The 144,179-nt window shown below is 41.8% G+C and overlaps 5 protein-coding genes and 1 pseudogene across 8 annotated transcripts; all 6 read right to left on the bottom strand.

Moving 5' to 3' along the window:
• Nucleotides 1–30,647: 30,647 nt before the first annotated feature.
• LOC110538274 (BAI1-associated protein 3) lies at nt 30,648–69,218 on the bottom strand. The gene is made up of 34 exons (XM_021624989.2): nt 66,901–69,218; nt 61,097–61,249; nt 47,441–47,528; nt 46,084–46,167; nt 45,659–45,766; nt 44,719–44,778; nt 43,293–43,359; nt 42,642–42,855; nt 42,459–42,503; nt 42,269–42,346; nt 41,965–42,073; nt 40,798–40,905; nt 40,626–40,718; nt 40,415–40,518; nt 40,074–40,191; nt 39,683–39,807; nt 38,829–38,919; nt 38,691–38,747; nt 38,447–38,544; nt 38,257–38,308; nt 37,704–37,855; nt 37,376–37,499; nt 36,930–37,070; nt 36,621–36,716; nt 35,981–36,196; nt 35,006–35,074; nt 34,776–34,855; nt 34,497–34,605; nt 33,875–33,949; nt 33,666–33,749; nt 33,157–33,277; nt 32,853–32,976; nt 32,485–32,690; nt 30,648–32,102 (listed from the first exon to the last, which is right to left on the bottom strand). Exons 2-34 carry the CDS (start codon nt 61,240–61,242, stop codon nt 31,999–32,001), a joined length of 3,546 nt encoding a protein of 1,181 aa, XP_021480664.2. The 5' UTR covers nt 61,243–61,249; nt 66,901–69,218; the 3' UTR covers nt 30,648–31,998.
• Nucleotides 69,219–74,291: 5,073 nt separating this feature from the next.
• Nucleotides 74,292–89,525, bottom strand: LOC110538272 (SUMO-conjugating enzyme UBC9-B). 3 transcript variants are annotated; one of them, XM_021624986.2, is made up of 7 exons: nt 89,158–89,525; nt 87,098–87,169; nt 86,524–86,607; nt 86,108–86,180; nt 83,531–83,640; nt 76,794–76,873; nt 74,292–76,581 (listed from the first exon to the last, which is right to left on the bottom strand). In XM_021624986.2, the coding sequence occupies exons 2-7, from the start codon at nt 87,161–87,163 to the stop codon at nt 76,521–76,523; spliced, it is 474 nt and encodes a 157-aa protein (XP_021480661.1). In that variant the 5' UTR covers nt 87,164–87,169; nt 89,158–89,525; the 3' UTR covers nt 74,292–76,520. The 3 variants fall into 3 exon arrangements, with proteins under 3 accessions (XP_021480661.1, XP_021480663.1, XP_036794214.1); XM_021624988.2 differs by having other exon boundaries at nt 83,531–83,589; XM_036938319.1 differs by having other exon boundaries at nt 87,098–87,193; nt 89,158–89,307.
• A 5,086-nt stretch (nt 89,526–94,611) lies between these two features.
• Nucleotides 94,612–101,197, bottom strand: LOC110538271 (BTB/POZ domain-containing protein KCTD5-like). The gene is made up of 6 exons (XM_036938318.1): nt 100,858–101,197; nt 99,481–99,589; nt 99,180–99,271; nt 98,630–98,725; nt 97,552–97,677; nt 94,612–96,892 (listed from the first exon to the last, which is right to left on the bottom strand). Exons 1-6 carry the CDS (start codon nt 101,074–101,076, stop codon nt 96,863–96,865), a joined length of 672 nt encoding a protein of 223 aa, XP_036794213.1. The 5' UTR covers nt 101,077–101,197; the 3' UTR covers nt 94,612–96,862.
• Nucleotides 101,198–101,560: 363 nt separating this feature from the next.
• LOC110538270 lies at nt 101,561–108,041 on the bottom strand (annotated as a pseudogene).
• Nucleotides 108,042–111,499: 3,458 nt separating this feature from the next.
• On the bottom strand, nt 111,500–116,107 carry LOC110538269 (interleukin-21 receptor-like). 2 transcript variants are annotated; one of them, XM_036938317.1, is made up of 10 exons: nt 116,043–116,107; nt 115,846–115,933; nt 115,595–115,727; nt 115,238–115,422; nt 114,972–115,120; nt 114,710–114,881; nt 114,414–114,510; nt 114,219–114,300; nt 112,787–114,113; nt 111,500–111,817 (listed from the first exon to the last, which is right to left on the bottom strand). In XM_036938317.1, exons 1-9 carry the CDS (start codon nt 116,103–116,105, stop codon nt 113,643–113,645), a joined length of 1,440 nt encoding a protein of 479 aa, XP_036794212.1. In that variant the 5' UTR covers nt 116,106–116,107; the 3' UTR covers nt 111,500–111,817; nt 112,787–113,642. The 2 variants fall into 2 exon arrangements, with proteins under 2 accessions (XP_036794212.1, XP_021480659.1); XM_021624984.2 differs by having other exon boundaries at nt 114,414–114,507.
• A 995-nt stretch (nt 116,108–117,102) lies between these two features.
• Nucleotides 117,103–130,866, bottom strand: LOC110538267 (interleukin-21 receptor). The gene is made up of 9 exons (XM_021624983.2): nt 130,582–130,866; nt 130,150–130,265; nt 129,816–129,924; nt 129,416–129,603; nt 128,906–129,045; nt 128,626–128,797; nt 128,391–128,466; nt 127,648–127,741; nt 117,103–118,285 (listed from the first exon to the last, which is right to left on the bottom strand). The coding sequence occupies exons 2-9, from the start codon at nt 130,205–130,207 to the stop codon at nt 117,590–117,592; spliced, it is 1,533 nt and encodes a 510-aa protein (XP_021480658.2). The 5' UTR covers nt 130,208–130,265; nt 130,582–130,866; the 3' UTR covers nt 117,103–117,589.
• Between the last annotated feature and the right edge of the window lie 13,313 nt (nt 130,867–144,179).

Genomic DNA, 144,179 nt, shown 5'->3' with positions numbered 1-144,179 from the left:
GTATGACCATCATTTGCCTCATGCAGCGCGACACATCTCCTTCACATAGAGTTGATAAAGCTGTTGATTGTGGCCTGCGATATGTTGTCCCACTCCTCTGGATATTGGTGGGAACTGGAATGCGCTGTTGTACATGTCGATCCAGAGCATACCGAACATGCTCAATGGGTGACCTGTCTGGTGAATATGCAGGCCATGGAAGAACTGGGACATTTTCAGTTTCCAGGAATTGAGTACAGATACTTGCGACATGGGGCTGTACATGATCATGCTGAAGCTTGAGGTGATGGCGGCGGATGAATGGCACGACAATGGGCCTCAGCATATCGTCACGGTATCTCTGTGTATTCACATTTCCATCCATGCATTTTATAGTTGTGTTCGTTGTCCGTAGTTTATACCTGTCCATACCATAACCCCACCATGGAGCAGTCTGTTTACAACGTTGGCATCAGAAAACCGCTCGCCCACACCACGCCTTATGCGCTGTCTGCCATCTCCCTAGACAGTTGAAACTGGCATTCATTCTGAAGAGCACACTTCTCCAGCGTGCCAGTAGCCATCGAAGGTAAGCATTTTCCCACTAAAGTCGGTTTCGACGCCGAACTATAGTCAGGTCAAGATCCTGGTGAGGATGCTGAGCACGCAGATAAGCTTCCCTGAGACAGATGAGCTTTTCTGACAGTTTGTGCAGAAATTCTTCAGTTGTGCAAACCCACAGTCTCAGCTGTCCGGGTGGCTGGTCCCAGATTGAAGAAGCTGGATGTGGCATTGTGTTGTGTGTCAAAACTGCACAAAAGTGCACCTGTGTAATGTGCAGTCCCCAGTACAAAGTGCACCTGTGTAATGATCATGTTGTGTAATTAGCTTCTTGATATGCTACACCAGTCAGTTGGATGGATTATCTTGGCAAAGGAGAAATGCTCACTAACAGAGATGTAAACAAATTTGTGCACAAAATTTGAGACAACATTTCTGGGATCTTTTATTTCAGCTCATAAAACATGGGATCAACACTTTACATGTTGCGTTTATATTTTTGTTCAGCATAGTAAAGTACTGTAGCTGCTAGCCCAGGAGATTTGAAAACCTGTCCTGTGATGGAGGAGAGGAGGTAGTATTACCTCAAGAAGCCCAGTTATAGAACATTTTCATTAGACTTTAATGAAACCCTGTGGCCTTCATCTTTAATCACAGTTATCCAGTCAGTGATGGTAGCCAGGCCAGGAGAGAAGAGAGGCAGTGGCAATGCAGCCTAGACAGAGCAGAGTGAGTGGTCTGGGAAGGGAACTGAGCTTGTCTTCTGAGAGATGAACTGTCCTTCGTTTACCTGGGGCACTTGGAGAAGTGCGGCACTTCTCTTCTCTTCTGTACTGCAGCTCTGCAGCTCACCAACCCCTCATTAGTAATAGATCAACCTTGACAAATGGAAAGTGAATGTTTGATACTAAGTCATCTTGGTTAACCAAGAACTAAACTATTGCGTAATTGGCTAGCTGCTCGATTAAGTTCTGGGTCCATACATGTTATGGGAAAGGACCAAGAAATGGTAGAATGAGGAGCTCCACCTACTCTCTTTGCAAGTTACGGCTGAATGTCCCCTCCCTTCTGAAATTAGATTTGTCCAAAATAACCAGTGATGAAAAACCTAAACACCGGAAGTACTGCTGCTCGTTATCCTACACATCCTGTTCAGTTCCGACAGATTCTACGGTACCAGTTATGCTTATGTAGATCTGTCCATGTGTCACGCCCTGGCCATAGAGAGGCTTTTATTCCCTATTTTGGTTAGGCCAGGGTGTGACTAGGGTGGGCATTCTATGTTCATTTTCTATGTTTTGTATTTTTTAGTTGTTTGGCCGGGTGTGGTTCTCAATCAGAGGCAGCTGTCTATCGTTGTCTCTGATTGAGCACCATACTTAGGTAGCTTTTTCCCACTGGGTTTTTGTGGGTAGTTGTTTTCTGTTTTGTGTCTGCACCAGACAGAACTGTTTCGGTTTCATTCGTTCTCGTCGTCGTTTTGTTAATCAGTGTTCAGTTCCATTAATAAAAGTGTGAACACGTACCACGCTGCACCTTGGTCCTCTCCTTCCAACAACCGTTACACCATGAGAGATTAGAAACTACGCCTGGTTTTTGTCACTAAGATACTCAAACTCTCATGTTTGTCAAACCCCTGGACAAAAGAACAGTAACAATTGTTGCTGATTGGACTATCCTGGTTACATGCAGATAACTAAAAGAAAAAAAAACATATTTGACCTTTTTTGTTGTTCTGGGGATAAGTGTAATGGGTTCAGTACTGAAGAACCAAATGTAAGATCCCAGCAAATCTCCCCATTCTACTCCTCAGCCATGAGAGCATTTAGCGTTAATTTACACAGGAGTCATAAACAGTCTCCCCCCAGAGCTTTTAACACCCCTCTGATGTTGTTGTGGAAAACAAAGCTATTTAGTGGAAATCAAGCTATAGCGTTAATGGAGATTAGCTAGCTACCGGTATAATTATGCAAATTCATTCCGAAACCTGACAATTGCATAATTTGGCTTTCCTCCTCATCTCATCCATATGGAACAGAGAGATTTTTCACTTATTCTGTGCAGTGCTTCCCCACAAGTGTCTCATTAGCCCAACAGAGAGCGTGGCTTCTGAATATTTCAGACTTCATCAACATTACTAACATTTTGCCAATAGGCAGCTGATGTATAGCTGAACCATGTGAAAGCCCCTGTAGATAAACAGAAAAGTTTTTTGTTCAGCAGAGATGGTGTGTTTATTGAGAAAGCAAGATGCACTGATTTGTCACGTTGTGCTGAACATAATAGTTGTGCTTTTGATAGAAGCTGTCAGTCTTTTACATAATGGATAAAGGCCTCAAAGGTGGTATCTACTCTACTGTTGTGTCTATACAGTATGTCCGGAACCAGGACAGAAAGGGAGAGGAGCAGAGAGGCAACACAGGAAGTGTGTGAATGCCAGTGACTCTTCGCCATCTGACCATTTACAACTTTTTTTTTTACCTCTGCATGAAGTTGTGTTCTTATGCACGGTCCGTCTCAGTAACTAGCAACGCAGCAAAGCTGTGACTGCTACACTGCATCTGAAGTGTGGGGAATGTGAATGGTGCAGGATGTTTGTGAAAGGGAATGAATGACAGCAGGGGGAGGAAATGCTAATGACGTTTGTCAGCAGTAAACAGGGCAATACATCCTCAGGCTGATAGATGCACATGACCTCTGCAGTGATTTTGTTCCACTCCGCAGTCAGTCTGAGCTGAGGAGGAAGATTGATTTCAGAAGGCTTTTGGAGCTCTAGTGAAGCAGAGCAGAAGAAAAATACAGACGTTGTAAAGCGAGGCATTCTGAGGCTATTACCTTTTGTCGTTTCTTTCTCTAAATGTTCCACTTACCTCAAATACCTGCCTATCCCTTCCTGGATGTGCTTAGCTATCGATGACTCAGAGTAGGAAGTAGGATTTCAGAGTAAGTTTCCAGAGTTCTGTCTATTTCTCTGGACCCACAGAGACTCATACAGAGTAGCACCCTACACAATTTTTTTGGAATCCTGTAATTGTCATGGTAAATTTAAGCAATAAGGCATGAAGAGGTGTGGATATGGCCAATATACCACGGCTAAGGGCTGTTCTTAAGCACGACACAACACGGAGTGCCTGGATACAGCCCTTAGCCGTGGCATATTGGCCATATACCACAATCCCTGAGGTGCCTTATTGCTATTACAAAGTCGTTACCAACGTAATTAGAGCAGTAAAAATAAATGTTTTGTCATACCCGTGGTATACGGTCTGATATATCAGCATTCAGGGTTTTAACACCCAGTTTATAAAATGGTATAATCAACAGTAACATACAGTATGAGTTGAATACAGTAGATTACCTGAAATTACATTGCATTGTGGAGAAAAAAATAAACAGCCAGGAAATATTTAACCTTTTGAACATTACTGTAAAACAAATGCTACGTAAAACACAGTAGCAGTTCACTTACTGTATTTGTGAATATTCAAAATAGAATGTCACACGAAAAGCACAAAGGCAACAAAATCAAAGCAAATCCTCTGAAGCAATGTCATATTTTATTCTTAGTCAATTGGTACCTGTCTTGTTATTTTATATGCATTGCTGTGTTTGTGGCCACAATGTTTTATATTATAGTAAAAATGTACAATCAGAAAGGCACATGTTAAATCATTTTCCATTGTTAAAAGTAAACCAAGCACAAATATAATAGCAGCTACATGTAAAACGCAGGCCCCTTGTGGAAATTAGACGAATTGCAGCCTGAAATCAAGCAATTAATAAAGTAATATAAATATAATGATTTGTGATTGGTTGAAAATGGTACAGTCCAAAGTGAGGCCTGATGGGATTATACTTAAACCCTGTCACTTGATTTATTGAGCTCAACCTTTATTTGATTTATTTTCAGTTATTACCAATTTATGTACCTGTCTACGATCTTTTTGATATTTTGTTGGTATAAATGTGCAGTTTTTATTTTTGAACCTTTATTTAACTAGGCAAGTCAGTAAAGAACAAATTCGTATTTACAATGAAGGCCTACTGGGGAACAGTGGGTTAACTGCCTTGTTCAGGGGCAGAAAGACAGATTTTTACCTTGTCAGCTCGGGGATACCTTTCGGTTACTGGCCCAGTGCTCCAACCACTAGGCTACCTGCCACCCCAGTTAGCTACTCCTGCGCTGTAAATAAACATCCAACCTGGACTTTGCACTTCCACTTCTTGTTGCCTCCTCACCAAAGACTCACACACATGGCACTAGATGCCTGACTGCCGACATTTTCCACCCGATTCTACATGGAAAATCGGTGCGCAGTATGTTTGCAAATTAGTTCAGAGGTGCTAAGGACACTCGGCTGGTAAACACTATTTGTGTGTTATTGTCATAAAACCTACACCACTAGCAAGGCTTCCGTTACAGTTGGAAGCAAGGATAGAGGAAACCATGTCTGCTACCATGCTCTTACCTTTTCATCTTTGTTTTATACTTTTAGCTCTTAGCCTGCTTTTAATAAGCTGTTGTTGTATTTATCTATTTATTGACAATACATTTTTGGAGTAAAACTGTTCCTGACCTTTTCATGTGCACAGTAACGGCCAACTTCACCACGGTACTGTAAATCAATTACAGTAACATGATTGGATACTGTAAAATACCCTACGGTAACATACTATTCCTTCTTAACTTACTGGCTGACAGTAAGTTATTGTAAAAACAACCATCTTTTAAAAAAAATATTTTTTACAGTGTATTGCCTACAGAGTAGAACATGCCTGCTGTGTCATTCTTTTGTCACAAAGTTACCAGTGATGCCAACCTATATCTGGGGGTGGCAGGTAGCCTAGTGTTTAGAGTGTTGGGCCAGTAACTGAAAGGTTGCTGGCTCAAGTCCCCAAGGTAAAAATATGTTGTTCTGCTCCTGAGCAAGGCAGCTGTTCAGGGGTAGTCATTGTAAATAAGAATTTGTTCTTAACTGACTTGTGTAGCTAAATCTCCCATATTCTGCTCTAGTTTAGATGATATTATTGATCTCTGTGGTTTCACTTTGCCATTGACCTGACATAGTCTGCGGCTGACCGGGCCTGCTCGTGTGTACTTACAATGTTTTAATCTTTCTTTTCTGTTTGTGTTGCACTCCATGATCAGAGATGAAAGGTTTTTAGAGAGGGGTGGAAGGTGCCCTTCATAGTGGAGTAATATTGAGGGGCCTCCTGCAGCAGCCTTAATGGAGCAGAAAGGCCTCCCTCCCTCCCTCCCCTAACCTAACCTCCTACCCTGCCACTACCAACCCTGAGATGCATTGGGGCCCCTTCATCAGATAACGCCAGCAGTGACAAGCCCTGCTCTGTCTACTGCCTGTCCCACACTGAGGGGGGCATTCCTCCTCCTCCTCAGCTCTGCACAGCAAACACACAAACACGCATGAACGCACACACACACACACGCATGCATGAGCACACACACACACACAATTGTACTGGACAGGCTTAGGGACTAACACAACTAATTATGTATTGCACACAGTCGAGCTCATCCACCTTCAAAATCTTGCAGCACAAAATCTTCAGCTGTAAATCAACATTTGCGGTCTTCATGCTTCAAGTTCAACTAATCAAATCTGAATGGAGATTATCTTAGATTCTTTTTTAAAACTCTCTACATCCTTCAGATAAGATTTTGTTCTGGAACAAATGTTATTCCTGAACATGTGTTTTCAATTTATGACTAAGAACAAAGTACAAGAATGACTGTTTCCCAAGAATTTTAGGTGGCTTTAAATTCAAAGGTTTCTCTTCCTGGGAAAATATCATGTTCTGACACCATTCTCTCTGACACCCGTTGCTGTGCAAAAAAAATAAGTGCAAAAGAGACCATGTACTGTAACGTCCTCTTTTTTTCCCGGGAATAATGGGGTTGATTTGCATGTAGTTGTTATTATGATCAGAGTATGTAATACTTTCATGTTGTGGTCATAATCATCATTATTGCCCACACTATGTACCCAAAAAGAAAAAGACTGCAATTGATGAGGGACATATATCCAAGTACTCTCTGCATGCAGATTATGGTTGTCACGTCTAATCAAGGTGGGTGGAATCAGGCGCAGAGAGCAGATAGCGATATAAAGTTTTATTCTCCGGTGAACAAAACAAACATGGTCAACCCAAACACACACAGGGTGAAATTATCCAACACAGGATAACAGACTAACCGGAGAATAAGAAACACAAAAACACCGATAGACGAAAATGAATGACAACATAAACAATCCCGCACAAAACAAGGGTGGGACAACCTACATTATATACAGACACTAATTAACTAAACAACACACAGGTGCAACCAATCAGACAAAACCAACAGATACACGAAAAGGGATCGGTAGTGGCTAGTAGGACGGTGACGAAGACCGCCGAGCACCGCCCGAACGGGCAGGAGAGCCAACCTCGGTGGAAGTCGTGACAATGGTGCACCAAATTGTAAGTCTAACTAGTGAAATACCTCCCATGTAGCAACCATTAGTAGTACAGAACTACTACTGCAAAGGGAGAAAACCATCATGTCTTTCACAGCCCTATCAGATATCATTGTGGGCTGGATATGTTTACACAGTAGTACCCACATTCATGGACTCAGAAGTGGACTCACATATACAATAGAGTATGTATTACAGGAAAATAGCTGCTCTAAAAAGAGTGCAATACAGCCTAGTGTAAACCAATCACCATACTGCCAGACGTTGGCTCTTTATGTGCCCCTCAATAGCATCATTAAACATCAAACCTAGACATATAATACCCTAATAAAAAAAGAAGGATGGACGGACAAATAGACAGACAAAAATACTAAACAGTGTTTGCGACAAATCCCTGCTGCCTCATGACAGCATCAGTATTTACCTTGTTTTTCCTGAATAAAGATTAAATAAATAAATAAAAACATGTTTTTTTTTACCATAGGTATACTTAAACAGGGCAGTCATGAACAACCTGTCCTGAGATGAAGTACCTTGCGTTTATTCCCCCGCCATTATAAATTCACTGGTGTGTATTAAACCCTGGCATCCCATTAAGGCCTTTGATCACAAAGCTATGTTTCTGCTTCCTGAACAGGCAAAGGACTATTATTTTATATAACCAGCTTCAACCAGAGCCTAATCTGCATTCCTGGGCCAATATTTTTCAAAAAAGTTGAAAGTGCGTCAGCTCAGCTTAGTACATCATGCAGTTCACCAGCCCTGTGGAATCTCTTCTGGCTCTAAGTGCAGATGCAGTAGAGAGGAGAGAAGCTGAATTGTAAGTGACTTGTTTTTAGAGCAGGTATGACCTCCAAGTTAGCTATAGACAACAAGAAAGGATGCTCGAAGAGCCGTATGTTAAAGCCTGCTGACCATGGCAGTGAAAAGCCATTTTGGGGGGCATGTGCTCAAACTAAAAAAAGAGCATCCCAAAAACAAAAATCCCAACTGTGGTCATAGACTTGTTGAACAAATATTAGGCTACTTTGATTATTTAGTTAGATAAAATAAATAGATGGTTACATCTTAATGGCAAATTAAATAAGCATGAGTAATTTCATAACTCTAATAACTTGGGGGGTTCTTATATTTGTCCTGTTTACACAAGTGTTTAATGATTTTTTTGTTGTTGCATATGCCAACCTCCCCAAGGCACCGAAAAGGAGTAGGGCCACCATTGTACAGCACCCCTGGAGCAATTAGGATTAAGTGCCTTGCTCAAGGGCACAGCAACAGATTTATTCACCTTGTCGGCTCCGGTAGTGGAACCAGCAACCTTTTGGTTAGTGACCTAATACTCTAACCTCAATGCTACCTGCCACCCCCTCTATAGTTATGTAGCACATATCGCCCACTGGGCACAGATGTCAATTCAACGTCTATTACATTTCAATGAAATGACGTGGAAACAACATTAATTCAACCAGTGTGTGCCCAGTGGGCTATTACATTCCTTGCTTTGCTTAACCCTTTACAATCTTAGAAATTGGCCTATAAAGTTTTTCCTATTTTGTTGCCTTACAACCTGGAATTAAAATAGATTTTTGGGGGGTTTGTATATCATTTGATTTGCACAACATGCCTACCACTTTGAAGGTGCAAAATATGTTTTATTGTGAAACAAACAAGAAATAAGACAAAAAAACTGAAAACTTGAGCGTGCATAACTATTCAACCCCCCCCAAATAAATACTTTGTAGAGCCACCTTTTGCAGCAATTACAACTGCAATTATCTTGGGGTATGTGTCACATCTGCTCCTGCTACACCCTACGGTGTTCATCCAGTGTTTTCTTGACCTGCAGTTACTCCCCCTGTACGCTCTCTCTCTCTCCCTATCCCTCTCTGTGTGATTGTGTGGTTGGAGACAGGTGTGCTGGAGTAAGAGCAGATCCCTACCAGCTGCAACTCGTTCCATAATCAAGACCTCGACAAATACTCAGTCCTGCCACATCCACTCTGCCAGATCATAATCTCTGCTCAGTCAGTTCATGATTCTAGACATGATTCTAGACATTTATGATTAAGATCCTGTTACTCTGCTGTGCCTGTTTCCCTGCCTGACACTGTTAATCCTCTCATTGCAGTTTACCACTCTGTCTCTGGCTCTTGTCTCCCATTCCACATCTCACCACCCAACTACCTTGCTCTGGATTTTACTCAACACCACTACCTTGGATTACCCTTAGGACCTGTTTACCCTATTCTACTCAGCTAACTCCAACCTCAGTCTTTTTCTGCAACTAATCCAAGCTTCCCCGGATCTGCACTCCAAATCTCCCTGTGTAACAATAAATATTTTGGTTAATTCATCCCTGTTTCCTCATCTGAGTCTGCTCTTGGGTTCCCCTGTGTCACTCCGCTTAACAGTATGTCTCTATAAGCTTGGCACATCTAGCCACTGGCATTTTTGCTCATTCTTCAAGGCAAAAATGCTCCAGCTCCTTCAAGTTGGATGGGTTCTGCTGATGTACAGATATCGTTAAGTCGTACCACAGATTTTCAGTTGGATTGAGGTCTGGGCTTTGACTATGCCATTCCAAGACATTTAAATGTTTCCCCTTAAACCACTCAAGTGTTGCTTTAGCAGTATGCTTAGGGTCATTTTCCTGCTGGAAGGTGAACCTCCATACCAGTCTCAAATCTCTTGAAGACTGAAACAGGTTTCCCTCAAGGATTTCCCTGTATTTAGCACCATCCATTATTCCTTCAATTCTGACCAGTTTCCCAGCCCCTGCTATTGAAAAACATACCCACAGCATGATGCTGCCACCAACATGCGTCACTGTGGGGATGTTGTTCTCGGGGTGATGAGAGGTGTTGGGTTTGCGCCAGACATAGCGTTTTCCTTGACAGCCAAAAAGCTCAATTTTATTCTCATCTGACCAGAGAACCTTCTTCCACATGTTTGGGGAGTCTCCCACATGCCTTTTGGCAAACGTGTTTGCTTAATTTTTTCTTTAAGCAATGGCTTTCTTTTTCTGGCCACTCTTCTGTGAAGCCCAGCTCTGTGGAGTGTACAGCTTAAAGTGGTCTTATGAACAGATACTCCCATCTCCGCTGTGGAGCTTTGCAGCTCCTTCAGGGTTATCTTTGGTCTCTTTGTTGCCTCTCTGATTAATACCCTCCTCGCCTGGTCCGTGAGTTTTGGTGGGCAGCCCTCTCTTGGCAGGTTTGTTGTGGTGACATATTCTTTCCATTTTTTAATAATGGATTTAATGGTGCTCCGTGGGATGTTCAAAGTTTGGGATATTTTTTATAACCCAACCCTGATCTGTCTTTCTTCACAACTTTGTCCCTGACCTGTTTGGAGAGCTCCTTGGTCTTCATGGTGCCACTTGCTTGGTGGTGCCCCTTGCTTTTATGGTGTTGCAGAATCTGGGGCCTTTCAAAACAGGTGTGTATATATACCGAGATCATGTGACACTTAGATTGCACACAGCTGGGCTTTATTTAACTAATTATGTAACTTCTGAAGGTAATTGGTTGCACCAAATATTATTTAGGGGCTTCATAGCAAAGGGGGTGAATACACATGCAAGCATCACTTTTCCGTTTGTTATTTTGTTGCATTTAAAAAAAAAAGTTTTTATTTATTTTTTTCATCACCAATTTGGACTATTTTGTATATGTCCATTACATGAAATCCAAATAACAATCCATTTAAATTTCAGGTTGTAATGCAACAAAATAGGAAAAATGCCAAGGGGGGTGAATACTTTTGCAAGGCACTGTATGGCTAGGGCCACATTTAAATGTTTCTAACAGAATAACTAAAAAAGCATGTGCATGACCATGGTAGCAACTGAAAGAGAGAACCTTGGAGACTATGGGGAAATGATCAGACCAAAGGCGATGACAACAGTTCACCTGACACACGACTGAATCCAAACATTACACTTTTGATTTTATGTGCATTACATTTGAAGTAGCCTACTTTTCACAGCATTTGTCAATAACGAAATCTTAAAATACTCTGGATACATTCAGTAACATAAGAATATTCATTGGCATTTTGAGGTAGGTGCAACATGAGAAAAAATGATGACAAGGGTTTGAGTGACAGGTCTAACTTGTCTCGTGTCTCCAAGTGGCCACACAACTCTCCAAAGTGTGCACAGTTCCTAAGTGATTTCAATGCACTTTCATGACTCAAGGAAACAGTGTTTTTTTTTTAGATATATTTTTTTTAGATATCTTTTTTAGATATCTTTTTTAGATATCTTATCACTTTTTTTGCCCAGCACTACAAAGCTGATTCAAATAATCAAAGCTTGATGATTATCTGAATCAGCTGTGTAGCACTAGGGCAAAAACAGAAATGTGCATCCCAGGACTGAGTTTGGGGAATGGTGCCATACATACTATCGTGTTTCAATTTAGGTGCTTATCAATGACCAAATCTGCCACTTTCAACAACATTAACGATGAACTACAGGCAGTGAGTTCAGACCAACAACAACACCAACAATAAAGACTTTGGGGGGAAATTATACTACTACTACCCAAAAGGACACTTTGGAGACTGGAAGGTCAAAGGGGCATTTGCTTTGCTCAGTTAGAGCCCTATCTGAACACGTGCCTGCTGCTGACTCTGAACCTTACTGCAAGGTCACTCAAATGTGCTTAAGTCATGGAAGATCATATCCCACTTCAAATAAGGCTTGCAGATAAGATAAAGTGGATGTGAGAGGGAGTAGAGGAGGGAGAGAAGGAGGTTGATGTAGGAGGGAGATGACCACTGAGTACACATCCAACATCCTGTCACCAGTGGGTGGTGTGGGCAGCTCTCCTCTAATGGTTCCTGCACAGCTTAATCATTAGACTATCACACACACACACACACACACACCGGAACAGCCCTGAGCTCTCTGCCTCCTGCCTCTCCTCTCTCACACGGCCAAGCAAAACAGATGAGGCCGAAGGAGAAGTAAAAAGAAAAACATCACCACTGGTTTCTGTTCAACCTCAAGGGGATGTGTTTATCACTGGGCACACTATTAAAGCAAAAGCCTGGCTGACGCTCTTAAACAATGGCCATTTTGTCTCAGCCACATGGTGTTCAACTCCAGTTCAACCAAAGTGTTATACGCTGCATGTGGCTAAAAAACAAAAAAGACTAAGAAACCAACTTATGACTTGACAGATTTTGGCCCCATTACCTCCCTATGGCATAGCAGATTAGAAGACAGTTGGCTGTTTGTTTGTCATCTGTTGCATCTTAATAAATAAACACAGAACAGAGCATGTCTATGTTGTCTATGTGGTGGGTAAAGGTCGGAAATCCCATTGGTTCGTCTGTGTGGGAGTTGTGGTGTACTGTTAGCAGTACACCACCTCCTCCCCCTCTCCTCCCTCTCCCCATCCCGCTGGGTTTTAGACCGTACTGCCGCCCCTCTATGGGCCCCCGTTCCCCACTGAACCGCTCTTAATCTCTATTGTTCTTGTGGTGGCTGCCTCCCTGTGAGGCAAGTCCCTATCAACAGCATAGCCTGCTCCCTTCCTATCGTCCTCCCTACTTCTCTCCTCCCTGCTTTTCCCTAGATCCCCTCCCTAAAACAAATAGATATCAACTATGACACCAACAGGGTTGAACAGGGTCGGCCTCCGTTCAAACCTCCCGTAGCACTCCCAGTGCAACCCAACCTGGCTCTGTCTGTCTGGCTACATCAGATCTCACCCTGATCCCGGCCCTCCCCAGATACCCTCTCTCTCTACTCTACTCTCCGCTATGTCTGTTTATTGGTTACATTTGGGTGCGTTCTGGGAGGTTTGTGTGGAGGTAGTGCTGAGGTGGCTGCGCTTGTCTGGAAGCCATGTTTTATGGGAGCTCTTGAATGACCACAGAGGTTTTCCTGGGAGATGCAGATGCTTGTCAGCTAATGTATTACTGGCACCATCAGATTCTGTTTGGTTTCCTCTTTGCCTCCTGTGTAGTCTTTCCCTGTAACTACATCTTAGTGTTTAGACCACTGGTTACTGCAGGTTATTTTGCTTGTCTTGTTCTGTCGAGCTCTGTACTGTCTGTGTGTGTGTGTGTATGTGCCAGTATGTTTTGCATGTGTGTGTGTGTACTGTTCAGCTCCACTGGTTCCGATGGGAGAGGGATGAGCTGTGTGAGTGAGTCTGGTGATGTCATGTTGAGGTGGGTGGGGCACAGCACTCACATGTTTATAGTGAACACATGGAAGGGATTGAATGGTATCTGGATCTGTGGCCTCCTGGAGAATCATTACTGAGAGAGAGATGTTGTTTGTACACATCAGCCACAACATTCCCTTGACAGCCAAAACATGTGACTAAACTAAACACACTGGACATGCTTCAGTTAAAATCATTAGAGAAAAATACAGACTGTCTGTCAATGTAACTGGAAATGCACACAAACCATATACAGTATATCCATATACTGCTATAAATTCCTTTTGACATAGTAGCTCGGATTCTGTAGTGGCCCTAAATAGTGCTAAGCGATTAACCCAAATTTCTGTTATTTTCGGTTCAATTATTTTCATTCCATTTAGTTTTTTTCTCTAGAGATAAATCAGATCAAGCCCGAACTGTGCGATGTAGGCGGGTTATTGTTTCCAACAGACCAATATTTTTGTTTAGCACAGAAAACATGGTAATTAACTACAATAAGTGATAAGCGGTAATGGGCAGTCACTACCATCACGGGACATGTATTATTTTTTCATTTTATTTGATGTTGTAACAGCATTCAACCCACATAATGCATGGTTCATTTAAAGTTTAAAAAAAATATCCCCAAAAATTGAAAACTGTGATTTAAAAAAAATCTAACCGAAACCGAACAGATCTCAAAAAGCACCCTGCTTGACGTGTAGGCTTGTTTAAAGTGCCAAATTAGAGACCTAGGCTTTTCCACTCTATCAGATAAGGATAAACCTAGAAAACAGGCCTGGTGTATGGCTGAGCATTCCACCGCTGCTGCCTGCCACACACAAGGCTGCGTTTGTCTGCCCACTCTATCTCCAAATGGTGGGTTCTCTTCCTTTGGGCTGTGGTGTGCTGGAGGATGTATGTGGTGTGCTGGAGGTTGTATGTGTGGGGCTGGAGGTTGTATGTGTGGGGCTGGAGGTTATATGTGTTGTGCTGGAGGTTGTATGTGTTGTGCTGGAGGTTGTATGTGTGGGGCTGGAGGTTGTATGTGTGGGGCTGGAGGTTGTATGTGTTGTGCTGGAGGTTGTATATGTGGTGCTGGAGGTTGTATGTGTGGTGCTGGAGGTTGTATGTGTGGTGCTGGAGGTTGTATGTGTGGTGCTGGAGGTTGTATGTGTGGTGCTGGAGGTTGTATGTGTGGTGCTGGAGGTTGTATGTGTGGTGCTGGAGGTTGTATGTGTGGTGCTGGAGGTTGTATGTGTGGTGCTGGAGGTTGTATGTGTGGTGCTGGAGGGTTGTATGTGTGGTGCTGGAGGTTGTATGTGTTGTGCTGGAGGTTGTATGTGTTGTGCTGGAGGTTGTATGTGTGGTGCTGGAGGTTGTATGTGTGGTGCTGGAGGTTGTATGTGTTGTGCTGGAGGTTGTATGTGTTGTGCTGGAGGTTGTATGTGTTGTGCTGGAGGTTGTATGTGTTGTGCTGGAGGTTGTATGTGGTGTGCTGGAGTTGTATGTGTTGTGCTGGAGGTTGTATGTGTGGTGCTGGAGGTTGTATGTGTGGTGCTGGAGGTTGTATGTGTGGTGCTGGAGGTTGTATGTGTGGTGCTGGAGGTTGTATGTGTGGTGCTGGAGGTTGTATGTGTTGTGCTGGAGGTTGTATGTGTTGTGCTGGAGGTTGTATGTGTGGTGCTGGAGGTTGTATGTGTGGTGCTGGAGGTTGTATGTGTTGTGCTGGAGGTTGTATGTGTTGTGCTGGAGGTTGTATGTGTTGTGCTGGAGGTTGTATGTGTTGTGCTGGAGGTTGTATGTGGTGTGCTGGAGTTGTATGTGTTGTGCTGGAGGTTGTATGTGGTGTGCTGGAGGTTGTGTGTTTTGCTGGAGGTTGTATGTGGTGTGTTGGAGGATGAATGGTGGACACATGCTATTTGATAGATAGACAAGGTTTTGGCTCTTCTGTAATGTTATTTGATCACACAGGAAGGGAATTCAATTGCAGCCCACATCTTCACCTAGGCATGGGGACCACCCAGTTGTGGCATCCAGGAGCAGAGAGAGGTTTGGCAGGGAGATAGTGGGGACTGGAGGCATACACTGTTTCACCACTCACCATATCCACAAACCTCTGATGACATTTAAGTGCATTTATACTAGAGTGGTTTGGAAAGGGCTGTTATAGGCCGTAAATTCTCTTTGTCATGATTCCGTTATTAAAGATGTTTTTTGAGAGTGTGATGGAGCAATTTGAAGTTATAGCTACAGACTAAATTGGATATTGTTTAGATTAAGTTTTATTCTGTGGGATTTAAGCCCTTGACAGAGGACAATTGCGTTACATTGAACTCTAAACATTGATAACATGTCATTCCCTGCTGCATGTGTGCATTATAAACAATATCCAAATCAACTCCTCTCACTCTCTCCCTCCTTCTTTCTCCCTCTTTCTGAGTAAACATTCTTATTAGCTTTCAGTCTCCAGAACAGAATGCAATGCTCAAATTCACTATCAAATCTGTATGCATATGTGACTGGAACAGAACCAGCCTTACATAATGCTCTGCTTCCTGTCAGGAGATGCATTTACTGTAATTACTTACAGAAAATAAATGCCTTTAGTTCCTTCATCTGATTCCTAAAGGCCATACAATCCATCTGTTGGATTCAAATCAAGAAATGTCAGTTGAACTTTTCTCGCTCCATTGTTCAAGAGAAAACGTATAAGCACTTCCACCCTTCTTTGTTGCAGTTTACATAATCCTAATGTTCATGATTATGTAGTTTGACTACTGAAGTCCGGCCAAAAAAATAAATCATTGTGCAAATGACTTCTTGTCCATCAACGCAAAATGTCATGGCATCATTGTATTTCCAGATTTAGCGTAAATAATATGGTGTCATTATATGTAATGATTGTGATACTGTTATGGTTTCCAAGTCTTGTGGGGGTTCATATCATATGAGCCTTTTGTGCCAACCTCCCATAGTACTATACAGGCAGACAGACTGAGGACTGTGTCATGACATTGGCCTGGGGGTAGGTTTATGATAGTCATAAATACCTCTTCATCCCATTTTTCCTCTCTCTACCCTACTGGTGTTACATTTGCAAACCCCTTGGTTAACATAGAGATTCTGGGAACATCAGAAGGTGGGGGGAAATGAACTGTATTCTGGTAATCCGACCAATTGAACATATGCGGTGGTACTTAATGAATATGATGTCAGTTCGGTTGTCTTCTGAGACATTCTCATACACTCTACAGTGGAAAGTCTACACATCAGAGTTATCGGATTCACATGGAATTGTTGTTCAATTTAAATGTTTGAATATGAAATTATTCGTGATGGGATGAAATGTGATTTTAGCTTCTAAAATATGAGAGTTGTGTTTTCATAAGGTTAGGGCTCTGCTCAATCAGTGGCCTGCCCCTGTGAAGAGTCATGGGTTATAAAACTTTTCAGACACACCCTTCTCGTTCCACTATATAAAGCCTTGACGACAATAGAACCTCCTGTTCCGAGGATGTGAGGACGACGGTCCGATGTCAGAATGGTTCATATAATAACTACAGAACGAAGCCAACATCAGCGTGAGCTTTGGTTGCGAATGGTATGAACTTTGAACTCTCATTCACTACAGAAATGATACCTCCTAGCCGTTGAGTTAGCAACAGCAGCTGCAAACGAGGGTTAGGAAGGAACAGACAGAGTATCCCGTCTATCACACAATGACGTTACTACAACGTATCCAATTGACCACCAGAGACATTCTTCAAAGGACAGAGGACTCGGTTTGGTAACACGGCCTTCCATCTACCACCAACCTACTGAAGCACAGCTCAGTGTAAATATTTATTGCATTTTCCTTTTCCAATTGGGAGGTAATTTAGAATGCATAAGATACTGTATTTACGATAACACAGCTTCTTCCTTTGTTACTCAGTCTACCCGCTCTTTCACTCAAACCCAGACCCTTTTCTTTTGTGTAACAAGCTGTCATATCTTTTCCGCCCGCTAGGGACGTTTTTCTTTATGACGTAATTTATGACGTTAATTATGTGTATGTATAATTCTGTGTGATTAGTTGGGTATTTAGTAAATAAATAATTAAATAACTCAGACACACATACATTTTGTATTGCTGATTCAACTTGTTAGCCAGGGTTCGTGAAGATAACCAAGAATTTACAACTTTCAGATGAGACTGAATTAAGGTGAATTAAGATTAATATTGACTGCTATTGATGTAAAATATTACTAGGTCTTTAAGAGTTTATTCGGAAGATAACAGCTCTATAAATATTATTTCGTGGTGCCCCGACTCTCTAGTTGAATTACATTTACATGATTAGCTCAATCAGGTAATATTAATTACTGAGAAATGATTTTATAGAATAGCATGTCATATAACTTAATCCAGCATAGCCAAAGACACGACAACTGTTTCATTAGTGTTGATTTAACTTCATGCCTCTGGACGTGACAATGATTGTAAAAGATGGCGTCACCATGTCTGTCTATATCACATCTCTCATACTCCTTATGGTATCCTCCCCAGGCTTTCAGATGATGTAAGTGCCAAAGGGTATAATGACTGCATGTTTATTATTTGAATTAATGGGCATTCTTGGCCTTTAATTTTGATGTAACTAGAGTGTTCTGCCACAATTAACAGGGAGCAGACAGGATGTAAAGTCCCATCAGAGACAAAGCATTTTGACAGCCCCTTTTATTTCTATGTAGCTGGCTGCTGCATCTAGCTGACTCTACCCTGCCAACAAAACACAGAGAAATAAAATGCTGAGAAGGCTTGTGTGTGTGTGTGGGGGGGGGGGGCCTGCCTTTTCATGGAACGATTCCAGAAAATAGAATAACCTTCCCCTGTCCTGACTCGTAGTAATGACAAATTCCAGTAAATTCCACTTCAAAATATCTCACCTTTTTGAATTCATGGTTCATGGTCTGTCTTATGAAACGTCCTGAAGTGCATGGTATTAAAGCAGACTTTCTTCCCAGGCTTTTTAACAGATCATTTCAAGTAACATTATAGTTACTTAGAACCGGGGAGTCGCCTCACCCTAAAAACACACACATGGGCTCACTGAACAACCACATAACACAGCCTACATGAATATGAACAGGGCACAGGAAAGTATCGGACTTCTATGGGGCTGTGTGGCGATACCGATCGGCTACCAAAAGCACCAGAGAGAATGGGATGGGACGGGACAGCACTGGCTTGTGTTGCCAATTAACAGGCATCTGGATGTAGTTGCTCCCCCCGGGCCAGCGGGGCTGGATCCCCAGCAAGGAAAGGCAGGGCTCTGCTCTGCTCACTAAATAAACAGCCAGACCTGCCATGATTAGAACCAGAGGTCCAGTCCCTCTCTCTTAAATACACTCCTGTGCTTGTCAAAGGACCAGTTTTAATAACACTTCCTGCAGAGGGGAGAGTTCTTCTTCTGCCCAGGCAGCTCTGTGGTCAGAGTAGAGAGGGAGGGCTCCGTAGAAGAGAGACGAATCTGGTAATCCAACCTTGAGTTGGTTTGAAAATGTTTGTGAATGAGGAATAAAAACAGTGCGTGTTTGGGCCTGGGTTTGGGCCTTCGGATTCAAGGCTGAATCATTATTCTGTGGGCTTTTAGATTCACTCTGAGAAGGAAGTCATAACACAGTAGTTCCTGCTAATCACAATTATCATAAAATGTTGTATTTATACTTGGAAAAATACATCAACCATCCAATATGGACTCTGAGCTGTTATTCAGGGGTTGAGGCTAGATGGCTGTAGCAAACAGATCCATTAAAACAGATCCTATCTCTCCGATAAAGTCTGTTGTCAACAGGAACAAATTATGGGAATGTACAGGACCCTATTAAGCAACATATGAGAGTAACTGATGTAGGTCTCAAAGCATTGGCTCAATGACACACACAATTTCCCCTCCTTTTCATCCCAACTTAGTGCACGCTAGATTTGACCAGCGTTAGTGTAGGGGAGCCCGTGCCAGGGAGCGGGAGGAGAGGAGCGTACAGCACCGTGCCACACTGGGGATGGAGATTTAGCATTAGATGGCAGGTCCTTCAGGAAAGCTGAGCTCGCCACATGCCATCCACATGACAGAGAAACAGAGTGCAGCGCTGAACAGCGAAGCCACAATTCCACACAGCCTGCCGCTGTGGTTGTGGGGGCTGATGAGAGCAGATCGTGAGTGTTGGCAGCAGCCTCGGTGGTCCCTTATGAGTCAACGATGACATCCATCAGGTGGAGGAGAGCCTACGATGTGGGATGTAGGCTAAATCCATGGCTGGATGGATGGATACACACAAACGCTTGGCATGTTGGGGACATGTTGCCATGTGTTTTAGAGTAAAATGTTGGTCCAGATGTGTTTTCTCTCCCAGCCGTGTTGTTCCACTGTGCCAGTGTCTCTATGGTCTGCCTTTGGCACACTGCAAATGCACAAAGTTGGAACACATGGAAGTTATGTTCAATTATTGCTAATAAGGAGTACTTGATATGGAGTTTGTATACTGTACCAATGTGACAGCATGTTGTGCAGAGCGTGATAAGCTGAAACCACAAGAACATGTGACTTCAATGTGATGGAATGAGCTCAACTCACATACATCAGGCCATGGATTTGGAATCCTGTCAAATCCTTCCAAACGTTCTGCAGCAGGCAGCAGTAGGAGGGATTGAAGCCAGGGCCCTTTCCCCTGACAGTAAACCAACCCCAATGACTCTGCATGTCATGTCAGAATGTTCTTCTCTCACTGCACATATCATCCCTAATGTCGATATGGACTGTCATTCAGTCATGAACTACGTTTTGAGGGCCTACAGTTAGTTCTCACCTGTAGCGCTCATGTGGGATGTTCATTTCCAACAGGAAAAATCTGCTAAATTGTCATTGCTTTGCTACTATGGCCTATTTATTGCCATACCTCCTCATGCCATTTGCACACACTGTATATAGACTTAATTTTTTTTCTGTTGTGTTATTGACTGTACGCTTGTTTATTCCATGTAACTCTGTGTTGTTGTTTGTGTCGCACTGCTTTGCTTTATCTTGATCAGGTCGCAGTTGTTAATGAGAACTTGTTCTCAACTAGCTCACCTGGTTAAATAAAGGTGAAATATTTTAAACATGTGTTCCCAGTTGGAGCTGGTGTCAGGTTCACAGGACTATGGAACTAAAGTGGACAGCTGCGCGAGTTGAGACACATGGTTTCTCTATGTGCTTTGAGAGAATGTTAGGATAACATTTTAACAGCTGTTCCTGCCTTAATCAAAACCTTCCACCCCGACCTCCCCTCTGCCACACCCTCATCCCTCTGCTGTTGAACCGCCCGTTCAATCCCCCTTCCCTGGATGAGTTGGAGGTTGGGCTGGATGGTGGATGGGTGTCATCCAGGCCTGGAGAGGTCTGGGTCTTGAGTCCCTGGGTCTTGTTTCTCTGTGGTCTGATGGAGGTCTGGGCCGGGGCATGAGAGAGAGTGAAGTTGACATAACAAACTGTTCCTCAGACACACAAACTGTACCCACTACAGCCCCCTCGTGACCATGGCACTAGAGAGAGAGAGGCTGTGTGTGTTGGAATCTGTGTTTCTCACTCACACTGAGGTCCCTAGTGGGAAGGCTCCCTGAGTACATTCCCACAGCCTCGATGTCCTGGTCCCACCAGGAGTCAGCGGGGTCACAGGAGGAGAAGAAAGAGCTTTTTCTAGGCCTGTGTCTCCCTCACGCTGCAGGACATTTTACTGGGGGACATTTTATGGTACTTCTAATGAACTGGAGGAGTATTTCCTTCAGGTTCAGACTACACCCCACAGCCAGGTCTCAGACAGACAGACTGACAGACAGGCCTCAGACAGACAGACAGACAGGTCTCAGACAGACAGTCAGACAGACAGACAGACAGACAGACAGACAGACAGACTTAGGGTTGCACAATTCCGGTAACTTTCAGAAAATTCCAACACAAAACTCTGAGACATTTGGAGACCGATGCTTTTGTATTACTTTTGTCTTGGCTTGTCCTCAAATGTGTATCTCGCCCCCTCAGTGTTGTGCGTCAGTGTTAGTGGTACGATGGAGGGATGTGAGGCCCTTCACATGCACTGACTGGCACTTGTCCAACAGGTCTGAATGGTTGGCATCACACTAACATAATGTACTACACTTGTTTTCCCCCTGCACTTCAATCTTTACATTCATCCAATACTGATTAGGCTACACTGTTCAACAGGGGAGGACGTAATCTGATAAACAGTATGCAGTGTCATTTAATCAAGAAGGTTTGGAAACTATTACAGTCTGTTTAGTGTTTCCACCTCTTCATTGTTTTAATTCTATGTTATAGTTTGTGTATATTAGCACCACTTACAGGACTGTTTTTCCAAGTTAGGGAAGTCAAGGCAGTCTGCTGACCTTGACATGAACCAGGGGATTACATCTATGGCAACTGGTTGCATTCTTTCTCATTCACTGCTGGTGGTCATGGATACGGTTGTCTTTGTTACTCGCTGGTCATCAAAAACCTCAAAGAGGGAGTTGTGAAAACTTTGGCTTGGGGACTGACCACTTGACCCTCGGATGCCCTCTTCGTGGAGAACTGTAGTCGGAAATGAACTGAAAATTACTACCACCACAGTGTCAATGGATGATTGTGGGCTTTACATCAGAGGGCTAATGCCGATTCAGAGAGGAGAAAATAGAATTTGGGGGCATCTAGAGACAAATACGAGGGTGGGCAGCATCCAGAGACAAATACGAGGGTGCGGGGCATCCAGAGACAAATACGAGGGTGGGGGGCATCCAGAGACAAATACGAGGGTGGGCAGCATCCAGAGACAAATACGAGGGTGGGCAGCATCCAGAGACAAATACGAGGGTGGGCAGCATCCAGAGACAAATATGAGGATGGGCAGCATCCAGAGACAAATACAAGGGTGGGGGGCATCCAGAGACAAATACAAGGGTGGGCGGCATCCAGAGACAAATACAAGGGTGGGGGGCATCCAGAGACAAATACCAGGGTGGGGGGCATCCAGAGACAAATACAAGGGTGGGGGGCATCCAGAGACAAATACAAGGGTGGGGGGCATCCAGAGACAAATACGAGGATGGGCGGCATCCAGAGACAAATACAAGGGTGGGGGGCATCCAGAGACAAATACAAGGGTGGGGGGGCATCCAGAGACAAATACAAGGGTGGGGGGCATCCAGAGACAAATATAAGGGTGGGGGGCATCCAGAGACAAATACAAGGGTGGGGGGGCATCCAGAGACAAATACAAGGGTGGTGGTCCTTCAAATTCAATTAATACTGACTTTGGTGGTGACTGGACTGCTCATTCATTCTTCTCTTTGTTTTTTTTTGTGAGATATATGATTTATTTTTACAATACAAAAAATCCTTCTCTTTCCATACTCGTTCATTAGACAGACATGGAAAGCTGAGACAGACTGTGAGATAGAAAGAAGGAAGACCAGTAAAGTGCTCTGGTCAAAGTGTCATCTCTGAAGTCACCTCGGTCCCTGATGTAATGGTGTGGTTTAGATTTGCAACCACCCCAGACTAATCCTCACTCTGTGAAATTCTGCTCAAGGCCAATAAATGATTTAATAACAAACTCATGGGATGCAATTTAGATGGATGCATCAAGCTCAAAACAAATCTGAAGTTATAACAAGCTGGAAAATAGAGTCCCTTTGATTTCTAACCTCTGATTATGTTTGTGAGGTTTGAGCTAGATGTAACGTTACAGATTGCTCAGCGCGGAGGCTGAGTCTAACTGTTTGGGGCGTGTGTGCTGTAGCAGAAAGCCTGGGCGCTGATGTGTGTGTAAGGGGCCAGTGGAGGGAACCACAGGGTCTGTGAAAAGCAGAGCTGAATAGGTAAGCAGAGGATTCATGTGGACAGGCCATGCCACAACATTGTGTACTACACTTCAGAGGCCTACACTTCAGAGGCCTACAGATAGCCCCCAGACCAGTCCAAAGAGAGGAAAACTCAGGCTGCTTTCATTCCGGTACAAAAAACGAATGTCTCCCAAGCACTTCAAAAGGTTTTCTGGGATTGGTTGAGCAGCTTCACTTTCAAAATGTTCTTATCTTTATCTTGTTGTTTTTGCAGTATTTCCACTCTCATCACGGTGAGCCGACCAGAAATTGGCTGCAGGCAGAGGGAAAAAAAATGAACAAACAAAGGTTGTCAATATGTTGTGATTAGATTGCCTATATAAGGATGGGAGCCAACATTGATCAGGCCAGCTGAAGGCCCTAGAGTCAGTAGGAACTGTGAGGCAAAACATGTTTTCCACTGCTGGCTTCTGTCCATTCCATTTCTGAGAAAGTGCCAGCCACAGAAACACAAGGACCAGGGGAGAATCAGAAGCAGCTCATGTGATGACTTCCTTGTATTTTTCTGGCTGGGATTATGCAAAACTAGATCCTGTGGCTGAACTGGAGGGAGCACTCATATAGAGCTCTATTCAGAAAGACCTCAATGAAAAATGGTTATGTGCTCATTGTAAACAACTTAGCGCATGTGTCTTCAGTCATGATTTTTAGCCTTGGTGTGCTTTCTACATTCTATAAAATGTTATGTTTTATTACCTAGAACTCATTCACTGCTTACAGCGTGTTGTTAGGACAATAGTGTCTTCTGATTATTGTTTACCATGTGTATAGCTAGTGTAATCATAGGTCTGTACATGAACACCAGCTTTATGATACACACCTAGATAATGAGACACCTCATCCCTCCACAATTTCATAAGGAATTCCCTCATGCCTTCTTTCTTTCTTTCTTTCTTTCTTTCCTCCCTTCCCCACTCCTTTTCTCTGAGCTGTTGTAGTTGTGCCCGGGCGTCCTGTGTGGAGCCATAGGGGTGACTCTGCAGTTTTCTGGACACATGCCGAGTGGTTGGGAGCAACGGGCCCTTTTTAAGTGGCTCAGTGGAGGCGAGGCGCTGGGCTCGGCCCCTTTCCAGCCCTGTCCCAGCTGCATTCCTCCGGGCGAGCTGTCCAATATCATTTCTGCTCTCTCTGTCAGGGACCCCCGAAACAACAAAGGACCCGCTGTGTTTGCCTCTCCTCACCCTGGCCCCTCCAGGCCACCATCTCCACTGGAGAGGAGAGGCTGGAGCTCTGAAGTATGTAACTATCCCGACGCCACGGGCCAAACCGTCTCCCTTCTGCAGACCACAACCAAAGAGTCTTTCAACAGGTGTCTGGGCCCACGTTGTGTGTGCCGGGCCAGAGAGGACACTATTTGTGGGAAACTCATTAGGCCCTGTCAGTTCAAAGCACAGTGTTTCTGACACATTGGTCTTGATCACATTTTCAATCACTGATAATAATATTTCTTGGCTGGTTGGATTTCTCCCCCAGTGGCATTACATTATTCATTGCTCCAGTAACTTCTTGTTAAGAAGATACGTGTTAAGGGAGGAGAGGGTTCTTTCTAAGGGTAAGTTTCAGTTTTTGATACAGCTGCACTGGAAGTTCCCAATGAGTCGGGCTTTGCTATCACTATACAGGTCTGAACACGAACAGAGTAAAATGCTCCCTGGCATTAATGACAGCCCTCTGCCTATAAATCCCAGATGTAAATCTATCTTCTATGATATCATGACTAAGCCTGCAGAGGAACAGGCTTCCCAGGTAGCCCAGACAGCATGGGACGCTGCAGGTGTGTGTGTGCTTTATCTCTGTGTGTGTGTGTGTGTGTGTGTGTGTGTCAGACAACTGGGATCTATAGTGTTACATATCTGTGGGGGAATTAGGGTTGTCTGATGTGAGATGGGCATGTGAGATCACAGTGTTGTTAAACGTACCTGCCAGAGACCCAGCCAGGGCCAGAGCCAGGACCCAGTGGAGGAGCAGTAGCAGTCATCCCATAGCTCACAACTCTGCCAACATTCCTAGGGATCAACACCAGTCCTATTCTTCCCACTCACTCGAAACCCACTCTCTAGCCCCCCCCCCCCCCCCCATAAAAACACATCAAACAAATGGTTTGTGTGTTTGAAATCATTCCATTCACTCCATTCCTTCAGTTAATATGAGCCATCCTCCCCTCACCAGCCTCCTGTGATGTAGTCCCTGATGAAGACAGCTCAGTATGTTCAAAGACCAGAGAATGTTTAACTTACTGTATATGGATCTCTGACTCACTTGGCTTCCAATATGTTTCCATATTTACATAACGGTATGTACTCTAAACACCTAGCTTACCCAGTAGGAAAAGCTGGTTTTAATGACATCATGGCAACCAGTTTTTCGCAGTGGGGGTATCATAGCCTACATGTAGAACATTCAAATGAATCCCTCTACTGTGATTCGTTTGTTCCTGTGTTTCAATTGCTCAGTTTGTGTAGCTATCAGAGGAAGCTCCTCAGAGGAGGAAGGGGAGGACCTCAGTGAATTTCATAAAATAAAAATAGTGAATCATTAAAAAAAGTTGTCAGTTTTAGATAAAACTATACAAAATATAGTCAGGCGTCTAAATGTTTTGCAATGAAGGTCAACAGTAGTCTCACCAGCACTCTGTAGGGCAGTACCACGATGTAGCCAGAGGACAGCTAGTTTCCGTCCTCCTCTGGGTACATTGACTTCTACACAAAACCTAGGAGGCTCACGGTTCTAACCTCCTTCCATAGACTTACACAGTAACTATGATAACTTCCGGAGGACGTCCTCCAACCTATCAGAGCTCCTGCGGCATGAACTGAGATGTTGTTCACCCAATCAAAGGATCAGAGAATGAATCTAGTACTGAAAGCATAAGCTTTAGCAGTGCAGTGCATAAAACGTGGTGAGTGGTTGACTATAAAAGAGAGAAATACAATAATTGGACAGTTTTCAACAAGCAAGAGAGAGGGAGAGAGAGCTAACTATATTTATTTTTATTTTTTGTTCACTTTCACTTAGCTAGCAGATGCAGCTAGCTAGTTTAGCCTACTCAAACACCCAGCTCAAATAGACAGGGATGCTATGTTAGCTAGCTGGCTATGGAATATTTAGTTTTTATTATTTTATTGCCACCGCTGGTGGCACCCTGCTGGTGTAACTGCTAAACTGCTTGCTGACTGTACGCTGTACTGCATGATTGTAGCGGGTTTACTAATGCGTTAGTTGTAGTAGCTACAATGATGTAGGTAGGCTGTGTGCAGCGGTTAGTCATTATGATAGGAAGGTTTGGCTTGGAAAGGTTTTTTTGCCTGGTCACAAACAGCTGATGTGTTGTGCACTGAAGTCAAGCGAAGGAAAAAGGTGGAGAGTGAGTAGATGCAAGAAGGAATTCTACAATTTCTATTGTGTTGAAGGCAGAAGAAAAGTCAACAAACAGTACCCTAGCATGGGATTTGGCAGCCTCTAGATGTCTATAGACCATGTTAAGGAGGGTAAGAATGGCAACATCAACTCCTCTGCTAGGCTGATAGGCAAACTGAAATGGGTTGAGAAGCTTCTGGGTGACGCTGAGAATATGGCTTCTGGGTGACGCTGAGAATATGACTTTACACAAGTTTCTCAAGCAATTTCATTACTAAGGATGTCAAGGCGACAGGGCCGTAGTCATTCAGCACAGAGGGATTAGATGCTTTAGGAAAGGGTATAATTATTGAGTTTTTCCACAATACTGGCACGTGTTGCTGGTCGAGTGAGGATTGGAAAATGTCTAAAAACACCAGCCAATTGTTCAAGCGCAATACTTTAACACATGTCCACTTATTTTGTCTGGGCCTGGGCTTGTGTATGTGTTACATCCCCTGAACAACTTTAACACATCAGACTGTTTAACAACAACTCTCTCAAAAATGTGTAAAGATGCTTCCATTTGTTTTTTACCTCCGACACAAAGTTGTCTGATTCAAATCTTGAGAAGAAAACATTCAGTTCATTAGCCATGTTCTGGCCCTCATATCCCCCAAGGTCAGCACTGGTTTTCCCCCTGCCTATGTGGGGGGCACTATAGCCATGGATGTAATCCCTTGCCAGGCCAGCCTTGAGTTTCCTGAGGAGATGCTCCTCTCCACCCTTTGCTTGTGTGCCTCCTTGTCCACCAGTATCTGTCTTTTGATCTCACGTTGTACATCTCTTGAAGCCTGTCTATCACCTTCATCATAAACTGCCTTCTTCCTATCAAGTAGTGATTCTAGATGTTTTGATACCCAAGGCTTATTGTTTGGGAAGATTTGACAGGTTTTAGTAGGCACAACTGACTTAACACAGAAGTTTACATAGATGATAGGATAGCAAAATGTACAGTAAGTCATGTGTGTGCTACTGTATCCACATCTCTCCTTCTCCTCTGGTTCCATCTGTTCTGTATTACTGTGGCCTCAGGAGGAGTCCTCTGCATGGAGCTGTCTGTCCCTGACACACATAGAGAGGGAGCCATGACCCACAGCAGGCCCACTGTGGTCCCTCTCTCTCCCATCACACGTGTGCTCTGTTGAGGGCCAGAGCCCTGTGGGGGCTGGGCCAGCAGCAACAAGGATACGGCACAGTCCTCCTGGTTTGCCTTCAAAGACCTTCCACTGAGTCTGAGCCCCTGAAGAGGCCCATACAGACCATGCCAGGAAGGGCACAATAGAAGTGGATAGAGTCCAACATATATCCTGCAAGTAGGGAAAATACAACCCCTACCCAGATGGGAAGTGGGTTTGTCACCAGCATCAGACACTGCCCGAGGAGAGAGACAGCTCTTCCCCCTGAGGAGGCTGAAAATATTTGTCATGGGCCCTCAGATCCTCAAAAAGTTATACAGCGGCACCATTGAGAGCATCTTGACTGGCTCCATCACCGCTTGGTATGGCAATTGCTTGGCATCCGACCGCAAAGTGCTACAGAGGGTAATGCATATGGCCCAGTACATCACTGGGGCCGAGCTCCCTGCCATCCAAGACCTCTATGTAAGGCGGTGTCAGAGGATGGCCCTGAAAATTGTCAAAGACTTCAGCCACCCAAGTCATAGACTGTTCTCTCTGCTACCGCATGGAAAGCGGTACCGATGCATCAAGTCTGGAACCAACAGGACCCTGAACAGCTTCTACCCCCAAGTCAAGACTCCTAAATAATTAGTTGAATAGTTAACCAAATACTGTAGCTACCCGGACTATCTGCATTTACTAACTTTTTTTTCTGACTCATAACATACGCTGCTGCTACTGTTTCTTATCTGTCACTTTATTCCTAGTTATATGTACATATCTACCTCATGCAACGGTCATCTGATGAAGAAGGATCGGACCAAAGCGCAGCGTGGTAAGTGTTCATGATTTTATTTCAAACTGAACACTAGACCAAAATAACAAAGTGAGAAATGAAACCGAAACAGTCCTGTCAGGTGCAGAACACTAAACAGAAAACAACTACCCACAAAACACCGGTGGGAAAAACTACCTAAGTATGGTTCCCAATCAGAGACAATGATAGACAGCTGTCCCTGATTGAGAACCATACCCGGCCAAAACAAAGAAATACAAAACATAGAAAACTGAACATAGAATTCCCACCCAAATCACACCCTGACCAAACCAAAATAGAGACATAAAAAGCTCTCTAAGGTCAGGGTGTGACACCTCAATTACTTCATACCCCTGCACATCGACTCTGTACTGGTACCCCTTGTATATAGTCAACTCATTGTGTATCTATTATTCATTTTATTATTATGTGTTTTACTTTTCAACTTTATTTCTCTCTGCATTGTTAGGAAGGGCCCATAAGTAAACATTTCACTGTTAGTCCACACCTGTTGTTTAGGAAGCATGTAATGGATGCAATTTGATTTGATTGCTGGAGCTCCCAGCAGGGTGGTTCAGCGATCCTACTGCTCAGCACAGATGTAGAGTGACACATGGATGACCAGAGACATGCTGTTATTGTTACTTAGTAATGAGTTCAACCAATAGAGATCCAGCATTGATCATCAGTGCCATGTGCCACCTAACGTCTGAATAGTGAACTGATTAAAAAGTGGTTTGTGAAACTATGGGGACACCTAGTGGTTAAAGCTCTTACTGTCTGAGTATCAATGCAAATGCTGTTTTGAGCATCCTCTCACCCAACCAAATAATCATTATCTCCACTGAAAAATAGATTAGCTTAATTTACTTTTTAGCAATACGGCTACCACATGCACAGCATTCTTTCCTTGAGTGTCAATAGCATTTAGCTCATTGTGTGAATGTTACATTGATGTTCTTCTTTATTTAACCTTTATTTAACTAGGCAAGTCAGTTAAGAATACATTCTTATGTATAATGACAGGCTAGGAACAGTGGTATAACTGCCTTGTTCAAGGGGCAGAAAGACTGATTTTTACCTTGTCAGCTCGGAGATCTGATATAGCAACCTTGCGGATACTGGCCCAATGCTTTAACCACTAGGCTACCTGCCGTGTGTAATCTACAGAAATATATTTGGTCATACCATATATCAAATTCCCTCCATTTGCTTCTCTGTGTTGCTGCATCAACAAAATACAAAATAAAAGCATACCTGTTGGTTTGGAGCTGTAGTGTAGATTCCTGTTGCAGAACAGTGAACCAATCAGAGAGTGGGAGAGGGAGGCTGTGGAGTGGAAATGAAGCTGGGATAGGTCACAGCTGGATAGAAACAGAGAGCTGTCAGGTGGCATGATAGCTACATTAAACAGGTTCTGACCACAGGGCATGACGTCTGGTTTACAGAACCATGAAATGTCTGCTCCCCATCACACCTGTGACACCACAGCACTGGCCACACTCAATCCAATACCAGATACGCAGCATTGGGCTTGGTGATTTTTTTTCTGGGGGTAGGGTGTTTGATTGATTGATATTACCAAATAAACCCTCCCTCTCTCAGTAAAACATCACAACATATCCATCAAAACACTACCGATCTATCTATATCTATCTATATCTATATCTATATCTATATCTATATCTATATCTATCTATATCTATCTATCTTAGCTCATATTATTGCAGAAGTCCATCAGTCACCAACACGTCGGTCTGTGTGTAGGCGGATGGGGATGTAACCGGGTCATTGTGGTTCAGACTTCTATGATTTGATAGATTGGACATAATCAACATAACCTTGCTGCCCTTATTACTGAACTCTGAGTGTTTCTCTTTGGGGTCACTGTGGTCGTGCAGCAGCGTGTTTTCCATCCAAGGTGGCTCTCTTGAGGTGAGTAAAGGTCTGAAAGGTCAGGAGGGGAACCGGAAGAGGACTGTGATAGAGGGAACACTGTGGAGGAAGAGAGAGAGAGTGGAAGGATAATGGAGGTGGAGGTGGTGGGAGCAGACAGGCCTGCATCTGAGAATGACATTCAGAGGGAAGTGAGGAGAGAGAGAGAGAGAGAGAGAGAATGAGTGCCTGTAAACAGACATCTGCTGTTTCCTTTTGTAAGCCTTGAAACTAAGTGACAAGAGCAGAGAGCAAGAGCGAGAGAGGGGGAGGGTAGAGATAGAGTGAGAAAAGCAAAATAAAGAGATATGGAGAAGCGAGAGAACATGTAGACAGACACAAGACTGACAGAGACGGAATCTTTCGGTCTGGAAGACAATCGAAATGAACCCTGGCATTTAGAGCTAAACACAAAGGACTGTTTTCCCAGAAGATTTCTAATCAATGTTTTTTTTTCTAGGTGTCTAGTGCTACTATATGTTTGTGAGTCCATTTAGGTTTCCATTTAGAAAAAGACTCATGCAACATGAAGAGCGACATGTTGATGTCATATGGGCAAGTCCACTACAAAGAAGAAAACATATTTTTCGAAGGAGAACAAAATGTGATAAGAGCTAGTGAATCATATTCAAATACAATCTTTATTTATATACGGCTTCATCTGAATGGTACAATGAACAGCAGCACAATCCATTACAATCCAAGGCAAGTAGTTCACATTTACAATATAACAAATAGAGGACTAATACTCTTTTCTTCAGGGATAAGGTTCATAATCTGAAGAGATATAAACCTCCAATCATCAATGAGCACAGATGGCGTCACATAGGCTGCGTTTAAACAGGCAGCCAAATTGTGATCTCTTTTCTGTAACTTATTGTTCTTTTGACTGATCAGATCAGCTCTGAAAAAGAGCTGGTGTGAAAAGATCTGAAACATTTCAGAATTGGGCTGCCTGTGTAAACGCAGCCATATGTGACACTACTCCTTCTGATGACTTACAAAACCTGGCTACAGATGGCTTTTCCTTGCAGTGTTACATCCTTGTGCTACTTCGCCATAAACTCAGAAACGGTAGTGGGAGTGTATATTTTTTTCCCAACGATTGTTCCACCCACATGATTCGACTGAACACATATCAATCACAAATTAGTTTTAGATTCAGTTAGATGTTAGAGATGTAATGCAACAAAGATAATACAACAAAGATAACATTCAATGAGCTCTTTAGAAAACAAAATAATAATTACAAGATAAGCTACTTCTCATATTTCTCAGATAGGACCCTTGGATTTTTCTTACTTTTTAACTCCACATTGTTGGGAAAGGGCTTGTAAGTAAGCACTTCACGGTAAAGTCTACACCTGTTGTATACGGCGCAGCGCATGTGATAAATAGTATTTGATTTGAGGCATAAAAATACAGCAGAGACAGGACATTCGTATTCCAATTTAAAAAGTCATGCCTCACTGTGTTTTGTTCAGCATTACATTTTCAGTGCACGTACAAGAGGATTTGAAAACTGTAAACATTGTAAACATACGGGTAGTACAACAAGTACAAAAGCACATGTGGCAAAGACGTAGTCAGAATACACCAATACACCAGACCAGTGCTGACAGCTTCACTCCTCTTCCATGGATTTCTCAATCTCCTTTAGCTTCCTCACAAACTCCTGAGCCTCTCCGTCTCCTGTCCGTGCGTCCAAAATCCGCATGATTGGCTTCTCTGTATGGAGAGAGCAAACAGAAACGTAAGTGCCTCCATCCAACGCCTGCCACAATTACCTTTAGATTGAACGGGTCGCTAGGTTGGATTACAGGAGTAATAGGAAACCTTTCCCAGACTTAACACGCTCTCCTCCCTGGGGGCCCGTTCCTGCTCAGTGAGGAGTAGAGGGGTGGTGTTATGTACTGTAGTCTATCTGGCGGACTGTCCTACCAGGGTCGGGGTCAATTCCTTTCAATTCAGTAAATTCAGGAAGTAAACTGAAATTACAATTCAAATTTTCCTAAATTATTTTCAATGTGGAAAACGTGGAATTAGAATTTGGGTTTACTTAATTAATTGACTGAATTTAAATCGAATTGACTCAAACCCTGCTCCCTACCGCTGGGTTTGCTCCGGGCCAGGTGCAGAATGGTCGGCTGGATGGTCTTTCCGGCCGCTGAGGCGTTGGGTCTCCCTGGCCAACAGAAGTCACTGAGCGGGGCCAAGGCCTCCCCGGCAAAATCGTTGGTGGACAGCCAATCATAGTCCATCACAGTAAAAGTCAGACAGGCAAACCTGTGCCTGTACTGCTCTGGGCTGACATGGCTGTGGGACAGCAGATAGAGGAAAATGAGTCAAACTGAAGTCTACATCTCCATGTTTTGCTTTTCAAATGTAGCTGCTGTCAAGAGGGAATTATCATATCATCCACCAATCCCAACATGTCCTACTCTGTTAGTGCATAGAGAAGGCGGATTAGACACTCACAAATAGAAGAGCTCATCAAATACTGGGTGCAGGGTCTTGAGCTTCACTTGGGTGCGCTGGCTCTTGGCCATGGGGAAGAGGTGGTGGGGACAGAGCTCTATGATGACAAAGGGGTCACTCAGCCCTGTGTGGCACCAGAGAGAGAGAGAGAGAGAGGGAGGGAGAGAGAGAGAGAGAGAGAGAGAGAGAGAGAGAGAGAGAGAGAGAGAGAGAGGAACAGGAACAAATGAGAGCTCATACAGAAGATTGGATTGGCATTCATTCTGCATATGGAGCTGCATGCCAATGTAACTCTGATATTTACCATTGGCATCCAAGGCAATGAGATCGGCGGCATGCAGGATCTCCACCGTGAGCCTCTGCTCAGAAGCATCATAGTAACACTTCACACTGATGCGGCCAAAGCGGGTGTGCTTCAATGTTCTCTGAAAGGCAGATCCATATTATAAATCATATATAAACAGGTGATTGATTGGATTGGATTGTTATACATCCCTTTAGTATGATGCATCCTGGACACTCAAATCAAATTTTATTTGTCACATACACACAGTTACCAGATGTTAATGCTAGCGTAGCGAAATGCGTGGACATGCCATGAAATGCGTGGACATAAGTGGACATGCCTGTAAAGTTGTTCTGGCGTTCTAAACTAAACCGCTCTTACAGAATACATTTAGCGACCACATTAGCATTAAAGAGATAAAGAAAAATAATATGTCTTGTGATCTTTCAGCTCCTAATCAACACTCCCCCACCACACTAGCCCGGGGGTTAGAGTCACATGTGGCAGCCCAGCAAGCTGCAGACTACCTGCTGAGAGATCTTCTCCAGGAAGTACTGCTCGATCAGCTCAAAGGACGAACACTTGTTCAGCCTCAGCTCCTCGTCAAGAGCCTATAGGAACAGCAGTGGGGAGGGGGCTCGTCAGGAACCAGCAGAACAACCCCTACTAAAAAAGGCTATCTACCACGGTCAGGCATTAAGTAGCTAAATGGTACATAAACCCTTGGTGCTCTCACCTTGTAGTCGACATGGTTCTTCAGATCTTCTATGGCAAGTCTCTCTCCATCAGCACAGAAGAACAGCACCAGGGTCTGAAAGGAGCATTGTGGCGGGGAAGGTTTCAGTTTTCAGGTTACATGTTCTGGTACTCCGCTCTGTTTGACTGGCATGACTAGCTAATTAGCGGTGGTAACTATAACTAACGCCTTTGGTTGGAACATATGTCAGAGGATATTAGCAGACCGGTATGTATCCTCGCTGACAGCGTGAATCCCCCAGGAGGAGAAGAAGATCACCATGGAACACACCACATGTTCTACCCACGCAGCTTTGCATTTTCACGACATTTCATCCAAATCTGTCATGTGTCCCTTGCCAGCTCTATGCTCCATTAGAATACAGGAACTGTCACATTGCCATTCTGGTGGGGACTCTCCTCAGCAGGGACTGAGCAGCCAAGAGAACTGATGAATATCAGTGGTATGGAAATTATACCACACAAGTAATTAGCAAGGATAGAGTAGCTGATGATGGTGAAAAGGAGGAGGAAGATGAGGAAGAAGGGGAAATAGGCCCCTACTGTGATTCTCCCTGTCTCTGGGGTCAACAGAGCGAGAGAGAGAGAGAGAGACCACTGACCTCCACAGTGTACTGGAAGCGGTTGTAGAACTCCACCTGGACTCCCATGTTCTCCGCCACCGTGTCTAGGATCATTCTGAGGAGCAGCTCCCACATGCCGAGGAGAACTCTGTGCAGAAGACAGGAGAACACAGTTAGACAACAATCCGCTGTATGTCAAGTGATCATAATGGCTAGATAATGACCTGTACTACAGCATAATGTGTCAGAGGGGTATCGTTATTGTGTGCATGTCTAAGATGCTCATCTAGATAAAGATGTGACACAGCAGGTAATTACCTAGCCAGATTCTCCTTCACCAGAGACTCGCTGAGGATGACTAAAGTGTCACGTAAGTACTTCATGAGGGGGGACACGGCCTGAAACAGAACAATGTCACAGAACAGTGTCCCATCTTAGGGGGAAGCCCATTGAGGAAATGTCTTCAAACCCAGAAAGGACAAAGGAAGAAAGCAGAGAGGTTGCTGCTACATAACAGAAGCAGAACACAATGTACTGTTCAGTCTTACATCATCGTTGTTGATGGAGTCAGGGGACAGGCTGATGTGTTGGAGGTACCTCTTCAGCTCTGAAAGCATCTAGACAAAACACACAATATCACAATGCCCTGGTTTACCTCTCTGTTCAAGGCAATGTGACAATGGTTACCAGGCAAGACCCAATTTGAGTATGCCATATCATACAGTATTATGTAACCAGACCTGGGTTCACATAGTATTTGTTTTCTTCAAAATACTTTAGCTGTGCTGGATTAAGGTTGCCTGACACATGGGAGCAATGGAATAGTCCCAAATGTGAAACCCCCGACCGTCTTGCACTCCAAACAAGCTCCATCAAACGCCCCAAAAAACAAGAAAACAAATACTATTTGAACCAAGGTCTGTATCATTTATGTAACCCGTTCTCATGGAAACTGATATTGACGTGCATGACTGTGTCCCTTGCCTGTGTCAACATTCACAAGGCCGCAGAGCCAGATGGATTGCCAGGATGTGTACTAAGAGCATGCGCTGACCAACTGGCAAGTGTCTTGACTGACCCTTGCCAGGTGGTCAGCTGACACTGTCGTTGTCCATGTGGGGTCAAACGACATAAGGAGTGCGAAAACTGAACATTTGAAAATGGATTTTAAAGAACTGATTTTAGTATTATAAGACTCCAAAAAACTGCCAATAATTTCAGCAGACTGCTGGCATTACACATCTGGCTAAAAGACTACTGTATCTCTGCTGGAATCACTTTTATAGATAACTTTGACACCTTCTGGACCTATTGTTATTTTACTGCTGCTCTTTAATTACTTGTTAATTTATTTCTTATTTTTATTCATATTTTTTTAAACTGCACTGTTGGTTAGGGGCTCGTAAGTAAGCATTTCACTGTAAGGTCTACTACACCTGTTGTATTCGGTGCATACAATTTGATTTGATGACTGGTTACGAAGTATGACCGACAGAGAGGACAGTTCAATGAGATGGAGGGACCTTGTCTGTGAGGTGAGTGATGAGGCGCTTGGCCTCCCTCTGTAGGTCCGCATCCACGTTGTAGAGCTGTCCGTTCAGGGCCTTGTTGACCTGCTCCTTCCCGTCCGCCCCGCAAGACTCCTCCATGGCTTGCTCCACACCCTGCCAGTCCAGGTCCCGAGGCAGGTGGCCCAGGAACACACGCACATGCTCTGTGTTGTTCAGGGCGATGCACAGCTAGCCCACACCAAGACCCAGGAAGTACATTAGCAGAGGGAAGAAGAGAAAGCCAGAGGAAAGGTCGAGGAATGGTTGAAGGAAACAAAGGATGAAAAAGAGGCAGGGCTAAAAAAAAAAGAGGCACGACGGTCAGTAGACCAGTGGAGGCTGCTGAGGGCTCATAATAATGGATAGAATGGAGTGAATGGAATGGTATCAAACCCATGAAAACCATGTTAATGATAACATTCCATTTACTCCATTCCAGCCATTACTATGATCCGTTCTCCTCTAAGTAGCTTCCACTGAAGTAGACCAAACATTTTACACTACGGACAACCCACTGAGTTCTTTGTGTTGCCAGGGAAAGAACACCCGCTGACATTTACTTCCCACGTCATCCTGAAGCCCCCCTTCCTTCCTGCCTTCCCACAGGCGTTACCTGCACCGTCAGGCTCTTGATGTCTCGACCCTGCTGGCTCCTCTCAATCTTGCGCTTTATCATCTCTGAGTAACACACGGCCTCGCTGCAGAAATTCTGCAACACAGACAACATCTCACTCATCATCATCATCATCGAGAGTGAAACCCTCAATTAGTATTCTTTTTTTCTGCTTTGGTTGTTTGTGATTGTGGCTTGTCACCTGTAGAGCTTTTTACACTGTCTCTGGATGTGTAGCATGTGTGAAAGCGTGCACCTATGTGTGTGTGTGCATGGGTGTTTTTGTGTGTGTGTGGTGGTGGCACTCACGTCTGTCAGTCGGGTGACAAAGATGAAGGCCCCTGCAGAGTCTGGCCAGGACAGCTGTTTCCAGAACTCCCGCACCTGGCTGAAACACGCTGTCACATCCACCGCCGAGGAGCTGTGTTTGGCCTGCTGTACTGGCTCCAGCTGTTCAGTACACACACACACACACACACACACACACACACACACACATTCTATGAACAACAACTTATAGAAAGTCATAAACATGTACTGTATTAGAAATACACTGACACACAGGTACAGTACACAGAAACTAACTCATATTCCGAGTACATTAGATAGAAACATCATGGTGGGTTACAGATCATCAATGGGTTCTGCTGTAGAAGTGTAATGGATATCCTGATTGCCGTATGTTCCATGTTTTCTCAGATTGCTTTTCATGGAAAAGCCATCTCTATAGACAATTCCATAAAACGCCTTCTCACTTGATCCATGTCTACTGCTCTGCGGATCCTGTCACAAGACTTGTCATGGACTATCTGCAGCCACTTGTGGATAGATGTCTTGAACCAGTTGTGATAGCCAGTCAAGGCCATCATCTTTGTGTCCCTGAGAGAGAAATACTCATTAACCACCTGACATTTAGCTAATCTATTGTATGTTCAAGCATATGGAGAAGTTCACTGCAAGATCAAATCACCAAGCAATAACAATATCTAACCAATCGTTCTGTTTTCTAAAAGTTCAATGCAACCAAGCTGAACATCCACCATCCACCAGTCTGACTGGGTGACAGGGTGTTCACAAACTCACCTGAGAGGGAGGAACTCTCTGAAGCGTTTGAGTATTTTCAGAGACATGTAGAGCTCTAACAGAGTCTCTCCCATGGTCTGAGTTAACCTGGAGCTCTCCTGCTCCAGAGTGCCACACACCTTCTCCATGGCAACGCTCACGTCGTCCGCGACCTGGGGGAACACAGGGGTCAGTCACCCCATCTCAGAGGTCAAGGGTCAACAGTGAGGATACATGCATACTGAACATACAGGAACACTATATGCATCAGCATACTGTTTTTCACCATGTATCAGGGCAGCAGGTAAGCCTAGTGGTTAGAGCGTTGGGCCAGTAACCGAAAGTTTGCTAGATCGAATCCCCGAGCTGCCAAGGTAAAAATCTGTTGTCCTGCCCCTGAACAAGGCAGTTAACCCACTGTTCCTAGGCTGTCATTGAAAATAAGAATTTATTCTTAACTGACTTGCCTAGTTTAATAAAGGTTAAACATATATATACAGTATATGGGTAAATGTCATGTGTGGATAAAGATGTTGGCAGGTTCTATTCCTTTTGGTTTCAAAGGAATTCTCACCAGTTTCTCCAACTGTCTGTACGCGATGCTGAAGAAATCCACTTTCATCGCACTGGGGGGTTTAAAAGACAAAACAAAGAACAGGATTCATTTGCTATTTGACATAATCAACAGGATTCTACTTAAAAGTCAAGTTCGCCCTGTCACCCTCCTTGATTAACACAATAAACGGCAGGGACTGTTTGTGTACCTGTAGAAGAGCTTGTTGTAGACGTTCTGTCCCCTCTGTACATCTGCACACACTGCATCCACCACCTGGACCAGTCTCCCCAGCTGCTCCTCTAGAGCCTATAGAATCGACACACTACAGCTCACACCCCGACAGGCCCATCCATGTGTTACCCAATAAATGACTGGGAGTTTATATATGGAATGCGCAACTCTCTTTATTTGTATGACTTTGTGTGTTATCAATTCTTATGGTGTCAACTTACCCCGTCCTCTGGTTTGAATTGTGAAATTGTGCTCTCGTACCACTCCACTGTACCTTTCTGTTGAAATCAAAGATTGCAGTCATTCGAATTAGTCAGCAGTGCTAACACTAACAGGTCTTCCTTATATTTATCCTGTACCTTGACAACAGTGGCAATTTCCAAATGCAGTTCATTTCGAAGGGGGCACGCAGTCTTGAAGGCCGGCATGGTCTGCATGTGTCCTACACTCCTGAGTCACAAACACAAAGGGAAACATGGGCCTGTTATTGTAGCCCAACAACTCATTACTGAGTAAAAGACAAAAGGCACAATGCAAGGTGATTTGTAGGTAATCTAAATGATTGCTGGAACAGACAATCCTGACTAGCCTGTCATTTCCGTCAGCCTTTTAAAATTAAGGTGACTGACAGCAAGAATGATTAGTATGTGTTTGAGTACATGTTTTTTTGTGTGTTTGTGTCCACAATACACAGAGATCTCTGTAGGAGTGTCAATCACTGGGCAGACTTTGAAATCTTATTGGAAAAGGCCCTGCAGGATCTCCATTCATCTGGTCTGTGCGACACAGAAGTACAGTGCCCCGTGGGGCTGCTCACAGAGAAAGAGTATAGCAACATGAGCCTGCTTTTATTGGCACAGTCATCACCATTCAAGTAGAAAACTCTCCCAATAGGCTTATGATTTAGTCACCCTGCCCTCCTATTGGCTTGACTGTTCTAGGTACTCCATCTGTGGTTTAATTTTAGTGACTTGGTTGAGTGTTTGGTCTGGTATGACAGCGCTGTCGAGTGTTTGATGCGGTGATGTGGCGAGAGAGAGAGAGGGGTTGGTGGGAGTCACAGGTGGCTGGTGGCACCTTAATTGGGAAGCACGTGCTCATAGTAATAGCTGGAACGGAATGGTATCAAACACATGAAACACGTTTTCCATTCCATTCCAGCCATTACTATGAGCCTTCCTCCCCTCACCAGCCTCCTGTGGTATGAGTTTACCTCAGCATGAGTTCGCAGCGTGTGACGGCAGCTGGACTGGTGCAGGGGAACACCTGGCGCATGCTCTTCATCAGACACAGACAGTGGTCCGTGTACAGCCTGAAGCTGTCCGACAGCTGCCGCTCCTGAACACAGGAAGTACATCCTCATCACATCACTCAACCTCACAATGATCGATCTAGCCAATAACAGCAAATTCAGACAGAATTCTGAGCTTCAGTCTAGTTTCCAGAAAAATTACCGCACCGAAAAAAAAACAGGTTTTGATTGAATAACAGACCCCTAGGTCATAGGATGATGGATGTTGAGTGGTGAGTTAATGACGTGTCCTAATGCCAGATGAAAGTTGATTGTGAGCCAGAGGGGAGCTGTGAGGAGACAGTAGGCCTACCAGGTCTCCCTGCACAGCTTGGGGATCCCACTCTGCATCGATGGTCCTCAGGAGCCTCAGCAGCAGAGTGTAGCACATCCTCTGGGACCGGTGGTGGCTGCTATAGCACTGCCAGCGACTGCAGACCAGAGCAATACATACTACTATACATCTACTGTACTTAACATGACCCTCACCTCTCAGCTGAGATGAATGGTTTCAGACCTAAAAGGACTAGGAAGGAAAAGGTGCAACTCATATTTAAAAACGCGGTACTTCATTGGCACAGGCTCCTCATTTGGACCACCGCAATACCTTTGGCATATGGTCTACATTGAAGTGTTACTATTGTAGCTACTTACATGATGGCCTGTTGCAGGGGTGAGAGGTCAGTTTGCACAGCATGATGGGACAGCACAGTCCATGCTGGAGGACTCACCTGCCCATTCCAGTTATAAGGCTCTTTCTGGAGAGAAAAAACAGATGATTTACATGAATAGCATAAGGAAACCATCCATAGCCATTTCTGTCATTTTACTTGATAATAGAATGCACTGTATAGTAGAGTTTCACCTGAATATGAGCATGCTCGTACTCCAGAATCTGACTCAGCATCTTCTTATGAATGACTTCTTTGGATTCCCTCTTACTCAGTGTAGTGTCTCTCTGGGGAACAAAGTGGAATGATCAAGTGACTTGGGTAGAATACACAGGTACTGTGGAGCAGAGAGAGTGTAGTAGCTACCTGGGTAGTGAAGAGCCTCAGAATCAGGTGACATTCTCCCTGGACCTTGGAGGCACTGGATCGGGGCTCCAGCTTAAACCACTTGTCATATCCCATCACAGGAATCTCCTACAGGCGAACAACAAACAGGCTAGATCAGGGATGGGCAACTTTGATGAGGGTGGGGACCACAAAAAGTCTGAACTCATCAAGAGGGGTTGCAGTTGCTGGCTGGTCTGCGAACCCACATCCTGTTTTGCAATTCTGCACATTCTTCCATGTGGTGGAGAGAAATGTTAGCAGTTTTTAATATGATATCTGAGTGAGACTGATAAAAAGTTTAGATAGCTGGCTGCTAAGCTAACTTAGCAATCTACTTTTTTTGCTGAAATGAGCTAATTGACTGACTATCAGTGACTGACATAACAAGAGAAAAACTGCCAAAGTTCGAAATTGCACTTTTTCTATTCTAACTCTCAACAGTAAGTTGAGGCTCCGACTGAGTTCCTAAATATATATATATAGATTTTGTTTTATATTGATCCGAGGGCCTGCCCATGGGCTAGACACTAAGCCAGGAAAAAAGGGTTTTGTGCTCAAACAACTGGAACAGAGGTGCTGCCTTAAATAATAGCCTCTTTAGATGTAGAGGCGCGACACTCTCTCCATTATAAAACGATCATTTATTCTAAATCCATTAAAACCGAGAGACGTTCCGGTCTGATGAAGGTAAAGACCAAAACTTCACACTCTTTTTGATGGATTTACAGTAAATTAATAACGGGTGTCTCTGATAGACAGTGAGCCAGGAACCAAGTTTGGTGGAGTATAATTAATAAATGTTAGTTAACACTTATAACAGCTAATAGATACAAACATTAGAATAAACTGCATCAAGTTCAAGTAGCCTAGTGGTTAGAGCGTTGGGTAGGGTAGCCTAGTGGTTAGAGCATTGGACTAGTAACTGGAAGGTTGCAAGTTCAAACCCCTGAGCTGACAAGGTACAAATCTGTCGTTCTGCCCCTGAACAGGCAGTTAACCCACTGTTCCCTAGGCCGTCATTGAAAATAAGAATTTGTTTTTAACTGACTTGCCTGGTTAAATAAAGGTAAAATAAAAAAAGAAAAGAAGAAACATTACCAGTAGACAACAGGTGGGAAGTGAAAACACTGTAATTTAAAGAATTACATTCAGTGGAATGTTGATGCAGCCCAGGAAGTCATCAGCATTGTCTTCAGATGATCCCGATGACGACGTCCCATTGGACCGCACCGATTTGGCAATCTGCTTAAAATACCTGGTGGGATAAGGTACTGATGAATACAATCTACTTAAAATACCTGGTGGGATAAGGTACTGATGAACACATGATATATAACACAGCAATCAACCAGCACTGCGTCTCAATGACCTGACAGTCAAGACCTCCATTCACTATATTAAAGGGCCTATTTCACTGACTTTATCATTAGCAAATAGAAGCCTGTTCTACCTGCCCATTCCTCTAAGTCCACTGACTTCATTCAGTTTTTTGCAGGCCTCTGCGACAGAGACGTCATCGTCATGGTCCCTGAGAAGAAGAGAAAAGGTTAGTAAGGACAGTTGGATAGCATTGGCATGCAGATTCCGTTTTCAGGAATCTGGACTGAAAGTGGAAAGGCCCATACTGTGTTTAATCTTACCATATGTCCATATGCAGTAGATCACCATGGACATCATCAATGTCACTATTGGAAGAAAAAAAAAAATCATAATTTAACATTGTGTAAACAAACATTGTTACCGTTAGGCTCTGAGACACATAGAAATGTCAAGCGTTCTGCCAACAACTTCCAGAATCGGCGTACCGTCAGCACTGTACTTACAAAACAAAGTGCTCATTCCAGACTGGGTTGAGAGTCTCTGGCTTGACCTCAGTCACCTGGATGCACGTGGCTGCTAGAACCTCCTTGGTACTGGACCTCTTCTCCAGCTTCTCCTTCCTCTTCCTGAAGCTGAACTTCCTCTCCTTCTTATCCTCTGTCTCCCGAGGGCTCTGGCCCAAGAGGATTCCCAGCATGCAATAGGGGTCGCTGTACCCTACCCAGGCACAATAAGGGTTAAACTAATATAGAGACAGACTGAGATTATACTGTTAGAATGACGGTGATGTACCTTATTGAGGTTCAGGAATCAAAAGCAATTGATCTGCTAGTAATAGCAGCCTGTGTACTTTTAGACAAAGTGGTCCAGTGTTGTCGAAAGTGGACAGTGATGTGATGATGGTTGTAGTGTCTTGGTTGAACCACTGTATCATGAGAAGTTTAAATGTTTCTTCCAGGCAGAAAGAACAATGTGGCTCACTCAATATAGTTGATCTGAAAATGTTCTAATCTTATTTCAATAATAAACAATTGCATTCATTGTCAATGGGGAGTTGGAGTTGGCAAATGGACACGATGACATTTCATATCCACGCACAGAAAACAAATGCTGCTTCCCATCAATAGCAGTAAACGAACACAAACACCCCTCACCATTTGCATCCTTCGCCATTAGATTTTTCCCTTTCATGACAGACACTCTCATGGTGAAACTGGCTCTCTGCAAAAACAAAGTGCACAAAGTAACAGCAGTACACAGGCTAAGAGTCATGCATTAGTGAGAGATCTCGCTGAAACGATCCATTGGCACGCTGCATTCCAAAACCGGGTCCTTGAACATGGCATAGAGTGCACTTTGAGAACAACAGCTAGTCGGGTGAACTTTCTTGTTATTTGGATTCTTTAACTCGAAAAATACACTTTCATCAGTGTTAAACAAAATACCAGCTATCACTGCAGTGTGAGACGTGAGTCTGTCAAGAGAGAATAATCAATGTGTGTTTTCTTTGTCTGGTGTATAATGCCAGGGCTTTGTGTGTCACTAAGGTGGAAAGACACTGCTGCGCCGGCGAGAAACAGAGATCCGTGTAGAATGGAACATTTAAATGGCACAATATGTTCTTCTCTGCCCACAACCTTTCAAGGAGTCTTGCAGAAGAGCCCAGCATCTCTTTCAAACTGACATTTGAAAGGTTGCTGGTAGTCAAGGGCATCATACAAAGTGGGCTTTCACAGATCATTATGTCTCCTGGTGCACAGTGAGCCTCACTATGGCTATCAATACACTCCATCAGCTCAGTCTCTCCGGGTACATAGGGCTGTTAGTGCTTTCCATGAATTTTTACTTTAACCTTGTGAATGCAACGTGCTATACACGGAGTATACCAAACATTAGGAACAACTTCCTAATATTGAGTTCCCACCCCACCCCAATTTTGACCTCAGAACAGCCTCAATTCATCGGGGCATGCACTCTACAAGGTGTCGAAAGCGTTCCACATGGATGCTTGCCCATGTTGACTCCAATGATTGCCACAGTTGTGTCAAGTTGGCTGGATGTCTTGATACACATGGGAAACCGTTGAGCGTGAAAAACCCAGCAGCGTTTCAGTTCTTGACACAAACCGGTGCACCTGGCATCTACCACAATGCCCCATTCAAAAGCACTTAAATATTTTGTTTTGCCCATTCACCCTCTGAATGGCACACACACACAATTCAGTTCTCATTTGTCTCAAGGCTTCAAAATCCTTCTTTAACCGGTCTCCTCCCCTTCATCTACACTGATTGAATTGAATTTAACAAGTGATATCAATAGGGATCATAGCTTTCAACTGGATTCACCTGGTCAGTCTGTCATGGAAAGAGCCGTTTTGTAAACTCAGTGTATAGCTAAACACAAAAGAAAGGCACATTAAATGGTGCAGATTTGAAGATCCTCACAGTGACAACTCAGCGGTGCTATCTTGTTCATACAGCTTACATGGCATGTGTCTGCGGATAGGAGATACAGGAAGTGACAGGAGAGGAGACAGGAGATGGAAATTGACAAGATGGGAAGTGGAACAAAGCGTATCACCTTGGATTCTTGGACTCTCTGCAGAATGATGTCATGTTCCTCCTGACCCATATCAAATACCTAGGAGAGGGAAGACAGTGGAAAAGGGTGCTCTTTTTGCAAGAGAGCCTCATAGGTCTGTGAGCATATTTGCAATACACATCCAACTATACTCCTGCCTGCATTTTGACCTGTAGGTTTATAAATCAAAGCTTAACTATTTAACTATTTGAAACAATAATACAATGGTGATACGCATTACATCCCTTGCCAATGATTTGCGTTCTCATAAGCCCAATCCAAGATGGCTGTACAGGTTCAATCTCACTATCTTCAAAAGGCCAACGAGAACCAGGGGTCACTTCAAAGCATGGGGACATGTGCCCTGGTCCACCACCTCAAGCAGAGAGCGACAGAGGAAGCAAGGATGCAGCTTTGGAGTGACAGAGTCTGAATCGATGTAATATTACAGCTGAACATCAATACTCAGTGGGCCTGGGCTTTGATGTTTAATCAGCTCTAAGCCAAAGCACATCTGCTCAGTCTCCTACAGATGTCTCAAAGAAAACATGGCTCTCTACCGCCGGACTGAACCTATAGGATCAGTTGGTGAGGACAGAGATTAGAGGAGGGGTTTACAACAGGAGTCACATGACGAGACAATCTGATTTCTGATGTTGTTTTCTGGGACAGTAATTATTTCAGCTTACTTGGCTCTTTCTGGTCTTGTCTATTTTATTAGTCAGCATTTGAAGTGTAAATTACAGCACACTAGGGTGCGTTCATAAGTGTGTGTGTGTGTGTGTGTGTGTGTGTGTGTGTGTGTGTGTGTGTGTGTGTGTGTGTGTGTGCGTGTGTGTATGAGAGCAAGTGTTTGTTGGTCTCTGCCGTGTGTGTGAGAGAGTTTGGCCAGGTGGGCTGTTCACTAAACGGATTTAGCTGATCAAAAGAGTGTGTGAACCTTCAGCAGATAACTGAAGATGTCGCCTTCATTGGTGATGTACTCTGGCGAGGGCACGCCCACCCTGTTGACTACCGTGTAAACAGCCTCTTCATACAGGAGGTCCAGCTGGAAGAAAACAACCTCAGTGAGTGCCTTAACTACCGTTTTTCTTTCTTAAAGCAGGGTCACTGCTAAATGAGAGCTGGGAAACAATTATCTGTCAATAGAGTGATGTGACCTTACTGTACCTAACAATGTGTGAGTTTTACGCAACAGTGTAGCTAGCTACAGCCATGTGAGGATAGAGGCAAACTGGGTTCAGGACACTAGATTCTAGTTGGGGAGCTAGATATGAGATAGGCCAATAAAGGCCAATAACAAGTCAAATACCCCTCCATCGCTAGAGCTGAATGTTCTACCCCTAGGGAGCCCAGGCTACTCACCTCTCTCCTGCTGGACCTCTCTGGAACGAAGGCCTGGTCTACGTGCTCTGCTGGTGGTGCGGCTGTGTTACCTTCCCCTTCGCACTGCGGAGACACAGAGAGAGATAACTTTAAACCTTAAGCACGCTCCATCACCATGACTGCTTCAATAAGGCTTGGAAAGGGTTGTGAGGTTAAGTCACAATGAGCTGGTATCGCCAACCAAACACTTTCGTTTTCAATTGCGGCACACAATCAGACAGAGGCAATGAATGCATCATTGATTTTCTTTTTGTTCCCTTTTCACCACTTTAAAACCTGAAGAGGCTGGAAAACAAGTGTTCTCAGATAAACATCTTAATAGCGCCCCATTCAGTCCCAGTCTCTTTCCTCTTGTGTGGGAAGTGAGGGGGTAGAGAGCCATGGAGAGCAGCTTCTTCTGACAGCTGAGCCTCCAGCCTTTTGAGTGGCCTTCTCAACCTTGTCCGTCTGTCCCCTCAGCCCACTGTGTAACACAGAGTTATGAACGTACCGTAAGCTAGCTCCACAAATAGCTTGAAATGTACCAGACCAGACCGAGGGATCCAGTTGGCTAGTTCAACCCATTGGAACATTATTAAGGAGGGCGGTCACGTGCGTTGCGAAGCAGAGGATCGCTGGTTCGAGCCCAGTGTGGAGCAGTTGGACAGTGGAGGAAGCTAAGCTGTTGGCAGCACATTGACCCCCATTACATAGGCATAACAGAGGGGACCGGCGAGAGCAAAGTATGTGTATACTACCCAAGACCTTTCCTCTATAGTCTCCTTAAAAAAAGTTATTTTCATTTCAAGGATCTTCCTACTTAAAGCCCACATGCAGTCTTTTTTTTTTTTTTTTTTTAATCATCACTGTATGTCTAAAAAAAATCCCTGCGTGTGGTTAGTTCATGAAAATGTACTTTTTATCATTGCTCAGTCTGATTGTGTTGGTGTGTTGTTACAAATGTAAATATGTTTATATGCACAGCCCTGATTGGCAGATAGGATCGTCTAGACTCTAGAGCCTACCCCTTCAAAGTAAGAGGATACATATACAAATAAAAGATTACTGGTCATTGGTCAGAATAATCAGATCAGATTGTGATGTCATGCTGTGGGCCAAAAACTCCATCCCACCTGAACAGGCTGAAATTCCAGTCGTTTTTTTGTTAGTTAGTTAGTTTTTTGTTTTTGTTAGTTAGTTTTTTAAAGCTCCAACACTAAAAAGGGCATTATCATACTTTTCCCAATTTCAGACTGTTATTTCAACCTCATAGAATGGAAATATTTTTTTTTACAAGTAAATAGCGTTTTAGAATGCACTGCCCCTTTAAATAAACATAAGGAGGTTTAGGGTTTACCTCAGCCTGGGCAGCACGCAGCAGATTCTCTTGTTTCTGGAGGATGCCATTCATACGCACAAAGAACTCTCCATTCCCCTCAGACAGCCTGTAAAACATACAGAGAGATAACACGGTCAATTAAATTCTCATTTGACACGTTCTGTGAATTTTCTGTTAAGATTATAGAAACAAAACTGTCCTAAAGGGTCTATATAGAGAAACGCTTTCTTAACTCCTCAGTAAACACTGTTACTCACAGATGCTTCTATCGTCCTTAGTAAATGTGGATTAGCTTTATTATGCTTGGTTTCCATTTAGCAAAAGACTAAAGGAGACCTAATGCTGAGCTGTCAATCACAACCAGCAACACATATAGTAGAGTATCATGAACAAACTGTTACATTATATATGATTCAGTAGCCCATGTCTTTCACTAGACTAGACAGACATTCCTTCCTGCAGCAACAAATCTGAGGGGAATTGTCTGTTATTATGCAACGGGTGGGTCTAATCCTGAATGCTGATTGGTTAAAAGCGCATTCCAGGCGGTGTCTATTCCAAAAATTACCACTGGCTAAATCTATGACGTTAAAATGCCTATTTATTCTGTTGCATCTGACTGCACAATCCACTGTCTCATCATCCACTGTCTCATCATCCACTGTCTCATCATCCACTGTCTCATCATCCCAGGCAAGGAAGTTATACCCTTGATCTCTACTATAAAAAGCATCTCGACATTATCTCACATTTCTTTGAGACTAACATTTAGATTTGTTTAAACTTTACTGTCTGTCTCTCCAACATTTGCAACATTGTTTCAATGTTCAAATTCGATCTCCAACTGTCCCATAGTAATGAACGTGTAGGGGTTGGGAGTCGGGACGAGAGAGTGAGGCATGCAGCGTTTCTCAGCCAGTCTAAATCATGAATCAGCTGGCATCCTTTTTTATGGATATATATACAAAGAAATGTAAATTGAAAAAAGGTCAAACGAAATTAAGTGCAGCTAGTTTAGTCTTTCCAGCTTCAGTTTCAAGTTACTGTGTTAGCTGTGTTGTTGGCTAGCTTCTCTAGACAACAGTGTCCAACGAGAGAGCACATTTTCTATGCCAGCGAAATTGTGCCTCATTAGCTCATTGTTAAATGTCACTAGAAAACAGTATAAACAAATTGCTATTGTTATTCTGTCTGTACTGTTTGACGTGACTGTAAGTTAGTCGTCGTTGGCCAGCTAGCAAGCAAGGGATAAGAACGTTTCCAGCCAGTATGGCAATGGAACATTTAGAACGAATGACTGGTCCATAGATACAGAACAAAAAGACTGAGCGACTGGGTCGCATCCCTGGCAACCAAGCCAATACAACGAACGACCAGCCGGCTTGGGTAGCAACCCTAGATTTGTTTCGGGACGATATCCTGTGGAAGGATGAAATAGTATGAATAAATTCATCACAATAAAGTTTTGAATGAAAATATGTCATTATTATTTGATTTGTATAAAAGTGATATGGCCCTCAAAGCCGGTGGTTGGAGGATATATTGGCACAGTTTGCCAGCCTCCGACTTAGTCTCGGGCCTAACAACACCCGTGCCAATATATCCTCCAAATAACAGCTTCTCTGGCATTATCACTTAAATAACGTGTGTGTCTGGGAATTATTGGTAACCTAAGACCAGTTTAAACAGACAGTGGATAGAAGGTGAGAAAGCAGCCCATCTCAGTGGTGAATCATTCAATAAGAATCATCTCACTGCACTACACTTAAGGTCCTTGGGAGTTGCTGTGCTCCCTTGAGTAATAGCAAAAATATGAAGCTCAACAAAGATTCAAAGCCACTCTACCATGTCTGCCATAGAACGTTATTCTAATCCAGGGAAGATACAAAATACATTCAATTTTTTCTCTCTCTGAGCTGGTGAACTCCTGGACTCCTGCCACTTGCTAATTTCATAGCCCCAGTCGCCATGGTGATGGAGGCACATTCGTGGCGGAGGGATTCACTGGCACAGCTGAACACCTTGGGAATACCCCCCTCCCCTCTTTTCCTCCCTTCCCAGACTAGAGGAGTGTTCTGGAATGAGTTGTGTGGCAGAGCACCAGGAGCAACAATACAGGCCTGATACCTCCACCCCACCCCCCCTTCCCCCCACCTGTCTCCTAGCCCAGACCCCCTGTCTCATTATGCAGAGAGAAGACAGAGGAGCTGTCCACATGGCCCCCTCTCAGTCACGCACCTTTATTAGCGCTGCCTGTCACATCACAGCGGGTGCATGGCAGTCTGGTGGCGGCAGTCTGGTGGCAGCCGACACAGCTCCCACTGATCTCCCCATGCATTGCATTCAACACCCCTGTCTGAGACAATGTCTCCAGGGAGCAGGAGGTAGTGGGTGGTAACACCCCTGATTATTTGTGGCCAGGGTACGTTTAGTGCGGGACGAGGATGACAGAGGAATGAGGATGTCTGTCTGTCTTTACAATGGAAGCTTGACAGGATCCCCAAAGAGCTAAAATAGCTCATTTCTGTAGAAATATAATTAATGAGCATGAAAAACATTCCTTCAATACAGTGACAGAATTCAAGGTACAGATATTTTATTTACGTTGGAAAATGGTAATCTTGTAATGTGTCAGCCCCATTAAACAGGTACTTTCATATCTGACAGCTAGCCTGACATTTTTGTGAAGCAGCATGAAGGCATGCCAAGCTTGTCTGCTTTGTTAACAGGTTGGTTACATCATGAGTCATATGGTGATTAAATAGGTTATTTGAGTCTATCAACATTTAACACTATGTATCCAAAACAAGACTTTGGCTCAGTGTTCAGTGTACCAGCGGCACCTTTCGCTTTTAACCTTTGTAAGTGTATTTTCTGATGTCTGGATTCTCTTTGAAGATTTGTATGATTAAGAAAAACCCACAATCACAAATTATAGGGGTCTGTGTGAGTCAGTCACTCTTTCTCTCTCCCTCTCGGTCTCCCTCCTCCCTTTCTCTATCTCTCTCTCACACACACGCACACACACACACGCACACACACACACACACACACACACAATTTTATGTTGCTAGGAAACAGCTTCTTCCAATACAGTTTATTATTAATATTCCATTTTATTTTGAATATTTATTCAAAATCTTTGCTCATGTTTTGCTGTCTAAAAGGTGAATTATGAGCTGAAACAGGCAACTAGACATGCAGACTCAGACGAACATATACAGATGAATACAGAGGAATACTTCATGTGTTTGGGTATATGCTGAAACATGACATACATTTTTTAAATTTTATTTTACAAAATAAACGTTTTCTCTTACATGTATCTTCCACAGCCTGTGTCCCCATATGAATAGACATCCTGAGGGTTATGAGGATGCAGCTTCAAAGCTTCAGAAAGTATTTCCCAAAACACCACATAGAGAATGTTTGCTAGGTGTGAGTGTTTTTGTATTCTTTAATATTAATGATAATGAATTAAGACATTCAATGTTCTTGACAATTAAAATCCCTCTAATGGTGTTACAAATCAATGAGCTTGGAATCATTTGATAATGCCTGAATAATGATGGCTCGTGTTTAAGGTGAAGACAGGACTTTGAAGAGAGCAAGTCCTAGTCATCAGAAAATACAATCACCCTCAGGAAATGTCTGTCTATTGGTTAATAATCTCCTCTTCAGGGTACATTTCTTCACTGGGGATCTACAGTACTTGTGATGTGATGTCTCTTTACGCACGACTAACATATAATGACTTCCTTCCAACCATGGATGAGAACCTACATTGTGATTATTTAGTTCTGACTGAAGAAACAACTGCTTATAATCTTTTCCCCCATGTGTGTTTGTGTCTGACCTGGAACTGACGTTACGTCAGACGCCCATCTGGGTAATTTACACCCTGGGTCGTCTATACTGGGTCGGACACTGGTGCTTTAGCCATGCCTCATTTGCATCCTTGGTATTAATGAGCGCCAGTGTGGATCATAGGTGTCGGCTCTCTCTCTATCGCTCTCTATGGCTAATGAAGGACACAAACAGGCTTTCTTGCAACCTAATGATGAGCGTCCAGCAGCTCAGTCAGACTTCACTCAGGGTTCTCTCTAGCAGTCTTCAGTGGGAGACGACGACGATCGTTTCTGCCTGCCTGGCAGAGGAAGACAAGTCTCTCTCTATCTCCTTCCTCCATCTCCCTCTACCACTCCCTCCTCTTCTTCTCTCCAAGTGGTGATAGAGTGAGGGATTATTTAGAGCCATCATGGGGACACAGGGGCCAGTTCTAATTATAATCTCTCTCGTTGCAGTCCAGGTAGGTAGGTACAACATGATGGCGGGATGGAGAATGTAAAAAAAAAAAAAATCTTTAACTTTATTTTTACCCCTTTTTTTCTCCCCAATTTCATGATATCCAATTGTTAATAGCTACTATCTTGTCTCATCGCTCGCTACAACTCCCGTACGGGCTCGGGAGAGACGAAGGTTGAAAGTCATACGTCCTCCGATACACATCCCAACCAAGCCGCACTGCTTCTTAACACAGCGCGCATCCAACCCGGAAGCCAGCCGCGCCAATGTGTCGGAGGAAACACCGTGCACCTGGCAACCTTAATTAGCATGCACTGCACCCGGCCCACCACAGGAGTCGCTGGTGCGCGATGAGACAAGGATATCCTTACCGGCCAAACCCTCCCTAACCCGGACGATGCTAGGCCAATTGTGCGTCGCCCCATAGACCTCCCGGTCGCGGCCGGTTACAACAGAGCCTGGGCGCGAACCGAATGTCACATTTTCAGTGCAAATCAACGGGTCAGATTGATGTTATACTGATCCAATTCATCTCCCATAACTGGGTTGATAAAGGGGAGACCGGGGTTGATTGTCACACTTATTTTTTACTCGTGTGTATTTCTTAACACCAGTACCTCTCTAGGCTAGATGGGACACTACCGTCCCACCTGACCAACATCCAGTGAAAGTGCAGGGCGCCAAATTCAAACTACAGAATTGTAAATATTTAACATTCTTGAAAATACACATGCAATATGTCAAAATAAAGCTTAACGTCTTGTTATTCCAGCCACGGTGTCAGATTTCAAAAAGGCTTTATGGCGAAAGAAAACCATGCGATTATCTGAGGACAGCACTCCATCAAACAAACACAGACAATCATATTTCATCCCGCCAGGCGTGACACAAAACTCAGAAATAACGATATAATTCATGCCTTACCTTTGAAGAGCTTCTTCTGTTCGCACTCCAAAATGCCCCACAAACATCACAGATGGTCCTTTTGTTCGATTAATTCCATCGTTATATCTCCAAAATGTCCATTTATTTGGCCCGTTTGATCCAGAAAAACACTGGTTCCAACTCGCGCAATATGACTACAAAATATCTAATAAGTTTCCTGTAATCTTTGTCCAAACATTTCAAACAACTTTCCCAATACAACTTTAGGTATTTTTTAACGTAAATAATCAATTAAATTTGAGACGGGATAAACTGCGTTCAATAGCGGATAAAAACAGAGTGGAGTGAGCTTTCAGGATGTGCGCCACAACCACTACAGTACACTAGACTCAATCCTCGTTCTGAACAGCCCTACTTCTTCATTTCTCAAAGGAAAAACATCAACCAATTTCTAAAGACTGTTGACATCCAGTGGAAGCGATAGGAACTGCAAGCAAGTGCCTTAGAAATGTAGATCCACATAGAAAACCCATTGAAAAGAGAGTGACCTCAAATGTTTTTTTTCATTAATAGTTTGTCCTCTGGATTTCGCCTGCCAAATAAGTTATGTTATACTCACAGACATAATTCAAACAGTTTTAGAAACGTCTCTTTAGAAAATCTACTAATAATATGCATATCCTAGCTTCTGGGCCTGAGTAGCAAGCAGTTTACTTTGTGCACACTTTTCATCCGGATGTGAAAATACCGCCCCCTAGCCTAGTAAGGTTTTAAGGTGTCAGCATGCCTCGGTCGAGCTGAACGAGTGTGCTCGCATACTCCCTTAAAAGACCTTTGCTTGAAAAACTTGAAAAAAGCGGCAATAGCACTGTTTGATCTTATTCCAACATGAGTTATAAACCATCAAACACACTCAGCCCCATCATGGGGTTGGATGTCACAGTATGAGGTTGGTTGTTCGCTACTAGCTCATTCCTTTTGTAACAGGAAATTAAGCTATATAGGATACAGAGTATTAGAAATAACAAAGCCTTTCTTTGAATAAACAATATTTCTAACAAAATTAAGCTTTTTATGCCATGAGAATACCATATGACATTTTAAGTAAATGTGTGTGAGTGTGTGTATGCGTGTGTTTGCACATGCATGTGTGCGTGTGTGGGTGTGTGACAGAAATTATATTTGTGAAAGAGAGGCAATGAAGGAAGCTAAAAGCACAACAACCAAAAAAGCAAAAAAGAGCTTGGGATGTATTATAATGGAGTTGAGAATGACAACCAACTCCCTAACCCCCCAATGTAAATCAGACGTAGCAGCTTTATTCTAAAATTGATTACATTGATGCAGGGGGAAAAACTATCTATACATAACATCCCATAATGACAAAGCAAAACAGGTTTTTAGAAATTGTTGCTAATTTTTATTTTATTTTTAATTTAAAAAAATGAAATATCATATTTACATAAGTATTCAGACCCTTTACTCAGTACTTTGTTCAAGCAACTTTGGCAGCAATTACAGCCTCGAGTCTTCTTGGGTATGACGCTACAAGCTTGGCACACCTGTATTTGGGGAGTTTCTCCCATTCTTCTCTGCAGATCCTCTCAAGCTCTGTCAGTTTGGGTGGGGAACGTTGCTGCACAGCTATTTTCAGGTCTCTCTTCGATCAGGTCCATTCTGGGCTCTGGCTGGGCCACTCAAGGACATTCACAGATTTGTCCCGAAGCCACTCCTGTGTTGTCTTGGCTGTGTGCTTAGGGTTGTTGTCCTGTTGGAAGGTGAACCTTCTCCCAAGTCTGAGGTCCTGAGCGCTCTGGAGCAGGTTTTAATCAAGGATCTCTCTGTACTTTGCTCCGTTCATCTTTCCCTCGATCCTGACTAGCCTCCCAGACCCTGCCGCTGAAAAACATCCCCACAGCATGATGCTGCCACCACCATGCTTCACCGTAGGGATTGTGCCAGATTTCTTCCAGACGTGATGGTTGGCATTCAGGCCAAAGAGTTCAATCTTTGTTTCATCAGACCAGAGAATCTTGTTTCTCATGGTCTGAGAGTCCTTTATGTAACTTTTGGCAAACTCCAAGCGGGCTGTCATGTGCCTTTAACTGAGGAGTGGCTTCAGTCTGACCAATCTACCATAAAGGCTTGATTGGTGGAGTGCTGCAGAGGTAGTTGTCCTTCTGGAAGGTTCCCCCATCACCACAGAGGAACTCTAGAGCTCTGTCAGAGTGACCATCAGGCTCTTGGTCATCTCCCTGACCAAGACCTTTCTCCCCCGATTGCTCAGTTTGGCCGGACGGCCAGCTCTAGGAAGAGTCTTGATGGTTCCAAACTTCTTCCATCCTTCAATCCTGCAACCATTTTTTGGTACCTTTCTCCAGATCTGTGCCTCGACACAATCATGTCTCTGACCTCTACAGACAATTCCTTCGACCTCATCACTTGTTTTTTGCTCTGACATGCACTGTCAACTGTGGGACCTTACAGTGCATTGCGAAAGTATTCGGCCCCCTTGAACTTTGCGACCTTTTGCCACATTTCAGGCGTCAAACATAAAGATATAAAACTGTATTTTTTTGTGAAGAATCAACAACAAGTGGGACACAATCATGAAGTGGAACGACATTTATTGGATATTTCAAACTTTTTTAACAAATCAAAAACTGAAAAATTGGGCGTGCAAAATTGTTCGGCCCCTTTACTTTCAGTGCAGCAAACTCTCTCCAGAAGTTCAGTGAGGATCTCGGAATGATCCAATGTTGACCTAAATGACTAATGATGATAAATGCAATCCACCTGTGTGCAATCAAGTCTCCGTATAAATGCACCTGCACTGTGATAGTCTCAGAGGTCCGTTAAAAGCGCAGAGAGCATCATGAAGAACAAGGAACACACCAGGCAGGTCCGAGATACTGTTGTGAAGAAGTTTAAAGCCGGATTTGGATACAAAAGATTTCCCAGGCTTTAAACATCCCAAGGAGCACTGTGCAAGCGATAATATTGAAATGGAAGGAGTATCAGACCACTGGAAATCTACCAAGACCTGGCCGTCCCTCTAAACTTTCAGCTCATACAAGGAGAAGACTGATCAGAGATGCAGCCAAGAGGCCCATGATCACTCTGGATGAACTGCAGAGATCTACAGCTGAGGTGGGAGACTCTGTCCATAGGACAACAATCAGTCATATATTGCACAAATCTGGCCTTTATGGAAGAGTGGCAAGAAGAAAGCCATTTCTTAAAGATATCCATAAAAAGTGTCGTTTAAAGTTTGCCACAAGTCACCTGGGAGACACACCAAACATGTGGAAGAAGGTGCTCTGGTCAGATGAAACCAAAATTGAACTTTTTGGCAACAATGCAAGACGTTATGTTTGGCGTAAAAGCAACACAGCTCATCACACACCATCCCCACTGTCAAACATGGTGGTGGCAGCATCATGGTTTGGGCCTGATTTTCTTCAGCACGGACAGGGAAGATGGTTAAAATTGATGGGAAGATGGATGGAGCCAAATACAGGACCATTCTGGAAGAAAACCTGATGGAGTCTGCAAAAGACCTGAGACTGGGACGGAGATTTGTCTTCCAACAAGACAATGATCCAAAACATAAAGCAAAATCTACAATGGAATGGTTCAAAAATAAACATATCCAGATGTTAGAATGGCCAAGTCAAAGTCCAGACCTGAATCCAATCGAGAATCTGTGGAAAGAACTGAAAACTGCTGTTCACAAATGCTCTCCATCCAACCTCACTGAGCTCGAGCTGTTTTGCAAGGAGGAATGGGAAAAAATTTCAGTCTCTCGATGTGCAAAACTGATAGAGACATACCCCAAGCGACTTACAGCTGTAATCGCAGCAAAAGGTGGCGCTTCAAAGTATTAACTTAAGGGGGCTGAATAATTTTGCATGCCCAATTTTTCAGTTTTTGATTTGTTAAAAAAGTTTGAAATATCCAATAAATGTCGTTCCACTTCATGATTGTGTCCCACTTGTTGTTGATTCTTCTTGTTTGAAGCCTGAAATGTGGTAAAAGGTCGCAAAGTTCAAGGGGGCCGAATACTTTCGCAATGCACTGTATATAGACAGGTGTGTGCCTTTCCAAATCACATCCAATCAATTGAATTTACCACAGGGGGACTCCAATCAAGTTGTAGAAACATCTTAAGGATGATCAATGGAAACAGGACTCACCTAAACTCAATTTCAAGTCTCATAGCAAAGGGTCTGAATACTTATGTAAATAAGTTCAGTTTAAAAAATGTCATAAATTAGCAAAAATGTCTAAACAAACGGTTTAGCTTTGTTAATATGGGGTATTGATGAGGAACACATTGAATTTGAATTTATTAAATTTTAGAATAAGGCTGTAACGTAACAAAATGTGAAAAAAGTAAATGGGTCTGAATACTTTCCGAATGCAACGTAGGTAGATACAGTTGAAGTCGGAAGTTTACATACACCTTAACCAAATACATTTAAACTCAGTTTTTCACAATTCCTGACATTTAATCCTTGTAAAAATTCCCTGTCTTAGGTCAGTTAGGATCACCACTTTATTTTAAGAATGTGAAATATCAGAATAATAGTAGAGAGAATGATTTATTTCAGCTTTTATTTATTTCATCACATTCCCAGTGGGTCAAAAGTTTACATACACTCAATTAGTATTTGTTAGCATTGCCTTTAAATTGTTTAACTTGGGTCAAATGTTTCGGGTAGCGTTCCACAATCTTCCCACAATAAGTTGGGTGAATTTTGGCCCATTCCTTCTGCCCACAACTTTTCTATAGGATTGAGGTCAGGGCTTTGTGATGGCCACTCCAATACATTGACCTTGTTGTCCTTAAGCCATTTTGCCACAACTTTGGAAGTATGCTTGGGGTCATTGTCCATTTGGAAGACCCATTTGCGACCAAGCTTTAACTTCCTGACTAATGTCTGGAGATGTTGCTTCAATATATCCACATAATTTTCCTACCTCATAATGCCATATATTTTGTGAAGTACACCAGAACCTCCTGCAGCAAAGAACCCCCACAGCATGATGCTGCCACCCCCGTGATTCACGGTTGGGATGGTGTTCTTCGGCTTGCAAGCATCGCCGTTTTTCCTCCAAACATAACGATGGTCATTATAGCCAAACAGTCCTATTTTTGTTTCATCAGACCAGAGGACATTTCTCGAAAAGTAAGATCTTTGTCCCCATGTGCAGTTGCAAACCTTAGTCTGGCTTTTTTTATGGTGGTTTTGGAGCAGTGGCTTCTTCCTTGCTGAGCGGCCTTTCAGGTTATGTCAATATAGGACTCGTTTTACTGTCAATATAGATAGTTTTGTACCTGTTTCCTCCAGCATCTTCACAAGGTCCTTTGCTGTTATTCTGGGATTGATTTGCGCTTTTCACACCAAAGTACGTTCATATCTAGGAGACAGAACGTGTCTCCTTCCTGAGCGGTATGACGGCTGCGTGGTCCCATGGTGTTTGTACTTGCGTACTATTGTTTGTACAGATGAACATGGTACCTTTTGGAGTTTGGAAATTGCTCCCAATGATGAACCAGCCTTGTGGAGGTAAAAAAAAAAAAAATCTGAGGTCTTGGCTGATTTCTATTGATTTTCCCATGATGTCAAGCAATGAGGCACTGAGTTTGAAGGTAGGCCTCGAAATACATCCACAGGCACACCTCCAAATGACTTAAATTATGTCAATTAGCCTAACAGAAGCTTCTAAAGCCATGACATAATTTTCAGGAATTTTCCAAGCTGTTTAAAGGCACAGTGAACTTAGTGTATGTAAACTTCTGACCCACTGGTACTGTGATAGAGTGAATTATAAATTAAATAATCTGTCTGTAAACAGTTGTTGGAAAAATGACTTGTGTCATGCACAAACTAGATGTCCTAACTGACTTGCCAAAACTATAGTTTGTTAACAAGAAATTTGTGGAGTGGTTGAAAAACGAGTTTCAACGACTCCAACCTCAGTGTATGTAAACTTCCGACTTCAACTGTAGGTAGGTAGGTAGGTAGGTAGGTAGGTAGATAGGTAGATAGATAGTAAATGCACTGTCTATCTATCTACCTATCTTCAAAGATGACACAAAAACAGACATAGTAGGCCTAGGCTACTAGGCATATAACACATAACAAAACAAAAGACAGGACGACATTGTCATAGCCTAGAGCATTGCATACAGACATCATGTTTTCTATTGGTCGATCATTAGCCAGCTTTTGACATTCTTTTTAAATTACGTTATGGTCGACATGGATTTGAGTTGCTGTGGTAGTTTGTTCCACTCAACAGCGCCAGTATATAAAAAGGTGTTCTTCCCAGATAGACTCTTACATGTAAAAACCGAGTTAAGATGCTAGATACCACATGGCTTGACCTAGAAACATTTACAATGGAAGCACCAATATACATACGTTTTGATTTTACTTATGAAAAACACATGAATTCCTCTCACTTCAATGTTTCGTTATGCTGACACAAATTGACCAGGTGGATGAGTTATTTTATAAAATTCACACATCACACCCTTAAAAATATTAGATTGGGAGTAATTAACACTGTGATAATCAACTCATGATACAATCAACTCCTGAGACAACTAACTCGTGATACAACCAACGCCTGAAACCACCAACCTCTGAGACAACTCCCCCCTGAGACAACCCACCCCTGAGACAACCCACCCCTGAGACAACCCACCCCTGAGATAAATCCACCCCTGAGATAAACCCACCTCTGAGACAACCCATCCCTGAGACAAACCAACCCCTGAGACAACCCGCACCTGAGACAACCCACCCCTGAGACAACCCACCCCTGAGACAACCCACCCCTGAGACAAACCACCCCTGAGGTAAACCCACCCATGAGACAACACATCCCTGAGACAAACCAACCCCTGAGACAACCCACCTCTGACACAACCCACCCCTGAGACAAACCACCCCTGAGACAAACCCACCCTGAAACAACCCACCCCTGAGACAAACCCACCCCTGAGACAAACCAACCCCTGAGACAACCCGCACCTGAGACAACCCACCCATGAGACAAACCCACCCATGAGACAAACCCATCCGTGATACAACCAACGCCTGAGACAACCCACCCTTGAGACAAACCCACCCTTGAGACAAACCCACCCCTGAGACAACCCACTCCTGAGACAACCCACTCCTGAGAAAATCAACCCCAATCTCCCCTGTGTTTCAATAGTGTTGGGTCGCTGTAGCTCCTGAAGTATTTTAAAGGGCCAGTGTTTGATAATTCAACAGATCAAATTAATAATTACAAACATTTCTGCAAAGAGCATCACAGGTGTTTTTCTCCCTCACAAATAAAATAGGCGCCATCATTAACCATCTAGCTGTTCATATTTTAGTAGCAGGCTGTAACAAACAGACGTTGTTGGGTTGCTATAGAAACCTCAAGGTTCACATGCCCATTACTTTTGACTTTGACATTCAGCTGAAGAGGAATCAAAACAGAAGTCTCGCTCCAAAGGATGACTGGAAAAACAATTGATTTATTCACCTGCGCCAGTCAATTCTGCTGTGGCCTATTCATCTGCCAATTTCCTTAGGACGACAGCTAATCACAACCATCCCAGTTTGGGGTTAATCAATCAAATAAATGTGTTAATAAATAACATAAGAAAATTCTGTTGACACGTATTGGATTAATTTGGGTCGTTCTTTTTCGATAAAAGTTATGAAAAGTTCTAGAGTTAGATATTAAAGATAAATGATAGACCATTGAAGTATTTCTAAGTGTTGTTCCCCCCCAAAAGCAATGTTCCCCGTTCACTGAGTGTCTGACTGTGCATGTAGCTGTTGGTATTTTGGGATGTTTGATGTCTCCTTGGGGAAGACCAGACTGATCGAGGCATTTTAGAAACAGGTCCCATCTCTGGAGTAGAGGAGAGGGACACATTAAACATATTGGGTTTGTCCAGAATATTTATAGTCCCCAGCACCAGACTAGGCCTTCTTCTCAGAGACAGAGGTACCTTTCCTTCATCCAGTCTGAATGTTCCTGTGTTTGTAGCTGTATCTGTCAGACTGACTTTCTCCCTGGCTAACCATCAATGCCACTCTCTCCACTCAAGCCATACCAGAGACTGACTGCCTTTTCAAACTGCCTATAAGGCTGACTGGAGACAGCTTTCGCTTTCCATTTTTTATAATTAGTTTCTTTGGAAGCGCTTTGAGATTCCATTTTGTAATATAAAGTGCTATATTATTATTATTACCTGAGTGAGTGAGTGAGTGAGTGAGTGAGTGAGTGAGTGAGTGAGTGAGTGGGTGAGTGGGTGAGTGAGTGAATATCCATGTTTACATGCATGTGTGCAATTATAACTGCTGTTACTTCTGTGTGCCACTGAGCCTCACCCATGAAGTAGCTGGTCAGGGCAGTGTGTGAGACTCACCCGTGAGGTAGTTGGTCAGGGCAGTGTGTGAGACTCACCCGTGAGGTAACTGGTCAGGGAAGTGTGTGACAGGGATGCTGCTGGCTGCTGAGGTTGCTGGCTCCCTCCTCCCCCTCAGAGACTGGCTCCTCTGAACCTGCCTCAGAACACTGCTCTTCAGGTCCAGCAACGTCGTCATGCTCATTCACTACCTGGGGTCACAAGGAGAATAATTCACATGAACATGAGCCTAAAACAAGTGTCAGGTTGTACAACAATGTTCAGTAAATGTCTGAAAATCCTTGTAATTGTTTAGCCCAGTGTTTATTTGAACTATAGTTGGATATACAGTATCTAACACAGATGTGATATATCCACTTGAGGAGCTTCCCTTTGGCTACATAAACACAGGGTTAATCACAGTAATCACACCCTCTTAACTCAATTATACTCAACCCATGGCAGAAGGTACGTGCTATTTCTGTCCAAGGCTGACTGATATCGTATGCTGGTTGATTTCATCATAGACTTGCTGGTTGGCCACTGTTGTGACAAACCTACCTGCAATAACTCTCCTTAAAGCAATGCTCTCTCAAATCCTCCTCCACCGACCCCCATCTACTGTAGCAGAGAGAAGTGCTGCTAAGATAGAAGTATCATCATCACAGACGCCTAATTCATCCCTGACTTTGTTCTTAAGGGTTCTAGTTAAACTGTGATACGATGTGAGACTTCTAAAGAACAAGTCCAATGTTAGGTTCCACCTCAGTGAGTATGAGTCACTCTCCAGCCTCTGACCAGCTTGTATGGTGGCTGACACTAGTAGACGCAGCAATAGTACAATGTAGAGGTAGAGACAAAACTAAAAGGCACTAAAAGACAAGAAATTACATGGATACAAGAGAGAGGTTTTGATTGATGGCAAAGTTTTTTTCAGGGGACAGATATACATTCTTTTCATCAGCTGACAGCAAATGTTTTTCTTTTGTCACATCTCTGAGGGAAGAGGAAGAGAGACAGACTGGCAGCTCTGTGTTCTGCTTTCTCTCAAACAGTGAAAGTGACACATTAAATAACACAGCTAGCTAGACAATATATTTGTAATAGGAATTAATTCAATGTAACTGTTCGAGACAGATAGTGCGCTTGCCTCGCACTTTTAGTTAGAATGTGAACAGTATCATAGATGTAGGTATTCATATGTCTATAACGCCTCCATTGAGGAAGGTTCTGGATTGCAGTGCCCCTTGGATATGGGTCAAAAGAGTTACTGCCTATGAATGAAGTGGGTTTGAATCTCATGCCACTATTTCCTATACAGTGACACCATAGTTAAACCCACATGATAAGAAGTACTGTTTTCATTTCACACTTTCATTTCGCAGGAGAGGCTTTTGTGAGAGAGATTTGTTCATATATTGGTCATCTGTGTGCACCGTTTCATGTTTCCCCAAGGTCATTAGACTCCTGATGCTGTTTTAACAGAGCAAACTACAAACACCAGATACCTGCTTGTGTCTCAGATCCAATACCTGTCTGTTAGGTATACACTTGCAGCTCTGACCAGTGACAGTTAGCAAAGCATCACAGTCAGGGAGAAGCCTTCTCCCAGGTGAGCAGCTCATTTCAATTAGACGTGGCTGGCCTCCCAACTGGATGTCACTCTGTCTCAGTCATCAAGTCCCAGTGACAAAAGACGAGTCAATGTGCCAAGGAAACACTCACAGCCAAGTGAATGTCACTCACTCTCACTCTCACACTCACACTCTCACTCTCACACATCACAGGTGCCCGAACCTTAACAGAGACTGATGGCGATGCTCAACACTGTATTTCTCCTGTGAGAAGCCAGCGAGCCCCGGCAGCAAAAGGCTCCTTGCTGTTAGGGGATGGAGGGGTCTCTATGGTAACGGTGGAGGGAGAGAAAAGGGTTGGTAAATCCAGGTAGACAGAATTCTACCGAGGCAGGCTGCATTAATAATCACTTGATGTTATTATATCAGTCTTCCCCTGGCCAGGCTAACTTATCACACCATAGCAGCAATGAGGCAAAAGTTGGTCCTGATCACACCTGGATTCTCATCTCCTCAGCTCCGTATTCAATGAGGCTAAAGGACTGCAAATACCCCATCATCAGACTCCCAGGGAGCCAGTATGACACAGTTATTTCCAATGCCAATTGTGATGAAGATAAAAATGGATTTATGACTCATATCTATAAAAGAAAATCTCCCATTCTGTCGCTGGGGACTCATCCTGCCGCTGATGTCATTATCATCCTTATAGATTGGTTAACCTGTTAAATGACATCAGCCAGCCTAGACTGCCGCTGTAAAGTGTATCCATCAGTGGGACCCTGGAGTCTCACAGCAAGCTTTCTTTGTCTCATTTCTTCAGGATTGAGTGAACAGATTCTGCCATGATATCATATTCAAAATAGAGGGCAGGAATTTTTTGAAAATGTCATTTGAATGCCGTTGTTATCAATTAGTCCACAAGTGTCATCTATTTAGCCATGTTTGGTGGCGGTCCTGCCAGTCCCTCAGAATATAGATTGTTTAAATGATCTTCTTTGGTCCTATGGGAGATCTACTTGATTATGTGCATGGACTGTACTGTATATGGCCTACTGTGTGTGTGTGTGTGTGTGTGTGTGTGTGTGTGTGTGTGTGTGTGTATGTTTCTTCTCTAATCCAATTGTATTTTCCACAGTTGTAACTGCTCAATATTATTGTGGTTTTGGGACATACACTGAAAATTATAATTAAATAATAAAGATATCCACATGTTGACCTTCAGCTTTGTCATAATGTAATTACATTAAAAAGGGCTCTGATCCCTTCCAGGCTTTGGCAGAACCACCCGATGACAATCAGAGGTTCCACGATAGCAGCTTATTCTCAGCAGCCCCTGTACAGCCAATGAGCCAATCTGTTAGGGTGATCAGCGGGCGCTCAATTCAGAATTGACATAAGACTGACACTTTGCATCTGAGATCGATAGGCAGTGAATATTCGTCAGTGTTGGTGGGAAAGAGTCTGGGAGCTGTTTTACAGCATGGGTAAAGTCTTTCTGTGCTAGTTAGGCTATACAAAGCTACTACCTGGCAATAGAGCAGAAACTACTTAGAGAGCCACATGAAAAAGGGCATACCGCAGGGAGCAACAATTCTCTATTCAATGAGAATTTACTTTTAGGACTATTCTCTGAATACACTGGGTACATGCAATGCATTACATGATATGCAAAACAATACAGACTGGTTATGTTACGTAGATAATGAAGGTCTCCTCTTTATGCTACTCAACTCAATTCTCAATACAAACACAAACACAACCTCAAACACAACACAATATCAACCATGGTGACTATGACAGGATATTCATTATTAAATGAAAGGTTGCATGATGGTGAAGGTAAATGCTTATGAGCTCGATCCTTTACAAAAACCATGATCCTGAGTGACGTGACAAATGAATGATTCACAGTGTGTTCGTCTCTCTTTAGAAAAAAGGACTGGGGGAACCCTTCAACCAACATAATACGGCCTGGATCCGTAGACTCATAGTCATACTTAGGCCTACTATAAGGGCCAAACTGACATACGGACACATCGAAATGATGTTACCCTCTCACTCAATCTTTTCACAGGTTGCTCTTTGGATGTTTAAGGAGAGAGAGAGAGAGAGGGGTGCGGGGAATAGACAGGGTTAGCCAGTGTTTTTTATAGCACCAGTAGTGCTGAGAGTGTGACTCATAGGGCTAGGCTCTAGAATCAAGTAGTCTCTAACCTGCAACAGAAGGCTTTCTCAAAGCTCTGAGGGAAGAAACTGTACCACACAGACAGATTTAAACTGTCAATCAATAAGAGAATGGAATGTTTTATAGCCATAGATGTAACCATAGATGTGGGAACAACCATTCAAGTGACTGTTGTGTTTAGAATGATGTCTCCGCGAAAGTGATTTCTAATCAACCGTGTTTTTCATATCACAAACTGAAGTGACCGTTACAGAACCAAGCAATCAAACAATCACATGTCACAATACATTAGGCATAACCCAAAAATAACAGCACTATCAAACTGTGCGCTAATGTTACTCTCAATACAGCACTGTAAATGCAGTGTGCAGACATAACATGACTATTCTGTAATTGTTCTCTTTGTATAAGATTGAGAGACCTATTTTCTCAAGAGAACTCAAGGGGGACTTCTAAGAATTATGTGAAACAAAATGGTAAAAGAAAATAGGATTCAGCATTTTCTGTCTTTTGGGACTTTACGATATGTGTCCAGAGGAACATTTTGTTAAATTATTTTGATTAGTGTAATATGATGCAGGATTAATTACAGGCTATGAGGCTACTCATGTAGGAGAGGCAAAATTCAGTGGCGGAAACAATATTTTCTTCACTGAATGCATCCACTGGGTGCATGATGATGAAATGCAATTCATTATTAAAATTCTAAGTGATTACTTTCTAGGTGCCGTGGAAATACAACAACACCTGTTTGAGTTATTTGTCTCCTTAAGATACTTAACGAGCTCCTTCTAAGTGAACACTTAGGACCCCGCTTGTTTTTGTTTACCTCTAAAGAGCTTCGTTAAAAAAGGAAATCATATTCCTGCAATCTGCATAACAGTCATTCACCTCTCTGGTACATGCAAATCGTCTGAGTGCAGAGCGTATTGCCACAAAGACCAGGCTGATTATGCATCAACCCTCTTCATTGAAATTCACAAATGAGGGCCAATATCGCACAATTATTGGAGAGAGAGCGTCGGTACTTTCAGAAGTATTGTTAAAAGTTAAAAGGGAGGTTACCAGGAGTGATTGCTATAATGAACACACCAACCATCCCTACATCAGGTTAGTCAGTTTCCAAGACAACTGCATGATATATACACAAGAAAGGTTCCCTTGGCAAATACATCCCTCATGCAGAAAACTATGCTTCATGACAATTTTGCAGGACTGGTTGATTGAAAAGTATGCTCTACAAAGGATGTGTGTAACTATGCAGTTATTATTAATTCACACATCTAGCCTTTAAGTGAAAATAATAATTGATAGACATACTTGAGTATTTAAAAAAAGGTGTGTGCATCTCTGCCTGTCTGTTTCTTAAATTATTTCTACATACCAAATAAGAGTTTCAGTTCAGCAAGGTTGGGTTGCCTTGACCCATGCAGGGAACAGGTTGTAGCTTTTCAAAACGTATTATTGACATGAACAACTAAGATGGAACAACAGGATGAAATCCTTTAAAAGATCACATGCAGAGTGCATGTTTGAGAACACAAGATCCTCTGAAAGATAGTCGGCTAATTATAGCCTACAACTAAATGACTAAATAATATATTTGTGCGTACCATTAGACAACATCTTGTTGAGGAAATGAAATCACCTGTTCCTACTTTTTTTCTGGTCAATAATCAACCAACAGATCAACCAAAAGCATCATGATTAACTAGGATTTCATTTTAAAACCGAAATTAATATTATTGGATTCTGGGGGGATGAATAAACAACTTTTTCTTAGAATAATAAACTTAAAGGGGGACTAGCACATAAGTGTCAACAAAACGACATTCATACACATAAGCTTTACCATGGCATAAAATATTTATCTGTCAACTTATTCAAATATTCGTTGATTATGCACGCAAGTTGGTTACAATTCAAATCAACAGGTTTGAAAACAATGAAATGCCCCCTCCAAAATGTTCACATCTTGAAACAGCACACAATCAATAATGCAAAGTGCTCTTTTAATCTTTAAAACAGACATGGAATAGAGATGGTATACGTGCAACTAAATAAAGTTGAAATGCTGTAGATAAAGAAAAATAATGCTCACCTGTAGCTTTCTCATTCACAGTTGCGATGTGCGTATGTTTTTGCTTGCGTCTCTGAGTTCCTGTTTTAGCACAACAAAATCGACGGAAAATACGTGTTTGTCTCTTTAAGATAGGAGATAGTCATCGGCCGCAATAAACGTTAATTAATTTTATTTGATCACAGACAAACGCTCTCATTTTTCCCGGAGATGTTTTCTTCTTCACTCATGCTATACCGGTGGTCTCCATATATAGTCACAGGAAGTCAAGGCACACTTTCCCCGCCTCGGGCTGTTGCGGAGGGATGTAAGAAATTCGCTCTGTGAAGAAGAGGGTAGATCCACCTGTCACATTTAGCTAGCTCTACCTGTGTCTTCTGTCATAATCATTTGCTATAGCTTCAAAATTATACAACAATAAAGGATATTTGTGTTCAGCCAACTACACCAACATTAACATAACAGGTTATTGTTTATTTGGTAAAGGGAACAGTCGATGGAATATGTACCTGAAGTCAAATATTATCAAGTCAACCTGTAAACGGGCCAAATTTGGCCTGCAAGTGGTTTTATTATTAGACATAAAAGACTGTAAAACATCATGAAATCAACTCCAAGTGATTTAAATTTTGGAAATCTGTTCCCAAGTATTCCCAAGCATAATAGAGAGGCACGTGTAACTGCCCACAAATGTAAGCACGGTTTGAAATGATTGTTTTAGTCAAATATTGTATTTGTTTGGGCTACGTGGGGTCAAATTGCAGTCTACAAATTATTTATAATCATGTTCCTTCCCCCCGACCATCAGCTCAAGAAAAAAAACTGACCCCCGACTGAATATAGTTGATGATCCCTTCTGTGAATGATGGGAATTCTAAATAATAGGCTATAACATGCGAACAGGTAATGAGGTGGAACTGTCTGCCTCCCAATCAGATCCAAAATATACAAATTCTGGTAACAGCTTACAAAACTCATGATATTGAAATAAATGTGTCCCTCAACTGAGTGAAGATGCCAAATTGACATTTATGGTATTTGTATTAAGGTCTAACACGGTGATTAACTTACAGGCTTGACATTTCTCAAGGTCACTCCTTGTACTGAGGCTACTGAGAAGAGGTGAGATCCTACAGAGTTATACTGAAGACATTCATTAAAAACATTGGGAGATATAAAATTGACTGTGAGTTTGTTCCCACATAACCGAACAGAAAAAAACTGGGGGAAAAAGTGTTGCGAAATGTATCACGCAAATAGCATGACACAAGGTAGGCTCAGCGATGTGCACACTATCTACGGAATAAAAATATATCTTTCAGGTAGACCAGACAATCTGACCTTGATGGCAATAATCTCCACCCGGCACAGCCAAAAGAGGACTGGCCACCCCTCAGAGCCTGGTTCCTCTCTAGGTTTCCTTCTTAGGATCCTGCCTTTCTAGGGAGTTTTTCCTAGTTACTCTGCTTCTACATCTGCATTGCTTGCTGTTTGCGGTTTTAGGCAGGGTTTCTGTATAAGCACTTTGTGACATCTGCTGATGTAAAAAGGGCTTTGTAAATAAATGTGATTGATTGATTGACAACAATTGTGTGATGTGAAAGGAGAGCCAAGAATCAGACGCAGGTTTGAAACAACTCCTAGGTCTCTCAAAAACATGTTTCAAACTGTCTATCGATTGGTTCAATAGTTCAATTTACACATCCTAGCATACACCCTTGGGAATGAACCCGGTCATGAGGGTCAAGCTGAAGACAATCTAGAATAACTTTGAATGGCTGTCACTCAGGGGAGGTTCCACCACCCAATGGGATGTAATATTGAGTGACATGGAAATGTACTCAATTCAATCTCTCCTCACTCCATTACATTTTACATTTATCCAGAGCATACATTTTCATTTTTTTCCCCATACTGGTCCCCGTGGGAATCGAACCCACAACCATCGCTGCAGGAAGACAACTGAGCCACACGGGACCCAATGCCAGGCATTGATCTGTATGAGCTGTTAAATCAGAATGTGTGTGAACTTTGAATTTGTGTGAACTCTGAATCTCCTATACCCAATGCTTAATTGGCCTGCACAGCAGAAAAGGCTTCCTGCTTGGGGGATGTTTTTCCACCCCAACTCAGTTTAGCATAGCCAATAGCCACAAGCTGTTAGCTACTTGGCTAATTAATAAAAGGAAAATACCATGTAAAGCACATCATACTGTGACACTTTCTGTATTTTGAAAGTCAGTGGTGGAAGAAGTACTCAATTGTCATACTTGAGTAAAAGTAAAGATACCTTAACAGAAAGTGGGTTAGGGTTAGACTCACATAAAAGTGAAAGTCACCCAGTAAAATAGTACTTGAGTAAAAGTCTATAACTATCTGGTTTTAAATGTACTTAAGTACAGTGATGGGGAAAGTACACAATTGTCATACTTGAGTAAAAGTAAATGCTATACATCAAATTCCTTATATTAAGCTAACCAGACCACACACATTTGTATTTTTATTTACAGACAGACAGGGGCACACTCCAACACTCATACATAATTTACAAACACAGTATTTGTGTTTAGTGAGTCTGCCAGATCAGAGGCAGTGCGGATGACAACGCGTTATATTGATAGGTGCATGAATTGGACCATAATGCTGTCCTGCCTGAGCATTTGAAATGTAACTTCTGGGTGTCAGGGACAATGTATGGGAGTAAGTACATATTTTCTTTAGGAATGTTGTCAAAAATATAAATAGTAAAGTACAGATACCCCAAAAAACTACTTAAGTAGTACATTAAAGTATTTTTACTTAAGTACTTTACACCACTGATGAAAGTTCTATATCTTAAAAACTCAATTGCTGTAAAGCAAAACATTTTGGGATTGTATCAACAATGGACTAACATGGAGCGCTGGAATTATCTTCCGATTTCTTGGTTAGGTAGAATATCCCTTCTGAAAATGAATGTTTTACCTAGACTACTTAACCCAATCCAAATGATCCCTGTCTTATTTTCCAATAAAGTAATACAATGTTAAAATGACTGGTTAAATTCCTTTATATGGAATAAACGCAAGCCTAGACAGCTGCCAGGTTCTATAGGGGTCTTAGATCTGCCCAATATGAGGTTTTATAAGTGGTGTGCACACTTAAGGCATATTACTGATTGGATAACAAATGATGACTCCTCTATTTGGTTAGATATTGTGACTTCTTTTTCAAAATACCCCTTGCAGGATATTTTATTTTTCAGAAGCTTCAAATCTATAAAAGATAGCTGCAATAATCCCATTTCACATAATACACTCAAAGCATGGAGATCAGTTCAAAGTTTTAAGGGAAGGTCCAAACTAACCTCTGCTCTTACCCCGATTCTTAACAACCATGATTTTGTAACAGGATTGCTGGATGTTGGTTTTAACCTTTGGCTTAATAAGGGCATAGGCAGACTAAATTATTTATTAGCTGACAGGATTCTAATGTCATTGGAGCAGATGGTTGAGAAATATCAGCTCCCAAAAAGCAGGACTATTTCCGCTTTCTACAAATCAGACATATTTTGAAGAGCACCATCTTAGTTGGCAACCCTGATATGTCTGTCTTTGAAATAACGATTTTTTTCCTCACAAAGGAAATGTCTGTAAATTCATTTTATGATGCGTTAAGGCCCTTTTCTACTGTAGACACACAAGGGGTCAAGCCAGTGTAGGAAAATTAACTGTCTGTTACTATTCAACGAGAAGATGTGGGAGGACATTTGGAGATATGCACGGTCCTTTTCCAAATTACAAAGGTACTGTTCTAATGTCCTTCAAGAAATTGAACAAATTCTAGGGCTTGACCTAGAATTGGATTTGGTTTCTTTGCTGTTAGGTCTCCCTAGTAGGCATGTTACCTCTGTGGGTGAGAGGAGGTTGTAAAACCTTCGCAGAGAGGAAAAACATTCTCTTACAGTGGATTACTGACAAGGTCCCATCTTTTAAAGGTTGGCATAAGATACATTTTCAATGGGTTCCGTTGGAATATTTGACATGTACATCACATTCTAAAACAGATCAGTTGTACAAAGTGTGGGAACCTTACCTGAATTACCAATAACCTGATTTATCAGCTATCATTGCTGCAAGGATTCTCTTAGAATGGTTGTTTACTTCTCTCATGATTATACTGTACATTCCATCTATTGGGGCTAATTCCTTTATTAAACCGAGCTTTAGTGTTCAATTTCCATCTGTTTGTTCGTTTTTTTATTCTTATTTTATCTTTCTATTTTATCTCTTAATATGGAAGAAAACTTACAATAAATGAAACAAATACCAAAAGATAATTTTTGAGTGGTATTTTGCCTCTAGCCTAATATGGGAAGGGCTGCTACTAAACCAGACTTTGGCTCAGAAAAGACCATAGCTGGCTTCCTCCTTGTGAACCTATAATGCACTTGAAGGATGGCCACCAATACTGCCAGCATGACTTTTAGGGTTCCGTGTTATTTGATGGTGGGCCGTATGGTGTACTGTTGTGAATAGGCCTCAGGATATCAAATCCCATAACAGGTTGATACATGCTACACCCATCTAAGAACAGGCTCTCTTTCCTAGCTTTTGACAGGTTTTCAGATCAGAAGCTTTTTCCCTCTGGATTGTGGAGGCTATTTTGCCTGTTAATTCAAATGCTGTCCAAGAGTCCCCGCAGGGGTTCTGAGTCACAGCATGGGTGTTACCACCTCCTGGGCACTGCTCAGAGGTGATCTGTTGAGGATATCTGTGCTGCAACCGTCTGGGCATCCATACACACATTGTGGGGTTTTGTAATTGGATTATTACAGACTTTTAACTAGTGTACGTACGGGGCCCCAAACATCTGTAAGGTCTCTCCTGTGTCTTGAGAGTGAGTATGCCACATTTTTCAGTGTGATTGTAGATCATCTTCAGCCTGAGTTAAATTTATTACATGTTATTCCCCTCAGCCAGGAAACCAAGATTTCATATTGTAATCAGACTTTTTGCAAAAGGCCAACAATTAGTCTTTTAGAGAAGTGATAAAGTACATGAGAATATTGTCAGCAAGGAAAATGTGTTTTTCTTTCACACACAACAACACGATGGCAACTTGAGAGGATCTCCTTCCTAGTTTCCATGAACCAGCATGGAGCAAGTGAAAGGCACCATCACCAACAACCCTTAGCTTCCCTGTCAGATACTACACATCGCTCTCTTCCTCTCTCGTTCTCTTTTGCACACACACATTAATTACGTGGCTGCTGGGGTGAGTTGCCTCTCTACGTGCAGCAATTATTCCACACACAGCCAGTGAAGAAAAAGCTCAATTTCATGGCACAGGGAAGGACACTTCCCAAATAGAACCACTTAGCGCCAGCGGAAAAGCCAAGGCGCAACAGAATCTTGTGATTTGGCTGTTCACATTCATTGATCTGCTGAAGGAAAGGCGATTCAAGGGCACTTGTCATGTTCTTTTGAGTTTTAATGGACTTTTATGTTATGTGGAAGGAATTATATTGAACAACAATATAAACGCAGCATGTAAATTGTTGGTCCCATGTTTCATGGGCTGAAATAAAACATTCCAGAAATGTTCCATACTCACAAAAAGCTTATTTCTCTCAAATCTTTTTCACAAATTTGTTTACATCCCTGTTAGTGAGCATTTCTCCTTTGCCAAGATAATCCATCCACCTGACAGGTCTGGCATATCAAGAAGCTGATTAAACAGCATGATCATTACACAGGTGCAGCTTGTGCTGGGTACAATAAAAGGCCACTCTAAAAAGTGCAGTTTTGAAACACAACACAATGCCACAGATAACTCAAATTTTGAGGGAGAGTGCAACTGGCATGCTAACTGCAGGAATGTCCACCAGAGCTGTCGCCAGATAATTACATCTTAATTTCTCTACCATAAGCCGGCTCCAACATCGCTTTAGAGAATTTGGCAGTGCATCCAACCCGGCCTCACAACTGCAGACCATGTGTAACCACTCTAGCCCAGGACCTCCACATCTGGCTTCGTCACCTGTGCGATTGTCTGAGACCAGCCACTCAGACAGCTGAAGAAACTGAGGAATATTTCTGTCTGTAATAAAGACGTTTCGTGGTGAAAAATGCATTCTGTTTGGCTGGGCCTGGCTCCCCAGTGTGTGGGCTGGCTCCCAGGTGGGTGGACCTATGCCCTCCCAGGCCCACCCATGGCTGCACCCCTGCCCAGTCATGTGAAATCTATAGATTAGGGCCTAATGAATTAATTTCAATTGACTGATTTCCTTATATGAACTGTAACTCAGTAAAATCTTTGAAATTGTCACATGTTGCAATTATATTTTGCTCAGTATAGTTGTTATAGCTCAGGAGTCATGTAGTTTGCCATGCCTATAGCGAAAGGAGAGAGAAAAAACAGTGAGGAAGACTGTGGGCAGACAATGGCATTAACAGATGAGTTGGTTATTTTAATATTTCCTCTTTAATAATGAAAATGAATGACCTGCCCCAGTCACTGACAATTAGAGACTCGGGGTTCAGCAAGGGTTAGACTGTGATTGGACTGTTTCCCATGTAAAGAGCCCCTCTAAACGTATTTGTTTTATCTGCTGCTAGGTGCCTTTCTTCCTAAGGACCTCTCAATAGCACCCTTTTTTTCTAAGAGTGTACTATGGAAAACCTAAAGGGGTTCTTCAGCTGTCCCCATAGGATAACTCTTTGAAGAACCCTTTTGGGTTCCATATAAAACCCTTTCCACAGAGGATTCACATGGAACCCAAAACGGGTTCTCCTATGGGAACAGCCAAATAACACTTTTGGAAGTTTTTTTCTAGGAGTGTGACTATATCGGAATACATTTTAATGGCTTGTCACAGCACTTGGCCTCCAGGATTTCAGAGTCAGAAATTAGAAATGAAAGCAGAGCATTGAAAGAGGATGCAACAGTCCAGTCAACGGGTCCTCTTAGGCCTTTGAAGTTGCAGCTAGATGGAGCACCTGTACTCCCTCCTCCACCTACTCGTCAAAGACAGGTTGCGACTCTCTTCAATTTGCTGATGAACCTGGTATAGGATTCCCTCTCCTGCGTGTCCCACATCCCAGTTAAAAGGTTTCGAAAAGTAAGATTCCTCCACAGCGAATAAGCATGTTTGAATGAATATGCAATTCATTTATTCCATGGTTTATCTTCCATCATGTCAGCTATCCTAACTCTAAATCTGCAGAAGGGAATAAAGGATTGTCCATGTTTTGTGCTTAGTGATAAGACACAGGGTGACCCTCTGGCAGCTCCGTTTCCATGGCCACATCATTAGTGCACCGCCCCAGCTGGATGGAACTGTTTGAAGTGGCAGTGGCACAGTATCTTTAAATAACAAGCCCCCTAGTTTAGGGAGTAAGGAGGGGAAAATAACTTTGGGCAAAAAATGATTCGCTTTAATCCATGTTTAATGATGCCCCATAAAGCCAACCTGCAGATAGTCATCAACACTCTTCCATTTCAACCAGTTGTTTGTTCTCACCCTGAAATTTTCAGTTGTGCTATTTGAGCGATTCCCCGTCCCATGTTTTTTTTTTACGTGGGGTTGTCAAAACAGCACCACAAGTAGCGAACACTGACTTAACACTGACTAAATCAATAGCCATCCACAACACACTGAGGTGTAATCAATGTTTGTATCATGCTTATTAAGTATGACACCAAGGAGATTTTCTGAAAGTGAATGCCTTAGTGGATGAACTGAGCCAATTATAAATCTGACTTACAGAATTATGCCACTTCAACCCAAGGAACACCTTATGGCATCGGATTGGTTCATCAACACAGCGACACTCATTTTGGTTATTATTCACGTACACAGTAAGAGTAGCAATTTGAGGAAGATCAGAGGAAACTAAGGAATAAAGGCCCCCCAAAAAACTCACGTCAGTCTGTCAATGACAATCAGACAGGAATGAGTCACTTCAAATCACACAGCCTGATAAACATGTTGGTCATGTAATATCAACACTGATGTGTTCCTGAGCAAATCTGGCACAAAACAGGATGTATAGCTGGTGTGCATGACGGTGACTGCACTAATGATATCATTTGCATCACAAAACCTGAAATTTGCATGATGTGTTAATTGCTAGCTGTAACCAGAATGTGAAACGCAATCATAAGGGCCCATGGGGTTAGCGTAGAGCGAAGAGGATTCCCTCTTTGAAAAGGTGTGACATGCACACACACATAAGTCAATTACTATTCCCTAGTTATATTGATTAAAAGGGATAAGAGATATATTTTGGCTATTTTGCCTTTTTCTACCTGCCCAGTCATATGAACTCATGGATAACATGTCTTAGTTGTCAAAATGTCAACGATCCCTGCTCTAAAGGGATAGTGCAACTAGATTCAGCGCGGGACGAGTTTTCCTTGAGCGGATGGTCAGGGGGTCAGAACATAACAAGTATTTGCAGACTGCAAATTGACCGCAAGAATCACAAATAGAAATTTAACAAGACAATTTCAAAACCTGCTCACAAATCACATCTCTATTATGCGTGGGAATACTTTGGAACAGATCTCCAATTAAAATTATTTGGAGCTGATTTGTTGGCGTTTTAGTCTTATGTGCAAACAAAATATGAATCTCAGAAACCCAAATAAATGACGGGCCGCCAGGATCTATAAACCCGTTACATCCTCCCTTGTGTAGGGTTACCAGATTGTCTCATAGGTACAGTCTCGTTTGAACAGTCCTGAAGGTCACTCAAAACCTTTTAAACAGCTTTAAAAGGTAGACTTTGGGCACAAACAGTCCAACACACACACTCCTACACTTTCTCCATTTTCAAACAGAAATAGGGTGTGCTTTTAGTTGTTCATTCTAGTCATGCATGCAGCTAACCGGATGTAGCTAGTTCGTTAGTTAACTAGCCAGTAACTCCTCCACTATGTGTTGTCATGTCACAGGATTTGGGTTTTGGACAAAAGCGATCGATAAGGAATGGCACTTCTGTAGCCAAATAGCTTATTCAACTATTTGTTTTTAAGCATTAAAATTACCTTGAATATTGATTTGATCATGTACACAGTCTAAAGCTGTTATTGTTACCCAAAGTCAACCTTCAACTGGCAACACAATGCATTGGGAAAGATGGAACTGAGTCCATCTACATGTATTATTAACACTAGCTTTGTACAAACATATTTAAATCTAAATAGTTGGACCAAAACAACTTAAGAGTCTGATGCAGAGACACTAAACTACCTTTGAATAGATTCATTGAGGCCTGTTTTTCTATATCTTTATCAGAACATAAAATTATTTTGCCTACCATTGAACACATGAATAAAAATCAACAGAAGTGACTCCCATTTCGTACAGTCTTTTCTGACAAGCGTTAGCTCTTGAAAAAAGAAATACCACAGTTGAAGTACGGAATATCCTTTGTGGTGGCGGCATAGTGCACCTTCAAATCCAGGACTTCCGAATCAAAAAAGCAAAAGGGTGCATCAGTATGTGGGTGATGGACAGAAATGGCACACATTCAGTTTTAAAACAGTCCAGCAGGAAATAGGTGAGCAATGGCATAGTTGGAGGCAGACAAAAAGGGGGCAGAGACAAAATCCTCAGCAAACCAATTTCTTCTATCTTGTGTAGTCTTGAAGCTTTATGGAGAAAACTTTTTGGCTTGTGCTCGAACCCTTTTTTCATATTCCACTCTGTTTTGGCTGAAATGAAAGATGGAGGCATGTTATGAGGAATGAGATATTTCCTGGAAATATCAAGTATCAACCTTGCAACAATGTTTGCAAACAGCTAGACAAACCATTGACCAGGAAGGGCACAAGCTAATGAGAAGATTGCCAGCAGCTGTGTATATCCTATTCCAACTGACATTTGACAAACCTTTCACTTAATTAAAATATCTACTCAGACCCACCAGTAAATTGTATACGCCTCAGCTTGTGCAGGATCCTGGATATTTGGTTCATTTAGGAGCTCTTGGATTCCTAACAATATCTGTGGATAAAAACAAAGTATAATGGCAATTTGTGTTCGCAACTTTCCATGGCTTCAAATCAATTTTACCTAATAAGTAACCACCATGAAGCCATGCTGCCCTCTGCAGCAAAGCCATTTACAGTGCAGCCAAGAGTCACCTGTATACACAAGTAGTTCTCATCCACACCGATGCAAAGATCACTCCATATGCATTTGGACAATAAAAGATTCAAAAAAAAAAAAATGTTAGTCTATAGCCCAGCATTTTGGATTTGAGGTCAGTTAAAACATTTTATTTAACTAGGCAAGTCTGTTAAGAACAAAATCTTATTTACAATGACTGCCTACACTGGTCAAACCTGGACAACGCTGGGACAATTGTGCGCTGCCCTTTGGACTCCCAATCACAGCCGGTTGTGTTACAGCCTGGAATCGAACCAGGGTGTCTGTAGTGACGCCTCTAGTACGCCACTCAGGGGCCCAATGAGGTGATAGTACAGAAGGTCACCTTTTATTCAAGGATATTTTCCTACATATCTGTTTTACTGTCTCAAAATGTATTCGTGAATTACGGTAAGTGAGGTTAGAGGCACAAAGATCATACCTCTGAAAAATGATAATCTCCGGTTCTTGGAGATGGTAGCATGTTTTGTTGTAGCCTCTAACTGGAATCATTATTCATGACTTCTTAAATCATGGCACTCAGGATTAATTTACAAGTGTTAAAAAACCTCTACTTGCCAAGATAAAATTACCCAGTCATCAAATCACCATTCAGTTCCATTTTGTCAAAACAAAATGCAAATGCATCAAACGAGTTAGAGTCCCAAGCTTGATGTAGTCATTGTGTGCAAGGAATATAGGCCCAAACACTAAACCTTTGACTACTTTGATACTATTTACCAAGGGGGGTGGTCATCTATATTTTTTGTCGCTGTCCATTTACCGCCACTCATAAGCTAACAAGAACACTCATCCAGAAGCAGCGCTCCTAGTGGCGGGGGATTTAATGCAGGGAAACTGAAATCCATGACAATTTCTACTAGCATGTCACCTGAGCAACTAGAAGCGAAAGCTCCATCACCTTTACTCTCCACACAGATAAGCATACAAAGCTCTCCAACGACCTCCATTTGGTAAATCTGACCGCAACTTCATCCTCCTTATTCCTGCTTACTAGCAAATACGCAGGAAGTACCAGTGACATGCCCAATAAAGCGGATGCTAGGCTACAAGACTGTTTCGCTAGCACAGACCGATAAAGTGCTGGGATTCATCCGATGGCACCGAGTAGTTTACCACATCATTAATAAGTGCATCGATGACATCGTCCCCACAGTGACCGGATGTACATTAGGGCTGGGCAACATAAAAATGCTCAAAATGTCTGTAGTGCAAGAATACATTTTTATGAGCTTTTGTCTTTAGGGTCTGATTTCCTTCTCTCCTTCTGTGCAACTTCCCACTTGCAGACACCAAACCCCTCCCCGCAATCACAAAGACAAAAAGGTTCTCATCTCTGACAAGCAGTTTGAACTCGCTTTTTGCATTTTGTCCCAAAAAAATACATTAGAAGTCAAACCGTCACAAAACACATTGAAACCATTTTACTGTAATAGAGAACTTATCCTTTGTAACAATACCCTTATGTCTCGACTCCCAAAATGTAGAACAGAGCAGGAGTATCAATGAAAATGATTGATTATTTCATTTTCCACAGTTTGTCGCGTGCAGCATCACATACCGCTAGCAGCATTTTAGCCAGACTTGTGCTAGCTGTCTAGTCTTTTTTTTATGCTCATTGCACATTTATAAAAGACATCTACATAAGGAATTGGCATCCTGTTCTCATTCTCAGAAATAAGCATCTTATCCAGGTATGCCACTTGATTTCAACATCTAAACAGGCTGTTCAAACAGTTGGAGACAGACAAGTGTATTCATAAAAGTTAAACTGTTCTACCTTGTTAGCAACCAAATAGTTACAAGTTGGCTAGACTTTACAATATAAAGACTAGCTGGCTACTCACTAGCAGGTCGGCTTGAGACCAGTGTTAATTTCCTATATTGCCCGCTACCAGAAGTTTGTCATGATTAGTGGATGTGCAATGTTCTGGTTATATTTGTAACATGAAGGGCATTTTCATAGACTTGAAACCCAGATAAGATTAAATGGGTAGGTAGCATAAATGTAACCTATGGATTTGAATTAGAATATGCGTAAACATTCCCTCAATTCTCTATTGAGTTACTACATAAAAACTGATCGGAATTCTAAAGAATGCATTAGTAACCCACAATCGATTGCACTCATGACTACCGGTTTCAATTACATTTTCTGCCAACTTACAAGCAAACACTATGAATGTATTGCTACAAATGAGCTTGCAAGCCAACTAGCCTGCTATTGTTATCACTACTAGCCTGCTAACACTACGTTTGCTACTGGCTGACACGCGCAGTGCTATCAACCAGAGGCTGGTGGGAGGAGTTATAGGAGGACAGGCTCATTGTAATGGCTGGACTGGAATTAACTTTACATTTTCCATTCCAGCCATTACAATGAGCCTGTCCTCCTATTGCTATTGGGTAGTAGATAACGTTAGCCAGATGGAAATGGCTAGGTAGCAGCTGTTCTCCATATGCCGTTCAGAAAGTGCATCGTGGGTAGTTCCGAAGACATCCAGACATGAAATGTAAAAACGCTAAAACTGTGTTTGCAGTTAAAGGTAACCAGATCTAGACTACAACCAAGTTACTCTTTGACCACACTTACTTGGATGAAAAAAGTAATGCTTCCTACCCTTTAAGTCCCTAGATTCAATGTCCGTACACTCACGGAAAACTAATTAGCATTATAATTTAAAAAAAATTATAAAAACACCATACAATCTGTAGTTGAAGCTAGAGATGGTTTATTTTGCATTGATGTCTCAATCCAAGATGGCATTGATGTCTCAATCCATCTTGAGCCAAGATGGCGTAGCAGTCAGACGTCTTTGTCCAGTCGTGTCCCTTGTATATATTGTTTTACATCTTTTTCGTCGCATATCCTTTCAAATATTTTGGTAAACCGCAACATCTAAATACTCTCCTGCAACCCACCTCACTCAATGTGGCATGGATCTGCTTTTTTCCCCTAAAGTATTTATATTTACTTCAGATCTGTAATCCCTCAACTGAAGCTAGCTAGCTAACTACCAGATATTAGTCAGCAAACCATTGCCAGCGGTCATCAGCTAACCTTCAGCTTGGAAAGCTGAGCTAACCAGAGCATAACGGACCTGCTATTTTTATCCCCGGATTCCTACCGCAAACTTAACATTTTCATCTGGATCTTCACAACTAGCTAACCACAATCCTGGATGAGTACTCCTGGCTAGCGTTTCCATCCCAGAGCAAGCACCAATTATCTTGAAGCTAGCCCGGCCAGGGCTCCTGTGCTACCACCGAAGTACACTCCTGGGCTACAATATCTGGACCCCTTCTACAGCCGGTACGGGGCATGGAACCCCGCAGATCCCCTACGACTGGAATACCGACATAATCTGCCCGAGGACTCCAACAGGCCCCTCAGGCGCAACGCCCGATGAAGGCCCATTGTGCTAACCAGCTAGGCCCGCTAGCTACCTAGAGCTACTTGGAACCCTACTAATTCCACAACTGGTCTATCGACGTCACCGCACGAAGAGGCAAAAACAGACACCCCCCCATCGCGACGTCCCCCAAAGGCTAACTTTCTAGCCCCTGCTATCTGCTTGCTAACCCAGTCTACAAACTGCTAGCTGCCGGCTCCGGCCTGCTAACTGCTAGCTTACCTGCCCGGTCTGTAACTGCTAGCCCATGCTAACTGCTTGCTTGCTAACCCGGCCTGCTAACTGCTAGCTTGCCCCAGTCTATTAGCTGCTAGCTAACCCGGCCTACTAACTGTTAGCTTGTTAGCCTGCTAACTGTCTGAATCGCCGTGTCCCCAGCCAGTCCAACCACTCACTGGACCCATTTGTTCAATTGGCTACGCATGCCTCTCTCTAATATCAATATACCTTGTCCTTTACTGTCCTGGTTAGTGATTACTGTCTTATTTCACTGTAGAGCCTCTAGCCCTGCTCAATATGCCTTAAACAACCATGTTGTTCCACCTCCTACATATGCGATGACATCACCTGGTTTAAACATCTCTAGACTCTCTTCATTACTCAATGCCTAGGTTTACCTCCAATGTACTCACATTCTACCATACCTTTGTCTGTACACTATGCCTTGAATCTATGCTATCGTGCCCAGAAACCTGATCCTTTTACTCTGTTCTGAACGTGCTAGACAGCCAGTTCGTATAGTCTTTAGCCGTACCCTTATCCTACTTCTCCTCTGGTGATGTGGAGGTTAATCCAGGTCCTGCAGTGCCTAGCTCCACTCCCACCCCCCAGGTGCTCTCATTTGTTGACTTCTGTAAACGTAAAAGCCTTGGTTTCATGCATGTTAACATTAGAAGCCTACTCCCTAAGTTTGTTTTGCTCACTGCTTTAGCACACTCTGCCAACCCAGATGTCTTAGCCGTGTCTGAATCCTGGCTTAGGAAAACCACCAAAAACCCTGAAATCTCCATTACTAACTATAACGTTTTCCGCCAAGATAGAACTGCCAAAGGGGGCGGTGTTGCAATCTACTGCAAAGATTGCCTGCAGAGTTCTGTCCTACTATCCAGGTCTGTACCCAAACAATTTGAGCTTCTACTTCTAAAAATTCACCTTTCCAGAAACAAGTCTCTCACTGTTGCCGCTTGCTATAGACCACCCTCTGGCCCCAGCTGTGCCCTCGATACCATATGTGAATTAATTGCCCTCCATCTATCTTCTGAGCTCGTGCTACTAGGTGACCTAAACTGGGACATGCTTAACACCCCGGCCATCCTACAAACTAAGCTTGATGCCCTCAATCTCACAAATTATCAATGAACCTACCAGGTACAACCCCAAATCAGTAAACACGGGCACCCTCATAGATGTCATCCTAACTAATTCGCCCTCCAAATACACCTCTGCTGTTTTCAATCAAGATATCAGCAATTACTGCCTCATTGCCTGCATCCATAATGGGTCTGCGACCAAACGACCACCCCTCATCACTGCCAAACGCTCCCTGAAACACTTCTGCGAGCAGGCCTTTCTAATCGACCTGGTATAAGATTTTTCAGCGCCGATACCGATACTTGGGAGGACCAAAACAGCCGATACCGATTATTCGGCCAATTTTTATTTGTATTAATGACAATTACAACAATACTGAATGAACACTTATTTTAAATTATAATACATCAATAAAATGAAACATGTTCATTTGTTTTAAATAATGCAAAAACAAAGTTTTGGAGAAGTAAAAGTGCAATATGTGCCTTGCTCAAGGCCTCCTGGGTGGTGCAGTGGGTAAGGGCGCTGTACTGCAGCGCCAGCTGTGCCATCAGAGACTCTTGGTTCACGCTCAGGCTCTGTCATAACCGGCCGCGACCGGGAGGTCCATGGGGCGACGCACAATTGGCCTAGCGTCGTCCGGGTTAGGGAGGGCTTGGTCGGTAGGGATGTCCTTGTCTCATCGCGCACCAGCGACTCCTGTGGCGGGCCGGGCGCAGTGCGCGCTAACCAAGGTTGCCAGGTGTACGGTGTTTCCTCCGACACATTGGTGCGGCTGGCTTCCGGGTTGGATGCGCACTGTGTTAAGAAGCAGTGCAGCTAGGTTGGGATGTGTATCGGAGGACGCATGACTTTCAACCTTCGTCTCTCCCGAGCCCGTACGGGAGTTGTAGCGATGAGACAAGATAGTAGCTACTACAACAATTGGACACCACAAAATTGGGGAGAAAAAGGGGTAAAAAAAATAAATAAATAAGTTCCTTGCTCAGAACATGAGAACATCTACAGGCAATTCCTTCGACCTCATGGATTGGTTTTTGCTCTGACATGCACTGTCAACCATGGGACCTTATAGACAGTTGTGTGCTTTTCCAAATCATGTCCAATTAATTGAATGTGGACTCCAAGTTGTGTTAACAGCGCAAGGAAACCGGATGCACCAGAGCTCAACTTCAAGTCTCATAGCAAAGGGTCTGAACACGTAAGTAAATAAGGTATTTTTTTTTGTATAAATTTGCAAACATTTCTAAAAACCTGTTGTGCTTTGTCATATTGTGTTTAGATTGATTTAAAAAAGATCTGTGCATTACAGATTTTAAATTAAAAAATTTAAAATAAGGCTGTAACGTAACAAAATGGACAAAGTCAAGGTGAATGCACCATCTACGGCAATTACCTTGTACCCCTGCACATCGACTCTACTGGTACCCATGTGTATAGCCACGTTTGCGTTACTCGTTGTGCATTTATTAACACTTCTATTATTTCTGTATCTTTCTCTGCATTTTTGGAAAAGGGGGGACTAGATACATGAAATGCTTTAATTTCTAAATGATTAAAACAGATGAAAATACTCAAAATGTGACATTCTGTACTGCCTCATGAAACATTTGATCTCAAATCCAAAATGCTGGAGTACACAGACAAATTTGTAATATTAGCTTCACTGTCCAAATACATACTGAGGAGAGTGTATATGACTATTCCTGGAGTTATAGGCAAATAAAAAGCTAAAACCAGAGAAGGGGTCTTGGATGAAAGCTCTTACTTGTTTGATAGTGATGGCAGGCCTCCAGTCTTTGTCCTCCTCTAAAATCGATAGACAGACTGTACCAGAGGGATATACATTTGGATGGAACAAAGGGGGCTCAAATTTGCCTGCCAAGAGCGGAGAAAATATAATTAGCACAATCTGGAGAAAATTCCAGATGGCACTTATTTGCAGTTCATTAAACAGTGATTTTCGATAGATATCTCCCTCTATCCATACAGAGGTTGGAATAAGAATGAACATAATGATAATGCCCTTTTAGTGTAAGAGCGGTTTGAAAAGACTGAATTTTCAGCCTGTTTTGGTAAATGTGTTAGACCAATAAGGAGAGTTCAAACAGCTGGTTCTGTTTTCCCACTACCCACTCACACCAGTCCTAACAAAATTCCTTCTTGAAAATTGCTCTTCGCTTTTTATTTGTTGGCCATTTTAATTGAAAACAAGGCATGAGTAAACATGTCGTCCCCCACTAATAATGCAACGCCCCCTTGGGGCAACCACTAATTTTGTAAATGACAGATCCATTTGTCAAGATGTATCACTCACCCATAGTGTAAAATGGGTCCCGTGGTGTCAGATATTGTGTCAGTTAGCTAGACTCATCCCTGAGCATGTGTGCCAAATTTCATCATTGAGTCAGACAGCAATAAAAACATGTGCCCATTATAAAGCCACCATGTCGTCAATATGAATGCTCTTGCATATGTTGAGTATTGACAGTGTTTACAATACACGTACCAAATTTAGTTACAATGAACATGCTTGACTGATACATGCATTTATGTGCCAGATCACATCCACATTAACATCGGTAAACATTTTTATTCAACTAGAAAAGTCATTTAACTTCTTATGGCTAGGGGGCAGTATTGAGTAGCTTGGATGAATAAGGTGCCCAGAGTAAACTGCCTGCTACTCAGGCCCAGAAGCTAAGATATACATATAATTAGATTTGGATAGGAAACACTGAAGTTTCTAAAACTGTTTGAATGATGTCTGAGTATAACAGAAATCATATGGCAGGCAAAAACCTGAGAAAAAAAATCTAACCAGGAAGTGGGATATCTGAGATTTGTAGGTTCTCAAGTCTTTGCCTATCCAATACACAGTGTAAGATTTGGTCCAATTGCACTTCCTAAGGCGTCCACTAGATGTCAGTCTTTAGAACCTTGTTTCAGGCTTCTACTGTGAAGGGGGAGGGAATAAGAGCTGTTTGACTAAGAGGTCTGGCAGAATGCCATGAGCTAAGTCATGCGCGCAGCCGTGAGTGAGCTGTGTTCCTTTTCATTTCTAAAGAAAGGAATTGTCTGGGTTGGAATACTGAAGATTTATGATAAAAACATCCTAAAGATTGATTCTATACATCGTTTGACATGTTTCTGCGAACTGTAATGGAACTTTTTGACTTTGGACTAAGTGCCTGCGCCTCGTGAATTTGGATTTGTGAACTAAACAAAAAGGAGGTATTTGGACATACTCGATCAAAAACAAACATTTGTTGTGGAACTGGGATTCCTGGGAGTGCATTCTGATGAAGATCAAAGGTAAGTGAATATTTATAATGCTATTTCTGACTTCTGTTGACTCCACAACATGGCGGGTATCTGTATGGCTTGTTTTGGTTCCTGAGCGCTGTACGCAGATTGAATGGTGTGCTTTTTCCGTAAAGATTTTTTGAAATCTGACAGCGGTTTCATTAAGGAGGCGTATATATTTAATTCCATGCATAATATTTGTATTTTCATCAACATTTGAGTATTTCTGTAAATTGATGTGGCTCTCTGCAAAATCTCTGGATGTTTTGGAAGCAAAACATTACTGAACATAACGCACCAATGTAAACAGATTTTTGGATACAAATATGAACTTTATCAAACAAAACATACATGTATTGTGTAACTTGAAGTCCTATGAGTGTTATCTGATGAAGATCAAAGGTTAGTGATTAATTCTCTATTTCTGCTTTTTGTGACTCCTCTCTTTGGCTGGAAAAATGGCTGTGTTTTTCTGAGACTTGGCGCTGACCTAACAATCGCATGGTATGCTTTCGTCCTAAAGTTTTTTTGAATTCAGACACTGGTGGGATTAACAAGGTTCTTTAAAATGGTGTATAATACTTGTATGTTTGAGGGATTTTAATTATGAGACTTTGAATTTGGCGCCCTGCACTTTCACTGGTTGTTGTCAAATCGATCCCGTTAACGGGATTTCAGTGTGGTATCATCAATAGTGGCCATGTTTTAGGTACTAGTCTGGAAAATAGTGCGTTGAGACCTTTGGCCATAGATGCCATATCAAGTTCCATGGAGATCAGTAATTCGGTGCCATTAGAGTAGCACCTTAAGTGTTTCACAAATTTATCAATGGCGGACCTTGTGGGTCCAAGGCAAATGAGTTCCTTATGAGGGACCCTTGTAGCGAATTTCATGACTATGTAATATGGGGTGAGGGGCATGACCTCTGAAAGTTTGCGTTCTCTTGTTATAGGGCCACCATCTGGCTAATCAGTGTAATATTGTAAATGTATTTTTAAAAAGAGAAATTGGATTCTCTTTCTAAAAAGAGAAAACATACACTTGGGAGGTGAAGAAGGATAGTCATCCTTGAAGAGCATTCGGAGTTTGAACAAGCCCCCCTCCCATGGGGTCTGTGGAGAAAAATACAGAAATTTGGTCAACACTCCTTCAGTAACTGGAGTTACTCATAGTGAAGCAATGAGAATGTCACAACTGTGGTAATCAATTAACATTGGTTCACTGGTCATCCAGCAGCTATACAGATGTTAGTACCAGCACCTCAGTGTATTTTATATATCCTACAACCAATTAATACTCTGCTTAGTTGTATTAAAACAAGATCTGCTGTCCAGTTGAAAAACACCATACAATGACAACTTATTATACTGCACAGGAGTGATCACTTCCTCCAGCCTGAACATAATGGTGCCTACAATAGATATAAAGTTCAGCGCTCACTCCAGAGAGACTTACCCCCTTCTTTCCAGGGATGGCACACTCCCAATTCATCAAGTTCATTGTTCCATCTGGGTTTTTTGTTGGCACAGCAACAAACCCCTAGGGAGAGAGACGAGATGTTGTTCAACACGTTAAATGTCCAACTCCATGAACTTGCCAACTACAGCCCTGCCCAGAACAAATCCTTAGCCCCTGACCCTCTATGGAGGCGTAACTGAATGTGTTTAGTTGGCAGCGCTGCCCTGTTAACGGCTCAGTCACCTGTAATGTAGGCTATTTTATTTGTTCCAACAGCCATGCAGTACGTGTTCAGATGTAGGCCTATGCCTGTATTGTCTCCCTGTCAGAGTTATGCTGGTGACAACTCCAATTCCCCATTTGGGATCAATAAAGTTTATTCAACCAGGCCAGGGCAGTACAGCTCTGCTTGGCATAGTGTAAAATGTTATGTGGAATAGAAGATCCAGAACACACATTTTCACAAACAGGTCTTCCAAAATGACACATGCCGTTAAAGAACTAGCTTGGCTTCTACGAAAAGGCACTGCTGACATGAAAATGGCTTCCACCCAAGTCCCTCGATACTCACAAAAGGATGGTCTTTTCTCCAGGCCTTCCTTTCTTGTGCAAGACGACTTAAGGCTATACCAGACATGACTCCCTAAATCAGAAACACTCGGATCAACAGTTGTGCACAGTTCTATTGAAAAACAATGCATATGTGATGCACAAGTTCAGCCTACAGATCAGTTCAGGTGGTTGTCATTTCTCTCTGGCACTTGATCAATTAATGTTACTAGTCTCTGGATGTGGTGCTCAGAAAGCTCAATGCTGCAACCACTTCAACTAGGTCACATCCACAGGTGCCAAGGGGCACAACCAGAGACCTAGTCTAAATGTGTTAAATATGACCTCATTCTTTCATATTGTTTTCAACATCATTCTAATGCAGCTTGTTGCTCATATGTGTGTAGTAAAAAGGTACAACTACTTCCTTTCAGGTAGGCTTTAAGTTCTCCAACACTCTTAGGAAAGGTGCAATCTGGTACTTCAACTGTCCCCATAAGAGAACCCTTTGCAGAAACCCTTTTGGATCGAGGTAGAGCCTGGAACCCAGAAGGGTCCCCCTATGGGAACAGCCGAAGAACCCTTTCGGAGCCCTTTTTTCTCTGAGTGTAATGTAAGCATTGACTGGATAAAACAAGACAAAGAAAATAAACAGAATAATCTAAAAGGGATTCATACGCTGGTGAAAATATTTTACATCACATTATCTGGGAAGCGTGGTTATTGTAGGTAGCTGGGGCCCCTGGTGTAGAAAAGCTATAGCAAATATTTTAATAACTGATATTTTAATAACTAGTTGGACTAGTAACCGGAAGGTTGAAAGTTCAAATCCCCTAGCTGACAAGGTACAAATCTGTCGTTCGGCCCCTGAACAGGCAGTTAACCCACTGTTCCCTAGGCCGTCATTGAAAATAAGAATTTGTTCTTAACTGACTTGCCTAGTTAAATAAAGCTAAAAAAAAAAATTTAAAAAAAGGATGGACCACACTGTCAATTCTAATGGGAACAGATGAGTCAGTGGGCAGAACAAGCAAGGTGGTGGGCAGAGCCAAACACGAGCTAGTGCGAGCCTATTGGCCATTTCTAGCATATATCTGAATATTCCGTTAGGGAACGCCTACTCTGAAATGCAACTTTGCACTCCTAAACAAAGCGACTTTAAAAACATTGGCAAAGGCCCACACTGACTTTAATCCACTGTTCAAAACATAGAAAACTGTTTTGAAATCAAGCGTTTAATCGATGAGAGAATGTGCTTGTTGTATCTTCTCCCACTGCACGCCAGTGGACTTCCTCTCACTACCATATTTGGTAGTGAGAGGAAACGCCAAGTGCTGCTTCATATTTAAAAATTCAGTGCAATCTGTCTCATTGTTCCATCTGTGGCTATAGTATTAAAGCTTCATAACAGACTACTTTTTTGAATGTGCCACTATCAATATTCTGACAAGATTGAGAGACCTAGAATTTAATGACAGGGAAAACTTTGGCCTTGGGCTAAAGGAATTAAATTCTCACAACCGAGATTTGTTGGATGTTAGCTCATCACTCAGAGGGAATGGTACAAAGCAGCATTAACAGGTAACGCTGGTTGCAAAATGTAGCAAACTAACACGTTAGCTATAGCAGTGTCTTTTGTTGACACACACATGCCCCATAAAGTATATATATTGATTGGATAACTTGTAAAGCAGTAGATACAAATGCAGTCTGTCTAAAGCGAAAATGCAACTCTGCGCAATTCTGGCACGAAAAACTGCTAAACAAGTGTGCAACAGAGTGCGCAGCCGTCACATTTCGAGGCTAGGTTAGCTACATAGAAGTCCAGTTTAGGATGCCTTATCCTTTTAAATAAATATCCAGCCGAAAATAACATGACGTTTAAGATCGACGTGAATGCAGGTGTTTCAGTCTTCAGTCTGGATAGCGTAGTTAGCCAGCCAACTACTTTAGCCTAGCTAACAGTAGCAAGTTAACAAGCTTTCTAGCGTTAGCTTCATAAACCCCAAACCAAAAAAACAACGAAAACTTAAGACTACGGATAAAAAACAACAACATTCTCAGTAGGCGACAAAGACTTACCTTCAGTGTGATAAAAAAAAAATCACTAGCTATATTTCTAAAATAACACTCGGGTAGCCCAATTTAAAAAAAAAAAAATCTAACTCGAGACAAATCTAGCTAGGCTAGTGAAGTTTCCCTCCTGAAAAGCCCCCTAAAATTTAGCCTAGGCTAAATGGGACCTGATTACTTGCTAGTGCCTGAAAACAATTAGCTTTAATAACTAAATATGACAATTAGTTTTCTACAAGGTGTTGCTTATTAAGAGTGTATGTAATCAAATTTTCTACCATCAAAAATGTATTATGAGACAGCTATTTAACAAGACAAAAACATGAAACATTGAATATTCCGTGAGAACTATGTGGTGTCACAACTAATACGATGAATGTATTATATTTTGCAGAACATGCAAGGTACAGCGTATGTTGGTACAAATTATATGATAATTTAAGATTTTAATCATAACTTTCAGGCAAAGCATTTGACAGCTATGCATTTAAAGAGACAGTACATCCAAAGTTAGGGACTGAATGTATCCAAAAGATTTTGACCCTACCATTATGCTTGTTTACACTGAGCTGCACTGGGATCAGAACACCGTCAGTTTATTTAAGACAATGTAGAGTTGGCATGAGATATGAGTCAGTAAACTAACCTTAATACAGGGATGGGATATGTTACTGTATTCCAAATTTGACCTTCATCCAAACGGATACAACCAGAAGATTAAAATACAGTTTGTTTTCAAGCCCTTTTCCAACTTCAAGCTAACTAGAAGTAGTAACATCAGCCATTATGGAATGGCACGTCGTGTTAAACAACAAAATAACTGATTGTACAGTCATCCCAAAATGGCTCCAGTGGCTACTGATAGCATGAGGACGAAAAGGGCAGTTTTTCAACCAAAAAAAACAAGCTGTATTTTAATCTTCTCGATGTATCAGTTTGGATAACGGTAACATTTGGAGTTCAGTGCTGGTAGAGCTCGCCAGATTGTAGTCCTAAAACCCGGAAATTAGTTACCTGTGGTTCATTCAGCCATCCCAATGGGAATTTTTATATTTTTATTTAACTAGGCAAGTCAGTTAAGAACAAATTCTTATTTACAATGACAGTCTACTCTGGCCAAACCCGGATTACGGACCAATTGTGTGACGCCCTATTGGTCTCCCAATCACGGCCGGATGTGATGCAGCCTGGATTCGAACCAGGTACTGCAGTGACGCCTCTTGCACTGAGATGCAAAAAATGAGTGGAGAAAGGTCTGAGGTGAACACTGGTTTAGGAGATCTTATTAGTTTTGTTCTGTACGATAATAGCAGTCTGTTAACATTACTTTTATGAATTATGAAGCATTTGAGCTTTTTTTATAACAAATTCTTAAACATTTACAAAATGTGACGTTAGCTTATGAAGATTATTTCATAGAACAAAATATATAAGATCTCCTAAGCCTGTGTTTACCACAGATCTTATTTTTGTTGTTCATCCAAAACCCCCACAAAAACAGCATTTATTTTCCTAATAGGCTTTGTTCAACGGATCACAGCGGAGATAATGCCTACAAAAAGACACCATTACTATTTCTCTCTATACCCCATGTCTGCATTGAGGTATGTTTTCCGACCCATATCATATGCTGGCTCAGCTGTCTTTAATTTAACCATGATGGCTTTCCATCCCCAGTGCAGCTCACTGTAAAAAAAAGTGTAGTAGGGTTGGAATCTTCTGGCTAGGACTGTGTCCAAAATATTAGTTTATGACAATATTTTTGGTAATTACTTGAGAGTATTTTCCTACTTAAATATTGCATTCTGTGTGGAAATGAATAGTGATGCATTAATAAGCCATATAGTAGCTGCTAAACATTATGATGACAATAATCACACTACTTCGTTTCTAACACATACAGATGATCCCTTCACAAACGAGGTTTGTTCACAAAACCTGAATTGTGTTTAGGAGGGTACAACCAGCAACCAGAACGGAACTAGAACATATTTGGTGCATCGTAGGCTACTGAAACTTTTGTGTTAGATTGATTTACCAAAGAGTTCATCGATGTGTTTCTATCAGAACGTTCTGCAACGTTGTGCCACAGAGTTTCTAAACCCAGAGGTGCAACATCGCGAGACGTCCAGGAACGCTTGCGAAACTGACCAAGCAGACCAAGCCGGGGTTTGAGAAGTCAGTGAGAAAAGTGAAACAATCTTCCTTAGTTGTACATTTTCTCGAAATCTGAAGGCACAACCTTGATTCGAGCCCATGTCTTAAGTAGTGGAACATGTTTTTACTCTAACCTCGTGAAAGTGACAAACTGACTAGTTAATTTACGTAAAAAACAACTATATATTGAAGAAGTGCCTTTGACAGGATGTATGTGCACAGTCTGGACCATTAGACCCGATGACATTGCCTACAAGTGTGATAGGGGATTTCTATAGAGTACCACCCGAGTGGCGCAGTGGTACTGTACTGCGTCGGTGCTGGGGGTGTCACTACAGACCCTGGTTCGATTCCAGCCTGTATCATAACCGGCCGTGATTGGGAGTCCCATAGGACGGCGCACAATTGGCCCAGCGTCGTTAGAGTTTGGCAGGGGTGGACCGTCATTGTAAATATGAATTTGTTCTTAGCTGACTTGCCTAGTTAAATAATACCCATAAAGCCTAGTGGTCCAACAGGGAAATGGTTATAATTGTTTTACCACGATTCATTTATCCCACAGAGGATTTTAAACACTTAAAATAAGGGCTGTGTTTCATGTAGGCTTACCCTGGCGTGACATTTTGATAACAGTGTAAATCTCTCTAGGACAAGGTTACTTTTATCAATGTATTACCCCCCCAAAATGAAACGCTAATTAGCTGCTAATATTTTTTGGGGCCGCTAATATGGCTGTCATAAAGAACTGCAAATGCCATGACGATCTGGACGAGACTGCCGAAATCAAAGCAAAAGTAAGAATCTCTGGAATTAACTGTCTAATGTTAGCTAAATGTAGTAATGATTAAATTGGCTACATTTCTTTAAATGGAAAATTCTGTGAACGGTCTTGTACAAGTTTTAAATGGACATACCTGTTAGCAAATGTGTAAACTAGAGATGACGTGCAGGAGCTTGCTGGGATTTGTCGTCTTGCATGATGTCTACTTTAATGCTAATTAGCATTTTTTTCAGATCTGAGAGAAAATAGAGCTGAATATATTAATAAAAGTCACTTTATCTGAGAGATTTAAGTGGTTATCAGAACGTCACACCAGGGTAAGCCTACACAAAACACAGCCCTTATTTTAATAGTTTCTAAATTTCCCTATAGAAAAAATGAATTGTGGAAAAACGATTGGAACCATTTAAAATATATTTTTGAAATATTTTATTTTTGCATTTTCCAATTAAGAACATTCAGAACAAAAGTGAAGATATTAGACAACAATATGACAAAGTGACAGCAACAGATGAGCGTAAAAATATATATATATATATATATATATATATATATATAATGCTCAAAAAAATAAAGGGAACACTAAAATAACACATCCTAGATCTGAATGAATGAAATATTCTTATTAAATACTTTTTTTCTTTACATAGTTGAATGTGCTGACAACAAAATCACACAAATTATCAATGGAAATCAAATTTATCAACCCATGGAGGTCTGGATTTGGAGTCACACTCAAAATTAAAGTGGAAAACCACACTACAGGCTGATCCAACTTTGATGTAATGTCCTTAAAACAAGTCAAAATGAGGCTCAGTAGTGTGTGTGGCCTCCACGTGCCTGTATGACCTCCCTACAATGCCTGGGCATGCTCCTGATGAGGTGGCGGATGGTTTCCTGAGGGATCTCCTCCCAGACCTGGACTAAAGCATCCGCCAACTCCTGGACAGTCTGTGGTGTAAGGTGGCGTTGGTGGATGGAGCGAGACATGATGTCCCAGATGTGCTCAATTGGATTCAGGTCTGGGGAACGGGCGGGCCAGTCCATAGCATCAATGTCTTCCTCTTGCAGGAACTGCTGACACACTTCAGCCACATGAGGTCTAGCATTGTCTTGCATTAGGAGGAACCCAGGGCCAACCTCACCAGCATATGGTCTCATAAGGTGTCTGTGGATCTCATCTCAGTACCTAATGGCAGTCAGGCTACCTCTGGCGAGCACATGGAGGGCTGTGCGGCCCCCCAAAGAAATGCCACCCCACACCATGACTGACCCACCGCCAAACTGGTCATGCTGGAGGATGTTGCAGGCAGCAGAACGTTCTCCATGGCGCCTCCAGACTGTCACATGTGCTCAGTGTGAACCTGCTTTCATCTGTGAAGAGCACAAGGCGCCAGTGGCGAATTTGCCAATCTTGGTGTTCCCTGGCAAATGCCAAACGTCCTGCACGGTGCTGGGCTGTAAGCACAACCCCCACCTGTGGACGTCGGGCCCTCATACCACCCTCATGGAGTCTGTTTGAGCAGTCACATGCGCATTTGTGGCCTGCTGGAGGTCATTTTGCAGGGCTCTGGCTCCTGCTGCTGGGTTGTTGCCCTCCTCCACGTCTCCTGATGTACTGGCCTGTCTCCTGGTAGCGCCTCCATGCTCTGGACACTACGCTGACAGACACAGCAAACCTTCTTGCCACAGCTCCCATTGATGTACCATCCTGGATGAGCTGCACTACCTGAGCCACTTGTGTGGGTTGTAGACTCCGTCTCATGCTACCACTAGAGTGAAAGCACCGCCAGCATTCAAAAGTGACCAAAACATCAGCCAGGAAGCATAGGAACTGAGAAGTGGTCTGTAGTCACCACCTGCAGAACCATTCCTTTATTGGGGGTGTCTTGCTAATTGCCTATAATGTCCACCTGTTGTCTATTCCATTTGCACAACAGCATGTGAAATTTGTCAATCAGTGTTGCTTCCTAAGTGGACAGTTTGATTTCACAGAAGTGTGATTGAGTTGGTGTTCCATTGTGTTGTTTAAGTGTTCCCTTTGCTCAAAAAAAATAGTGTATATATACACAAACATACAATAAGTCATAATAAAAGGCTACATATTATACATTACGTGAGGATTATATGGAACCATTTATGTTTAACCGCTAGGTTTTATAGGTATTATGACACATCGACTTTGGGGCTCTGAGTAGCAGTTTCTGCCCATCTTTATACTGTACGGTCTTTGTTTGTGCACTACTGAATGGAGCTGTGTTTGAACAGTAGCTCACTATGATTTAACCCTGTGATGGACCAAACCTGAGTCTGTCATTTGATATTTATCTAACTAGGTAAGTCCGTTAAGAACAAATTCTTATTTACAATGACGGCCAACCAGTGTCTAAAGATGTTTAGTTATTACCATATTTCCTTTCAAGTGCACCCTTGCTCTATACAGTACATCTAACATATTGATGACAGCCATGTGGTTAGTATTTCTCTATGGCTGTGCAACAGTTTCTTCAAATACAATACAAGAGTTGAATTCATTACCATTTATTGATTAAATCCACCAGGTCTAGCATCACCATAATTTCCATTATCCCCAGTCAAAACATGCTATTACATATAATATAGTATGTATACAGTAAGCATAAAAAATACAAAACATGTTATACTACTCTATAGGAACAGCAGTGAGAAAATAACAATTGTCTGCATCTGTTCATTTTAAAAATACATTTAACGGAAAACTAGAACAATGTCCCATTAGAAACCCACAGCAGCCTCAGAGAGGGATCAAATGTGTATTGATAAGCATTATAGAAAATAACGAAATAACGGTCAAACAGGAGCTGAAGTGTCACAGTGGAGTGAAGTGGTGTCCTGTAAAGCTGAGGGCATCGTGGAAGGTGAATCAGGCCATGCATGCAATGGCTGACACCCCCTTCTGTGTTTTAAGAATCTGCAGTCAAAGGACACCACACTAGACACATGTCTTCACTGTCACTGCAGGGTGGACACAAACAGTGAGCCCTTGTGGTTATGGGCATCACTACTACACAGATTTCACATGCACTGTGAAGCCCCAGAGGCAAGAGGCACTTATCACCACAAGACAACTCAGTGAACAAGAAAAAACCTGTCCAAGGAAAATGTTGGAAAACTATCCGTCTGCGTACTAGATAAATGGCTGACATCCCAGATACCCAGGTAGTTTCTATGTAAACATAGTAATATACAGATGTTTAAACAAGCCAAATTAGAGCATTGTGTCACAATGGCAAGGTAAGTAAGATCCCGATTATAAAACACTAGAAATGTAAACTTTACCTTGATCAGGCAACAGGAGGGGTCCAGTTGACCTTTACAGAAATTATAGCTTGTATTCCACTAGTTAAAGCCCTGTGTGTGTGTGTTAGGAAGAAAAAGCATACACTGATAACACATCTGAATATTATTATACTTCCTCTATGTACAAATCCTCATAGATATGCATGTAGACTACCAAATTTCCTTATCGCAGACAAAAGAAATTCAGATTAAAGTTGAAATTCAGACATTTGGTCATTGAACAATGGCAACATTTTCAAAAATAAAATGTTTTCATGTACTGACAATGTTAACGTATTCAATAGGTAGCTCAACCATCTACAAGTTGAACAATGGTAATGACTGCGCATTATAATTTCCAATCTTTTCATCAATACATGACCAAAGCATTTTTGCTTAGAACTTGCATGATTGCAAACCGCCACAGTTTGGTGTAATTTTGCTTGGTATACAGCCCTGTCAAAGCTCAATATAGTCAAACCGCAGAAGCGTAAAGATTGTGTATACACACACAAATAAGCAGATATGCACTAATTCATGCAAGAGACAAACGCTTTTCTTTCTCACGTAAAATAGAAAACAGGCCCTTCGCAACACCAGCCTATAACAGTCACTGTCATATGTCAATGTGGGGAAAAAATGTGCCTATCAAATGGCTCTAGGTATAATGTCCTCTAAAATATAACAATGTGTTCCAGTTCCACAGTGGCTGCCTAACAGGTAACCCAACTAAAACCCACCAGTCCAGGGATGGAAGACAAGTTTTAGTCCTTTTACATCTGGCATTCCCTAACATCACCTCAACCTCATTATCAAACAATAACCCTGGTAGAAATAGTTCTAAGAATGTCCTCCTTCCAAAAAACTGATAATGTGCAGGTTGAAAGGATATTTGGAAAGGGACATAAATAATCTCTGTTTAAAGACATGTAAAAAATAAATAAAAACTGTCGATAGTCTTCACCTCTAAAAAGACAGTTTGAATCTATACAACTCCATATAAATAGTCTTAAATATCTTTCTTTTAAAACCTGCTTTCCAATTTATTTCTCAGAGAGGTTTGATTTTTGTATGCGAAAGACTGGCATAATGTAGTACGCACAAATGTTTGAAATAATGTCCCACCAGACAGTGCACACCTAATGCATCTTCCAAAACACTATTAGAGACCCTGAGTAAATGATGGACCAAGTATAAATGCTGTGGACAATAGTGATCAGTCCCTTCTCTGTGTGAAAATCTACAGTCCAGTTTTACTATGTAGGCCCAAAAACAGAGTAACGCTATCGATTGCACATTTTGATTTGAGATCTGAAAGAAAAATGGTGTGTACAATGTGTAAACTGCAGTTAGCCAGCTTCTCCAGCATGCCATAATGCTCCTCAGAATGTGATGTAGTTTGTGTCTTTATATCTGGACATCATAGCAGGACGCAATCCTAAGAACTGAACAGTCTCTTCACATTCGAGAGCCTTGTTCTTGAAGAATCTGCAAAAGAAAATGGTCAGAGCAAAATAAGATGTTTAGGCCTGTATATTTCATCCTAGACAGATGTTTCAAAAAACCTTTGACAAAAGGTATTATGAGTTAGCATTTAACAGGCAGGAAGAAACCTAAAATGTTCATTTTTTTGACTGGAAAGTGGAGAGACTAAGGCTATGGAGAATTCCATAAACTGCAAAAGCTAGTGACAGGAGGTCATTAAATATTAAAGTAGTTTAAGTCATTATCGAAGCATTGCTCTTATCTAGATAATGATTAGCAGGATGTGCTCTAGGTAATGGGCTCATAGGGATGATATGGCACAAGGGGAAAAGGGGCACAAGGGGAAAAGGGGCTCTTGGAGAAAGGTTTAAGGCCACAATGGCAGGGGTCTAAACAAAATCTCACCAATTGTCCCCTAATATTGAACGGTAGATACATTCATTGGCAAAATGTTTAACAATCCTTGTACTTGTCCTCTGCAGGAAATGCAGCATGCAAAGAAAGGAATTGCAGCATCCATGACCAATAAAACAATTGTGTGCATTTATGTTAGACATGTGATAAACATGTATACAAAACTTAGTGTAAGTCACAATAAATGGTTGTAACAATGGTCAGGAAGTTGATGAAATACATTTTTGTTGCAGTTCTGGAATACTCACCTTGGCCTTTTCACTTGGTTCACTGCTTGTGCCGTATGATTGGTTATGTAGCTCCTTAGAGACAACACACAGGAACTCTGCCTGGTCTTCGTTTCCATAGTTGTATGAGGAGCCAATACTGACCAACTGAGGAAAACAAAAAAAGGGGGGGGGGACCAATGTCCAATGAGAAGGGAAATGTTTCTACGGGACTAGAGGTAACATGCACACATGGGAAATCTAATCTTTCCAACAGCTTGCCAGGCACAGTCAAAACAATGTAACAGATTACAGTAGACAATTTCTATTCTACGTAAGGATTTTTTTTTAAATGTCAAAGTAACAAACACCGACTTTTATCTAGGAAACCTGAGCACTTTGAGCTGTTACATTGCTCCTGAATGTTTAGTATCCCTTGGATTAGACCGCAGGGTGAAATCTGTCGTTAAGGTGGTAGCTAATTCAAATAAACAGACTACACTATACAGTAGGTTCCCATTTTCACAAAGCTGCCATGAGCAGAATGCCTAACATTCTGTCACCTTGCTGGCTCCCAAAAAAGGAAACGTGAGTAGCAGCCTGAGCCCACTCATGAGTTCTCTGAGGGGGAAGACCCTAACACCCTGCAAGGTTGTACCAATCAAAATATTACAGATATAAATAAAAAAGCACAGGTATTAGCAGAAATGCACCTAGTACAGGGTGTCCTCCTAAATGAACAAACAGCAACATCCCCTTTTATCTGCTGTTTCATAAACATCAGACAAAATTTAACTCTAGCAACCTGGCCTCTGACAGAAACCAGTGTCTATTTGAACCAGGCACAACCATAGCTCCTTTTGCAGATGGTCAGACAATTCTGACTTTCACAAAAATAAATACAGTACCACAATAACAGCTATGTAACCAAATTATGCTGCAAGGTTATATTTCACAGGGACTACAAATGAAGACAACTATAGTATTTATGTTATACACTGAACTCAGCATCATCTGTGAACAGTAAATCAACCAACACAAGTCAAAGTGCAGCCGAAAGGAACATTTCTGAAAATAGGAAGCAGAACACTCCCCAATGTCTTCCTTTCAAGGTAATTACCTGCTCAAACTTCCAACCATCTGACATGGTGGAAACCATTTGTGTTAGCTCCTCTTCTTGGCACTGCAAGACTCTGTAGACATGTTTTATAGGGAGCTGTGGAGAGCAAGAAAGAGGCAATGTTAATTCACATGCAACAGAGCAGCAAGTGCTCTCAATAGGCTACATACGAATCTCCCACCCCCCCCAGAGCAGAGCATAGCCAGTATGTGCCAACTCCTGACCTCATCTACTTGGCAAGGGTAAGGAGACTCTGGACAAATGCCAATACATCAACAAGACCTGGAAATCCCAGTAGCTTAAGCGGAGCTTGTGCCCAGAGTCATTGCAGTATTAAACCATGTAAACAGAGGTGATCCTTGGGAGGCTAGCTTGCCAAGGATTTGCGCCTCGCCAGTAGTTAGAGGGCCTTAGAGGCAGCAAGGCTGACATGCCACTCCACTGCCCCCTTTAATATCCAGAGCTCTGCATTAGTGATTACAACAGGACAGTCCCAGGGAAGAAAGAAATCACTCAGATACCAATGACAATTTTAGTCAAGCCCACACACCTGAACTGTTTTGCAGGCCCTCTCCCTGATTTTGTCTTTAATTAGCTTGATCAAAGAAGGGATATTGTAGAATTCAGCCTCTTCCAGAACACCTTGAGAGGAACATAATGTATTTAACCAGTTATTAAAACCCCAATCATTGAAAACAACTGTGTATGCTAATGAGAACTGCTGTGGTGTTAAATGTAATAAGTGTGATTGTTAGCGTGTGACGTGTTAGAGCGAAAAAGAAACAGCAACAAAGATGACAATGGCACAACTCTTCAGACATGTCTCAGCATATCCCAGAATATCATCATACCTTCCTCGGCAAGGCCTCTATTGAGCACCAGTTTCCCATGCCTCAGGTAGTTGAGCACTGGACCGAAGTATGTTGGGTCCCGGTCTATCAAATAGGCACCCGTTTCATCCTGAAGAAAGAGAAGTCGATAACAATGAGAAAAGCAGACAATCAATAACAAATCTGGTGCGAAACCATTGACGATTTTTGTACAGTGACGAACATCGAAACAGAACTGTGCAATAGCATAAACCCATAGCCAATCCATGAATACAACAGCTCTGTGCCCAGAGCTTGGAGCAGCGCCAACATGGGGTAACTGACATTTCGCAGGTCTCATTATCCGTCAAGGATCACCACAGCGGCCTTGCTCCAGCCTTCACACACACACGCCATCATTAGCAAGAATCAATACAGAGGGCAGAGATACATATCCTTACCACATTACACTGGGCACATGAACATTACAGACATTGGAGACTTTCACCTCAACTTCAAATTAGGAATGCTAATCAGCATAGTTTCGTAAATATCCTAGATAACTATGGGATGAAACTATTTTGCTTGGATACTGTGGATCGTTCAGAGACCAAGTCATTGCAACTGCATCTGTATGACTGAGCCAACTTGTCTTGTAAGGTCTTTTGCCAGCTTTTAAATGTCATCCTCCTGTTAAATGATGCATGGTGACCTTTGAGGGTTGGAAATCAGGATGGTAAACATTTTTAACATGTGGATTATCATACTTTATTTTACAGGGGAGGGGGCAACGCTCCTTTTCCAGAAAGGGGGGCTCATTTGCACAATTGTATATTATAAGCCCAATTATTTACAAAAAAATATATATACTATTGTTGATCTTGTCAACAATGTATTTTATGGTCCATTTGCGTGTAGGCGTAATTCTGATATTCACCATCTAGATAGCTACAGTAACAGTATCGTGGTTGACTAGTACTATATACTAATGTTATCTAAGTAGGAGTAGAAACGTGCTGCTGTACAAATTCATATTTGTTAGTTAGCTACTGTAGATCTGTAGTCAGGAGGGTTATCCAGAAAAAAAACAGGAAAAAACAAACTAACGGTAACGTTATTTAGCTAGTTAGACAAGTTATTTGGGAGTTAACGTTGGCCAGCTGAACTAGCTAGCCTATACTAGTAACGACGTTAGTAGCTAACGTTGACCATCTAAATTAGCTATCCGTTTTTGGCTTACATCCTGGCTAAACAATTAAAATAACTACCTAACTAGTTAGTAAATCGGTCTGGATATGCTAGCTAGGTAACGTAAGTTAACGTTAAAACATTCACATGATGTGTAAAACAGACAAAGGTTAGCTAGTTAACATTAGCCAACTAGCTAGTAACGTTAGCTAGCTAGACAGATATCCGTACCTTGTCAGAGTCGAGGTCGGGGTCGGCCTGGCAAAGACGGTACAGGAACGATTTTGAATCTCGGCACAACGTTTGCCTCGTTGTGAGAAAGTATGTCCCACCGACATTCAGACGGACCCATTTGGATGCCCCGTTCCCAGGTGACTGCATTCTCTGTTCCGGAGACAGGGCGGGACACTGGTCAACTGAGCCGCTGGAGTCAGGGCTCTTCTCCGCCATCCCAGCTCCTCGAACTTGGATGCGTCGCTAGCTAAAGTTACAGGAACTGAGTTGAAGCGAGCCGGGAAACTGGGCAAGGCATAGTCATGAAGTACGGTAATCCAAGTTTGACAACCCCCACCCACCGGTTTCCAGTTTTTATTAGACATCCGTCAGATTCCACAGCCACAGTCAAAATTCACTACAATTTTTTTATTTTTTGGTCTTAATTTAAGGTTAGGGTCAGGCATAAATTTAGCAGTGTGGTTAAAGTGAGGCTTAACTTTAAAATAAAATTCGAAGATAATCAATTGTAGAAATGGGCGGGGTTTATAACTTTGTGGCTACTGAAGCTAGTGATGACCCATCCCCCCACTCCCTGCATCCTTCTCATAAGAATATTTTTTTGCAGTTGGGACTCCATGACTTCAAAAAAGGTTTGGTCCCAAAATGATGATACTGAGCTTTCACCCAAGCTAAGTATAAATAAACACAGGACGTTTGTCAAAATCCCACATGCTTTTATTACCAAGCCACCTTATATATACGCCGCATTCTTTCAATTAACAATTTGAAACTTGCACACAAAAAAAATAGGCCCACATCTATTTATGTAAAAATAACAATGTCACCATCTATAAATAAAATATAGATTACAATGAAAGATAGCAAAATATCATAATTTACCATTATCAACTATTTACATTCAATTGATTTACATTTAAATTATGTAAACATGGAGCCAGGTCATTAATCCAAATTATTACCATATTTGAACTGTTTGGATAGCATGAGGATTAATCAGCAAAGGATAAAACAAATACAAAATAAAACAAATACAAAATATACATCTTACACTTTACTTGCATCCCACTTTGTACATCACAGCAATGGTCGGTAGAATAGACTAACAAAATATCTGTCTAACATTTACAATCAACTTCTCACAGAAATGAGAACAGTCAAAAACAGGCTTCAACATCCTCCTTTGCAATTTGGATGAACTGTTCAACCAACATCCAAGTCAACTCCTAATTTCTAAAGCAGCACCAGCCCATGTGGTTTGACCAAAGTTTATTCTCTGCTATAGAAGACAAATAGCTTAGGAAAGGCCACCATGTCAGACATGAGACCATCCAAGCCTAAGAAATCATCAGTTAGAATAGTTGTAATAGCCATTCTACTTTCTTAAATAATAGGTCCATTCTATACCAGAATGGCTTTAGATCCAGCTGAATGTATCAAATTCTGCATTACAATGGAATATACCCTGAACCTGCTGCCCTACAAGAAATTAAATGTGTGGAGTAATAGGGAATTCGACTTGTAAGCTACATTACAGCTAGGTGTTTTCCATCATTTATGAATTAACGCCTTCATTTTCTGTCTCCTGTCATTACAGGGTAAGACCTGTCTTCAAAAGATAGTGTACCCAACCTACATGCACGAGTTAAAATGCTTGTTATAGATTTTTTGCCACACTTCTTGAATTTTGTTGCACCATTTGTCAGCATTCCCACACGGGTCCATCAGATAGTATGTTCTGTTAGGCTGCAAAGAGGAGGATAGGTCACTGTTACTGATAGTTTTATAAAGTGAGTTTTGTTAGCTAAGGGTGAGCTATTAATTCCAAAATACTAATTAATTACTGTATGGACAAAGAAGGTCTTGAAGTTCTTGGCCTCTGGGCGCAGTGCGGGGGACCAGGGGATCTCTCCTTTCAAAACCTTGTTAACTGGGTCCACATAGTAAAGGTGTGGTCCCTCAGTCAACAATAGCTGGCGCCGACGTGCAAACAGCCCCTTTAAAAGCAGAGAGCGATTCTCAGACATAAAAAAGAAATATCTTGCCTGTAGGTAAAGTCAGTAAGTATGGTTCAAGATGCCCCAAATTGATTCCTGGCAGCAATTGCAAACAACTGCCAGAGGAGGGAAGTATGTTGCTTTAGGGTTGGAAGAGTACAGTATCAAGACATTCACTCCTCCCCTTCAAACTGAAAAATAGAACATTACTGTAAAGTAATTCAGGATTACATAAATCCTTACCTTCCTTTTGTCCACTGGTCCCATCTTGAGGATCAAATTATTCTCCACAAACTGATTCCTTAATAGATCAAAAAAAGTGAATTCCCAAAATCTTTCTTGATACAGTTCACACAGTATATCATATTATTGTTGGCATTGTATTGTCTTTAGGTAAAGTGCTTCATGTTTACAAGATATCACAGGTAGAATTGTGTAAATATTGTAAGTAAACATAGGAATCCCAACATACGAGCATGAGATCATCAACTACAGTATGTGTCAATATTATGGTGAGATAATATTGACAGTTAGTCTTCTGACACTCTTTCCACAAAAACATGTTTTGCTCACGAGAACATCGCTGCAGACCTACCAGGGGTTTCTGCTTGTCTGCTTCTCAAGCAGTAGCCGCTTCACCTCAGTGGAAAACTGCAGATCCAGCTCAAAAGAGTTGTTGTCCAGGTCATGAATGTACTGCTCGATGTTGCTGTTGGGCCTTTGTGCAGGGTTGGGGATGGGACTGGGGTTTGCCACAAACAGTGGTTGAAAGGAGCGGGAATGGACAACCTGCATGTTGCTGAACTGGCTGAGGAGGTCATCATACTGTGGATGGAACATCATCATGATCAGGGTGTTTTCAGTACATATTACAATACAAGGACATGCTAATTTGACATATTGGGGAAACAATATGTCAACAAGGATGTGTGTTAACCTTTAATTATTATATGATTATATAATTATATGTCAAGAGGGAAAAACCTACATTTCCATAATAGTCCTCATCATCCTCAGCCATGGCTGGCAGGTAGGGGGTGAGTTTGGGGGGTGTCTGTAGGTGAAGGTTCTCCCATGTGACAGCCTTAAAGAAAAAATGGGCTCTGAGAGGGTTGTACCCACCCATCTCCTCACAACCTAATCGGTTGGAGGGATCCAAGCACTACCACAAAAATAAAGCAATGCTTAGTTAATAATGACACTCATTGGGTCATAGTATGGAACTGAGGAACAACATCCGAATGTATTTGAATAATTCCTATGATTAGACTCACTAGAAGATGTTCCACTAGATCCTTCGCATTAGGAAAGAATTTATCAGGGAATTCATACTCCAGTTTAATAATCTTCTGGAATTTCAGGTAGTCATTCCTGGTGAGCAAATAATACAATCAACCACATGGACAGACAGAAGATCATATGAGAGTGCAAGGCACATGTTAGAACTTGTGTCATATTGATGTCTTCTTTGGGGCTTGATTGCCTGGAAGTGGAAGACGCATACAGTATACACAACTGTCACTGTACTTGAGGTAAATGTGTTGGTTTGTAGTTGAACCATGAAGCTGCTGCCATGTGAGAGAGTGACTGGGGTTTCTTCAAGCCTCCAGGCACTCAATACACAAACAAGTCATAAACACCACAGCCATAACTTCCTGTTATTTCACACAGTGTTTTTAGATTGCGATAACAAATAGACTACATCGTTTACCAAATCAAAGTGCGCTTCTGCAAAGCACCTGACAATGACGCTTCTCAAATATTCAAAAAGGAAAATGATAATGTACGATACGCAACTTACCCAGCTCTAAATGGAGGTAATCCTGCTACCAACTGGTAGATGATACAGCCTAAACCCCAAAGGTCAGAGCTAAAACACATCAGAAAACATGACCGATTCAGTTAACTTTTTTCAGTTTTGGGTTTTATCATAGTGATGTAAAAATTGCCAGAAATACACGAGTTTTGTTCCCAGCTGCATAAAGCATGGCAAGCGAGGCTAGAAGTGATACACTAACAGATGACTTTTGAATATTGGATTCAAATCAGGTTACTGAATGAATTCAAGTCAAACTACCTTTTGCAGGCAGATTTCTGAGTCAGTAGTTCTGGAGAAACATACTCAGCTGTTCCAACAAAGGAGTTTGCTCTGTCTGCAAAAGAAAACAATCATATGAATTAGATGTATGGACAAATTATTCACATGACACATTTGGTACCGTCACTGAAGATGTCTTGAGTCAATTGTGCTTAAAATGACATTATTGACTCATACCTATTACATTTATATTCTGAGCACCGTATAACTAGCAATTTGCTATAATTTGCTTCCATATCTATGAAGTCCACATAGAGACCCTTGTGCATGTGCCTATAAATAACAAAAACACTTTTCTGTTAGCCTTTAGAGAGGTATAGATAGATAAGTTAACCACAATACGATAAGGGGTAAACAAACCAATGTACCGTACTTAGTCTATCAACAAACTGGAGGAAAATTACACAAAGACAAAGCAATATGTGTTAAATTACTTTGTGTACCATCTGATGAGAGTTGTTTTGCAGTTCCAAAGTCTGTTATTTGAATGTGCATGTCCTCATTCAGTAAAATATTCTCTGGTTTGAGGTCCCTGTAAAGAAAAAGCCACACCATTTAAAACCTTAAAATAAAATTCATATCATGACATTTTAACAAACCTAACGTAAATCTAAGCACTGGCGATAGCACTATAGGTTCAGGGGTGTGTCAGAAATATTTTTGCCATTTTCACAGCCGGAATTATGACTACAATAGCTGGCAGTGGCGCAAAAGGGCTGGGTTTTGATGAATGAACGAACAAGTTGTAGGTGTGAAGAGGGCTTGGCCACTCACCGGCCAATCAATGCGTTCCATGGTTTAATACTGCATGTGTTTGTCTCAAGTTCTGTTTGTTATTGACAGTCTTTGCATTGTCATCACTTCCAATTCGGCTGGAGGAACAGAATATTATTTCGTCCTGGTCCATTTTGGATTGATACTAAAGTTTATTAAATAGCATAGGCTACAGTAACGAGTTTGCTCAATGGCCTATGTTTGGAGAGTTGGAAGTCAACATTGTTGTAATTGGCTTTTCAATGAGCCTTATATGTCTTTATGTGTCAAACTTTTCCTAAAAAAATAAAAAGTACTAGGTAAATTGTATTGTATGTGTGAGGCACATCCTCAATAAGCGAAATATAGCTTAGGCCTACAGTTGATACTGCATTATAGGACTGAATAATTTAAATATGTTTGGAGGAGTGCGTCTTTGGTAACCAGATGAGAGGCGCTCTATGGAGCTGGGGATCAATACTTGGAACAAGTGAAATTAAGTATGCAGGTAGGCATATGTGTGTATGTTTTAGGATGTGCAGTATATTTTCAATTCAAGTGTCTTTACCCATATACCCATAGCATTTGCACGTCTATACAAAATACTAGGCTCCTGTCGATTGTATGGGCTCTATGGCCTATGGCAGATCTGCTCGGCAGATTTTCAAAAATGTTTATATAGTATGCAAGTATGTGTATTCTGAATAATGAAAAAGCAGAGGGCAAAAACCTCCAAAATGTTTACTCAGCGCAAGCGAGATGATATTAGACAGGCAAATTGACGAACCTGGCATTAGGTCTGGAAAATGCCAGTGTGCCAGTTTTTACATGACAAAATTGCAAACTAACGTGCGTTTGACACTTGCACCTCCTTAGCGGCAGCCGGAAATAGAGCCCACAATTTCTAATCAAGGAACATTATAAAAATTCCATAAAAAATGATTCAAAGATACAAAAATATCAAACTTAATAATACATTGTGAAATTGGTCTTACCTGTGAATTATGCCTTTAGAATGCAAATACTGTAATGCACATACTATTTCAGCAGAGTAGAATCTAGTGCACGTCTCATCGAAGGAGCCTATTTTGCGAATGTATTTCAGTAATTCCCCATTTCTTGCATAGCTTATGCCAAAATCTAACAGGAGGCCGTTAAGGATAATGGTACTAAGATCACAAAATGGATGAGACCAGAAGTCTTAAAGTAGCCCATGTTATGATTATTTCAAAGGATACACAACCTTTTCACATCTTGAAATGTGAAGTAGAGCTTGACGATAAATGGATGGTCTAAGCTTGACATGATATCCCTCTCTCGCGTCACGCAATGTGCCTTGTTCTCCTTCCGGATGTGCATCTTCTCCAGAATCTTCACTGAAACACAATTCAAACCGATATGCTTCACTCTGTGTTTATGACTGAATCAAATTCCAGTTTCCTCACTTCAAAGAGCATTATTGTTCAGCACAAATGCATTGAAGTTATAAGCAGAATCCAGGACAGTCACTTGAACGCCACTTGAGGATCATCAGCCTCATGCAACAAGAGAAAACATATTTGTAGTGTCTTACTAGCATATTCCTTCCCTGTGGCCTGTTCTCTTGCCAGCACAACCTGAAACAAGTTTGCAATCAACAAAGATTTGTTTTTTAACAATCCAACCCTTTACCAACAATAGAAAATAAAAAGTAATTCATATGACTGAAACTGTAATCTGTAAATCCCCCACACAAAATACAACACCATAGAAAATTATGAGGACTTACTGTTGAATAGGAGCCTTCTCCTAGAATTCGACCAAATTTGAAGTCCTCTGGCTGCTTTACAAGCTTTTGGGAGGCTTGAGGGCCCTCCATTCTTAGATGGAGGAACAAACTGGAGTCCAGGTGATTCTTACCATAGAAGGAGGAGGGGAGGAACACAGGATGATGCTGGACAGAATAGGAATGGCATCATACCTTAAAGGATATGCAGAGACAGAAAAACAAGTCACATAATAAAAAAAGGAAGCTACACCACACTTCCCTCCCCTCTCTCTCACACACACACACACACACATACACACACACAAGAAAACCACCATACAGCGAGTAACCCACAGCTGATAAACTAGCGTGCTGCTTCCGCACAGGGAGGGTTCTTGTTTATGTTTTTTTTTCACACATGACTACAGGTGTTGTTCCAATTCCTTATAAATACCATTTCATTATTCAAGTAAGACTCCAAGAGAGAAAGGGTCTTTACTATCTGAGATATCTACTGCAGCCCTCATCCTCCACATACAACACATTCTGTTAAAGGTCCCCAAAGCACACATCCCTGAGTCGCTCCCCTTTTCAGTTCGCTGCAGCTAGCAACTGGAACGAGCTGCAACAAACACTAAAACTGGACCGTTTTATCTCCATCTCTTCATTCAAAGCCCTAGTCATGGACACTCTTACTGACAGATGTGGCTGCTTTGCGTGATGTATTGTTGGCTCTACCTTCTTCCCCTTTGTGCTGTTGTCTGTGCCCAAGAGTGTTTGTACTCTGTTTTGTGCTGCTACCATATTGTGCTGCTGCCATGTTATGTTGCTACCACATTGTTGTCATGTTCTGTTGCTACCATGCTGTGTTGTCATGTGTTGTTGCCATGCTTTTTAAATTTTTTATATTTAACCTTTATTTAACTAGGCAAGTCAGTTAAGAACAAATTCTTATTTACAATGACGGCCAACACGGCCACACCCAAACAACGCTGGGCCAATTGTGCACCACCCTATGGGCCTCCCGATCACAGCAAGTTGTGATACAGCCTGGAATCGAACCAGGGTGTCTGTAGTGACGCCTCAAGCACTACCTTAGACAGTACCTTAGACCGCTGCGCCACTTGAGAGCCCGGTTATTTGTGGAAATGACACATATGGAATCATGTAGTAACCAAAATAAGTGTTAAACAAATAAAAATATATTTTAGATTCTTCAAAGTAGCCACCCTTTGCCTTGATGACAGCTTTGCACACACTTTACATTCTCTCAACCAGCTTCATGAGGTAGTCACCTGGAATGCATTTCAATTAACAGGTGTGGCTTGTTAAAAGTTAATTTGTGGAATTTCTTTCCTTCATGGTCGAATTGCTGCAAAAAAAAACGACTGAAGGACATCAATAAGAAAAAGAGACTTGCTTGGTCCAAGAAACACCAGCAATAGACATTAAACCAGTGGAAATCTGTCCTTTGGTCTGATGAGTCCAAATTTGAGTTTTTTGGCTCCAACTGCAGTGTCTTTGTGAGATGCAGAGTAGGTGAATGGATGACCTCCGCATGTGTGGTTCCCATTGCGGAGCATGGAGGAGGAGGTGTGATGGTGCTTTGCTGGTGACACTGTCAGTGATTTATTTAGAATTCAATGTACACTTAACCAGCATGGCTACCACAGCATTCTGCAGCGATATGCCATCCCATCTGGTTTGCGCTTAGTGGGACTATCATTTGTTTTTAAACAGGACAATGACCCAACACACCTACAGGATTTGTAAGGGCTATTTGACCAAGAAGGAGAGTGATGGAGTGCTGCATCAGATGACCTGGCCTCCACAATCATCCGACGTCAACCAAAATGAGATGGTGAGGGATGAGTTGGACCACAGAGTGAATGAAAAGCAGAAAACAAGTGCTCAGCATATGTGGGGACTCCTTCAAGATTGTTGGAAAAGTATTCAAGGTGAAGCTGGTTGAAAGAACGCCAAGCATGTGCAAAGCTGTCATCAAGGAAAAGGGTGGCTTCTTTGAAGAATCTCAAATATTATATTTATATACACTTTTTTTGGTTACTACATGATTCCTTATGTTATTTCATAGTTTTGATATCTTCACTATTATTCTACAATGTAGAAAATAGTAAACATAAAGAAAAACCCTTGAAAGAGTAGGTGTGTCCAAACTTTTGACTGGTACTGTATATTTGAATAAAACATAATCATTTCAATGTTTGGGCTTCTTGCGGTACATTTTTAGTCTACAAATGATCACATAACAATAATACATTACTGAAAATAAACTCTTTAATCCCACCCCTCAGCCACGCTCAGCCCATCCCACCTATCACCATAGACCACTCTCGTTTGGTTTCCATGTGCCATATATTTTTCAATTGTGCTGTGATATTTTACATACATTTTGTACCTTTCTAATAATATAGTATCCACAGATTGTGAGCCAAAGGTGAAAACCTTTCCTACGAGTATTATTATATTATTTATTGACTGGACTGACTGGATAAATCAACTGACTGGATAAATCAATCAATAGTGCGCCAGTTTTAACATGACGAAATTGCAAATGAACACTTACTAACATGCTTTTGACACTTGCAACTCCTTAGCACCAGCTGAAAATAGAGCCCACTATTTCTAAACAAGGAACATAAAACTTCAATTAAAAGTTATTCAAAGATCAAAAAATATCAAAGAAATTTATGTTCATGTCAAACTTCATAATACATAGTGAAATTGGTCTTACCTGTGAATTATACCTTTAGAATGCAAATACTGTAATGCACATACTATTTCAGCAGAGTAGAATCTAGTGCACAAATGTTTTGTACTTATTTTCCGGACCCCTGACCATCCACTCAAGAAAAAAACAGAAACAGCCTGTGACTGAATCTAGTTGATAATCCCTGATGTAGGGTACTTTCCACTCCAGACACCTGCCACGGAAGGCAGTGCTCCAACAACACCATGACAAAACTATAAACCACAGAAACCAGAAGGGTATGTCCCTTTGCACATAGAAATGTACAATTTAGAAGAAAACAGCTCTTACAGTAAAAACAAAAAAGCTAATAATTAACTGGGACAATCAAAGCCATCTGTCCTAGAGACAGGAAATCATAGCCTAGTCTAACCTCCAAAGCAGTGAACAAGCCAATAAAAGTAAATGACCTGTGTTCTTGGAAACTTAATAACTCGTCATAAATCTGTATTTTTAAACAACATTATTTTATGAACAGATTAAGATCATTGTGGTTTCCTGTTGTGACACGTCTTGCCTTGGTGAGAAAGAGAGCTTCCTTAAATGTTTGTGTTCAAGCTTATCCATAATAGAGCCCCACAGTGGAGGTGTCGTAATACCCATAAACCTAGCGGTCAAACAGGGAAATGGTTAGAATAGTTTTTCTACCATTCATTTTCCCATAAGGGATTTTAGAAAAACTTAAAATAAGGGCTGTGTTTCGTGTAGGCTTACCCCGGCGTGATGTTTTGATAACCATGTAAATTTCTCTCGGACAAGGTGACTTTTATCAATATATACACTACCGTTCACTTAGAAATGTCCTTGTTTTTGAAAATTGTCCATTAAAATAACATCAAATTGATCAGAAATACAGTGTAGACATAGCTAATAATGTATTGTAGTTAATCGACTATTGTAGCTGGAAATGGCAGATTTTTTATGGAATATCTACATAGGCCCATTATATTCGGCTCTATTTACTCTCAGATTCAAAAAGGCTAATTAGCAGCAAAGTAGACATGCAAAACTACAAAACCATGAAAGGTCCTACACGCCATCTCTAGCTGACACCTTTGCTAACAGGCCAATTTAAAACTTGCACAAGACAGTTCACAGAATTGTCCATTAAAGAAATGTAGCCAATTTATGAATTACTACATTTAATTAACATTAGATAGGTAATCCAGAGATTCTTAACTTCGCCTCGATTCGGCAGTCTCGTCCAGATCATCATGGCATTTGTAGTTCTTTATGATAGCCACATTAGCAGCTAATTAGCATTTCCAAAAACATTTTTTTTTTGGGGGGGGGGGGGGGGAATTAATCCAGCCAAATATATTGATAAAAGTCACCTTGTCATAGACCTAGAGAGATCCAACCGGTTATTAAAACATCACACCAGGGTAAGCCTACATGAAACAAAGCCCTTATTTTAAGTGGTTCTAAAATTCCCTATGAATGGTGGAAAAACAATTGAAACCATTTCCCTGTTTGACCGCTGGGTTTTATGGGTATGATGACTATGGTACTCTATGGCCCTATAATATTACAGCTCTCAGGAGGACTGTAGCCTTCTGTTTGTGTGTGGGTAATCGGTCTCCATCAGGGAACTAGATTCAGAGAGAGAGATAATTACAAACAATTTGCAGACTAAAAATTGACTGCAAGAAGCCCAAACAGATATATTTGACTAAAACATAATAATTTCAAACCTTGCTGACATTTATATATGATCAAATACAGTATATCTCACTATTATGCATGGGAATACTTTGGAACAGATTTCCTAAATTAAAATAACTTGGACCTGATTTACTTTTGTTTGAAAGGTATTTTATGTCTAACATAAAAAGGGGGGGGGGCAAATAAAATCAAATGCGGGCCAAATTCGGCCAGGGGTCCGCCAGTTCTGGAACCCTGGCCTACATCCTCTGCCATGAGGTCTGACCTTTATGGCACAGGTCGGTGGTAATACCGTAGCAGATAACCAAAACCAACATCATTGCTATGTTAAATGAACAATCCTTCTAGATGTAACATTACAGTAATGTTAAGAGATGGCTGCAGAAGTATAGGCCTAGCCAGATTTAGCCGGCTAAACTCAACGATTTACGATCTATTTGAGCTCCGAATAGCGTTAGCGTGGCAGACTGCAGCTCTGACGTCACATAAAATCACGTTTTTTTGTTTTTTTTTAACTGCGGATTTCAGCACCCAAAGAATAGTCCGTCATTTGTAAATGCGGACTATTCTTTGGGTGCTGAAATACGTAATATTTAAAAACAAAAAGTTTAGTCGGCTAGTGCTGCCACAGTTTGAAAAGTGTTGGTCAGTCAATACATTTCTCAAATTTGAGAAGACATCTGCACACAAGGATGTGCTAAGGTAGCAATATAGCTGACGTTAGCCAGTACCAGTGCTAGCTGTTGACTGTTAGACCCAACACCGAACATGAAAGTGAATCTTACCCGCACACTCTAAACTGCCTAGTTAACGTTAGTAGTTTAAGGTCACTATTGCCTGACTTTCACCATTCCCACAATCAACTGACAGTTAATGCAACACAGGCAGATACTCACTATCTGGCCAGTGATTGCTTGCTGACATGGATGGAAGTCCTAAAGCAAGCTAACTACATACAGGGTTCATTTCCCGAAACATGACGTCATATCACAACAAAACATTTTACTCTCGTTCATTTGTAGCACGCGCACATGTTTTGAAATTGCACCAAGAATGAAAGATGAAGCAAGTTGAAGACCATTGGTTGGCTATACATATATATTGTTGCAATTGTCTTTACTGATAACTATAGCTACTCATCTACTTTTTTGCGAAATAGAAAACGATACATATAAACCATACCAATGTATTATTGTATTTACAATAGCGAACAAGTATGTAATACAAGACAAATTAAAGGACATAGTAATTACAGGATTATCAAACTACTTTCAAAATATTATATAGAGCTCAAATTGTCATCCAAGAAACTGCACCTCGCCAATTTCTCCTCTAAGTGTTGAGTCGCAGCATCCTCTGGTGGTTAACTCACATACTGAAGGATCAATGGCTCTAGTGCCATCAGTGCAGACAAATTATGAAATGAACTGGTCCAAAGTAGCTATTTAAGCTATCACACAATTGATACAGTAATAAAAAAAAGTACAATATTTCAAACGGACAAAACACATTTTGTTACAGTATAGTATACACAATTCTACTTCAGAATTACAAAAAATAAACTGCAAATGATCATAAGTCAACATTATGTAATTTAGGAAATTGTAAAGACTATGACACCCCTTGCTCAGTACATTATCAAAACCCAAGAAGTAGGCCGTCTGTGTCCTATTGGCATATGATGTAACATTTGGTAACTTCACTCAGTGGCACAGGTTTCCTCCTTACCTGGTCCCTCTATGCAATAACTATTCAAGGGACCTCTTTGGACACACCAGTGGGGATAAAACCTTTAGAGGTTTCGTGTAGGATACAGTAATCAGTACAGATGCATTCTGGCTCACTAGATACAGGACTATTAGGCAAGCTGCTCTCAGGGCTGAGTGTTAAGTCCTCGCATCCAGAGTCCCCCTCACAGGCGACCGAAGGGTTCTGAGAGAAAGAGGTGCCCTTCCCTCCAAACTGGAGCTCTAGGAGAGAGCAGGGCAACTGGGTGTAAGGAATGTCCCCTGGACCATTTCCATTTGGACTGTGACTGCAGACCCAGTCCATCACTGAGGGACCAACATAGGGAGTGTGAACTTGTGCTAGGGGATATGGTGTTGTAGCTGAACAGTCCTGGTCCTCTACTATAGGTTTGGCCTCAATAATCAAAGTATCGATGGTCATGAGCTCTTCTGTTTTGTATGTTTGTCTCAGATTGCACTCTGACTCAAGCCAGTCCTATAGAGAAAAAATGATTAAGATATAAACTGTATCCCAGGGACCATTTTGAAGGTGTTATGAGGACCACTTTGGGAAAATAATAAATTAATTAGTAGACTTTACCTGGAAATGTTTGTTATCTTTGTAGAGAGGTTTGAAAAAAGGGGCTGGGCTTGGCACATCATAGAAAGCTTTTATCTTCATTCTATGACACAAATGATTGCAAATGATTTGTGTTTGTTTGCTTCCAAATCAGTCTCACTCTCTCATGACACAATTTTTAAGTATTTGTATGGGTTTCTGAAGAAGACCAGTTACCTTGTCGTGGGGTTGTAAAATACAAACAACAGAACTCCAGCAATCACACAAACTGGAAATACAAACTTGCTGAGGACAAGGACTATAGTTGGTTCTGCTGAAGGAGAAAATTAGTACATGCATCAATGGCTGTGTTTAGACAAGCAGCCCAATTCTGATATTTTTATCACTAATTGGTCTGTCTAAACACAGCCTAAATGGTTTGCCATAGCATATTTTGGGACAATAACAAAGAGGCGATAGGTAAGAGTGGTATATGATTGAACTAGTTTGTCTCCAAAGCAGATCTCTCTCACCTTCCTTTGCATCAGTCCTCAATTGCACCAATGCACTCCACGGACTCCACTGTCCTTTATATCCAGAGGACTTATATAGCCCGGATCTCACTTTCAGAACATATGTGGTATCTGGCTCAAGTCTAGATGCATCAATTAAAATAGATTTGTTTTGAGGGGACACACAAAACCCCTGAGAAAAAAATCCAGGAAACAATTTAGCAAACAACCCTTGACTTTAACAATTGAAGCATGAATTTTTATTAAGATGCTCTTTATTTACCTCGCTCTTATTGCCATGGTATTTGTAGAAGAAGAGTTGGTAAGGGAACTCTGTTATATATGGATGGTGTTCATATCCACTTTGCCAAGTGCATCTGTAACCCTTTGAAGTCCACTGGACAGCGAGATGACTTGGAGCTGTTGGTTGAACTGATGACAGAGAGTTAGTCTTTACACATATTTGTCAGCTATATTTTGCACAATCATAATTATTTCATGCCATATTTCATGAATTGCAAATCAATATAATCTTCACAGGGAACTTACTATTTTTGAATGGTTCAAAGCCTGTCAAGTTTGATTGGCAGTCAATGTTATAACAAAGCTGTACATTGAAACAGTCCATTTCATTAAATGAAGAGCCGTGGTACGTTACATTCTTATCAAAATCGGCCACAAATGTGCAACCATAACTGTCCCCCATCTTCACCAGTGGACATTTGAATGTAATCCTGCGGAAAAATGTTAATAATTTGTGTGATTCAAATGATATTAGAAATAATTTATCCTCTGCATATTTTTTTCCCATTTAATGTTGTCTATTCATCTCTCCACTTCAGGTAATGGACAGAACAAAGAGATTTATAACATAAGAATCCATCATCAGCACACAATAAGGCTCACCCGACTCCACCAGACCAGGTCAAATTCAACCAGTAGTGGGTATTGTTGACACCTGCAGGCTCATCAGTGATGCTCAAAGTACAGGTAATTGTAAACCAATAATCAGATACACAGGTGAGTCGATCTGTCATTTCTGTGAAGAAACATACCCTTTTATCACAACCCATGTCGCCTATGTTATGATCTTTTACTCCTGGACATGAATCTGAACATGAACAAAAAGAACAGTACAATGGACTATTGTACAGTACCTCCAGAAGAGCAGCACACTGATAGTTGGATGATGTTCCAAACTGCACAAAGTGCCAGTAGAAGCTTCATCTTAGCATGAGTGTAGGGCTAAACCAGGAAAAACATGCATAAGTCATGTATAATGTGCAAATTGTGCATTTTATCGTAATGTGGAAAGTACACAATGGAAAACATTTCAGAGAAAGGTCCATACTACCTTGTGCATGGGTCTTGTGGATAGGGCATCTCTCAGAGAGAATGAATGAGTGAAGTCAAGCATCATAATGCTATAACACCACGATGAGAGGAAGTCAGGTCCTGTCATCATATGAAAGCTGTTCACTTCTCCACGCCTTCTTCAATGCCTCTCTGTGACAGAGTTGATTGCTATCTAATTGTTCAAATTAACCCATCGTAATATTTTTTATGAACATATCTCTAAGATTTTCTATTTCACATTACACACTTGTAATTTAAAAAAAGGTGATATGTTGGTGTACAAGTCATATTTAAGCATCATGAATATAATGAACTAAGCTATAGTTTATTATAATATTCCTGAAATTCATATAAAATATGTTTTATCATACTCTTCAGTGCAATCAAACCAATCTGTTTCACATTTTTCAAAGATTTTTAACGGAAACTAGACAGTGGTTTAACTCATTGTGATAACAGTGCAACGACAATATCTAGATTATAGAATTTGATACCTAGTGGAGAGTCAATTTATCAGATGTAGCCTACCGCTGCAAGCTTTTAGTTCAGTCACAAGTAGCTATAATTTCTTATCAGCAAATGAGAATGGTAAAGAGAAATGACAGAACTGCATTAAAGCAGACCTAAATCTGTGTTCTGATGCATTTATGCATCGTACAGAAAAAGGAGACTAATATCTGAATGCTGGAATGCTCCCATAACTTAATAATATTGTTTTGACCCCTATGGGACATTATCATGCATATGAGAACATTTTTTTACTTTAAATGGGCAATCATTAGTTGAAACAATAACAAAGTGGCCACCAGCCTCTGTTTTGATAATACCTGAGGGATGAGCCTGGAGACATGTAACCACTCATAAATTCATAGACAGCGCTATTGATGCAAGGAATGACCATCCAATATATCAACATTTTAAGCATATTTTGAGGCTGTACAGTTTTTGTTTCCACTTTACAAACACTTTACTGTTTACAAACATTGGAGTAAAACAAGCTTATATTTTGTCTTCTGATTGGGTATGACAGTTGAATTAAGCTCAGGAGGCATTTAAAGTTATATTCTTCAAAAATAAATTAGTTTATATAATGAATTTATAAGTCAAAAAATGGGATGTAGCAACTGTGGATTATCCCTTTAATGATTTAACAAGTGATTGAAAATGAATGCAAACTCAACTGGATCCATTATCACAAACATAAGAAACATTAGGTGACAAACATGATATAAAAACAATACCCTTTCCACATGGAAAATGCATGAGAAGCCGTAAAAAATGATTAATTTACAAAATCTAGGTCTGGGAAGGCCAAAATGAGTAATCTACATCTATTTACATAATGCAACATGACAACTATTGTCAAACAATATTATTGTATTACTACGACAAACAATTTTTATTTTGGGAAGAAATCATTCCTACTCCACTTAAAAAAAAAAAAATACATGATGACAATATGAACAATATATCTATGCCAGGGAAAGTAAGGAATTTTACAAATATGCTGAAACACTGTCAGTGACACAGGAGATGAGGGAGAACTCACATCGTCCTGTTCTGTCCTGAGTTGGTTGTGTCCTCTTGCATAGTGTTACCCGTCACCCACTGTTTGACATATTCAGAAGGGGAACTGCCTACCCCACTCAGTAAAGCAGAGTCTATCTGCTTCTCAGACTCAAAGTTAGTGTTCACAGGACTGCTACAGTCAGACTCAACAAAGACTCCACTGTCAATGGTGTCCACACTGTCCAGATCCAGCACCATAGGAGGGTAGCCGTCCTCTGAGTCCAATGAAATCTGCTCTGGTTGATAGTTGCAGGCCTGTAGCTGGAACTGCCACTTCATAGCAGGCAGGCCCGTTGATGCCCGTCTTCCACTCTGCCCAGATAACCCTCCTTCCTCTTCTGCCCCAGCACCAAGAGGGCCCTCCGCCTCAGTGTCGATACCTCCTCTGCTGCCTCCAGTATATTGGGAGAAGCTTTCCCCACCTTGGCTGCACTTGTATGTCACCCAAGAATTCCCTGACAAAGCTCCTTCCTCCCCAGACACCATCACAGTATTGATGGAGACGTGTCCAGCAGAGTGACAGGTGCCCTGGTCCCCACTGCTGCTGTCTTCCTCCACACTCAGCCTGGACAGCCCGAGGATGTCTAGCTGCTTCTCAGTCATCCTCTGTGTAGGTGGGTTTTTCTCCAAGGGATCCAGCTCACTGAAGATGAAGACAGGTCCAACCCATTTCTGCAAAATATAATGAAAAGATGGATGATTAAGGAGCAATAGGTACACTTGAGGTGAAAGGTAGGCCCGCCCAGTGCGCGTTGCAAGCGCCATGCTCCACCAACTGAGCTACACTTGAATGCAAAAGGTTGAATAAGAGCTTATCACTGTTATTGGTAGCAGGTCATGGTAACCTCAGTCGTCAATATGAAGATCGATCACAGAAAGAATTACCTTTTATTTTTTAACATTTAGAAATGTTTATGAAACTGGTGGCAGTTATTTTGCACAACTATGAACCCTTCTTGAACAAGATGTTTCCCACAGATATGCATGGACAAGCTTTTTCACCAGAATACCTTATCTGGGTGAAGAGCAATTCAGCAGAATCTAATCACTGTTTTTCATCTGAAAAGACAGCAGTAAGTGGCCATACTGCACCACTAACAGCTGTCAGAGAGCTAAAGAGAGAGGGCATTTAAAAACATCTACCTGACTGTGCTTATCATATATTGACAAAATGCTTTCTTTTAAAAAAAATAATATAATTTGCTGTGAGGTTATTTTTATACTATATGATCAGGGACTTTATGTGCGTTCATCACTGACATTGAGCTTATGCTATAAGACAGCATAGTTAGTACAGCTATGTCATGCTCCTCAACTATAACCAAACCCTGTGGACATTCTCATGACTATGAACTTCTCAAAGAACATCTGTACAGTTCAGAGAAATGTATACTGCTTAGTAAAAGGGCAACATAGAGTAAGTACATCCTTTCTAAAAATGGATTAGTTTAGGTTTACATTAGGTTGAGCAGGAATACGATCTAATGTGTCTCATTGTGTGGTAGAGAAGTGAAGACACCAATCTACAGTTCTTGTAGTGCGTGCAAGATCAGTGTCTTATCTCTGTGGGCTGCTACAAGAGGATGTTTTCACAGGTTCCAGTAACTCTGGTTTATCTTTCATTAGCTTCTTCCTGCCTACCAAATCTTCTGAAATGATGTGACTGTCATGGACATGGCCATAATTACATATTGAGGACTCCGAAGCAAATTCAGGGGGTAGCCCCAAATGGGACTCAAACCCAGGTCCAGCGACTGTCAAGCCAACACCTTAGCTAATACACCAAGAGGTCCAAACCTCTTGATGAGGTCGCTAGGTGTTGGGTTACCAATTACCTTTAGGAGAGTGTGTCTCCACGCATCTCAATACCAAATTCCTCACGTGTACACTGCTTTCTGATGGCCGCCCTTGCTCCATCCCACTTCTGACACCAATGTACCAAATTTGGGGGTGTAGCCCCAACGGGGACTAGAACATAGGTCCAGCGACTGTCAAGTCAACACCTTAACTGTTACCATTTGGGCTCCCGAGTGGTGCAGTGGTCTATGGCACTGCATCTCAGTGCTAAAGGCGTCACTACAGACTCTGGTTAGATTTCAGGCTGTATCACACCCAGCTGTGATTGGGAGTCCCATAGGGCAGTGCACAATTGGCCCAGTGTCGGTCCAAACCTTTTGGCTAGGTTTTGGGTTAAGGTTGCTACAATATAGTTTGTACACAATAAAGAAACTAAATTATGAGTCTAAATATATCTAAATATTGCTCCCAGCGTTGATCAAAGCTCAATTGATAGAGAATGGCGATTGCAACACCAGGGTTATGGGTTCGATACCCACGGGGGACCAGTACGGAGGAGAAAAACAAGTATGAAATTGTATTCACTCACTACTGTAAATCGCTCTGGATAAGAGCGTCTGCTAAATGACAGAATTGAAGACGATTGTATTCTCTTTGCCAACGAATAGTGAATAGTTGTCAGTTCGTTATGTTCACCTTCGTCCACTGGATATTCCTTTTTAGTAGCACATGCACCACTCTCTTAACTCCACCCTCTCGCGAACAGGCTGGGGCCGTGAAACGAGCTACCCAAGCTCGGAGTCCGCTCAGTTGAGTAGGCAAAAATGGAGATGCTGCTCTGCTTCTGACAGTGTTTGCGAGATGCCGGACAAAAGGCGATTTTGAAACCGTCCCGCGACTCCTGCCGTGTCTACAGACATCCCCCCAAATAAACAAAAATAGACAGTCAGGCAGGTGGCTAGCTGTTGGTAGAGACTTCTATTGCAGTAACTTTGAAGGGTCCATGCTATTCGGAATCATTGGGACGTCCCTAATGCATTATAGCTTAAATGTAAAATAGTTACGGTAAGGATTAGGTAAGGTTTTGGTAGGGGTGGGGGTTAGGGTGGAGAGCACTAACCAACGTTGAAGTGCTCTGGCTAGTATTATTTAGTCAGATAGAAGGATGAAGTAAGAAGCAAACGTTAAACGGAGCATACCTCAGCAGGAGCAACATACAGGCTACTAGGTTATCATAATAACTTTGCTTTACAGAGAGTTTGCTACTGAGACATTGGTGTGGTGATCGAGGCTGAGGCAGGCTGCAATGCATGCAGGAGGAAGCAGAGGAGAGAGAGGAAGCTAGCAGAGAGAGGTTAGTACAGTGGTTCAGTGGGGGTCTCTGCCCCATATTTGTACTAGTCTTATCAAACAAGGTAGGAACTTAAAAAGAAGATATGTTTCAATATGATCATCTCGACATGGCGTACATTAAAATGCAATTGAAATGCAAACAATACAGTTATAAAAATGGAATACTTTTCCGTTTATATCAGTGAATTACCCACTTTTATGTACCACTACATCACTGATATTAATACAGAATCACAAGAAATATTCTAATAAAGAATGTGAATGTGATAATATGATTATCTGTGTGCAGTGGTGGAAAAACTACCCAATTGTAATACTCGAGTAAAAGTAAAGATACCTTAATAGCAAATGACTCAACTAAAAAGGTGAAAGTCACCCAGTAAAATACTACTTGAATAAAAGTCTAAAATTATTTGGTTTTAAATATACTTAAGTATCAAAAATACATGTCATTTCTCAAATAAGTATCAAAAGTAAAAGTATAAATAATTAAAAATTCCTTATTTTACACAAACTAGAAGGTACAATTTTCTAATTTTTAAATGTATTTTTGGATAGTCAGAGGTACACTCCAACACTCAGACATAATTTACAAATGAAGCATGTGTGTTTAGTGAGTCCACCAGATCAGAGGCAGCGGGGATGACCAGGGATGTTCTCTTGATAAGTGCGTGAATTGGACCATTTTCCTGCCCTGCTAAGCTTACAAAATGTAACTTTTGGGTGTCAGGGAAAAGTACTTTTGGGTGTCAGGGAAAACTTTTAAAAGTACATTGTCTTTCAGAATGTAGTGGAGTGAAAATAAGTTGTCAAAAATATAAATAGTAAAGTACAGATACCCCAAAAGCAACTTAAGTAGTACTTTAAACTATTTGTACTTGAGTACTTTACACCACTGTCTGTGTGTTCCAGTTGGATATCTACTTATGCGGAGCTTGATTCGTAATGCCTAGGAATACAAAAGTGAACACTATCCACTGAGTGTACAAAACATTTGGAACACCTGCTCTTTCCATGATAGACTGACCAGGTGAAAGCTATGATCCCTTATTGATGTAACCTGTTGAATCCACTTCAACCAATGAAGGTGAAAGAGAGGAGACAGGTTAAAGAAGCCTCGTGACAATTGAGACTTGGATTGTGTATGTGTGCCATTCAGAGAGTGAATGGGCAAGACAAAATATTTAAGTGCGGGGTATGGTAGTAGGTGCCAGGCGCACTGGTTTGAGTATGTCAAGAACTGCAACGCTGCTGGGTTTTTCACGGTCAACAGTTTCCCGTGTGTATCAAGAATGGTCCACCACTCAATGGACATCCAGCCAATATGACACAAGTCTGTAGCATTGGATCGCATTTGACACCTTGTAGTCCCGACAAATTGAGGCTGTTCTGGGGACAAAAGGGGGTGCAACTCAATATTAGGATGGTGTTCCAAATGTTTTACAAACTCAGTGTTTGCAATTTGAGGAAAGCGATATCTACAGTATGTAAAGAGTTGATGATTTAATGATTGTACAAATGACTGAACAATCGCTGATGCTACGTGTCAGTGAGAATCATGTCTCATATTTTCCCCCTTTCAGGGGTATAACATTACAACTGTATTGCTAATAGGCTATCTGTTTGTAGATCGATTGAGGTGAATGAACCTACAGCAGCCAAGGTGATAATGGCCGGGGTCATTTTTGCTTTATTTTTGCTATTCTCCGAATAGCATTTGAAAGTTTTTTATTTGTATAGAAATGCAGTAAATAAGCTTTACTTCAAAAAACATATATCTGACCCCACTTTAACTCAAACCTAGTTACGACCCTGGTCATGGACACATCTTGGAGTCTTTTTCTGAGATTTTTCTCAAGATAATTTCAAAGGACAGCTTGCAAGATTGTGGTTGAGCTCCTGGTGTTCTGCCAGACTCTCTGCAACCACAGAGGAAGTAAAATATTTCAGCGCTCTTTGCAAATACTTGCATTTTCACAATTTTATGTGTAAAGATTATTTACATCTACCCATAAATGATTTATCATCATCTATTTGTTTTGTGTGTGTGTGTGTGTGTGTGTGTGTGCAATAGTTATACTCTGGATGATATGAAAAGGGATCTTTTGGACTGATGTCAGAACAAGTCCACATTGTGCCCCACCAAAGCCCAGCCCAGTACAAATTGATAATGGCATTCTGAATAGGCACTTGTTTTGACACCATTGGTTGTTCACTGACTTCAGACAGAGAATCTATGTCTCTCTCTACAATTCTTTCAATGTTGGCCAATCTCAAAATATTTTATTTTTATGCAATGCTTTCATTTTCCCATGGACATCACTTCCCCCTACTGGATGTTGATGTAACTGTAGTTGAGAAACCAGCGGGGGCCTCATTTATCAAAGGTGCATATGCACAAAAAAATACTTGAGTGCGCCACAAGGGAATTGAAATAATGGTCGGCTAATAAAAACATAGCCTAATGTTAAAACAGATGAACACATGTGTTATACCACTGTATTATGAGTTGATCTATGAAATTATTAGCGGAATACTTGGGGGATACAGGCCTAGCTTTAACCTAGCCTTAGTTAAACGAGCGGATGCTTGGCGTAATCAGCGGACTTCCCTACTAACGGGCCCTTCGGTACGCTCCATATCGGTGATGGAAGGTGGGGTACACTGGTACTTCAATGGTCTAGGCAAAGTGGGGAAAAGGGCTGAGATAAGCAAGTAAAAAGGATGAGGTATTTTGGCAAAGGAACTGTGGTCCAGGGGTAAGAAATAGGGCTTATATGGCTAGGATACAGGTGCATCCGGACTAAATTGTATCAATATTAGGGTATTGGCATGTGAGTCTTAGGGTAAGGGCATTGGGGTAACAGGGCTGGGTGTGTGGGTAATTGGGTGTAGGGTTAGTGGGTTGAGGTACATAGATATCGGGGCTGAGCAATAGGGGTTAATGTCGGTTCATTTTATTATAGGCATAGCATTGTATGTTTCCAATAAAACATACTTTTCACATACAGTGCCTTCAGAAAGTATTCATACCCTTTGATACAGCCTGAATTAAAAATGTATAAAATATGTTTTACTCACCCATCTACACATAATGCCTCATAATGACAAAGTGAAAACACATTTTCATACATTTTTGATAAGAAAATTATAAATTAAATACATAAATATCTCATTTACACTCCTGAGTCAATACTGTAATCGCCACCAAAGGTGCTTCTATCATCAGGGGCCTCATTTATCAACTGTGCATACATGATCAACTGTGTGATTGTAGCTGTGAGTCTTTCTGGGTAAATCTCTAAGATCTTTCTACACCTGGATTGTGCAACGTCTTCCCATTATTATTTTCAAAATTCTTTAAACTCTCTTAACTGTAAGCAATTAAGGTCACAGTTATGAAAACTTAGGACACTAAAGAGGCCTTTCTACTGACTCTGTAAAACACCAAAAGAAAGATGCCCAGGGTCCCTGCTCATCTGTGTGAATGTGCCTTAGGCATGCTGCAAGGAGGCATGAGGACTGCAGATGTGGCCAGGGCAATAAATTACAATGTCCGTACTGTGAGACGCCTAAGACAGCGCTACAGGGAGACAGGATGGACAGCTGATCGTCCTCGCAGTGGCAGACCACGTGTAATAACAACTGCACAGGATCGGTACATCCGAACATTACACCTGCAAGACAGGTACAGGATGGCAACAAAAACTGCCCGAGTTACACCAGGAACGCACAATCCGTCCATCAGTGCTCAGATTGTAGGCTGAGAGAGGCTAGACTGAGGGCTTGTAGGCCTTTTGTAAGGCAGGTCCTCACCAAACATCACTGGCAACAACGTCACCTATGAGCACAAATCCACCTTCGCTGGACCAGACAGGACTGGCAAAAAGTGCTTTTCACTGACGAGTCGCTGTTTCGTCTCACCAGGGGTGATGGTTGGATTCACATTTATCGTCAAAGGATTGAATGTTACACCGAGGCCTGTACTCTGGAGCGGGATCGATTTGGAGTTGGAGGGTCCGTCATGGTTTGGTGCGGTGTGTCACAGCATCATCGGACTGAGCTTTTTGTCATCTCAATGCTGTGCGTTACAGGGAAGACATCCTCCTCCCTCACGTGCCTTTCCGCAGGCTCATCCTGGCATGACAATGCCACCAGCCATACTGCTCGTTCTGTGCGTGATTTCTGGCAAAACAGGAATGTTAGTGTTCTGCCATGGCCAGCAAAGAGCCCGGATCTCAATCCCATTGAGCACGTCTGGGATCGTCTGTTGGATCGGAGGGTGAGGGCTAGGGCCATTCCCCCCAGAAATGTCTGGGAACTTGCAGGTGTCTTAGTGGAAGAGTGGGTTAACATCTCACAGCAAAAACTGGAAAATTTGGTGCAGTCCATGAGGAGGAGATGCACTGCAGTACTTAATGCAGCTGGTGGCCACACCAGATACTGACTGTTACTTTTGATTTTGACCCCCCCCCCCCCCCCCCCCCCACCCACAAGTTAAGATTACTGCAGTTGACAGTTTAATTATAGTCAGGGGTGAAAGTAAACTGACATGGTCCGGTACAGATTACCAGCAAAATAAATAGTGGCATTATGCCATACCGGTAAAACATGAGCCCATCACAATAATTTAAATGAAGATGGCCAGAAAACTGTAGGCTATTACACCACAGTTTATCGTTGCCGCCTGTCAGTCGCAATAGAAATGAGCTAATTTACTTTGCTCCAAAATACTGTGTGGTTCGATGTGAACAATGACATTTTGCCAAGGCAGAGATGACTGGCCGAGACCGAGACCGAAACACGCGTGGGCAGCAAGACGCATCAGGCTACAAGAGTAGACCTTTTATGACAATCACTTTGTCATTGCACTTTTTGTTGTTTTGTAGCATAACAGATGTCTCTTTCCATTTTCAAATGGCGGGTGCACAGTGCACTGTTTGGATGCTGGGATTATGTTTGTTTGTGGACAAACGTGCGCAAGTAGCCTACTTTTTTGAAGAAATTGGCTACAGATCTTCATGCGAATCAAATAATCCGCATAAAACAAATATGCGCATTGTGAAAACCAGAGATGTTTCCATCAAATTGACTTTTGTTGCATATAAAAGAATGTGCGTGATGGTGTAGTGCACATAAAAATAATTTTAAAAGTTTCCATCGCATTTTCAACTCATGGTTTTCTCACTAAATAATTTGCGTGATAATTTTTGTCAGGTAGCGGAGCGGTTAAGAGCGTTGGTTCAAATCCCCTAAATCTACTATTTGAAAAATCGGTCGATGTACCCTTGAACAACGCACTTAACCCTAATTGCTCATGTAAATAACTCTGGATAAGAGTGTCTGCTAAATGCCAAAAATGTAAATATAGTGTGCCCTCTCTGGTATTGATACGTGCGATCGAGCACAGGGGTTCCCAAACGTCTTCACTCAGTGCCCCACCCCATCCAACATTGGGGAACATCCCGCGCATCCTACGTCTATTTTTTTGTGCACAAGCACTGTTCATGACACAAACTGTCATTATTTCCTGAAATTCTACACATTTTGTCATGGGTTGCAGAGAGCATTTAGCAGTTTTAAAGCCATTTTTTTTGTAATTATGTACATTTTGCCATGTCTAATCTGTATGCATGTGATATTTGAGTGACTAGAACATTACTACAAACTACATGGGCTAAAAAACCTAGCAAAAAAAACGTTAGCTGACATGGACTTGTTGATATGGACATTTATAACAAGTTACAAAATAGCGCTCTAAGGTATGCAATGACTGACATTACAAGAGGAAAACTGATGATGCAGTACCCATTTCGAAATGATTCCTTTTGCATTCTACTATTACAGCTTTCAAGAGTAAATTGAAGGCCGGACTGAGTTCCCCCACAGTTGGGATCTACTCACTGCTCTTGCCAGCGCGCTGCGCTGCTGGCCAACACGTATAGCCAACATAATGAGATTATATGGACAAAAGAGCGAGATTATTAAACAATTGCACTTTCACCACCCTGTGAAGTTAATCATAATATATTTAATCTGTAGTTTAATAAACTAAACTGCATGCTTTCCCATTAAGTCATAGTGGGAGGAACGCACAACACGTAATCGCGTGACACCAAGTTTACTTCGAAATGATGGTATCAATATTTGCACATAAAAGCGTATCCAACGACATTTCTCGCATAATTCATTTTACCGACACAAAAATCTCAACTTTTCTAGCATATTTTGTTTCGTCGATATTTGTAAACGTTAACTGTTTCCATCAGGCATGTCATTACATTTTTATCTGACGTACTTTACCCGCGTAAAAACGTTGGATACAAACCTGGTTAATCAGACGAAAACATAATGACTGGTTGTATTCATGCCAAATTAAAAGGCAATACATTTTACATTTAAAAATGACATGTTTTTACTATTCACTAAGCATAGTGGATATGACCCCTTCATAAGAGTGTCAATTGTTTTGTAAATAATACATACAAAGGCAAATCTGAAAAGATAAGTGGTTCTGGAATATTTATAAAATACTCATCTAAGGGGAAAATATTTCAATATAACCCTAGCTAACATCTTAGTTTAGATTTCTACCTGTGGTATTTTCCATTGGGGGATGGGGGGTGAACTGCTCTGATGTAATACATAAGCTCAATGTCTACTGAGCATCTACCCACATATGAGTTGAAAGCAAGCCCTTGAAGCCCCTGCAGACTGAGTCATTATAATGCCCCCCTCATATGTGTAGTCGTTGCAGGATTTGATTATGGGAAAGTCCCATTGCTGGCCATGCTGAAGTTCCCCCTATAGGTAACACCTGCTGGAGGGGTTTAGAACAAGTCCCACAGACACAATGAGTTTTTTTTTTTGCCTGTATTTTTTACCTTAAAATCCCCTCCATATGTGTGGTAGAGAGGTTTGAAAAAGTCCTCTGGGCTTGGGGAATAGTTCATCAAGTGTAGCCTCTTCAGCCACAATCTGCAGGGAAGAGATGTAGAGGCAAGAGACAAACAGGTTGCTTTCACAAAGGAAATTATATGTGACTGTAATCTATGCGAAAGTGACATAAGCAGAACTATTCAGGTCTTCACAAATACTCTTTTAATTTCTGCGAGGATGGAATTTCTCTCTATGCAGGTGTTATAATGTTTTATAGGGTAAGTGGTGTACTAATAATGTAGAAGCAAACCTAACCACCGCACGATCATGGATTAGGTTTGGTATAATAATAATGTAGAAGCAGCTCTGACTTCCTGTGTCTTCTCACCCCTATATGTACATTGTGTATCTGCAAGTAAAGAGCATCAGCTGTGGTTTCTGTGTATGTGGGAGGTTATGCCAGGAAAGTGTATAGTGTATTCACGCTTTCTATAAAAACACCAAGAGGCTGAACATTTCTAGCCTGGTCACAGATCAATTTGTGCTTTAGCCAACTGTTGTGTTTGTTCAGGGCATCTGACGGAAGTCAGAGAAGTTGGATGTAGCACATATGATGGTGACCAGGCTAGAACATTTCATTTATTGGCAGACCTGAAGAAATTGAGGATACAAGTTGGTGTCTGATCAAAAATGCTTAGCAAACACAAACAGTTACTGTTACCTGAATGATCATAAATAAAGAACTCACATTTTAAAGAGGCAGCACAGGATCAAACAGAGGAGAATGGTCAGTAAAACGGGCCACCCTAACTTAGCATTACCTTCTGTAAAAATACACATAGTGTATAGAAAGAGAGAACATTTTTACTCCATTTCATACATTACTATAACATGAAAAATTAAGTCCCAATCCAATATACCCAGGAAAAGCATGTAACGCAGATCAGTTAAATGAAAAATCTGCACTTGCTGCATTGATGTACCTGTAGTCCTCCATTTTACAGTGGAGCTCCATTCACTCCAGGGACCTTGGTAGTTATACACAGGGTTCACTGAGGCCTGAACATTTGCCACATACTCAGTTCCTGGTTGCAGTTGAAGGCTGTTTAGCACTAGGTACCTCTGGTCTTCTCTTACAGGATAATAGACTGGATCCTGTAGGTCAAAAGATAAACTTATATTTAACAGTTTGGGGGACCTGGTATTTCACATACTGTAATATTTGATTGGAAACATGTAACATTGTAAATATATTTTGTTTACCTTTAAATAGTTATGTGTTGTAATCCGCACCCTGTACATTAAGAATTTATCAAGGTAAATGTTTTCATCCATCTGCCAAGTGATGTTGTAGCTGTCAATGTTCTCTGTCACTTGTACATTGACTGGATACTGCGGCTTCACTATGGAAGAAAAGGCAGAGAAGCTTGGGTTGGAACCATTATATGAAAAAGGCATGGATTCAAGTGCACAAAGCTCAATCATTTGTACCATATTAGCTTTCAAATGCGGGTGATAGATATATAAGAACCCAAGACACTCAGTCCACATCACACAATAACCCTCATTGTAAAGACTGTTCAACACTGTCATTTCAAAGCTGTGCAAAGTTAAAAACTGCTGAAAATAATTTGTCACAGCAGAATGGCTGATAAGATGACCTTACTGCTAACAATAGACACTTCTTATTCATGCCATATCTTGTCACTGAATCAGAGGCAATGTTCAGGGGAAAGTACAAACCATCCTAAGACATAGGTCTATTCCACTTACCTAATTTATACAATTTCCAGTCAGTTGAGTCATCGGTTTTCATTTTGTCTTCATTTCCTGTGTGCTTTACTCTTGCAGTGCAAGTAGTGTCAGTGAATATTAACATGAAAAAACCTTCTGGTTGTATTATACACCAGCTTTGTGAGGGTGTTATTTCACAGCTATCATTCACTTGGTCTTCAGAATCTCTGAAAAAAAGAGAAGAGTGATTATAATATTCAAATACAGCTTTTGTAAACAAAAACAAAAAAACAAATATGAAAAGGTTTATGTAACATTCAGATGTTTTTCTTAAAATGATATGTTTAAACTGTACAGTACATAAATATGTATACATGTGATCTCTTAAATCTATCGGCGCAAGGCCAGAAACACAGCAGTGATAGAGAACAGTGTGTACCTGCACTCTGCCTCAAGGAGAATGGGAGACGAGGGCACTGTGCCTGAGCAGGAACAGTTCAGGGATGTGTTGTAGTCTGTGGTGCAGGTGACATTGCAGAAACATGCAACTGTGAATGCAGGAAAAAAGGATGATGTGGTCAGTGTGATGCCAGTGCCATGGTACCCAGACTCATAGTCTATTTAAGGCTCTGCTGGTACCCTGATGTGGTAAAACATTTCCTGCTAATCTAACTAATTACTACACATACTAGTTATGTGTTTGAGAAAATGCATAACTTGAAAATCAATACAATATATAGCACAAATAATAGATGAGAAAAAGTTCAACTTACCATATTGAATCAGGTAACACAACACCAGTGAGCTGATTAGCTGTTGTTTCACAGCCATGAGGGCAACAATGGACTGTTCTGCTCAATAACTGAGATTATCAATGGCACCTAAAAGCCTGAAAAACAATAAATCACATATGTCCTTGTGTTGTTCATTTCTTGAAATAAAATAACTATTACTGGAAGTGTATGAAACAAATATATAGTACTGTATTGGAGTCAAGAAGGAAAACAATTCATTCAAGACTATCACTTTCATGTCAAGCAAAGGTTAAGTCCAGAAATGTAAGCAACAAATGCGTTTACAAAAAACACCAAACCCCACACAATGAAATCTAACAATGGTTGACAACGCTAACAATAGAATAAAGACATTGTACTTCAATGTTATTCATGTTATTCAGAAAAATACTATTCAGATAGTATTCTTACCTTATTGGTTCTGATAGACTCTGCTAACCATGCCACATGGCATAATTGTTCGATTAGTTCTAAAGCCAAATTAACTAATTCATTTGTGTCACAGACTGTGTGATCAAGTTCAGTGCACAATGACATATCTGACATATTGAAAGTCGTCATCTGCTGCAGTGTCACTGAGGATGTGGCTGTTTTGTGGCTACCCTGTGAGCATTGTAGGAGGTCCCTTCCAAACCCTGCTTCTGTTTCGCAACATAATCCATCTGTGAGAACAACGTTTGAGACATACACTATATATACAAAAGTATGTGGACACCCCTTCAAATGAGTGGATTTGGTTATTTCAGCCACAACCACTGCTGACAGGTGTATAAAATCGAGCACACAGCCATGCAATCTCCACGGGAAAATATTGGCAGTAGAATGGCCCGTACTGAAGAGCTCAGTGACTTTCAACGGGGCACTCTCATAGGAATCCACCTTTCCAACAAGTCAATTCGTGAAATTTCTACTAAGCTATATGGGATTGTTTCAAGAAGGTCATTCAAGAAGGTCAAGGATCATTTTGCTATTTGATTTAGAATGTTAACAACCATTTGAAGTATAAAAAAAGATATTTTAAAAATAGTTGATGAAACTTTATTTTTGGCCTTACATACCATTAGCCCATTGATGGAAAAACAGATTACCTCATTTTTTTATTATAACAGATTCACTACATGGAACAACAGCCCCCCCCCCCCCCCCCCCCACACACACATTTTTTGTTGTTGTTGTCTGTCAACAGTACATCTGAGCGATATAAAAGACAGATCAGGAAACATTTGTAATTCAATTGTACATGTATTTAACTACTTATTTCTGGCACTAAACTGTCTCCATATATACAGTACCAGTAAAAAGTTTGGACACACCTACTCATTCAAGGCTTTTTCTTTATTTTTACTATTTTCTACATTGTAGAATAATAGTGAAGACATCAAGTAACAGACACATCATCGACTGTTCAGAGGAGACTGCGTGAATTAGGCCTTCATGGTCGAATTGCTGCAAAGAAACCACTACTAAAGGACAACAATTAGAAGAAGAGACTTGCTTGGGCCAAGAAACACAAACAATGGATATTACACTGCTGGAAATCTGCCCTTCGGTCTGATGAGTCCAAATTTGAGATTCTTGTTTCTTATATAGGGCGGAATTTGAGACAGAATATCAAATCATTTCTGGGTAACAATTATGGACTTAACAGTGATTGTTTTCAATTAAAATGGTCAAATAGAAACAAAAATAGCTTCTTAGCAGAGGGCAATTTCTCAAGCAAGAATTTCCCTGGACTGTCTAGGGGTGGTCTGAGAAATGAGCTTTTATTGGCAGAGGTTTGGAGCTCTCTTTTGTATTGGTATATAATTTACCACATGGTGATGTCACCATGGAAGGTGTCTTGGAAATTCTAATCAAAGAGAGACTGCAGATTCTTCAAAACAACAACTTTTTATTATAAGATTTGCAAATCTGGAGCTGGTTAACAATCCACTCAACAGTGCAGCGTTAAGAAACCATCAAACAAGAGCTGGGTCTCAACCTTTATAGGAAAACACAACCTCACCTGTAGTTTAGCAGGTGTGTGAGATCACGGTGGGAACATAGCGTACAAACAAGTGATAACGGCAGTTTTGTTACCCCTTTCTGCTGATAGGCTAGCTTGAGCAGCAGCGACAATTCTTTGCTCTCTTTATATCTTCACACAGCTGTGCCCTTGAAAGATAGGGAAAGAACACGATGGACCAAAAACGGTGGCCTACTCCTGCTCCTCCGGCGCTCGAAGTCGCCGGTCTACTAACCACTTAACCATCGTTAAGTACACCTGGACTTCATCACCACACTGATTACTCTCCCTTCATATAGCCCTCAGTAGCCTCAGTCATCAGGCAGTATTGGTTTTGGTTACGTTCAGTAAGCAGTTCCTGTCCTGTGATGATGATGATGATGATAATAATGATAATGATGATGATGATGATTATTATTATACTCACCTTCTGCACCTGCTTCCTGACTCCCTGCATATACTTTATAGAATACTGCCTCAGAAATTATGGAAGCAGTAGAAAATACATCATCTTCCAGACGGTCGAGGAACAGGGACATCTACTCCATCAAGACCACGACCAGTTGGCTCTACTGGGTACGACCACGAATGTGGTCCTCCGCATTCTCCACCGCCTCGACACCACAAGCGAGGTTCTCCATACCTCTGATTGAGGGCCTCCTACCACAGGTCGTCACAGTGAGCCAGTCCCCCAGCCTATCGAGTTGTCCATCCAGGTCAGTGGTGCCCGATTGTCCCATCCAGAGAAGTATGATGTTACTCCATCTAAATGCTGTGGCTTCCTAAGCCAGTGCTCCTTCTATTTCGTCTATCAGACGGGAGCCCCCACCACTGAGAGGTCCAAGGTTGCCACGGTCATTTCCCTGCTGACCGGAAGGGCATTGGAGTGGGCTATGGCCGTCTGGGAGGCAGGAGAGGAGGAGCTGGGTTCCTATGAGAGGTTCATGGCTCTCTTCACCGTTGACCGTCCTCTAAAGGGGGGTGAGCGACTTTAACAACTCCAGCAGGGTGTTCAGACCACTTCGTAATACACCCTCACCTTTCAGACTGTGGCAGCCTCCAGCGGATGGAATGAGCTGGGACTCCACACTATTCCACAGTGGACTGTACGAAGAAGTCCAGATGGAGTTGGTATGTCAGGATGACAACATATCCTTGGACGCTCTGGCCATAATTCTGGATAACCTTCTTCGGGAGCGCCGGTGTCCACCTTGTCACTCACCTCCCTCCTTGGACCCTTGGAGGTAGGGGCCACACCTCTCCGTGGCAGAGTGGCGTCGCCGGTGACAGCTGGAGCTCTGTCCCTATTGCGGCCAGGAGGGGCACCAGCTTCAGTGGTGTCCGGTACGTCACAACCCAGGGTCCACTAGAGAAGAGGGGCAGCCCCGTGACCTTCCGTCTCACAGGGTAGGCGTGAGTATTCCATTATCATCGTTTTCCACCAAACCCTTTGATTCCTACTTCACTGGCTGGCTGTCCCTCAAGTGTTGTCTCTACAGCTCTAGTCGATTCCGGTGCCGGGGGGAACTTTATTGACCAGGCCCTCGCCTCCTCCCTGAACTTAACTTCATACCCACTCTCCTTTCCTTTTCCTGTCCAAGCCCTGGATATGTGATCATTGGTATCTAGCACAATTATTTGTAAAATAATTTTATGTTGTATTATTCCAACCTCATAGTGTGGAAATATTTATAAAACCTTTTGACTGCACTGGGCCTTTCCAACCATGGGTCTGCTGCAGGTGCCTGACATATCATTTCCTCTCTGCTTCACCTCATGTCAAAAAGTCCTGCACGTGTGCCATATGTGCGCAAGCAAGCGCTAACTTGTGTGCAACTTTTATTTTGACAGAGAAAGAAAGTCTCCAGACCACCGTTTGGAAAGTCAGTTTATTAATTAATGGGTCATTCCACTAATTCGGTGCCTTTTGAGAAGTAACTGGGTGAAAAAAAAAAGTTTTATTTCACAATGTTTATTCTCAACTTCATAAAACACATGTTGTTTTCCCATCTCGAGAGGTTAAATTAAAAAAACTAAATTACTAAGAGCTAAATAAAGTAACAGGATTGATGATTTCTTCTTAAATCAGCCATGATTGTTGTGTGCAACATTGAGTGGCAATTGAATGCAACATTTTTTTTTTTTTTTTTACGAGGTTCATGGCTAGCCTGTCTGTGTTACAGGGTTGACATGTTATGCCCGACCCACTCACTTTTCCACCAGAAAATTGCCAAAAAGATGATTTGACTATTAGATGTTTCGTTGTTTGTGTTTGGCTCGCACTGTGGCTGCAGCACTGAGAAATGACTAGTTCCTGCAAAGATGCTGGGAAATGCGAGATATGGCACAAGCTAAAATGATGTCATTTCATTTGATATCAGCTACCTCCCATCTTTCCCGTCTTTCCAAAACAGTAGGTTACTACTGTATCTATTTAATAAAGCTCAATAAATGCAAAAGGAGTGGCAGCCCCACTACTTTAAAAAAAAGATGTAGACAAAAGGCTGGAGAATGTTTTATGAATGAGCCGGTCGCCGGGGGACACGAGTGTATCACCGGCTGGGTATATTAAAATATGTTTGGATGACAAACGACGTCAGGAATAACAATGCCATCTGGCGGACATTTGGGCTGAGGCTTTAGTAGGAGGCGGAAAGGGATAACGTGCAAACATTTTGGTTTTAGGGCCTGCTATCAAAATAATGGTAGGAGTTGATTTACAGAAGGTCTTACAAAACAAACAAACAAAGAACAAAAATAAATCTTTGCAAAGAAATAAAAAAATCTAACTGATATCAATCCAAAATCTGAATCTTGCCTAAGAAATAGGCTATATGGGAAATACATGTACCTCAGTGGAGGCTCCTCAGAGGAAGAAGGGGATGACCATCCTCCTCAGTGAATATCATATAATGTCAAATAGTGAAACATTCAAAAGTTAACCTTTTTAGATAAAAAAATAAACTAAAAAAAATTCACGTCACCAAATAATTGATTACAACACACTTTTTTTGCAATGAAGGTCTCCAGTAATATCAACAGTACTCTCTGGGGTAGCACCATGGTGTAGCCGGAGGACAGCTAGTTTCCATCCTCCTCTGGGTACATTGAATACAATACAAAACCTCGGAGTCTCATGGTTCTCACCCCCTTTCATAGACTCATGACAACTTCCGGAGGATGTCCTCCAAACTATCAGAGCCCTTGCAGAATGAACTGACATGTTGTCCACCCAATCAAAGATTCAGAGAATTAATCTAGTACTGAAAGCATAAGCTACAGCTAGTTCGCACTGCAGTGCATAACATGTGGTGAGTAGTTGACTCAAACAGAGAGAAAGACAATTTCTTCAAAAATGAAGGAGATGCAAGACAGGGAGAGAGAAAGCTAGCTACAGTGAGGGAAAAAAGTATTTGATCCCCTGCTGATTTTGTATGTTTGCCCACTGACAAAGAAATGATCAGTCTATAATTTGAATGGTAGGTTTATTTGAACAGTGAGAGACAGAATAACAACAAACAAATCCAGAAAAACGCATGTCAAAAATGTTATGAATTTATTTGCATTTTAATGAGGGAAATAAGTATTTGACCCCCTCTCAATCAGAAAGATTTCTGGCTCCCAGGTGTCTTTTATACAGGTAACAAGCTGAGATTAGGAGCACACTCTTAAAGGGTGTTTGTTACCTGTATAAAAGACACCTGTCCACAGAAGCAATCAATCAGATTCCAATCTCTCCACCATGGCCAAGACCAAAGAGCTCTCCAAGGATGTCAGGGACAAGATTGTAGACCTACACAAGGCTGGAATGGGCTTCAAGACCATCTCCAAGCAGCTTGGTGAGAAGGTGACAACAGTTGATGTGATTATTCGCAAATGGAAGAAACACAAAAGAACTGTCAATCTCCCTCGGCCTGGGGCTCCATGCAAGATCTCACCTCGTGGAGTTGCAATGATCATGAGAATGGTGAGGAATCAGCCCAGAACTACACGGGAGGATCTTGTCAATGATCTCAAGGCAGCTGGGACCATAGTCACCAAGAAAACAATTGGTAACACACTACGCCGTGAAGGACTGAAATCCTGCAGCGCCCACAAGGTCCCCCTGCTCAAGAAAGCACATATACATGCCCGTCTGAAGTTTGCCAATGAACATCTGAATGATTCAGAGGACAACTGGGTGAAAGTGTTGTGGTCAGATGAGACCAAAATGGAGCTCTTTGGCATCAACTCAACTCGCCGTGTTTGGAGGAGGAGGGATGCTGCCTATGACCCCAAGAACCCCATCCGCACCGTCAAACATGGAGGTGGAAACATTATGCTTTGGAGGTGTTTTTCTGCTAAGGGGACAGGGCAACTTCACCGCATCAAAGGGACGATGGATGGAGCCATGTACCGTCAAATCTTGGGTGAGAACCTCCTTCCCTCAGCCAGGGCATTGACAATGGGTCATGGATGGGTCTTCCAGCAAGACAATGACCCAAAACACACGGCCAAGGCAACAAAGGAGTGGCTCAATAAGAAGCACATTAAGGTCCTGGAGTGGCCTAGCCAGTTTCCAGACCTTAATCCCATAGAACATCTGTGGAGGGAGCTGAAGGTTCAAGTTGCCAAACGTCAGGTTCGAGTTGCCAAACAAAACCTTAATGACTTGGAGAAGATCTGCCAAGAGGAGTGGAACAAAATCCCTCCTGAGATGTGTGCAAACCTGGTGGCCAACTACAAGAAACGTCTAACCTCTGTGATTGCCAACAAGGGTTTTGCCACCAAGTACTAAGTAATTTTTTTGCAGAGGGGTCAAATACTTATTTCCCTCATTAAAATGAAAATCAATTTATAACATTTTTGACATGCGCTTTTCTGGATTTCTGTCACTCACTGTCCAAATAAACCTACCATTAAACCGCTGTGAAATATATTTTCCATAACACAGAAATATTGTGTTTTCAGCTCATTTGAAGCTGGTGTACAAACGGGAGGGAAAAGACACAAAAACTAAACATAAATGGGAAGCATAGAAATAGCGCACATAGAACAGATCTACCACTTCTTAGACTTGCTTTCAATGATAATGACAGATCTATAACACACATTTTTATGTGAATTTGGTCAGGTCGCCCAAAATGTTACATATTGCAGCTAGAAAATGCAGCTAGCTAGTTTAGCCTACTCAAACATCCGGCTCAAATAGAGAGGGATGCTATATTAGCTAGCTGACTATGGCTATCCAACACTGGATCTCTTCCAAGTCAAGACATTTATTGCCACCGAGGCATGCCAGTGTAACTCCTAAACTGCTTGCTGCACACTGTACTGCATGATTGTAGCGGGTTTACTAACTTGTTAGTTCTAGTAGCTATGTTGACTATGACTATCTAATATGGTGATAACGATGTAGGCTGTGTGTAGCGGTTAGCGGTTATGGTATGAAGATTTGGCTTGGAAAGTTTTTTTCGCTTGGTCACAGAATAGCGCATAGATGGGAGATATCATGCTGATGAGGCTGCTATGAAAGTGAACTGTGTTTGGGGGTGAACAGGGGTGTATTCATTCAGCCGATTCTGTTTAAAACATTTCTTAAACAGAATCCAACGGAACGAAACGGGAAGAAACATACCTGAATATGTCCAACATAAACCTTTGTTTGCAACTCTTTGGACTAATGAATCCACCCTAGATCAGCTAGATGCAGGCAAGAGTGTGTAAGGCAGTATTGAATGTGTCACTGTCTGTCACCTTGATTACTCACTTTCTTTCTCTCGACCTGTAGACCTACATTGTAAACTTGCATTTATAGTCTAGGTTGTAGCAACATCATGATGGGTATAGGGAAAATTTGAGTGTCATGTAGTAAGTAGCCTAAATCTATCGATGTTACACTGAGCTGGGTGAATGGAAAAGGAATGACAGTCATCCAATATGCTGAGATAGAAATAAGGCCATGCTAATAAATAAACAAATTGTCCTCCAAAATCTTAAACGGCACCGACCGCCACTGATGTACCTTGGGGCACCCTCTGGGCAACCAACCTGGTGACACACTCCATTAAGTATGATATTTTACAGTATGATATGTATTAATTTGTGGGTGTCCATCACCCATTTTGTATGATATGTTACTAATGACAATTGGTATTGTATGTTACGGATTTGCTAAACTTACAATATGTTACGAATTTGCTCAATGAACTATATGTCTCAAATTTGCTAAACGTATGATATGTTACGAATTTTGGCTAGGTGGCTAGGAGCTAATGTTACCTAGACTAGGGGTTAGGATTTAGGTTAAAGGGTTATAGGGTTACGGTTAGGGGAAGGGTTAAGGTTAGGGTTAGCTAACATGCTAAGTAGTTGCAAAATAACTAAAAAGTAGTTAGCAGTTGAAAAGTTGCTAATCATCTAAAATTGTCTGTGATGAGATTCGAACTCACAACCTTTGGGTTGCTAGTTGTTCACGTTATAGCCTAAACCTATTGATGTTACATTGAGCTGGGTGAATGGAATATGAATGACTGTCATCCAATATGCTGTAATAGAAATAAGGCCATGCTAATAAATAAACAAATCATTCTCCCTAATCTTAAATGGCACTGACCACCACTGATGTACCTTGAGACACCCCCTGGGCAACCAACCTGGTCTCAGAGTATTGCATTATATTCTGTACACTCCATTTATACTGAACAAAATATATAAACGCAACATGCAAAAATTTCAATGATTTTCCTGCGTTACAGTTCATATAAGGAAAGCCGTCAATTGAAATGAATTCATTAGGCCCTAACCTATGGATTCCACATGACTTGGCAGGGGCACCACCATAGGTGGGTCTGGGAGGGCATAGGTCCACCTTGGGAGCCAGGTCCAGCCAATCAGAATGAGTTCTTCCCCACAAAAGGTCCCAGACATGCTCAATGGGATTGAGATTGGGGCCCTTCGCTGGCCATGGCAGAACACTGACATTCCTCTCTTGCACGAAATCACGAACAGAATGAGCAGTATGGCTGGTGGCATTGTAATGCTGGAGGGTCATGTCAGGATGAGGGAGGAGGATGTCTTCTCTGTAACGCACAGCGTTGAGATTGCCTGCAATGACAACAAGGTCAGTCCGATGATGCTGTAACACACCGCCCCAGACCATGACGGACCCTCCACCTCCAAATCGATCCTGCTCCAGAGTACAGGCCTCGGTGTAACACTCATTTCTTCGACGATAAACGTGAATCCAACCATCACCCCTGGTGAGACAAAACCGTCACTCGTCAGTGAAGAGCACTTTTGCCAGTCCTGTCTGGTCCAGCGACGTTGGGTTTGTGCCCATAGGCGACGTTGTTGCCTGTGATGTCTGGTGAGGACCTGCCTTATAACAGGCCTACAAGCCCTCAGTCCAGCCTCTCTCAGCCTATTGCGGACAGTCTGAGCACTGATGTAGGGATTGTGCGTTCCTGGTGTAACTCGGGCAGTTGTTGTTGCCATCCTGTACCTGTCCCGCAGATGCGATGTTCGGATGTACCGATCCTGTGCAGGTGTTGTTACACATGGTCTGCCACTGTGAGGACGATCAGCTGTCCGTCCTGTCTCCCTGTAGCGCGGTCTTAGGTGTCTCACAGTACGGACATTGTCATTTATTGCCCTGGCCGCATCTGCAGTCCTCATGCCTCCTTGCAGCATTTCTAAGGCATAGTTCACGCCGATGACCAGGGGCCCTGGGCATCTTTCTTTTTGTGTTTTTCAGAGTCAGTAGAAAGCCCTCTTTTTAGTGTCCTAAGTTTTCATAACTCTGACCTTAATTGCCATCTGTCTATAAGCTGTTAGTGTCTTAGCGACCGTTCCACAGGTGCATGTTCATTAATTGTTTATGGTTCATAGAACAAGCATGGGAAACAGTGTTTAAACCCTTTACAATGGAGATCTGTGACGTTATTTGGATTTTTACGAATTATCTTTGAAAGACAGGTTCCTGAAAAAGGGACGTTTCTTTTTTTGCTGAGTTTAGTTGCAAAGTAGGTCAAAAGTAGTAAGTAGTTGAAAAGTTGGCATTTAGCTAAAATGCTAAAGTTGTCCATGATGACATTCGAAGTCGCATTACATGCCCATCCATCCTCCCCGACCAACCACCCTACTTAAATTTTTTACTTAAGTAACCATATATGTCTTATGTACTAAATGTAAAATATCATACTATTTTGGATATTGCAGATTTACATTTACTATGTTACGTCTAGTCTATGAGACCTGGCTGGGGCAGATGCTCAGTAGCAATTGAGACTATGTAGGCCTACTACATCAGAGCAGTTCTCCCCCCAATGGAAAATACCACAGGTTAACTTCTCAATTCAGATGTTTGCTAGGGTTTTATTGAAATATTTTTAGTTTAGATTCGTATTTTCGAACTATTCCAGAAATTCAGGCAGGTTTGGGTAACCACTTATATTTTTAGATTTGTCTTTTTAATGTATTATTTACCAAATTGCAATGTATTAAGGGGTCATATCCACTATTCTTAGTGAATAGTAAAAACAGGTCATTTTTAACTGTAAAATTGTATTGCCTTTTAATGTGGCATGAACACAACCAGTCATGATGTTTTCATCCGATTGTCAAACAAATTACTTAAAAAAGTAGACTAGCTGCGCACGTTCATCCACTAAAATAATCCCAACATCCAAACTGTTCATTGTGCACCCGCCATTTGAAGAATGGAAAGAGACGTATGTTACAAACAGCAAAAAGTGTATGTCAATTCGGTGATTGTCATAAAAGGTATATTTTTTTGCTCAAATTGATTGATGCGTCTTGCTGCCCACACGTCTACGCCAGTCATCTCTGCCTTGGCAAAATGTCAGTGTTAACTTCGAACCACACGTTTTTAAGACCATAGGCTGATAGGCGGTAATGATGCGACTGATAGGCGGTAATGATACATTGTGGTGTAATAGCCTACAGTTTTCATGCCATCTAATTATTGTGATGCGCTCATGCTTTACCCGTATGTCGTACTGCCACTATTCATTTCGCTGGTACATCAGCTAGTATTCTTGTACACTAGTGATGTGTGATTGACTCATAACCCGCAGTCCCCGCAGGGTGGGCAGATGTAGGGTCATGAAATATTGTGTGGATGAAAGTCATGTTGACACAATATATAAAAAACATCCATACATGTATCATTCTTGTGCAATTTATAGGCCACATTGAGGTTTTTATTTTTGTAATTGTTTGGCTCTCTGGCATTAGTGTGCTTTAGGGAAGGGGTGTCAAACTCATTCCTTGGAGGGCCAAGTCTCTGCAGGTTTTAGATTTTCCCTTTCAATTAAACCCGATAGACAACCAGGTATGAGGAGTTCCTTACTAATTAGTTACCTTAATTAATCAATCAAGTAGTACAAGGGAGGAGCGAAAACCCGCAGACACTCGGCCCTCCATGGAATGAGTTTGATGCCTTTGCTGTAGGCCTAAATGCACGAAATAGCCTACACTCCAATCGATAAACGCTTTTGGGAGCGGGCATAAAAAAGTTAATGTTGAGCCACTCAGGCAAAAAGGGCAGTGCCTGAGTTTAATTCAATAAGAAAAAAGTTGCAAAATGTAAAGTTTAAAATAAATAGAATAGAGGGCTAGAAAATGTCTGGGAAAGATTTGGTGAAGTGGTAAAAGAGGATGATAGCAGTACAGCACCTACATTATGTGTGATTATTGTGAAGCGCTATACAAATTCGACAGTCACAAGACAGGGACTTCAAATAGGACAATGGCACCTCAAGGGAACTGTAGCCTACTGTTCAGATGGGTTAAATGGAATCTGGACACTGACTGTAGGTCTGTAACCTCTCACATAGTCTTATTAGTATTAACTCCTGCAGAATTAAGCATTTCCGCAGTAAAATTATACACCAAATGGAGAAATATTAGTTATTTCTTTAAGCATCTTTAGAGAAATTTGCACACAATGCATCCCTGACCACCTCCAGAAGTGGTCAGCCAGATCTGAACACAATCAGACCACAAAGTGACTATTGAGCGTCTAGACTCGTCTTTTCAATGCGATCTTCGAATTCTGATAGAAGTCGCATGTAAGTGGCATGTGTGCACAAAAAATCATTGGGCTGCACTACGAATCGATAGTAAGCCGGCGACCAGTGCTCTGGCTTTTGTTACTCGCGACTTGAAGAGAGTCTTCCTACTGGTTATCATGGTCGTGTCCCCGGCAGGAGCAATGTGGATTTTTTTTTCTCTCACATGATTTTATTTCAAGTAGAAAAGCAGCCTACACAATAAATAATTAATATTAATAACCATATATATGTAACCTTGATACATGGGAAATAGCTACCTAGTAGCCAATATCCGGGTCACAGTCCAGGTAAGCACACACATACAACGCATGAAGCAACAGTCCACTGTTAGTGTTCAAATACTGGAGAGTTGAGACCAAATCACGGACGCTGGACAGAGTGGATTTCAGTTGTAACAAAAGACAGTTTTAATGAGTCAGAGATATCTTGTCCCGCAGTTTTACGTGCACGGACCTAGTTCACATAACTCGGCAAGGAGCCAGGTGAAAAAGAGGCCTATACAATGGTTACATTCATTTTTATACATAGAATAAAGTAGGTGGAGTCTTGTCGTTTCAGTCTTCTTGACTGGTCGGAGGGTTGGAGGCGGGCCTTACTCTAGCCAGAGCGGGCCCCATTGGTGCACAGCAAAAGTTCTTTGCTCTTGGGACCGGCCAGTTAGAGGGAGATGAGATGTGTGTTTATATAAGGAAGAGGGGGTCAGTCTTATGGCTGGGTGTATGTGTTCTTACGACGGAATGTCTTTGTTTATATGAGCTATGTGTATGAATATTTATATAACAAATCCCCCTCTTCACGTCTATTAGACGTGAAAACTATAGCAGAAAGGTGGCGGTTGCAATCGTGGGTATACATAAGGTGGTGCTCCTAACCTTGTCTGGTTTGCATGGTGGGTCTGTAGGTGTAGTGCTACGTTTGGGACGGGAGTGATTGGAGGGAGTGATATCAGGAAAGGAGTTAGGGACATGTGTAGGGGTTGGTGTATGTGATGTGGCAGGGTGAAATAGTTGTTCAATTAACCATGTGAAAGTCCTAGGGTTACTCCAAATATCAGTAGGAATATCACAAATAAGGGACCAGATATCCCCAGCCTCACCCAGAGAGGGAGAAATTTCCCTCTAACTGGGCGAGGTTCCCTTCTCAGGGGAGGCGGAGTTTGATGCCGCATCACCTGAGGAAGGAGTGTCTTCATTTGGAATCGAATTTAGGCCGCTCAAATCAGCTCTGACTTCAGTCAGTGTTCTAGAAGGAATTGGGGCTGGGGTGCAATGTGTAAGGCGGTGCCAAGGTGTGCCTGATTTACCTTTGACCTGGACTGAGTGTGAAGTAACCTCCTTCACTTCGTACGGTCCAGTCCACCTGGGTTCCAGCCACTTTCTCTTGTGGACTGTAACCCTCACCCCGTCACCAACCTTTACCTTCAGTAGTGGCGTGTCCCCCGGCAGCTCCCCCTCCTGGACCTTGTGAACCTGGGTAGAGAGTGCTGCAGAGAGAACCGTCAGTTTTTTCACATAATTAGACATTACAATTTGTTGTACATCAAGGGCGGGCATATGACCTCCCTCCCTTGGTGGACCATGCATGACTCTACCAGTCATTATCCCATGAGGCACATACTTTAGCTATCTTAGCTTTTGCTTTTGGTTTGACGTTCCACCAGATTTTGGGATTGGGGCCTGTACACAGATCCAAATCTGTGGGTTATGCCAAATCTTTCTTCCACCTGTCTCAGGTGTTTGTTAAATGTAAGCCATTTGTCAAATTTGATTTGTCTTGGGATGCCATACCTGGGTATTAGTTTGGTTTGTAGCCACTCAAAGACTGACCTAGCATCCTCCCCTTTTGTTAGTATTGCCTCTACCCATTTGGAGAACCTATCTACTATGACTAGGAGATAGAGTTTGCCTTTAGATAAATTTTCGGGGCCC

The sequence above is a fragment of the Oncorhynchus mykiss genome, chromosome 12, assembly GCF_013265735.2.
Source record: "Oncorhynchus mykiss isolate Arlee chromosome 12, USDA_OmykA_1.1, whole genome shotgun sequence".
Classification (NCBI taxonomy): domain Eukaryota; kingdom Metazoa; phylum Chordata; class Actinopteri; order Salmoniformes; family Salmonidae; genus Oncorhynchus; species Oncorhynchus mykiss.
Note: the sequence above shows the minus strand (reverse complement) of the source record. Positions and strands in the feature narration are given on the sequence as shown.

What these genes read in the sequence shown, in the direction of transcription:
- LOC110538267 (XM_021624983.2), bottom strand. Translation starts at nt 130,207, where the DNA reads ATGGCTGTGAAACAACAGCTAATCAGCTCACTGGTGTTGTGTTACCTG. An exon ending in GTGTTACCTGATTCAATATG is followed by an intron (nt 129,925 to 130,149) that starts GTAAGTTGAACT and finishes CTGCATTCACAG; the next exon opens with TTGCATGTTTCTGCAATGTC. An exon ending in CAACACATAACTATTTAAAG is followed by an intron (nt 128,798 to 128,905) that starts GTAAACAAAATA and finishes TTTGACCTACAG; the next exon opens with GATCCAGTCTATTATCCTGT.
- LOC110538272 (XM_021624986.2), bottom strand. Translation starts at nt 87,163, where the DNA reads ATGTCTGGTATAGCCTTAAGTCGTCTTGCACAAGAAAGGAAGGCCTGG. An exon ending in TCCTTCTTCACCTCCCAAGT is followed by an intron (nt 83,641 to 86,107) that starts GTATGTTTTCTC and finishes CGCTCTTGGCAG; the next exon opens with GCAAATTTGAGCCCCCTTTG. An exon ending in CTGCCATCACTATCAAACAA is followed by an intron (nt 76,874 to 83,530) that starts GTAAGAGCTTTC and finishes TTTTATCCACAG; the next exon opens with ATATTGTTAGGAATCCAAGA.
- LOC110538274 (XM_021624989.2), bottom strand. Translation starts at nt 61,242, where the DNA reads ATGAGCATGACGACGTTGCTGGACCTGAAGAGCAGTGTTCTGAGGCAG. An exon ending in TGCGTGCTGCCCAGGCTGAG is followed by an intron (nt 46,168 to 47,440) that starts GTAAACCCTAAA and finishes GTGTCTCCGCAG; the next exon opens with TGCGAAGGGGAAGGTAACAC. An exon ending in TGAGGCTCTTCACTACCCAG is followed by an intron (nt 40,719 to 40,797) that starts GTAGCTACTACA and finishes TTTGTTCCCCAG; the next exon opens with AGAGACACTACACTGAGTAA.
- LOC110538271 (XM_036938318.1), bottom strand. Translation starts at nt 101,076, where the DNA reads ATGGCGGAGAAGAGCCCTGACTCCAGCGGCTCAGTTGACCAGTGTCCC. An exon ending in TAGAGGCCTTGCCGAGGAAG is followed by an intron (nt 99,272 to 99,480) that starts GTATGATGATAT and finishes GTTCCTCTCAAG; the next exon opens with GTGTTCTGGAAGAGGCTGAA. An exon ending in AACCAAGTGAAAAGGCCAAG is followed by an intron (nt 96,893 to 97,551) that starts GTGAGTATTCCA and finishes TTTCTTTTGCAG; the next exon opens with ATTCTTCAAGAACAAGGCTC.
- LOC110538269 (XM_036938317.1), bottom strand. Translation starts at nt 116,105, where the DNA reads ATGCTTGACTTCACTCATTCATTCTCTCTGAGAGATGCCCTATCCACA. An exon ending in AGTGTGCTGCTCTTCTGGAG is followed by an intron (nt 115,728 to 115,845) that starts GTACTGTACAAT and finishes GTTTCTTCACAG; the next exon opens with AAATGACAGATCGACTCACC. An exon ending in GAGGACTGATGCAAAGGAAG is followed by an intron (nt 114,511 to 114,709) that starts GTGAGAGAGATC and finishes TTTCTCCTTCAG; the next exon opens with CAGAACCAACTATAGTCCTT.